This window comes from Cyanistes caeruleus, chromosome 16, assembly GCF_971803275.1.
Source record: "Cyanistes caeruleus chromosome 16, bCyaCae1.hap1.1, whole genome shotgun sequence".
In the NCBI taxonomy this organism is placed as follows: domain Eukaryota; kingdom Metazoa; phylum Chordata; class Aves; order Passeriformes; family Paridae; genus Cyanistes; species Cyanistes caeruleus.
The window spans coordinates 4,731,961-4,860,822 of NC_141716.1; the positions used below are offsets into that span (position 1 = coordinate 4,731,961).

Sequence of the window (128,862 nt, forward strand, 5' to 3'; positions counted from 1 at the left end):
TTGCAGGCAGCAGGAAGACAAGCTCTGAGCTCTGCCTCAGATGCCAGCGGCTCCTCATGGATTCCTCAGGGTTGGAGAGCCCCATTCCAGTGGCAGACTCAGTTTGAAGGGAGTAGAGCATGTCTGAGCCAGAATGGGGGAACGAGCCACCTGCCTCTGGCAGGTCCACTGGAAAAGCATCCCTGACACAACAGGTCTCTGTTGCATTTTCCCCTCCAGTATCCCTTAAATCAAGGGACCAGCACCCCCAGGTTTGCACCCAATGGCTCAGGCAGCAGCAGCTGCCAAACGTGCAGGGGGATGAGCTGCCAAAGCATTTACTCTACTTTTGTGGAGAGATGGCAGCTGGCAGGGGGTGCCCTGGCTGGGGCATCAGCCCTGGAGCATCCCTACAAGGCTTTGGTGGAAAATCTCCCGCCCCTGCTTCTCCTCTGCTCCCAGCCCACATCCCACACGCCCACCCCGTGCTCCCAAAGGCACCTGGACTCACCTCACTGTGCCAGAAACGCCATCCCCACCCCTCTGCCCCCATTCCCTGGCAGGGGGAAGCAGCTTCCCAGCCCCAGCACAGCCACCCACCCTTTATCCATGAGCTTTTCCAAGTGCCTTCGGGCTGTTGTGTTGGCATTTCTCTCCTGAAACACTGGATTCTGTAGCTACCCTGTCATCTGTGATGAGTGTGCTCTATTTTAAATCACTCTTTATGTTATTCAAAAAAACCATGCCACTTCCAAGAAAAACATAACGAAAATCCCACAAAAAGCCACCTCAGGAGCCCCGTGCCAGCTCCACACAGAGCAGCAGCAGATGCATTCATGGAATCACAGAATCATTGAGCTTGGAAAATACCTCCAAGATGATCAAGTCCAACCAAACACCACCTTTCCCACTAGTTGTGAAGTGCCACATTTACTCATTTTTCCAGCACCAGTGTTCCTGGAGCTCTAGGCTCTTCAGCTCTCTCAAGCCTAAGCCTAAGGCTTAACCTAACCCCAACTCTTTAAAAAATAAAGGGGAAGGTGGGTGTTTTCTGCAGACAAAGCTTTCAAATAAATCTTAAGTAATTGAACAGGCAGTTTTTATTTTTCCTTCCATTTTTATTTTCCCACCATCTTCCCTGTCAGTTTAACTCACAGGTAATGTGTTTTTCCATTGGTGAGGTGGGGGCTCTGGACCCCTAAAGATGCTTCAGGATCTTGGCACATCTGTCCAAGACCCATGGGACTGGTCCTGTCCTGCCTGTCTTGGATGATGTTTCTGCCCTCTTGGGACACAGTGTCCCCCAACTCAGTGTCAGAAGGGGCTGCTTTCACCTAAACAGCCTTTCCTTCCCCCAGACCTGCAGCCAAACCTCCAGAGTTTCTGCTTTCCTTTTTAGAGAGCTTTGGGATACATTAGACAGGATAAAAATTTTATAAGGGAAGCATTATATACACTTTTATAGGTATAACCCTCATGTTTCAGGGTAAAAGGCACCTTCTAACTGCCTGGGGTGAGGGGGGAACTCCTCCACTGGGTGCATTAGAGCCTAAATATTTGTTATGGATGTTATGTGGTAAGTTTTTAATAAAACCTCCAAACTTTTCTGAAGGCCCACACACTAAAAAAACCTCTCATAGGACAGGACACCTGGGCAGGGCTCACCATCAGCCACAGAAGATTGGAGGGAGCTGCCTGCCCACCAGCCTGGGGAAGGGCCTGGGCACTCCCAGGGATGTGGGGAGCTGAGGAGGGGCTCAGGCACAGCCCATCCCTGACTCCCTGAGCAGATGGGTGCCCCTGCTCCCCACAGCCCCTGTGCCAGCCCTGCTAGAGCAGGGCACGCTCTGCCTACAAGCAAACACATCCAACAAACCTGTTTACATTGGAGTTGTGAGCGGTGTCACATCCCCTAAGTGTCTTAAAGTAATACTTGATGATATTCTCTCCTTCAGTAAACATATTGATTAGATTACAAATAAGATTACGACTAAACACGGCCCTTTGCGGAGCGCGAGGCAGCGCCGCCGCTTCCTCCTGTCAAGTAGGTTCGAGTTCATTTGTTACAGAAGCTCTTGATTATTGTGATTTAACGTGACTCTGCTCTTCCTCCCCCACGGGGACACCAAACAATTAGTGGCTGCATTTTGGGGTGATTATAACATACCTTGGGGGTGTTCAGGAGGCAAAGAAATAAAGAGCAAAGGACTTAACGACCTAGAAAACAGCGATTCCCTGACACCGCGCTGCCCGTGGGGTGGTTTGACCTGGAATCCAGGCAGCAGCCAGGGCTGGGACGTGACAGCGCTGGCAGCCAGCACCAAGGCAGCCCCTGAGCCACAGGGTGACATTGGAGTGTGGCTTTGGGAGCATCTTGGAGCTTTACAGTGACTTGGGCACCCAGGGAGATGGGAAAAGGGGCAGACTGAATCCTCTGATTGCTGCCAGCAATGGATGGATGGATGGATGGATGGATGGATGGATGGATGGATGGATGATGGATGGATGATGGATGGATGATGGATGGATGGATGATGGATGGATGATGGATGGATGGATGGATGGATGGATGGATGGATGATGGATGGATGATGGATGGATGGATGGATGGATGGATGGATGATGGATGGATGGATGGATGGATGGATGGATGATGGATGGATGATGGATGGATGGATGATGGATGGATGATGGATGGATGGATGGATGGATGGATGGATGGATGGATGGATGGATGATGGATGGATGATGGATGGATGATGGATGGATGGATGATGGATGGATGATGGATGGATGATGGATGGAATGATGGATGGATGGATGGATGGATGGATGGATGGATGGATGATGGATGGATGATGGATGGATGATGGATGGATGGATGATGGATGGATGATGGATGGATGATGGATGGATGATGGATGGATGATGGATGGATGATGGATGGATGGATGATGGATGGATGATGGATGGATGGATGATGGATGGATGATGGATGGATGGATGATGGATGGATGATGGATGGATGGATGGATGGATGGATGATGGATGGAATGATGGATGGATGGATGGATGGATGGATGGATGGATGGATGGATGGATGGATGATGGATGGATGATGGATGGATGGATGATGGATGGATGATGGATGGATGATGGATGGATGGATGGATGGATGATGGATGGATGATGGATGGATGGATGGATGGATGGATGGATGGATGGATGATGGATGGATGATGGATGGATGGATGATGGATGGATGATGGATGGATGGATGGAATGATGGAGGGATGGAATGATGGATGGAATGATGGATGGATGGAATGATGGATGGAATGATGGATGGATGGATGATGGATGGATGATGGATGGATGGATGGATGGATGGATGGAATGATGGATGGAATGATGGATGGAATGATGGATGGAATGATGGATGGATGATGGATGGATGGATGGATGGGATGGAAGCAGAGTCACCCCACTGCTGTCCCCACAGCCTGGCCCTGCACCCATCTCTCTCCATCAGTGTATCCCTTGCTGAAGGATGAGGGGAGGGAAATCCCTCTGATGCTCAACTCAACAGTGATTAACCAGGATTTAGGGCCCAGTGCCACAGGATCCTGCCTGGATCCAGGCAGCTTGGGAAGCTCCCACCAGCCTGCACCTCCAGGAGCAGGAGTTGGGGTTAGGGTAAGGGCAGGAAGCAGCAGTGAAGCTGACTGGAAGAAGAACCGGGACAGACCCTGCTCTGCAGCCCCTCTCCCACAGCCCCAAAAGCACATTCCTGGCATAGTTGGGATTTTTTACCTCCAGCATCCACAACTCCTGGCTCAGTTTACCTCTACCCTCTCCAAACACAACTCATGTGGAGCCTCATACATTTGCAACTTGCAGGAATTGCAGCATTTGAAAGAAGTGGGGAAACTCAGAGGTGGTGGTTAAAATGTTGATGCTGTGTGAACTGTGCGTCTTTGACACTTAATTTTCTTACATCTTGCCATTACCACAAGTTCCCTTTGAACATCTCTGTCCTGTTTGTAAATGTTTCTAATTGACAGTTTCATTTTCTTCTGCACTTTTTCCCTCAGCTTTTACCTGCCTTTGCTCTTGTAGCTCACAGACATTTGCTCCACTCAGTGACTGTGCATCCCAAAAATACTTAAATACATAAATTGTCTGGGGCAACCATTCTGATCAAACCTTACTGAAGCAGAGTGCTCTGTCCTCATTCCTTTTCTTTAAATTAATTGTTCTTAATTATAGGGTTTTTTGGGGGATGGGGGTGGGTTTCCTGCCACATCATCCAAGCTACATCCCCTTTTCTCCCCTCCCCACTTCCTATTATTTATCAGTCAGCAAATGAATAATTCATCCTTTGCATTAAGCAGAAAAAGCATTGCCCCCACCGAGGGCCTTGGTTTGGGCAGGGCTGCGCTTCCCTGCGAGGATGGAGTGGGAAATGGAGCAGGGATAGAACGGAGATGGAGAAGGGATGGAGCGGGGATGGAGCGGGGATGGAGCGGGGATGGAGAGGGGATGGAGCGGGGATGGAGCGGGGATGGAGCGGGGATGGAGCGGGGGATGGAGAGGGGATGGAGCGGGGATGGAGCGGGGATGGAGAGGGGATGGAGCGGGGATGGAGCGGGGATGGAGCAGGGAATGGACCGGGGAATGGAGCGGGGATGGAGCGGGGATGGAGCGGGGATGGAGGGGGATGGAGAGGGGATGGAGAGGGGATGGAGAGGGGGATGGAGCGGGGATGGAGAGGGGATGGAGAGGGGATGGAGAGGGGATGGAGCGGGGATGGAGCAGGGAATGGACCGGGGGATGGAGCGGGGATGGAGCAGGGAATGGACCGGGGGATGGAGCGGGGATGGAGCGGGGATGGAGCGGGGATGGAGCGGGGATGGAGCGGGGGATGGAGCAGGGAATGGACCGGGGGATGGAGCAGGGAATGGACCGGGGAATGGAGCGGGGATGGAGCGGGGATGGAGCAGTGGCGTAGCCGGGCTCAGAGCACCCTCTGCCGCCTGACAAGGAGAGCCGGCCGCCCATGCGGGCTCCCAGCCTTTCCCTGCACAGGGAGAAAACGGATGCTGCTCTTTCCTAATGAAATAACAGCAATTACAGAGGTTTTCCCAGCCGAGGGTTTCCATGCCCTCCCTCAGCGGGAATTCAGCTGAGGCACGGATGGGATGCAGTCGGTGTTAATCCCCTCTGACAGGTGAAGGCACGGGAAAACAAGGACCGGCTGCCTCCACGATTCTCACCTCTTTATATTACTTTTCCCAGGAGTCATTATTGCCTTCTCCCTCACCCCCCAGGGCAGGGAGAGCCCAGCACTGACCTCTTCCCTCACCCGGCTCCACACTGCCCCTGCTCTCTGCCATTAAATTCCTGCTGAGTGTTGAACTACTTTGTCAACACTTTGATTTCTTTCTTTCTCTCAGCTTCTCACACTTCCTCAGCCCACTCACTTTCCAAATCCAGCCACAAAATACTCCACAACCAGAGTGCTCGCTGGATGTAAGCCGAAAAAGACACAGAAGTTTTCCTTGAAAACTTTCCTTTAGCATCCCCATCCTCAGAGGGAGTGTCCCCCTGCAGTTTCCATGTGCAGGACGAAACATTCAAAAAGCTCCTTGCTGGACAATTATAAAATTATTCAATTTTACACCTCCCCAGTTCTGCAAAATCAGCTTTTGTCAAGATCAGGGATACAGGAGAGCTGGTGGGTCACAGAGTCATCCCTCCACCCCTGCATATAGCAGACTTTTATAAACACCTCTCAGTGTATGCAGGTATTTGTACACAAATATATATAAAATAGATATACAGACACACATATTTTATGTGTATCTATATCTGTCCATAAATTAGGTGGCCTGGGAGCAGGGGTAGCCCACACCAGGAGAAGCCTGGGGGATCCCAAACGTCCTGACCTTCCCTCCATGCTCACAAAGCAACTTCATAAACTCACAGAAGAATCCATCCAAGCCTACAAACCCTCCAAGACAGCACTTCCCATCTCAAGAAGGTGATGTTGAGCCCTCATCTTCTCCACAGCCACTGCTGACCACACTCACCCCCCACACTCAACCTTCCCTGCTCCCTGACTGCTTCTGTTGCCAGGGAGATGGGGATGCTCACACAGACCTGTTTTGTGTTGTGTACAGACCAGGTTTAGCTGTTTTTAGGGTATTTATTTATTTTTTAATTCATGGGCAGCCCCAGGCACATTCCCACAGGATGAATGTGCTCAGAGCTTCCAGCTCACCCACCCTGCCCTGCCTCACACCTCGGCTGTCCAGGTCTCTCATTTCCTCCCTCCCAGCCCACATGAGCTCCTGGGCATTTCTCCATCAGGGAACTGAGTTCTGGGCGGTTTTTCTGGGATCAAGCTGCAGGGACAGGAGGGACAGGGCTCCCCTGGGTTTGGGGAGGAGAGGGCTGGGTGGGAATGGTGCCCATCTCCACTGGCACACTCAGCTCAGCTGCTTTAGAGCTGTGCTCTAAATGGAGACCTTGAAATATCTGTATCAAGAATAAGCAAATACGCACAAAATACATTCCCACCACTGGAGTAGGAAAAAGTAGGGATTTACACCATGCAAATAGAAGGAAAAGGACAAACAAAAACTACTGTAGGAAGGAAACCCTCCCACAACTTCAAATCACACACCACTGCTGAGCATCAGCATGGAAAGTGAGAATGTAATTTTTTTAAGGAACTTAACTCTTATTTCTTATATATAAACAATCAATCCCACCAATTACACCTCAAGATGAAGGGCCTTACCTTTAACTTACCCAGATTTTACTCCTGTCCCTCTCAAAGTGGAGCACAGGATCTGAACAGCAACACACTCAACACAACACGAGGATTTTCATTTTCACTAAGAGAGGCTGTGCCTAAACATCAGCACGTTGCTCTCCTGGGAAATTAGATACATTGTTCTTCATATTCCAATCTGCCATAATTGGGCAACTCTCCAACCTGTTTGCTCGAAATTAGAGCACCAAATGCATCACAGCAAACTAGAAAGCACTCGCAACTTTGTTTTTTGGCAATTTGATTTTGTTATTGGATTGAAAAAGTACGTAAGTGCTCAAGTTAAACCATGTAATACTTTTGCAGAGCAGTAAAAGACAGATTTGTTATGCATTTATTCAGCACTTTCACAGCAGCATGGTACCATATCACAGCCCAAACGCTGTTTGCGTTGTTTGTACAAGTCCTCTGTTGACTTCGGAACAGGGGAACTCCCAGGAGGAAACCAAACAGGGTGCAACCCAGCTGCTTCCAGAGAATAACAGTAAATAAGCCAAGCAGGAAAACAAAGGGAAAAGAAACTGTTTCACAGGAAAGTTATTTCTGAAGGTGAAGGGGCAGAACAAAGTAAGATCAGGCAGTGGCTACGAGGCCTCCCTGCAATGTGCCCAGAGCTCCCCTCGCCTTCCCACATCTGCAGCAGCACTGGGCAAGTTTCTCTCAGCTGACACAGGGAAAACACGACTGAATTCCTAAAAGCAAGCTTTAAAGAACATATTTCCCTTCTCTCACAGCTCCATAGCATATAATAACAACACACAAAATGAAGGAGCTCTGGCTTGTCCCTGCTGGGCTCTGGCACAACCATTCCCAGGATTCAATGGAAAAGGGGAGAGTGCAGGGTTTGGCCACGGCAGATTTGCAAGGGGAGGACAGATCTGAGCTATTAAAATGCAGTTTTAACACCCCCAGTTGTCATCCTGACAAATTCATGTCTAACTGGGGGAAGCTTTTGTGTTAGGCAAATAAAAGGCAGGTCAGCCATGGCAGAGCAGCCCTTAAGGCACTGCCCTCCCCATCCATCCCCCCAAAAAACATCTCCCAAATTCACCAGCCTGGCAGCTTCCAGACAGGGAAATGTCCCTCGCTAAAAATCCTCCCCAGATACTGAGGAGCAATCCTTGCCGTGGGACTGCTCACATGGTATTCCCAAAAATCTAAAGATTGGGATCAACCCATACTACCTAAACCTTTTCCTCCTGGCACTTTACACCACATTTTAACACGTCAGGTTGGCCTGTCCTCACCTAAAGCCCTGCTGTGCAAAAATCCTGGCACAAATCCTGGAAATCTTTGAAGAAGAGACCCTCCCACCTTGCACACCCAAGCACAGGGCTCTGCACACTCACCTGGGCAGGTGGATCCACACTCCCACGCTGCAGGGAAATGTCACTCCTGAAAGTGCCACCACCCCAGCCCAGCTGCCACCCTCCCTCACTTACCCCTAAGGTCAAGACTCTTCTCTTGCAGATGGAAAAACAGCTGTAAAGCTAAGAAAATAGTTAAAATTATCATTGGAGTTCCCTTAAATTTGTAATTTAGACAATCTCAGAAATGTGGGAAAACTTCTTGGATCACAGGGAAACCTCTGATAAAATCTTAATTACTGTGAAATTGGTGTTATTTATTATGCCTGCATCTTTCACTATATATTAAAAGGTTTCCTGAAAACATATCTATTTAAATATAAGCCTGTCAAATAAGAAAAACAGGCTGAATTCAGAGTGCTTTATTCTATCCTATTTGTTCTGATCACTCTTTCTGCTGGGAAAAGAATAATATCAACAGTTCAGCAACATTACAGCTATGCAGTACCCAACCAAAGGTGTTATGAAAAACAGACACCAAGACTTCTGTAAAACAGGGTACAGAACCCACAAGTCACAGACTTAGAGGCATGAAAAAAGGAACCTGTCCCTGACATGGAGCTGAAAAAGTGTGATAAAATAAAGGTGCAATAGACCCTCACTGACTCACACAGAACATCCCAGCTGTGGCAAACTTCAGTTTTGGGGGTGCTTATAACAAAGGTGCATCAATCTTGGTGCAGAGACCCAAGGAAAGGGGCAGTAAATTCTCTTCCATGTTCACCCTCAGTCTCAGGTGGAGCTGCACGAGCTTTGGGGCAGGGAAAGAATCGTAATTTCTCTTTCTACAGGTCACTAACACACAAGAGCAGTGCTGTTGTACTCAAGTACTGCTATCCCCCTCAGCTGTGACTTTGAAATGTCAAATTTCTGAGCAGCTGCAAAAACAGTTCCCGGTTTTATGATAAAAAAACCAAACCAACAACAAATGAACAAAAGTCTTCAACTGCTGTGCCATGAGAACTCCTCACCAGTGCCAGTGTACTGACAATAATGTGCCAATTCCCCAGTCCAAAACTCCATGAATTTTAACTACTGGAGAGAGATGGATGCTACCAGCTTTTCTGACTAACAACAGCAACATTTATCTTTCAGCTGAGCAAAAATGATATTGAGTGAAGGGCTGCCTGTGCACTTAAAACCAACACTATTCAAAAGAAAACCGAGAGTTCTCTCACAGATCTCTCCCTCCTCCCTTGGCCTCTCTAGAATATTTCTAAGCTACTACCGAGCAGGAAGAGAAAAGTAGAGCACACTATGTGATGACTTTAATTTTTCAGTTTCTTCCCCACTTACCTGTCACAGTTTTGCAGACACTGCCCAGTCACTGCCTGGCCAATGGTGATTAAGAGTTAGAGCCAGCTCCTGCTACAATTCAAGGGATGCTCTGACTGTTTTTGGCCAAAAGTCAAAGGTGTTTCCTTCCACTTAATAACATGACACAGTTTAAAGAGTGTTTGGAGTTTACAAACAATGAGAGTCTCGGGGTCAGTGTCACACACGGTGTCAGGTGAGCACATCCCTTTAGGAGCTGATCCTCTTTCCCAGAGACACTGATCTCCCACGGGCCTGCTGCCAGTGCCTGTTCCACAGCAGGGCTTGGGGCAACAGCTTGTGGACAGATTTGTTTGTATGCAAGGAATAATCATCAAATTTATGTCTAAGCAGGATTAGGCCTCAAAATTATTAGGTTAAGTGGCCCATGAGAGGAGGAATAAAAAAAAAAAATACAACCCAAAAGCTAAATATTCAGTACAGAACATCAGAGATGCTTCTCAGATTTTCACATTGATAATCACAAGTGTCCCTGATTATTTTCTTTTATAATTGTGCTCCAAATTGTGTTTTATGTCCTACCTTCTTCTGCAAACCACTTCAGCTGCATTTGAGGGAATAGGCTGCCCTCAAAGAGAGGCTGTTTTATTAAACCTTCACTAGACAAACACAAAATATTTCAGATATTTCAGACACCTTTCCCTGCTTAAAAACCAACCAAACCAAACCCTCTGTGCATTGATGCCTCTCCAAGACCCCTAAGACAACAATCAAATGCCAAGATTCATGAAATCACATACCTCCAAAATACTGATAAAACAAAACAATACAAAAACATCCCAAAGTGCATCTTTAGCAAACAGTATCCCCTCAGGTAGACTCATCTTTTACTGTACCAAGAAAAATAAATCCAAGTGGAGAAAAGATTTGGAGAGAAAAATACATTAGCAAATACAGATAAATTCGTTTTTAATAAAGGAGTTAATTTTCTTTCAATCCTATATAAAACAATAGCAATTAAAAACTTCATTTTTGAAAGTAAAATATTTACATATGAACAAGTAACTGTGCAAAATTTACATGAAAAAAAAAGGGAAAGACAGGATTTCCTAAAAGACAAAATAAAAGGGGTGTAACAGTTGTCAGGTGTTGATAAAAATACTGATCAGCATTCAGTTTACACGCAAGAGAGTTAAATTCTACCATGAGAGTTCACACAAAGAAAGCCAAAGTATTTACAGTCATAAAAGTACTATCAATAGACAATTTAATACAATAACCTCTGAAAATATAAAGAACCAATTAGTATATTTGTAATAAAAAAATAGGTACAAAGAAGGGACTTTGCTCTGGACATCTTTAAAGTAGGCCCACAGCTTGCATACAGTCTTTTAGCAAAATAATTATAGTTTACATAGCCATTTTTATGTTATGTGCCAAAAATTATGTACAATTACTGACAAAATACACCAACCATTTTTCAACACTTGATTCACACTGAGAAACAGTCTTTTGATGATTCCTCTCAACTTTTGATTTTATTTAATCTAAGCTTTCACTTTAGCTAAAAAACACAGTGCAAGTAAAATATATTTATGCTGAAAAGGTTTCTCTTTTTTTCCTTTTTTTCCTTTTTTAACTTTACAGCTTTACAAACTATAGCAAATAAAATGCATTTTTACAGATGCTGCTAAAACATTCAGAAGTAACCCTCCTTTATGGGACTTCAGGGCCTCTAATAAGCAATAATGTGATTAAAATTGAGGTTATGTTTAAAATTAACTGTATATCCCTCTAGATTTTGAGCATTTGGGGGAAAGATAAATATCCTTAAAAAATCAGTTTGCTTTGCTAACTGACTGTTTAAAAAAAAAAAGCTAAATGAAATGAGGTCATCTGCTGTAGACATATGCCTATGTAATGGATTTAGTTGGATAAAACTGAACTAAAATGAACAATTAATGTCGAAACTGCTACAGGGCTGACAAAGGGTAGCTAGTTATTTGCTAAACGATTCCATCAGTCTTTATATATGGCTTGTTTGGCAAGAAGGCCACTCAATCAAGAGATGAGTTAAAATTTAATTGTCCTTTTATAGTATCCACAGGCCTTGTAAGTATCCTCACTGTTACAGAAATGTATTTCTCTTATACTGAAGAGTTTATTTATAAACAGGAATATAAAACTGTTCCATGTAAAGAGGTGGTTGTTTTTTAAACAATATCCCATTCGCTTGTTACAAAAAGGCGTAATTTGCAAATATATTAAAAAATGTCCTCAGGCGTCTCTCCGTCAAAAATACCTTGATCTTTTCCATTTTACTTAAGGAATGCTTTGTATAGCAATAGTGAATGGCTTGTCTCTCGCTCATTTTCTAAACAAAATATGAGGTCCCTGAGGTTCACCCGCGTTATCCTTTGTCGCGTAAACTGTCTGGTTGTTCCAACTCCAGAGCTGCCTGGGACTGCTGCACTCGAACCAGATCCCTGGAAAGCACAAGAACAGGTCAGTCAGTCCATGCCTGAAAGAATTCCAAAACTTTTCAGAGAAAATGTGTGACCTAAAAACTGTACACAGTCAGGAAGCTGTATGCTACCAGACAAGAGATTTCCTTTTTAGTTCTGATTTATTAACAACAGTTGAACAATTAGAAGTTTTCAGTGGCATTCAAAACAGATAAAAAAGCTCCAAAGCACTGCCTGTATTTTTAGGAAGGTGCTAAGGACAGGGAATCCCAACAACCAAACCAAACAGAAAGGACAGGATTTTTCACAATTCCAGCACACAGATGCCAAGGGCAACCCTGGAGGTGGGGAGCAGTCCTATTCCCAGGGCTGTGGTGCCTTGAATCCTGTCCTAGATCCCCCTCATCTCCACGGCAGGGTGCTCTCCTGGTGACAACAGCTGTAACCAAGCTCAGGACTATATTTAGGAGAAGTTTTCCTACACACAGTCACATACTCTCTAATGACCTCTGAACGCTTCTCCACCTCTCAGCATCACTTATTCCTCTGGTACACACTGGGAGTTTCCCGAATCGGCAAGATAAACAAGCAGCATATTATCGTATCTATGACATAAAAAAAGCAGAAGAAGAAAGCAAAAAGCAGAAGGACCCGAAGGAGCGGCACGGGAGGACCGAGGGCTGCAGCAGCGCGCAGGGCCCGGCAGATGGCGCGCGCGGGCCGGGATCCAGGCTCTTCCTCAATTTCCAGCCGGGAATCTTTGTTTGCTGACAGGTGATTTACTGAAATAGTCAATTCTTCTGGGACCCGTTATATTGCTGTAGCTCAGCTACGTTAAATCGTTTTTCCCTCCAGTTTAATTTATTATATTAATGTTATATTTTCTTTTTTTAATGGGACTTTTATACTTCATGACACCAAGTGCACTCTATTCACTGTAGTGAATACAGATGTATCTGCCCCTCAGTTTGGAGAATTTTCAAAAAGTTTTCTTAATAAAAACATCCCAGACTTGAAAAAAGCCCAAATTTAGAGTGGTGCACAAACCATGTAAATAAGCTGCTGAGGTTCCCACTAACATGTGTGAAAACAATGTATTTAATCAATGAACATTATTGATGATCAAACCAACCTAAACCTGCCCTGGAAATGATCACTCTGGATTAGCAAAACTCTGGTCAGTGCAGGTGAACTTGCTTCACCACAGTGCTAACAGTAAAGTCAGATTTTTGATTCTCAAGCATTCTGTTGACCCAGCAAGCACCAAACCACTAAAATCCTGTAGTTAAGGCTGCTCAAAGGCTGGATTTTCAAGGAGTATTCAAAGGCACTTGCACAATTTGGCCATCTAATTTTCACAAGCTTCAGTGGAAATTAGAAGACACAGGAAAGTGTTGGATGCTAACTAAATTTTCTCACATACATATGACTGCTAGACAACAGAAGGAATGGCTGAAAGGGGTTTTATTCTTGGTTTTTAAATATTCCTTAGTGAAAGCTCAAGCCTCAGCTTTACTATGTAGACCATAATACTTGAAACACAAAGGTAAAATTTCAGGAGTCTTTAGAAGACACAGAATTATGTATGGAATAAATTATGCAGCTTTTTTGTAACTTTAAGTAAAATCACATGGACGTAAAACCCTCAAACTGACAGCAACCTGTTTCATTGAATTTGGAAACAAAACAGTGCAATTACTACTTAGAAGTGATTTTACATGTAATTAAGAGTCAGCATTTGTAGACATCAAAAGCTTCCATTTACAAATCTGTGTCTAAGTAACAAGAAACCTTCTTTTCCACACTTCTTGTAATATGCCTTAACCACAAACTGCATACAAATGGTGACAAGTGGAGCCCAATTTAAAAATGTCAAGTGACACAGCAGCAAAAGCACAGCTGTGAGTATCAGATCAAAGGCAGCTGCTTCTTAATTAAACAGACAAAAAGATTAGATTTCCAGGGAACCTGCAGTTAATTGGTTAACCAGTGATTAATCCAAGATAACTAAATTAGTCAGATTTAGATGAAATACAAACAAGTGTTCACAAGAGATGCAAAATACATCCCATAACCTAAGTGACATTAACAGACCATTAAGGTGGCACAGCTGAGCATGCAGGAGTAAGCAATGCCAACATTAACTCTGCATGAGGTACTTCAGCATATTCCTCTGAGACAACTTCATTTGTGTGCACATCTATCTTTGCAAAGTGCCCCATTCTGCAATTTTCATAATTTCAAACCACATCTATAAACCTTTAATAGAGTAATTTGTCAGCTTATATAAAAACAAGTCTTATTCTCTGTAGCAGACATCTTAGTAAATTTCAAAACTTAAAATTACTTTAAAAGATGCTCAAGAGGCTTGATATTCTTATAAACAAAAATAACATTTACTAGTATGCAGATTTTTCTCTAACATTTTATATCAAGAACATGTAACTGATTGCTTCCAGTAGTTCAGTATAAACCAAGGTGAACTCTTTTGAGGCTTTTCTACAGTATAAATGCTTTAGCACTGAAAATTCAGAATACTCAAGGAGTAATAAACAGGATTATTAAACTATTACTATTCTGTCACTTGCTATCAGATACAAAACTCCACAGGGAAAAATCCTCAAATTATAAAGAGAGCTTTTGGTCCAATAAATGACAATTTTCAAGAATATTTTGTTCTTTTTAAACATTAGAGCAATCCCACATTGAATGTCTCATGCAGAAAGCAATTTTATACCATTTCTTGTTTATTAACTTGTTTAGAAGTACAGCAGATAATCATGTACCAGAATGTAAAGTAAATGAATCAGACACTGAGCATTCTGGTACCTAGTCTGCAGAGAATTTTTTAACAGGCAGATTCAATAGTAAAATATACAGAGGATGTGCAAGAACATCTTGATCAGATGGAACTGGTCAAACTCATCTGCTGTGAAGACACTAAGGCAAATGAACTGCTGGAGGGAGAAATTAGGCAAGCTCCTGTAACTCGAAGCTCCTGCTGTCAAATTTAGCAGTGACTGAATTCTACCACCCCACCTACCTCAGCATCACTCTGCCTCTTAAAGTTAGATTGGTCACAACCTTCCAAAACTATGGAGGTCCAAAAAGCTAAGACTTGTTGCATCAGAGATGTTTTTTCTAACATCCCTCCAGTTCTATGAATCAGGGAATGACCACTCAGATTCTATTCCCTATGCCACTACACGTGCTAAAAATTGACCCTGGCTTTGGAGTGAGCAAATCTGAACACAAAACACTTCTGCAGCTCAGGGAGCTCCCACAAACTGGGGAAAAAGCTCTGAGCAGAAAGGTTTGCACAGAGGCTGAGGCAGCAAAACCAAAGGTGACAATTATACTGTACCTCTGTCCCTGATCCAGATCCTGGTGAGTCTACTTTCCTTTTCTTCCTGGGACCGATGGCAGCTAACGCAGTCAGGTTGGCATCCCTCTGTCTCATTTGTGCTAGCTCTTGCTGCTGCATCTGCATGTGCCAGAACAAGGATGGGTCATTATTTCTCTTACAACTTCCAAAATAAAAGTTCATGTTAAGCTCAGCACTCACCTCCTTGGCCTTCTGTTTCAACCTAAGCTGTTCAGGATCTTCTTGTCGAGATCGAGACTGTGTTGATAAAGGATGAGCAGGAGGTGGTTTCAGGAAAAGAAAGAAAAATTAATTTAGTTATAAAAGTAGTTAGAGATTATATATGAAAGCTTTTCCTAATTTTCAGCAGGAAGTGGGGAATACCTATCACTCTCACAGAGGGCAACAGTGGTAAACAACTTTTAGATATTAAAAGTTTTCCTTTTCGTAACATATCTATTTTTGGAAAAGGCATCCCATTTTTCTGCTTTGTTAAAGATAGCAAAGGAGTAGCCAGGCAATTATGCCTTAAATGCAACCATTACAAGACACAAATTACACAGAGGTGTGAATTGAATTACACACTTTGCATACGAACAAAGGAATCAGACCTGTGCTTTCTGGAACAATTCCTCCCCTTGCTGGGGAACCAGGCACTTACTCAGAGCAGATCTTTCTGCTACACCTACACACACAGGTCAGGCTGCAGGCTGAACAAAGTGCACCTGAGTGACCCAAGATCACTTACATCAGCACTGTCCATTACACTGAGGACCTGCAATTCCTTGTGTGTGTGTCATACTCTTAGAATACGGAAATAATTTAGATTAGAAAAGACTTTCAAGAACATCAAGTCCAGCTGCTTCCCCAGCACTGTCAAGCCCACCACTAAACCATGCCCCCAAGTGCCACATGTACACAATACTTCCAAGGATGGTGACTCAACCACTGCCCTGGGCAGCCTGTTCCAGGGCTTGACAACCCTTTCAGTGATGAAATTGTTCTCAATATTCAATTTAAACCTCCCCTGACGCAACTTGAGGCCATTTCCTCTCATCCTATCAAACCAAGAGTGCTGTTAATCCCTTACATTCTTTAAGCCAAGAACAAAATACATTTGTATTCTGACATTGTCAACTCATGCTGGATCACAAAACTAACAGAAAACATAGGTTGTTTTGTGAATTATTTCTAGGGCGCTCTTATCTAATCACATTAATTCTATAATCACTGAGTAAAACCACAGTTTAATATTCACATTCATGTTTATATCAACTGCTTCCTATTTATTGTATTTCTCCAATTTGTAAAAATAGTTCTGAATTCTATTTCTATTCTCCAAAATACCCTCTCTATTATATTTAAGAGTACCACCAAGTTATAAAATTCATCTTTCTTTGCCAAATGCAAAAACTAAATTTCAAGTCTCCTTTTAATTTGGGAATATGAGATGGGAATGGCAAAGAAGCTGTTTCCCATACTTCAGAATGAAAAGCAAAACTGAGCTCTAGTTAAGAACACATTCATCAAGTTGCATCTTTGAAGATTAGCCTTCTCCTTCATTGCAAGTGTTTTAGAAAGAAACTCTGTAGTTTTGATGTCAAAAATGACACTTTACAAACACGTGTGAAAGCCAAGCACTTGCCTTTGCTGCACGCATTAAAATTTCCCTTTCTTGTTCATCTTTACGCTGCTTCTCTATTTGATCAAGTTGTTCAAAGAACTTGAGCTGTGCCCGAACGTCACTTGCTTGTTCGTATCTTTCATCATCCTGAAAATACAGCAAATATGATTCTCATTACTCCCTTAAAAACAAAGCTGTTAACTTGTACTGTACTGGGGAAGAACATACACATTCAAAGCTCCAATGTTCACTTTGTCCTTTTCAGACAAATAGCAGGAGTATATTTACACCATTCAAACCAGCTAGAACTCTTAAAAGCATTTTGTTCTATTCCATGAATCATCAGATTTTGACTTCTAAACTTATCTCATCACAGCTTTAACCTCTCAAACATATTTCACAGAGCTGTGTGGTTTTTTTAAATGCTGCTCAGGCATTTGCATCTATGAGGAACACACATCTGTCAGATAGCAGTCTCCTGGGAATTCAAAGCAGTGCTTTTATCTGTCTGACTCTACAGTCACTCACACACTAAACATTTGACATAATAAATAAGGGGAGGGCACAGCTTCTCTGCATTTGTTTTAAAGCCATTTTGTATATGCAAGCTGAAAAGTTCCAGTCACCCATGTGTATTAATATCTTAATGGAAGGTGAATCAGTCAGAGAATAAACAACCTGATTTCACAGAACAAAGAACACCTGAACTCCAGTATTACAGTCAATGCCACAGCCTGCTGAATTTGTGCAATTCTGCCATTTAATTTGAGCAATTAAATCCAGTTACCTTGTAGGAAATATTCCTTTGTTGAGCAGTCTCTGATAGTTTTTCCACGAGGTTTTGTAGTCTTTGTTGTGTAGCATGTGATACGTAGCTAACTACATCAGGATGGATTTCTGTTATTCCATGCTTTTTACCTATAATCAAAACACCAGTGGGTTGCAAAAAATCATTTTAAAATACAATTAAATATGAGTGTAATCTTAGTCATAGAAATTTAAATCCCTTTTTCTAAATATGATTTGCAGGTTTTTCTCAGACAAGGATTAAACAGGAAATTACACATATTAAAATTCATATTAGTTTAACAAAATTGACTATCTATTAATAAACGTTGTGTATTACAGTGTAACAAAGAATTCAAGATTGCTTTTCATTCCACCATTAATTCTAAATTACTAAGTAAAGCTGATAAAAGTGCTTCTGGACCTATTTCACTGTTTGTGTCATGCTTGCTACACCTTAATAGTTTATTCAGCCAGGTTATGTAGTTTTGATGTTGAATCACTTTAGAAGGCAAATCTCTGTTTGCTATTCCTTGACATATCCTATTTCATATCCTTATTCTACTTCCATAAGACTAATTATTTCCCACAAGCATCTGGCTATACCAGAAAATAACATAAAGTAATGAGTCCAGCAACTTTTAATTATTCAAACCAATTTCTATGGAAAATGCCTTCAATTAAACCTAAGAGTAGTGAGATTTGTTGTTATTAATGTTCAGGATAAAAGAACATACCTATTTCTAATATCCTTCTTTGTAAAGGTGCTGGGAAAAGGAAGGTTTCGTCTTTACAGGACCTTGTTAATGTGCCCACGAGCTCAGAGTTTGTTGCCAATATCCGAGCACTTTCTTCTGACAGGTTGACTCCAGCCATTGATGCAACATCATTAATGTCATCATCATCCCTTAAAGGAAGGAAAAATTAAAATAATCATAACATTTAGTGCTTATCTGCACGCACTCCTATGATACCACAGCTGCATACAATGAATTTCACCATAAACGTGAATACCTAGTTTTACATTTTATTTGCTTTTGTGATATAATACAACTCATTTGTTTGTAAATGAGAAATTACTGCTTTGACTTCAAAGAGCACTAATTTTGTGCTTCCTGTTTTTTCCAAGATCCTTTCTTATGTAATGTTTCAACACCTTGAGAAACAAGAGACCAGACGAATCACTACTGCAAAACAATAATAATCTGCCCTCACCACTAAGACAGGCTGTACATCCGAGTAACTCAAGCAGAGCTGGGAGAAGTGAAGGAATGAATTCCACTTGCTTGTCTGGGCAGGAATTGTTTATGAGGTTTAGTGCCAGCTAAATGCTAAAACCAGTCTGGCACGAGTATGTCCAGTGCTGTTTGTGCAAACCTGCCTCCAGAAAATCCACCTCTAGGTTATTGTGAGTTTCCCCAGATGGGTTCAGCACCAGGAAGGTCTGAGTTCAGCTACACAAGCAAACACAAACATACAGCTCCTCACCTAAAAGAGCCTCCCCCAGGTTCTTTCAGTTTATTCTTCTGAGCAGCAGCTACTTGTGTCGAAACAGTGGCAATAGCTTTGTTTCCAGGTAATACTGCTGGTTTTACCACAGGTACTGCAAGAAGACAGACAGGATTTGTACTCCATCAGTAAGAGTTCACATGTGCAAGCCAGTCACAGGTATTTATGGAAATAGGTCTGGTACAAAGAGTTGACCTCAATAGCTTCTGTCAGCATTTCACTAAAAACAGGACCCTTCCCACACAATTTCAGCAGCCAAACCATTTCTCTGTCAATGGTGCCCTGATAGATCTGTACCCCCAGCCAATACAGCACTACACACTGGACAATTTTAGCAGTAGTACAAACTTATGAACTGACATTCATAGAACCACAGAATGGTTTGGGTTGGAAGCGACCTTGGAGATCACCTGGTTCCAACTCCTCTGACACCTTTCACTAGACCAGGTTGCTCCAAACCCCGTCCAGCCTGGCCTTGAGCACTTCCAGGAATAGGGTATCAACAACTTCTCTGGGCAAGCAATCTCTAAACCACACTTCAGGTAACTCTATCTAATATGGCATATCACAAGTATCTTGACCTCTTACCTGTCTGAAGTTGATTCAGTTGGATTTGAGGAGTAGTGAGCATAATACGACTGTGTGGTTGCCGCAATGCCACCATTGGTGTCTGTGTCAACGTTACTTGTGGAGGCCTTATCAATGCCCCTGCTTTTTGAGACTGTTGGATAACCTGCAAATAATAAGGAAAAAAAAGAACTGTAGATAATCTGAGAATCAGGTGGGAAGAACAAACCCTAAGAGCACTTAAACCAAGATGCAATTTAAGTTATACTTTTTGTCTCAGACCTTTGATTGTGCTAAACCACCAATTTAAAAAGTACTATCAAAAAACCCCTGTGCAATAATGAACGCTGCACTTCAGCTCACATACCAGTGGCGTGGACTGCCCTTGTTTACTGACACCAACTTGTGTGGGCTGAGTGAGGCTGATGACAGGTTGCTGGAGGGTACTGGTGACAGTGGCAGTGGCCTTGCCTGCCGTGCGCTGCACTGAGGAGCTCAACAGCACGGCTGCTGCTGACGGGATCGTGGCTATCGTCGCCTGCGTCGTCGGCTGCTGCTGCTGGCTCTGCTGAATGAAAGCTGCAGAGTCTGGTGTTAACTGTCTCAAGGCAGGTAAACTCCTCTGAAAAGGGGAAAGGAAAGAGTTACATCGAGTTGTTTAATCCTGGCTCACACAGTATTAATTGTAAAGAAGCAACGTGTTTTGTTTCAGTCCATTGGATGGGTCTGTGTGCACCTGAGGAAAGGTGAGCACACAGAAATACCAACCTGCTCCTATTTAATAAGCAGGACAGACGGACAATACCTTTTGGATATCATGGGTATCTAGGCTATGCAGCCTACCTGGAACCCCTACTATGTATTTAACAACCCAAGCCCATGCTGCCTTCCTTAACTCTTGTCCTATGGCTTAAAAGTCGCACTGGAACACCAGGGAAGATTGCAAAATAGCTCAACAGAGACCACAGTGTTTTAGTGGCTTATTAAATTAGTTTTTTTCTTATGGCAACAATTTTTGTCCTCAGGAACAGCTCAAGGTTGAACAAGCATTTAAGAACCCAGAAATGTCAACACACACCTACAACTATAACCCTTAATCATACATTAGTAAAGCAGTTACATTCTTACTATTCAACATTACTGTATTTTCATTGATTTCACTGATGGTAAATGTTTTGCAATAAATACTATTTTGAGATTTGTCCAACTACTATAAAATTTATGTCAAATGTGATTTATCATTGGCAATTGACAAATTTCCTGCTTATCCAAATCAGTTTACAGCACAGGCAAAACTTGCCCAGAAGGTATAATCTCCTATATGACTGAATCCCTTTGCTTTCTAAGACTAAAAAGAGAACAAAAAAATCAATTCAGAGGTTTGTGGTTTAAGTCATAGAAAGAAAACTTTTCCGATTTCTCAAAAGAGCTACGATGTATCACCACAGTAGAAGTTACATTACTAGTCACAGTAACAAACTCTAGGAACTATGACACAAAAAGTATTTTTTAAGGGAGCAAAAGCATAACCAGGCACCATTTAAAACCTCCTTTAACATCATTTTGGAATTCCACCTATAATAGAAAAGGATGTGCTTGTGTTCATTGCTGCTGATATATTATAAGTACAGAGATGAAGAAAGAGTAATGAAGTTACCTTCAGGAAAGGCACAAGGTAAGGTTGAGGTGAAGAATTAAGTTCTCTGTACAGCCTACTGGTAAAATCTTCTGGTTCAATTTTCCCATCCTTCAAAACAGAAAATTCAAATTAACAAACTGGTAGAAATTAATTTTTACAGATATCCAACACCAAAAGAAATTTTAAGACTTTGGAACATACTGAAAATAAGTGGTTTAATCATCCCTCCCTATTTTTAGTTACCAATAGCTTTACGGTAGTAACCAACTTTATTACAAATTTCAAGTAGTAAGACCTACATGATAAAATAGCCAGCTTGACCATAACTTAAAGGTTGTTAACAAGTAGGCAAAGCAATACTAGTATTCACTCTATAAATATTAAATATGTCAAGCTTTTATATTAGTATCAGGCAATGTTAATTACCTTTCTTTTGTAAAAACTTGTGATTTTCTAGTCAGCTCTCACACCAGCTGTAGTGTTTTCCCTCAAGTACATAATACATCTTTTTATTCATTGTTTTATCAAAATGTAGAATTTAAAGAGCCACTGCTTGCATTACTCACACTCCTGTGAGAGCTCATGTTCTCATGCATGAATATAAGTAGAAATGTCTCAGTTATAAACTGAATGGAAAATTTATCCATCTATTTTAATTTGGAAGAGGCAAAGTTAATTTGATTTAGCTCAGATTTTATAAATTGCATCCTCTGAACAAAAGACCCACAAAACAACAGTTTTAAGACTGAATTTTCCCTAATTCTGTATTTTACAACTTTTGATGAACTTTTCTTACCAGCAGATTCTGTACTAATTCCTTCACATTAGCCGCAGTCTCTGAGGACTGTTTTCCAGATGATGCCAGTTTTATTAATGTGGACAGAAAGTTTTTGCATTTCTTCACATTTTCCATAGTTTCCTTAGAAGGAAAGGTAAAAGGAAAACAGTCAGAGAAAGAAAGAAAAACTCCTCTTAATACATGATCTGACCATATACTCCATGAAATAAAGTCCTTTAGTTCATCAGAGCAGAATAACATTTAAAGATAAACATACTGAAATTATTATTTTTCATCATATACTCATATTTATTGTACATTTTTGTTATCAAAATTTAAGTAATTATGATTCTTCATGAAATTAGGAAACACCAAGTATTTTAAGGATGGCACGTTATATATGGGAAAATATGTGTTTTAGCGGGACAAAAAATAGTAAAGCTGTTATTTCACAATGCATAGTACATGGATTCTCCCTGTTTTGCAATCCTGGAAACATGCAGCTTGAATCAACCAATGCCAACTCCTTATTCCTTCTCACACTGATTCTACCCAGCAGCACTGAACAATTCACTGTTCTATAAAATACATCTAATAAATTTTTTAAATGAGTGCTTTAATATTGTTACAGAAACAAAAACACTTCGACACCTATAAAAATTCAAGTAACCTGCACCCATACCTTGTAAATTATATGATTCTATTAAAGTTTACCTTTTCAAGGTCAACACCTCACAGAATTCCTGCATCTTTACTAATCTCCACTGCCATCTGTGTTTAGATGTATGTGTATATATGCACATCATGCATATGTGAGTGAACAAAAAGAGGTGTTACATTTCTCAGTATCTTACTGTGGCAGCAGTGGAGGTGGCCGTTGTCCCTTGCACTGTTCTCTGAGGAGTTCCAGTTTGTACAGCTGTTGCTGTCCCCAACGTGGTTGTCTGTGCAGTACCACCCAGAACAATCTGAGGCTACAGAGAATACAAACACAAGATTATTTTCCTTGGGATGTACTAAGAGGCTGTTTTCCTAAGCCATGAAACAGAAAATGAGCCACAAGGCAGCAGAACACCTTTTGCAGCTGCTATAAATAAGTTGCTCATGTGCGGTCTGGCGCAGTGGAAGGAAAGCGCCACCAGATGGCACTAAAACATTCGAAACGGGAATTTCAAAAGTTGATTAAAAATTGCGCGATTTTTGGTCTCTGAATAAAATACGATAAACATAACCTCAGCCATGGTTTTATGGTTTCAAAACTCTGCTAAAACAAGTGCAGAATTCCTGTGAGATCTGTTTATCTTTTAGCCTGTTTCATTAAATGCCACTTCCAAAGGGAAGGATTTCTAAAAAGGCACAATTGACACAAAAGCTTGGGTCTTATCGAGGTCTTTGTGATGAACAATGGGACAAAACATTTCTCTAGTTCTGCAGACAAATTGGTAATTTGAAGTAGAAACATCAGCTCCAAAGAATCACCATTGCAAGCAAGATCTTCTCATATACACAGCTCATTCATGGGCTTCCAACAGACTAATTATTAACAACAACCAAGTCTGAGATACAAATTCCTACCAAGCTACAACTGACACTCAGAATGTTCACAAATCATTTGTAAATTTGCTGCTTATATAAAGATGCACAAGAAAAGAGGCTTCCCTGCTGCCAAAGCTAACTTTGTTGGTATTTTGAGAGAAACTAAGGGAGACAAGGATTTCATTTGTCTCATTTTTTTTTTTTTAACAGGATAAATGAAGTCCATGGTGTGCTCATTACAGCACAAAATATGCAGATGGAATGATGTTGGGTTTTTTGTCCTGTGTAACAGCAGTGTAAATTAAGGAGACTCAGTTAGGTAAATTAACTCTTAGATCTAGAAAGATCACTGGCATAGGGAAAGGCTCTCTGAGGGGAAAAAGGTTAACTGGATGCATAGCAAAACCTGCATGTTTTAAATTAAAACTCTCTAATCCTGTCTACTCAAAGGATGAAGAAAGCACAATCAGACAGATTAGGCGACAGCAATCATATTGTATCACTGCTGCCTGGAAGCCATGTGGAGAATTTCACACTCTTGCACTGTTTTTTAAACTCTCAACATCTCCAAAAAAATTTCCAAGCAAGCCCAAAATGAATAAAGACGCCAGCCCAGACTGACATCAGTCTCTCCATGAGTTATCAGTCTCCAGAAGGACACAGATCAAAGCAGAGACTCATGTGAAAGGGAGAAGGCTTTGGGAAGAGAAGGCTGCCACAGTGCAGTCATCTTTGCAATTGTCAATTTTGCTGCAGAATTCAGAGGACTGCAGATCCATCACAGGAATAACACCACAGCCCCAAATCCAAAGGGATTTCTTGTCACTTCCTTTAAGCAGAAAGTATAAAGGAATTTTATTTTAGTCAGCTCTGTGATAGTACAAACTACAAACACAATACCTTTAAATAGATATATGTATAGGTGTAATATGAAATAATAACTATATACATATAAAAAATGATACCTGTACCTCCAAAATACATACTGAGACCTGTAGATGTTTTAGAAAGGCTAATCCAGAAGGCATTTCTTTCCTGCACTGAGAAATTGCATTTCCTGTGTGCCTGGCAGTCTCATGCAGACATTACTTCCCTACACACTCACTTGCACAACAGGGGGACGCTGTAGCGTTGTCGTGGGTTGCACTGTAGTTTGAGCCTGAGACACTTGCTTGATGATAGTAGTAGGTGTCACCTGTCGTGCAATAATGGGTGTTCCTGGAGCCTGGGGAAGAGGAAAAAAAAGTCACAAACACATCAGTACCTATAGTTAAATAACATCTGCTTTATTAGTGTTCTGATTCTGCATTATTACAAATACAAAAGAATGCATCTGAACCACTCAAAAACTCTGAGAAGGATTTTCAGTCTTGAACTTAATGCAACTATCAAAATCTCAGTGTACATATATCCATATCCATTTTTTTCTTTCAGTCTTGTATTTATTCTGGGGAGAAGAGTTGTACACATTAACCATATATGGCCTTCTTTTATATCAAAGTTTTCAACTTAATGAGATTCAGATATGTAAAAATATTTTTGATGAGTAACAGCCAAGCTGTAACAGAATTAGGAAAAAAACGCAATGCCTATGCCTTGTGGAAAGTAGATTTAGATTAGCTATTTGGAAGAAATTCTTGGCTCTGAGGGTGATGAGGCCCCAATACAGGTTGCCCAGAGAGGTGTGGACTTGCCATTCCTGGAAGTGTTCCAGGCCAGGTTGGGATGGGGCTTGAAGCAACCTGGTCTAGTGGAAGGTGTCCCTGCCCACGTCAGGAGCTGAATGAGCTTTAAGGCCCCTTCCAAAACCTTTCCAACACAAATGATTCTGAGATTCTATGAATCTATAAAAAGTCTTCATATTCCAGTTAGATCTATGGCTTCTCCAAATCACTACTATCACACCTTACTTTCTCATGTGTTCTTCACAGGGAACCAAACAGTTTTTAGCACAAGTTGCTGGACTGACCTGCACTGTGGATATCTGCACTGGGGGTGCACTGGTAGGTGTAGCAGGACGAGGAGTCAGAGTGTTCTGAGGCTGAGACTGGGCGTGTGCCTGTGCCTGCATCTGTGCCAGGGCTTGCTGGGGGATCATCAGCAGCTGCCCGTTCTCACTGCGCACCAGGACCATGCCTGCAAAACAGAGTGGTCAAGGAACACACATCCTTTACAAAAATCAAAGAACGTATTTTTTTTATTTGGTTGGGTTTTTTTTAATTCAAGTTGGGTCCATATGGAATTAATGTACTGCTGAAGGACTAGGTAGCTAACAAAAGAGGTTCAGAATAAAAACAAAATACCCATCTGCATTATGGCATTTTGTCTAGAATAGCTTAATTTCAGAAATACTCTATCTAAATGCTCAGTACGGTGTGCATCAGAACACAGTGAGTTCTATCTGCCCCAAACACTAATACTCCATGTGACTAGAAGTTAAAATGAGTAATCCTGTAAAAATCTTACCTGCTCTTTACTAAGAAATTTGTTTTATGAGACACTACAAATAGAAGAAAATCCTGCCAAGATTCCTGTTAGTTTGTCTTTATGAGAGGAAGAAAAAATAATCAAACCTAGGCCTCACCATCAACAGCAACACAATTGTCTAAGTTCTAAATTAATTTCCCATAACCAATTTAGTAATGAAAGTGGCTATAAAATCATAATCTCTCTCATGTGCATCAGCAACAGACTGCACTGTGCCATGTTACACCCCAAATGAAGAATAAAACAGAGAGGGAAATGAGGAAATCATTCCCTGCTCAGTCACTCAGATCAATACACTTAACCCCACTGGGTAGCTGTGGGGAACCAGATTTTAACAGGCAGATTTTCAGATGTGATTCTCTCTTCCTTGAAGGCATAAACAGGATCTGGACAACATGAACTCTTTGCCAAGAGCTCCTTCATTCAGCACGCCTCACTCAGTCCCTGAGAGCCTCAGAACCTCATCAGTTCTGAAAAAGCCACCTAAGGAAACAAACTGGGCACTCAAAATTAGTTGGCTTCTCTGAGCAACTACAGGAAGAACCTTCGCCATGAAAATCAAGAGGCACTAGTGAAATCAGAAAGTTTTTCTTAAGTGTTGTTCAGTGAATCAAAAGCCCATACACGCTCCCCAACAATATCTGGAGATGTGGTCTATTGCATCTCAGAGCATGACTACTTCAAAAGAATCAAGCTTTTATTTGCTTTTCTATTCTGGTCAAGTGCTGAAATGTTTACAGACAGCACCTTAAACAGTTTTCTTGGACAGTTTTACAAGTAAACTGCAAAAATTCATATACTGATTTCTACAAAAATGAGTTCAAAAGAAAAGCGTTAGTTGATTTGCTCCTAATCTTTCCCTTACATTCTCTACATTAACTCCCTTTTAGTGAAGCAGAGTCACACCAAAATGTTAAACTAGTTTACATCCAAAATGTGACTTTCCCTCACAACTTATGTAAAAGTGTTAAGGTGGGACCCACAAAGAACTATGGAAAAGTGAAACTTTGAGAAACAAACATTCTCAAAGTGTTTTTCTGTAGGAGGAGAGGGAGAAACTTATTTATTATCTTGCAGACTGCAGAAGTAAATACTCTTTGCTTAGCTGTCAGGTCAAAAAAACTCTTTCCCAAGTCATTCCAAAAAGTAAGATCTTTTCTCCTGTAACTTATGTAGGTAGAAATATTTCTTTTAAAACAGCAAAGGCACACACCATGATCATCATCACCTCCACCACATCTCAGGAGACCTTAAAGACCTTACAGTGAACACAGAGCTTGATCCCGTGGGCTGCTCACTGGAACCATCACCCTAACATTATGGGGAGGGGGCTGCTGACAAAAGATAGAGAAACTGAACATTTCAAAGACTAGAGAATGACCTGCAACTTCATTCCTCCACCAACAGAACCTGGCATCCTCTTCAATGTGCAAACATAAAATCTTGGGAAATGAATTCACATTGACCACTTTTGTCATCCCTCATAACAACCAGCTGAAGCAGCTAAACACTGAATCAGTGGAAATCTTCAATATTATTATAACTGAAATCATCAGAACAGTGGAAATCTGATTAGAGGAGCTATTTTCAAGTCAACATCAAATATTAAGGCTTGTTGAGTACTATTTAGTTTCTAGCAACTGAAAAAGGCATAGGCAACTACCTATGCCTGAGCTTTCAGAAATCCTTGAATGTCACAGAACTGACACCCCATAAAAAACCCTTTTTCCTAAAATTCACTGGTTTGGGGGTTCCCAAAGATATCCTAAAGTTAATGTGCCATCCAAGTTCTTCAAAGAGTTAAATATTTTTTTCCCACAGAAGGAACATTAGAAATACTAAGCCTAGTTTGGATGGGGGAGTGTGTTTAAACTTTCTCAGTGCAAAAGTGACTGAAGTTATTCAAAAGCACCAAGCCAAAGCAGCTCCCCTGCAGATGAGACTTCCATGGCATCAGGCAGTGGCCCAGAGCTATGTGATACCTGTTCCTGTCTCCATCGGGCTCAGTAATGTGTCTGCACCACACACTAACACACCAGTGCTGTCAACTTACTGCTTTGCTCCCCAAAGCATGAATGAGGAGAGAGAAAAGAGGGGAAATAACCAAAAAGTGAAGGTTTAATACCCCTCAAGTGTAAGCACAACACCTGAACAATGAAATATTCTCCCTGAGCTACATGCAGAATTAGAACATGCCTACACATTAACATAACACAACTGCTCAAACAGACAGTTGAAAAGCATATTAATGTGAGCTTTAGAAAACATATCAAGAAAGTTCAATTTCTGGCAGCAGACAGACAAAACAATCATTTGTAATTCAAACCCTGACTCTAAGCACTACCCTGTTAGATTTCTAACTCCAGGAAGTCTGAAGTACTTCTTTCAAGTATTGAAGTCATAATAGAAAAGTAACTCATACAAAGCCACATTTATGTCTGTCACTATTTAAATAGTACTTTCATTCCCACTCAAATTTGATACACAGTTATTTTTAATTTATATAGTTTCTAACATGTCATTAAGTCAGCCCTACCACTGATAAATTCCTGTGCACATGGCTACATACAAACATAAAGACAAATACTACCATCTGACTAGTTTTGAATAATCTTTAATCACAGTATGATGATATGAGACATTTTACCTGCTTAGAATGTTAGCTTGTTGGTGTCCAGGTGACTTTGGAAAAGGTGTAAAAATTCAGAATGTGATGAACTTGAAAATTCTGTACAGAAATTCTCCAGTACTAGAGTGTGCAGGCATGCAAGTTTTGCCCGAACACAAAACACCCCTCCAGCTTGCTGGGAATTCTTTAAAAAGGGAGATGGAGCTGCCCTCTGAGCTTCTCTCCCCCAGGTTGAACTACAGACTCCTTTCCAACCCAATTAGCTAAAAAATGAATTCACTAACCCAAAACTATATCCAAGCTGGCATTAAGTGGATTTTCAGTGAAGTTCAGAAGAGTCATTGGAGATAACTCAATTATGAATTAAAAACAAAGTCCCATTTATCTTCTACTTCTAAACAAAACCACTTTGGGACTGTAACAGCCCCTCTCTCCCTCCATACATGAATCTCAGTTAACAATTTGTGACAGTGGAGAAGAGGAAGGGCTTACAGGCACATGTGTAGAAAAAAAAATTTCATCCCAAAACTTACATTTAAAATATTTAAATACAGGTAAGTATCATAACCTCAAACTCCAATGCATAAGGCTGCAAATGCTGAATCAACTAGGTCAGAACTGACTACCAGGTACTAGAAGACAGCTAGAATTGTATAACTTATCTCACTATTTCAATTAAATCCAGCAACATATTTAAAGATGGAAAACATCTTTCTGTTTTATCAACCAGGTTTTTGTTCCTGCATTAATGGATTAATTACTATTTGAGATCAAACAGCTAATAAACATCACTGGAAATGTTCAATAAGAAAAAATGACAATGAGACTTGGCCATTTTAAATATCTTTCTGCCTTCTTTTTCCTAGAAAGTCTGATCACGTGTAAAATCATATTCACTATTATAAATGCAAACATTCAAGAATTCTTTCCAAGTCTCATTAAAAAACTAATTAAAATTAAAATTAATTACCATTTTTGTTAGAAGTTAGATGCTTAAGAGAATCCTGAAAGAGGTTCAGATTTTAGATTGAATTAAACAATTCATCATGGCTCCAAATGAAGGATTAACAAAACTTAGTTGATTGTTTCTGACACCAAAAAGACTTGTGTTCCTGACCAGTACAATGGTCACCTCACATGTTTTTGCTGTGAAGACCTTCCCAGATCAATCCTGTTTACAAGACTGTTTGGGATGGAAAGTGGCATCATTACGTGATATAGCTCCATGATTCTGCAGGGTCATCTTTGCCTCTTGCTTATTTGTAATTCCATTTGTTAATGACATTTCCATTTATAAAGTGTTGTGCTTTGAGGTTTTTTCTTTGTTAGTTTTTTTTAATTAATAAAACGTGTAAAATCATGCACTGAAATAAAAAGTGAAGAAGAGTTCTGGCCATCGGATATTTCAAAAAAACATAAACCAGACTTTTTTTCTAATGCTTCCCGCTTCCTTCTTTCTTTGAAACGTGGCTTGGCTCAACAAAGACTAAAGAAAAAAATTAACAGAATGATAAGGAAGACTAATAAAATATTTTGTAGCCTTTGCAGACCACTCTGATTATCCATGTAATTCCAAAGACATACAACTTTCTTGGTAGAGAACCCCTACATCCAAAAAAATAAACCAAACTGAGAGTTTCTTGTTTTGCTACCACTTCTTACTGGTCAATCTTGATTAATAATATTTATAGGAACTGGACTTGCCAGTGAGGGAGATAAAACCATCTGCAGACACAGCAGGCACCTTCAGATCAGTGTTCTGAGGAAGTTCATGGTCCAGCAGTGTGCCCTGTGACAGCCACAACCAGCAGGAGACCACTCCAACAGCAGCATATCCTAGTGCCACCTCTCAGGGTAACATCCCACATCCCAGCGTCACCTCTCAGGATAATACCCCACATCCCAATGTCACCTCTCAGGGTAACATCCCACATCCCAGTGTCACCTCTCAGGATATCACTCCATATCCCAGTGTCACCTCTCAGGGTAACACCCCATAGCCTGGTGTCACCTCTCAGGATATTGATCCATAGCCCAGTGTCACCTCTCAGGATATTGATCCATAGTCCAGTGCCACCTCTCAGGATATTGATCCATAGCCCAGTGTCACCTCTCAGGATAACGCTCCATGTCTCAGGGACTCCATCCATACCATGGGGGATGCACTGAGGGACTCCATCTCCAGTTAGCAAGCGCCTAACGGAAGGGCACAGCAAGGTGTGCTCACGCTTCTCACTGGGCTTAACAGCGTGTGCAAGGACAAAACTCTCACCTGTGAAATACAAACCCTACACACACAACCCTATCTGATCCCAAGTGACATCACTTCTCTTTCTGGTGCAGACACTCAACAGAAGAACAGAAGGTTCAAGCTTACAGATATTGCTTGTTACCCACAATGTAGTTCATGGTTAATCCAGATCAAGTCAGAACCATTACTAAGAATCTATACTCCTATTAAGTCTTTTTCAGACAACAGAAGAATTAATGGATGCATGACCTTGAAAGTGCATGGAGAATATCCTTTCCTAGTCTCCCAAGGAAATTCTCTCAAAGTAAAAAAGTAACTATAAACTTCCCAAGAAAAAACAATTGGGGTCAGGGAGAACTGTTAGGCAGCAAAGAATCAATAGACAAACATGCTGGAGCTCAGAAACAATGTCCAAGCCTGAAAGAATAACCAGAGGATTGATGTTTCTTTGGTGTAGAAAACCAAAGTCCCTACAAACATCTCTAGAAAAGGAGGTTATTGATCATACAGTGCACTGACATCTGACAAATCTTCAACTCCTAACTAGACTTGCCAGGGAAGTTCACTAAGAGGTTATCTTCATGTCAAAGCCCTTTGGGCCTTAAGCTCTTGAGCACACACATTTGTGGCAAGATGCTGCAAACATTTGACATGGCAGAAAAATCTGACAGTAATCCTAAGTGGGCTGTGCCATATCAGCAGGAGAAAGCTTTACGAGAGAATCCTTTTGGTATTGTCAGAAGAGATTCTGTTGCAACGAAAGAGAAAGTGAATGTGTGTGTAAAGTTATGCAAGTTATCACACACACCACAAAAACCATCTAAAGCAAAGGGGCGGAGTCCATGCTCTGTAACTGATTGGATCAGGTTATACAGGGACCCCAGAATGACAAAACCCCTATAAAAAGGACAAAGTTTCTAAGATTTTCCCAGTACAAAAATGCTGGAACACCAGAGAGAGAGAGCTGGAGAAAAAGACAGCTGCCAACAGAAGCTATGGGAAGAGCTTTCAGAATAAATGGCGTATGTGACAGGGTCCCTTACTGCAGAAAAGGAAAAGATAACCTAGTACTGACATCAGTGCTGTCCAACAATCCACCATTCCTCCTCTTCCAGTAACTGATCCACCTGGAAAAACTCCCACTCTACAGGAATGAAAGCCCAAGGAAACCAGAAAGAACCTAGTCCGCTGCAGCTCCATGAGTATCTGGGTCATTAAGGAAATCATCCCTAATACTAGACAATTTCTAGCAGATTTAGAATTATTTACACACACTGAAGAGCAGCCTCTGTAACAAACCAGATGAATAGCAGCTCATGAAAGACCATCTATACACCAACTCATGAGAAACGGGGATTACAAATCAAGATGAGTAGCACAGAACTGTTAATGGTAACAGAGGTGTGGATTAGATGTTAGTGAAGACACACTACTTTGTACCTGAGGAGAAACGTGCACCACTGTTAAGCATATATTAGATATACTTAAGTTTAGGTGCTTAGAACCTCGGGAGACTTGTGCTGCATGAGTCCAGAAAAAATTCTACTTGAACTTTCTTGCCAAAGCCTTTGACCTCATCAGTAATCTGAGCTTTCAAGTTTCATCAACAAACTATTTTGCGATTTCTATAAAGATGCCTTAGCTCCACGAGGATAAGCACAGTGCCTAAGGAGAAATCTCCATAATGCAGGAATCAGGAGTTATCAGCAAGCCCAAGAGCTCAAAATGACCCCATGACCATGTGAGACTGCAGCTGCTCCAGAAGTGGCTGGCCTGCACTGGCACGACGAGGTCAGGCTGCACAAACACGAGGCAGTAGTGGATATGCTCCCTGCTGAGCTGCAGGTCTGCAGGCTCCACAGAACTGCCAGGCAGGGACAGAGCTGTCCAGCACACTGGAGCAACCTGTACCAATTCCCTCACACCTCGCTCCAGAGTAACGGGCAGCCCAAAGCTGTGAGGCTGAGGTTCTGCACACAGCTGTGCTGAGCACACTGTGCCCAATGAAAGGGACCTGTTAAATGTTCAGCACCTGCTGCACTGCAGGTGAGCTACAACTTACCATGAAAAAAGCATGGCATGACTGTCAGGTGTTGCTTCAGAGCACCTCTAATACAAAATACTAAGAGTTTCTCCTGACAGGCACTGAAGACTGGCATGGCACAGAGCTTTAGACAAGAACTACAAAAGCAAATTCTATTTCCTTTTCAACTCATGTCACTCTGGAATAAAGGAGAATTCTACCCAGACACCGTGCCAAGAAGTTAAGATAAAACATACAACTGCAGCACTCCACTGTTGGCTACCACCACTCTACCAACCTGCACACACAGATTCCAACCAGCCATTATGGTCTCAGAAATTTAATTCTTCAACAGCTGATTTATGATTGTTATCAACACAGATAAAAGATATGTTTGCAAACATCCTCAAGAAGCCTCACTGCAGTGCACAGAAAGTGCATTTTATACAGATCAAGTACAAAAGTTCACATTATGAGAAACTGCTTGTTTTTTCTTACAAAAGAGTAAACAGACAAAGAACTCTATTTAGTTTTAAAAGCTTTTGCTTACTCTTACTATGCAAGAGTTCAGTTTCAAATAACACAACTGAACTGTACTGTCTAAAAGGTAAAGAAGTGAATCATTTGTAAAGTATTGATTCACAAACCTTTTAAGAATATAGTTAAAGGAATAATGTCATATTGGAATGCCAAAAAGACACTGCATTTGAGAGTGATCCCATATGTAAAAAGTCTTACCTGCTCATTTGAAGAGATGTGTAAGAATAGTTCTGGAAAACACATCATTTTATATAGCAACAATTGACAAATGCTTCAACAACAATGTGATTTGAAACTATTTTGACTTCTCTGGAAAGCTATATTCCTTGAAAGTGTGTTAACATTCCTTTCTAGTCAAGCATACAAAGCTAAAACACCAGAGTGCTCTGTCAAATTGCAACCCAATCATCGCACAAATCTGTCTGATGTCAAACAGCTATGAAAAACACTATCAAGAGCTAAACCAATTGCTTTAATTATTGATCTACAAGCAATTCAGATGTAACTCTGCCATTAATTTCAATATACTTAGATCAAACAACAAAGCGATTATACCAAAATCAGATTTGAGTTTGAGAAAGGAAGACACAAAAAAAAAGTGTCACTAATTCTTTACTTCTGTTATTTTAAATAGGAGGTTTTAAAAATCAACCTATCTTCATTTGTGACAGTTTGTCTGTACCAAGGTGTGTCAACATTAGTGCTGTTCAAGCACCTGAAGAAATGGGAATGGCAGAGTTACTTTCCATTTATTACCACAGTCTGTACAGAAATACTTAACGAGGAGTAATGCTTTAAATCAATGCTTTTTTCCTTCAGAATACAACAGTCTAAAACAACAAAGTCCATGAGAAGTGATAAAGAACACTTTCTTTAATTTGTCTCCACTGTGAATGCCCTACTCAAGGCATAGATTCTTTGTGATTTTAGCTGATGCCACCTTTTTCACCTGAAGCTGTGGAGAGCCAGAGCTGGACAATTCCACTGACTGACAGCTCCCTAGGGCAGCCTCAGCACAAACATTCCCTCCACATCCTCCTCTGTGAGCTTATGCCTCTCTCACTGTCCATACAGAATTATTCTGCTTTGAGAATATGCCAAACACTATGCCTGCAAGTTCAATACAAACCATCAACGGGGACATGATATTACATGCCATTTGGCTGATAGCAACATTTATTAAGTAGCTCTGCTTTTGCAGTTAGTCTGAACACAGAAACAGAATTATTATCACACCTGTAAGCTTGAATTCAGAAAGCTTTTCAACAAAATCAGGTTTCGTTTTGATTTTTACTAACCATCAAATGCACAGTCCTGAGTAATGACTAAGCTTAATGACTGGGTATGACTAACACTTATAAATAATTAGTGCCTTTTCTCCCCCTCCCGATGGAGGACAGGGAAGGAAAGAAAATCAAGTGATACACTGGTAAAAAAGGAAGAAGTGAAGGAACTAAGAGGTTGAAGCTCAGCACATGAGCACTTGTATCTTCTTCCAACCCACCCTTAATATTATTACAAACATGACTGCACATATGTGTGTTAAAAACTAGTAACTCCTCATGCTTGTCTTTAACTTCCACACAGTTTAGTCACTGTCAGCCTCCCTACTCCAGATCTCTTCTCCCACACTGCTCCCTCCACACTCTCTTCTGGTCCCCTCCTTGCCACAGGTGCTGCAATTCCTCAGTGCTGCTCCTTGGAGCTGGCACTTCTGACTCATGTGAGCACAACTGGTCCCACTCGCCACACCACCACTCAGGCTGCAAGCACCTGATGTTATTATATTTGGAGAGAGGTTCTAAATCCAACCCTCCCTTAAAGAAATATTTGATTAATAAACTGAAAGAAGGTGTGCAGACAACTTAGTAGAGCCTTGCTGCCCCCCAAACCCTCTCAGAAAGACTCAAGCATAGCACCACACTTCATTGCTTGGGTTTTGTTTATACTCTGATATCTAGAGCACACATTTTTCAACTGCACTGGTTGTCAGCACAGTCTATCCAGCACGTGCTTTATTCTGCACAAAAGCACTGTGATGGCTTTTAACAGTTCAGCTACTCTCAGAAGCATATATTAATCAAGTTATAATCATAAGTTAGACCATTTTTACAAGAAAGGCTTACTCAATTCAATACAAATCTTAGGACAGTCATGTCAGTCATGTAAAATAATATTACACACTGCTGTGAGTTTTATGTTATTCATTGTCTAGGTACTGGGTATGTGTTACTGAAAAATATATTTTAGTAAGGCATTTTATGGGAAAAAGCATCAAAATTAAGATATATAGCATTCATAAATTATAATTCATATTTATAAACAGAGATCTACTGTGGTAAAAAGTTACTTAATTTTCATCAATATACTTTTCCAAATCCCACAGAAAGAGCTTGGTGTCCAAACTGGACCTTGTACTAAATTCTGTACAAATAGAAAATAAAAGCACCATCCCTATTTAACCTATTTTATAACACATTTATACATTTTGCTGACCATCAACCCTTGACATTCAAAGTGAAACTTTCTGATTACTGGTAATCCAAGTACAGAAATTCATCATTTTTAAAATGTTATTTTTAGTCTGACAACAGTTACAGACCCGAAGATCACTACATTTGTACAATGTCTTAAGACAGTCCCACTGAGGTGCTGAACAGATCTCACTGCAGGTGTATCGATTCCTTATAATTATCACCTCTTTCTTGATTACTGATAATCTATACCATTATACAGTGACAATAAACAACGTTTTGTTCTCACAAAAAATGTTCTATATTTAAAAAACTTTAAAGGCATAAATAAGACCTCAAGGATAATTATTATATTTTACATTAAATATTATGGTAAAGACACCTAAGGAGAATTACTCCAAGAGAGGAGAGTTTGTGCTAAAAAACTGGCTCTCAGTTGAGACACCTGCACCTCCAGAAGACAACCAGTATTTCTGGGAGGAAATTCTCACAGATTAGAACTGGTGTAAAAATTTCCAGAGCTGAGGTAAAACTATCTTAGAAGGTTTAGAACAGCCAAAAATCTCTGTTCATGTGTCCATGGCAAAAAAAAAAAAAAAAAAAAAAAAAAAAAAAAAAAGCCTCATCTAATCTGAAATATGGATGATCACATAATCTTTACACCTGTTTAATTACAGCCTGTACACACATCAGCAATTTTGCTTCTCTTACAAGGAAGCAGATGCAAGAGGGCTGATACATTTATTTGCACACAGGAATAGACCTCTGGCTGTGCAAAGAAAAATTGTCACCTGAGAGCAACACACTAGAGCTTGGCCTTCCTTCACACAGAGCTTTAGGGTTCATAATACACCTGAAATAACTGTCTATGAGCCAGGACTAAAAACTCCTCTTAATCACTGTGATAGATATACGTGTTTATCTTCAGTTGTAAGAAACTGTATTTTCAAAATTCTAATCTTCATGCCACTACTCTCCGAATCTTCTTTCACAAGAAATAATGTGCCTAACAAAGCTAAACTTGCTAAGTCTTCCAACTAGCAAAAGCTTTTTTTTTTTTTTACATGAAACAATGGCAACAAATTCAAGGAGAAGATTCAAACAGATTAATGGAGTTACAAACATTCATAAAGTTTCAACACAAACAATAATCTTGACAAGAGTAGCTATTTTAAGGTGAAAACTCTGCTTCTGAGTATTTCTGACCAAAAAATGCACATAGTAACAAAAAATGTTTAATGTGTTAAGTGACTTCTATATCCAGCTCTTTCTGAGCAGACTCAGTATTGATCACATCGTTTCTACATAAAGCAACATTTCCACAAACCAGTATTTTCTCTTTCCTTGAACCCAGACAGTTTAAATATCAGTATTTTCAACTGTGTTCTAGAACTACTTCACAAAATTTTGTAGAACTATATTTACATATCATTTCCCAAAACAGGGAAGACAGACAACAGTACAAGTTCTCATACGAAAATACTTAATTTGAAGAGTTTGTGATAGCATTTGTCTCTTATCAGTGGCCCAAACTGATGCATTTTCACATCAGTTTGCTAACTGGGCTGCAGCATCCTCTGTTAGTAAGGGATTTAAGTCCTGGGCAACATCAAATTTGTGGACTCAAACCAAGAAGGTTCACAAGTAACCTGCTTACATTTCCAGAGATGGAAAACGTAACTTCTTGCAGAGTGCAAAACACCTCAAAAGAAGTAAAATCACTTCTGGTTATTGACCGATAACCTTTATCACAAGCTTAGTGATACCCCAAAATATCACAATTTAAAGATCATACAGGCATATCCATACACACACTTCCAAAGGCTGTTGGGAACAACATTTTTCATAACAGAACTAAACAATATGTAATCAGAGTTAATAGCTTTCATAGCTTAACAGAATCACATTATAGTCCCATTAGATCCCATCACTTAACAACAGTCTTATCAGATGTGCACAACATCAAGATAGTCTTTTTAACAGAACCAGAAAAACCCATTGCACAGCTCTCTGAGCCTCAGGTTCTTTGGGGTACAAAGCCAAGCATGCAGGAGTCCTCACTTATGGAAGTTGCAATGCGAACAAACACAACTTTCAGTCTGGTGACATATGGCAGATCTGATGTAGCAGATTCCAAATAAAGCAGAATGTTCCTTTTGCTGATGCATGATTTGAACATAAAATCCACCCCTCACCCAGAAGATTTCTGCAGAAGAGATGCACGGTTATCTTCCAGAAAGACAGATACTGCTTTACATGCCAAGTACAGGACTCCCAAGCTCTAATCCTGGCAAAATATTGATTCCTGCGTGGCCTTGGACAAGTCAGAACTTCTCTAACTTGCTCTTTCCCCAAGCTCTAAAGCACAGTTCATAGTACTTTATTTACCATCTACACAGGCAGGTTGCAAAGATTAAGTTTTGTAAAATGCTTTGGAAGTAAAACATACTGTAAGTACTCTAAGAAACCCCCATTGTCACAGTGCATTGCAGACATTATTTTTAACAAAATCAAGCCATGCCAACACAGTTAACAGGCATAATATTGGCAGCACATGCAACACACAGGGAAACTATAATGAGGATATGTTTGAACTCGCTTACTAGTCAGTGAGAAATAGAAACAACCACATTCCACTACTTCATAGTATTTCTTCTGTTCCTTTCTCTATGCCATATATTACGGAATTCTGAAGATTTCCTCATCTATCTACATCCTAGCTCCTTTGGGCACTTCTGGGGTGCATGCTTCAAGTACAAAGCAACTCAAAGAATGAGGCAGTTAGGATGAAAAAGTAACTCAAATTACTTGGTTTGATTCTTCTCAGCTACCACCCTTCTCCATTTTTATACACTCTCCTTTGCCCAATCACCTACTACCCCAACTCCCAACTGAAAGAAACTGAATTACTCCTGCAGAAGTTATTTTTCATTTATTCAAGCTCAAGTCAAAAGGACCCAAACCCATGCTTTAAATTATGTTTTCAGGTAGTTTTCCCATCCTAAAGCATCATAACCATGGCCTGAATTGGAATCTTTCTTTCATAGTGGACACAAGCTAAAAACCTATTGGTTTCTACAAAGAAAGCTCCAATTTAACACCAAATGAAGTTTTGAGCTCTAAGGCCATGAACAAAACCTTGAGCATGTATATTCATGTAGACCATCTTCCAGGATGTGCACCTGTATAGCACTGATGCTCTTTCAGGTATCCTTTGTCTCTGGAAAGCATCAGTGATAAGTTTTAACCACTGCTAGAGTTCAGAACTCTGGAACATTCCACTGTTAAAGGGGCCCCAGCAGTTTCTCAGTCTATAAAAAGCCCATCCTGTCCTCACCACGGAAAAGGCACATGAGATGCCCTCCAAGAAGAAAGCAATGAACAAATTTGTAGTCTCATCCCTATCATCAACTACTGCCAGATCCAACTGAGTTTTGAGAAACTAATAAAGAAGTTTTATTTTTAGATACAAAGCAAAACAATTCTCTTCTACAACAGCTGCAAAACTGTACCACTGCTAGTGGGAAAACTGGTCATGACTGTAGAAGTAAAAGAAAAAAAAACATGAAGACAACCCATCCTATCTGCTATCTTCAAACAGGACTATATGTCACCAAATCATATCTAATCAGAAAAATACCAGTCTTTATGATCAAGCCACCAAATTTTCATAACTACTAACAGTCACTCAGGAGATAAAAGAAAGGAGGGACAGAAGGAAGTGAAAGTTTCTAGATTTCAATTTCACCTGAGCTAGCAGAGAAAACTGTCCAGACCTACCTGCTCTATGTTATTCTCATTGAATACCTTCAGCACGCAGCAACCTGCTTCTCTCTCTAAGCAGACACCTTAAAAACTTATTATGAGCTGTTTGTACATAAAGATAAAGCATAAGAGAGTAGCAACACAAACTTGCAACAAGAGAAAGCAAATTTTTGAACCCCAAGCTGACAGTAATGCAAAGTAAGCATAAACTCACACATGCTGGGTTTGTACTACAGCACTGCTGGACAAGATGGGGTATTCAAAAATTATTTTAAAGCACCCAAGTTTTGCCAATTTACAAGATGATTCTACCCTGTGTCAGCAATGACCTCTAAACACTTTACACACTCTTGCAATGCAAAAGATAAATTTTAGCACATAGTCCCAGCTATACTTTTCTGCAGACGTTTCTGAGCACCTCTAACAGTGGAACACTGACTTACCACTCTAACAAACTCACTGATTTTCTACCTCTTACCATATTATTGTACACAGCACATTTCTCATTACTGAAGTATCCAGAAACAACCAGCTTCATTCAATGCCTTTCCAGTCAGTTTCAGTAGTGTTGCATCCTTAAGGCAGTATTGTATAAACTTGTGTTCCCAACCCCTTACAAAATCATCTCACAATATTTCTGTGTCTCTTCTCAGAAGGTATAAATAAGGTTATTTTGGGACCATCATTACCCAAATCTGTCCAACTGGAGCAAAAAGTTCCAACCAGAGGCTCCTGAAGAAAGACTAAGGACAACAGCCCTCTTCCTCAAAGATGTCAGGAGAGGAAAACCATCATTAATAGACAGATACTCTCCAATAGCTCAGGTCCTTGGAGAAGAAATACACCAAAATCCAGTAAGGTCACAACAATTATGGCCTACTTGCTCTTCAAACGTCTCCAGTCTAGTCAGTCAAGGTTTGCTGCACAATTGCCTTCACACAAGCATTATTCTAACAGTAAGGTGTTTTAAAGACCATTGATGGAGTTTATTTTTCACATGGTCTTTTGAAGAAAACATTTGAAACCTTGAAAGGTTTCTAATTTTCAAGTCCAGCTTTAACAACTCCTGCTGACATTTTACATTCTGCTTTCCATACCTGTGACACTGTAACTGTATTTTGGAGAACTAGAAACAGTAATTCTGAGTAAGAAAATAACTATAAAACATGTGTTGTCATAGTCAAACCTTCCATCACTATAAGTGTTTGTAATTCTTGGTGTAAGAAGCTGTGTGTGCAGTGTATGATTTCAAACTATTTCAAGCACTGTTTTAGAAACTCTTACCAGCACACACTAGTAACTTTTAAAAACAAACTTGTGAATGCAAATTCGATGCATGCAGTAGGTGCACAGCACAGAGGCACTGCAGCTGCAGCTTCACACTATCAAACTGCCTCCAAAAACCTGGCCTATGATGCTGTCATTTAAAATACAATTTCAAAAGCATAGCCACCTATTCTCCTTTCACTGTGAGTGTACCTGCACTCTGCTGAAGATCACAGCAGTTGCACAGGGCCAGATTTGCAGGGGTGCTTGGCTCTTGAGCCTGAGAGATGTTTGGAAGAGCCCAGAATCCACTAATTCTTAAGTGTTTTGAAAGAGATGGTTTATGCAAAGCATTTTTAAAGCTGGCTACTTTTGCAAAGTATAAAAAACAAACTAAAGTAATGTAAAAGAAAAATAATCAGTTCCACTAAAAAAAAAATCCTTTTCAATATTAAGTCTCTTATCATGCAAGAACTCCATTTCCAATTTCTATGTATCCAGTTACATATACTTCCTTATTTTAAGTCATGCTTATTCTTTTGAAGTCATAAATATTTCTTTAAGTGTAGGACAGAAACAAAAGTGCTTCAAACCTGTATTGTTTTACTTAGATCTACTAAGAACTCCAAAGGAACAATTTATGGTCCAATTTTGCTTAAGGACTGGCAATGCTGCTTCTAAGAGTAACACATTTCAGGATGCTGTGGCAGTCTGAAAACATTAGCTACCTGGAAAAAGGTCCCACTGGACTCCACAGTAGTACTTTCCCTTATAATCAGGTTTATAATGCAGTATTAACAAAAAATGTAGGTATAAATGGCACTAGACTAAACTGGATCAATCCTTTGATACACTACAGCAATAAATAAAATAAGGCTTTTCCAACCTATCAATTTACAGGCTTCAAATCAAGCACCACGATTTCAAGATCTGAGTTTTACTGCTATTTTTTAAATTAGCAACATGTCATTCAAATTACTCATATATGGAATAATCTTTTACAGAAAAAAAAAAATAGGAATATTTATACCAGTTAGTACTTGGATACACAGAATGTTTGACAGACTTCATCAAACTACATGGCATCACATACCACAGACAGCGTATTACACAAAAACACAGTGTTTAGTAACACAGCACATAATTCCTGATCTATTTTATGTGACAGGTGCATTGCTCTGAGGTTGGTCAGGAGTTCCAAGAGATGTATTTTACTAAGACCACCTACTAAAATCACCACCAATTTCAGTGTTAGTAGCAAAATTTAATTAATTGTTCTTTGTGTACTGCCCTGAAAACAGTGAGCAGGAAGATCATAGCCCTTGCATGTATTATTTTGAGGACAGGAAGCAATGTGTAGGTTCACACAAGTATTTGCAGCTAAAAATCAAAGTGGATACAAGCAACAAGCCTGACTCAGAATAACAGCAAATATATAACATTAAATCTACGAATCTAGGCTATTTAAGGAGGGACAGAACAATTCTGAGCAAATTCTCAGCCTGCTTTTCACTCATCCACAGAGTTCAGGACTACATTCCTTGTCCAGAGATGCTCAGCACTAAGCATGAGACTAGCTACTACAAAAGCTGCAGCCCTAGACACAACAGGGTGAGGTAAGGACATAGGAAGTCTGCCTTTTGTATCAGAATGCCAATGACTGAAGAGACCATCATAAGCTTCAAATCTGTGAGTTTTTAAGTCAGACTTTGAAGGTATTTAAATCCAAAGTAGGTAGTTTTCTTGTGTTGTATCTGCTGCTCCTCTCTTCATGAGAGCTCTATGGTACTGGGGGCATGCAGGGACAGGAGGGAACCGAGCAGCACATAAAGGTTACAAACTACTGACAAAACCACCTGAAAATTCAAAATGTCTTTTGTGCTAATGAAATAACAACATTTCATTGGATAATGTTTCATTGTTACACTTTGGCAGTTTGCAGCTTCATCTACACTCACATTGTAAGAAAGATACCAAGCGGAATTATTTTCAATTACTGCTGAAAAGACTTTCTGGTCACCCAAAATCAGACACTAAGTAGTGGAATTCTACTATGCTACTACTACTCAACACCAGACCATTCTCATTGTTACATGTCATGCCTTTTCCACAATTCACAATTGAATGGCACAGAGTCTTACTTGGATTCCTTTCTCCCTGCAAGAAATAAACTTCCGAAACAAAACCCCTCAATCCTCTGACTTACCTGGTGGTAACTGAAAATTCTGAATGTTAGTCGGATTCTGAGGTGGCTGAGGCAAACGAGGTGCTAAAACTGTAGGAGTCAAAGTCGCTCTGATTCCACTTGTAGTTGGAGTTGGAGTCCTTGGCAGACTTTGTGCCACTGTATTGGCAGTGCCTTTAGCCATTCCTGTGGGGGTGCCAGGAGCTGCAGGAGGTATCCCACCAGGATTGGGAGCAACATTGGAGAGCCCAGCTTGCATAGTTTGCCCAATAATCATGCTACCCCCTGTAGTACTGGGCTGGCCACCAGTAGCCAGCGTCTGCTGTTGGGATACTGCCTGGACTATAGTTTTAGGAGACTCAGATTTGATGACCTGTGTGGCAGGAGCTGCTGGCACAGTGGAACCAGACTGGCTGTTCACAAGCGACGTCTGGAGGGAAACTCCAGATCCCACAGTGGCTGTGGCAACAGCAGGAAAACTCCCCACACTGATGGTTGAATTGATCACAGTATTGCTCCCGTTCTGAGTGGCTGCACCAGCTGCAGCCACCGTGGGTCCTGCTGTGTGGATCGGGGGCCTCACGAGTGTTACCGTGGGTGCCCCAGTGCCAACACTTGGTGGTGGCTGCGAGGAGATCACTGTGGGCGAGGAGGAGGATGCAGAGGACACAGCAGTATTAAGGAAAGAAGTCTGGATGACAGTGTTAGAAGCTGAGGGCAAAACAGCATTAACAGCGTTTCCTTTCCCCACAGATCCAGGTCCATTGTTAACGAGAGGGGCAACAGCAGGTGCAGGAGCGGGGTTGGCAGTCACAGGAGTCCCAGAGAAAGCAGCACTTCCTGTGTGGTGAGAGTTCATCACCACGTTACTCCCATTCAAAGTCTGCACTGTCGTGGTCCCAATCTTGCCATTCCTGGTGGACAAGGCAGTTGCCATGGTGCTGATAACCACCGATTTGCCCTGACTGAGGGTCCCTGGAGCAGCAGTGACTTCAGATCCTCCTGCTGCTGCAGTGGTGGTGCTGGTGCTTGTTGTGGTGGCTCCATCCAGAGCTGAAGTCTGGGACCTGGTGTTATGATTAATAACACCCCCCTGCACTCCTGCCCCTGCAAAACAACAACGAGGTTAAACAGAGCGAATGAGCAAGAAGAGAAATCCAGCAAAGACAGAATGTTCTCCCTTATCACCAGGTCTTCTCCATCTCCCAAGCTGCCTGCCTGGAGCCAGGAAAACAGGACAGAGTACAAACTGAACATGGCTTTAAAGACGTTATCTTAAAGCCTCCAATATCCCACCAAAGACTGGCAGATTAAGTATTAATTGTAACCCCCCTGCTTTTGACCCTACAACAAGAAAAAACAGGGAAAACAGATTTAATATGAATCAAGAGAAGGGAGTAAGAAGATCATCTAAGACCTCTTCCCCCATTCTAGAGTCTGACATCCCATTTAGAAACGGGATTGCAAATGTGAGGGGGGAAAAATGGCCATGGAAGACACATTACTAAGATATATTCCCTATACCCAGCACACATTACTCTCTAATCCTGTCATCTCCTACAAAGCAAAGTCAGTCAGATTAGGAGACTCAACAACAGCAAAATATGAAAAGTGAAAGGAAATAAAAACATTGGCCTGGCAAGATAAGAAATACTGCAAGGCCCGGAGTAGGTTTCTAGAAGACCCCTCTTCCTTATTACAGAATTTGTTCCGACGGATCTGAAGTTCTCACAGCCAGAGATAGTTTAAAATAAATAAATAAAAAGCAAAGCTGGTTTTCAGAAGGGACAAGATGATGTAGCTTCTTGTCCTGAATAATCCTCATGCCCCTTGATAAGGCCTGGTGTTAGCACAAGTACAATCACACACAGTCCAGGTCCTGGCCCTAAGGAGACAGAAATGGGAAAAGAATAGTGACAGGCAGACACTGAGATGCACATTATAAGGGTCAAGGAGATCCTCCTAGAAGAGCTTCATCGATCATAACAGAGGGTCTGTAGTATCTTCTTACACTTCAGCAAGATGAAATCAAAAATAAAAAAGGGGGGAGGGGAGGAATTGCAGAGATATTCTGGGGAAACATTTCTTTCAAATCCCCCTGAAAAACAGCTTCCCTCCATTCCCACGTAGTGAACCCTCAGTCCCAGCCTTTACACTGCCCCCCTACAAGCCTCACAAGACGAAGGGGGAATATTCCCAGGCAGCTCCGGGGGTGGGCGGGTGGGAGAAGGCGCTGTGCAAGGTGGGGTGTTGTGGCCTGAATTCCCCCCCTTCCCGGGACCCGGCGTTGTGACAACCCCCCCTTGAGGGCAGAGGAGGAATGGGAGGTGTTGGATGCCCCCTCCAAGCCCCTGGAACAAGGGAGGGGGTGCGGGGGGAATATCAACGCAGGCAGATATGGGGGGGAAGCATTTTGAGGGACTTCCTCCCCTTGAAATCCCCCCTCGCTTCCTCCTCTACAGGAAATAGGTGTCATGATTAATAACACCCCCTTCCACTTCAGCAACAGCGAAGGGGGAGGGGAAGGAGCATTTACACAGACAGCTAAGGCGGCATTATCAAGAGGGAATCCCCCCATAACCTCCACCCCTGGAAAGGGAAGGGGAGCAATCACAGGCGGCATGGGAGGCACAGCCATGACCAAGGGGGTGGGCTCTGCCTCCTTCAGTCCCCGAGATTAACAGAGCCCTTTTACACTCCAGCAACAAGGGCAGGAAAAGCAGAGGGGACCGGCAGAGTCACGGACGGGCACTGCCGGCTCCTTCTGCGGGGCGGCTGCCCCCACACATGATCCAACACCCTCGAGTAAGCACAGGCGAGGAGGGAAAATAAAGGGGAGGGAGCAGAGGCGCGGACATACACCGAGGGGGCATGATGAGGGGAGGCTCTCCCCCGTATGATCGATACCACCCTTTGCACTCCCGCTCCTGCCACAACGAGAAGGAGGAGAGAGGGAAAAGGGGGGAAAGCAGTGAGGGAAGGAGGCAGCGGGAGCTGGGGAGTGGGGGGAGGGGAGGGCCCCTCTCCCTCAGAGCCCCCCACCCCTGCCCACGTTACCTGCTTTTGTGATCTCTGGGGCACTCAGTCCCATCTTGCTGCCGCTGCTGCTCTCTGTTTGGGCATTAGCATTGCCTCCTACTACTACTCCTCCAGGGCTGGGGCTAGGGCTGCTGCTGCTACTGCTGCTGCTCACAACATGGTTCCCCAGCAGCCCCCCAGCGGCCCTCAGGGGCTCCTGCGCCTTGTGGTGCTGGTGGTGGTGGCCGGAGGCCGCCAGCTGGGACTCCAGGGAGCCCACCAGGTCGCTCACCACCTTCTCATCCACCTCCGTGTTCAGGAAAACCTCATCCAGCAGATCCGAGCCCGCCGCCATCTTTTTTTCGGAGGGTTCCTGTGAGCGGCTCCCTCCTCCCCCCCCTCCCCTCTCACGGCTCCCTCCTCCCCCCGCCCCGCTCACACTCGGCCCCCCCGCCCAACCGCGCACGCGCGAGCGCCCGGCCCGCACATCACCGGCCGAGCAGGGATTCCGCCCGCCGCTGATTGGCCGGCGCCCGCGCTATAAAAGGCCGTGCAAATGGCTGCGAACGCTTAGTTGGGAGTCGGGCGGCGGCGGCGGCCCCCCGGCGGCCGCGGGCGGGCGGGGGCTGCGGCCCTTCGGGGCGGCCGCGCTGCGGGTGCGGGGGGTTCGAGAGCCGCGCGGGGCGGCGGGGGCGGCGGCGGCCGCCGGCGGCTCTTTGTCTGCCTCGGCCCAAAATGGCTGCATGTTTTCCCTGCTGCTCCCTGCGTCCGGGTCTCCCCCGCCGGCGCGAGTCTGAAGGGCGCCCCGCACCTGTGCCAGCTGCGTGTAACTGATCCACCGGCGGGGCGGGCGGAGCACACGCCCAGCCCCGGGCGGGGGCAGCGGGCGAGGAGGAGCCCCCCGCGCCTGCCTCCCTCCCGCCGCCGCTGGCGGGGCGAGCCGGGGGCTGCAGCCCCTCGGTGCGGCCGGGCCGCGGGGGCGGGCGCCGGGCGCGGTCTGACTCAGCACGGCCGGGGCCAGCTCCGGCAAAAGCGCGCCCGGCTGCCAGCCCAGCGCCGGGAAGGGAAAAGAGAAAATGAAAAGGAGAGAGAGGGGAGGCGGGGGGGAAAAGAGAGGGAGACGGCAATTTTGAACGGTCCAGTCGCAGCTGCGAGCCGGCACGGCGGGGCGATCCCCGCCCGTGTGTCAGCCCGCGTTACACCCCCGCCGCCGCTTAACCCTTGGGGGAGAGCCGCGCTCCGCAGCGGCGCTCGGCGGGGAGCGCAGCCCCGGGCCCGGGCCGCGCTGGCTGCAGGTGGACATGATCGCTTACAGGAGGCAGCTGCACTTTGACCTTGTTGTGCAACCATCATAAAGGAAGTAAATTACGTGAAAATACAACCCGCCTTTCAATAAATGCGCTCTTCTGCCAGGCGCTGTTTCCCCAGAAAACTGAATTACTGGAATAGTATTACCAGATGCACTTGGAACAATACTATCAGCTGGTGCGATTTATCTTTCACAGAATAGAATCATCAAGGTTGGAAGAGACCTTTAAGATCAAGTCCAACTGCACTGCCACTGTAACCCCTAAACCACATCATCCAGCGCCAGATCCAGATGCCTCTTAAACACCTCCAGGGGTGGTGACACTACCACCTCTCCGGGCAACTTTTTCCAATGCCTGATTTAACTTAACTTTCAAGTTTTAAGGGGTAGCAAGCTTAAAATAACCCCTCTTATATCAGGATTTTAAAATAAGCTTTGCTCTTATGTTTTGGGAATGGGTGGCATTAGAGGGTGGAACTCTCTTGTAGTGGGATAGGCTCAGCACCTGCTGGTTGATGATTCTGGGGAATTGACTGGCCTGAAAGATGCTGCCTGGAGGCTGCTGGAGACCTGGAAGAGCAAGAGCCATCTGTGAAAAGGGGATCACTTTAAATATATCCGAATTTTTCTCTATGTAGAGTTGCCCAGATGTGGGTGACAACACTTCCCCCATCACATATTTGTGGTGATCTCTTAACTTGTAGTACTCTAACATGAATTAAATTGATCTGCTTGACCCTTGACCCCATGAGCAATAGGAACAGTGCTGAAGTACTGTCCAGTTCTCACCTCCTCCCCAAATATGCAAACATATAAAGAGAGAAGCTGTTTGCCAAAAATTCACATAAAAACTGAAATTATTTGCTCTTAATATACAGGCCCCAAATAATATAGTGCAAGTACCTTAAAAGAAAAAATCCTAGAAATTCAGTTCATAGTGAGTAACTCTTCTAGTTTCTATGTCCTCTTCTCACCTGCAGTAGACTCTGGCTGATAACTAAAAATTACAATGTTAAGCTTTTCCCAAGGCTCCACTCACCCCTGTGGCATCACCCTGAGAGACTGCCTATATTCTCTGAGTTTTATATTAATATTTTATTCTTGTACTCAAATGCTTTTCTCAGTCATCACTTGACACACAAGGGTGAACAAGAAACTGCCCTTTTCATCTGTATGAATTTTAACTCCCATTTTATCAATTTTTGACAAATTACAGTGCTGCAAAGTAGCTGTGATTTTACAGACATCACTGTAGGTCACGTTGACTGTTTCTTACAAGACAGAAATGCTGCTTTGAGCAGGGCAGTCCCAACCTCTGCTGCTGCCACAGTCGAGCACGTTGCTAGTTTTAGCTATGGTGAAATTCTATAAGCAACATACCAAAGAACTCTCTGGAACAGAAGCCTGGTCACATTCCCTACCCAGCAGAAGAGTTAATCAGCTGCTCAAATGATTTATTAAGGGTGAAAAAGCTTGACTTAAGCCAAGCCAACCTAAAGGTGCAGAGTGGCTGAAAGACTTTCTTTGATGGCATCTAGCCAGGGTACAGCCCCATGCTGGGCCACAGTGCCTGAGGAACAAGGGAGGAAGACATGCAGGATGTTATCAGGTGGCAGCAGCAGTCAGCATGAAGGGGCAGAGCAGCCTGCATTCTTCCTCTGCTCACATTCTAGGACAGCTTGAATGTAGTTTACAGATGCCTACAGAACTAGAAATAAAACCCTCAAAATCTTCACGTCCTCATTCTAACACTCTCTTTAGTGTACCATATGGCACATCTACCATATTAGGTAAACAACTTTACAAAATTACAAGAGCAACTGAGATTCATTACAACTTGTGCATTATAAGTGTGTAGGATTCATTACTGAATAATTTATCTTTTCATACATTCTGTCTTTTGTTTGACATTGGAAGTAAGTTTCTAGACTGAATTCTTCAGGATAGGGATTCCAGCTCCTCTGTGCTGTACTACTCCATTTCAAATGATACAAAAAGAGCAACTTGCACAAGAATTCTAGCAATGTAGTACAGGTAATTATTAGTGTTGGTTAGACTCAATATACAGTGAATGCTGTGGAATTGACCCATCAGCACCCATCAATTGCATCTGAAGATCTTGAACATTTAAGGCACATATGGGTTCCCTGTGTGTCAAAGAGCAGAAGACAGCAGGAGGTATCCAGGAAAAATGGAGAACTGTCAGTTCCTTTAACCTCCTTTCTTTATGTGATTATATTATTATATATTATTATTTAATATACTTATTCCTCCCCCCTAGATCTACAATGTAGCTCATGACACAGAGACTGTCTCAGGTTAAAGTAATGCCATTCTCCTTCTGTTTGTTTTCTAAAAATGAACTTAGTCTAGAACTCATTACAGAAACATCTGACAGAGGTATGGATTGGGGTGACAAGGGACGGAACAGAGAAGCCTATGGATGGTTTTTGTCTTAACTGACCCATCAGAAGACTAAAGGTCTGTCAATAAATCAATTAAAAACTTACTGTTTTGATGGGTGATTTCTTGTTCTTCTTTCCTGCCCCTCTCTCTGCTCCTCACCCAGGATCATTTGAAACACTGGAAGTTGGGATTTAACCAGTAATACCTTGACTTCAAAACTTCAGTCAAACAAGATGACAAAATTCACTGTGTCAGTCTCCACTGGAAAGTGTTCAGCAAAACCCAAAATTTTGGGCATCCATAAAGCTGCACTAACCTTGTAGCCAGTATCCCTCCCTACCTTTTTGCCTTGTACCCCATTTCCTTTTTTTATTTTTTTCCTTTGGAGGAGCACAGGAGTTCAATGGATAATTTGGTAAGCAGAGAGTGTTAGAAGCAAAGGAATGAAGTCCTGGTTGAAGATGTTGCAGTTCTGTGCAGAAGTTTGACACTGGTAACCTTGAAAGTCTGTGTGCTGATTCTTCTGCAAATGGGTGTCAGCCTCCACTAGCAAGTGATCAGCAAAAGCAGCAAGGCTCCATTTGCATCCGGAATACAAATGTTTGACAATCTATAGGAAAAATATTCCTGGTTTAAGTATTTTTCTTTGAGTTTTGGGGATTATCAGTTTTTACTCCAGACATTCACCAGTAAGTAAATAAAGCAACTTCAGTGCCCCTTGTAGTCGACACTTTTGACTGTCTTCTCCATCAAATCTCAAAATATTGTCAAAATCTTGGTCTTCAACTCATCCCCTGTATTTCAGTTGTCCTTAGGTGAATCCCTGAGGAAGCCTAATGCTCCTAATAGGGATTAATATTCATAATTAAGTAAGGTATGCTGCAGGAAAATGTCTTAACCCTTGCACTGTAAAATAAAAAGAGATGAACAATAGATTTGGAGAGCAAGAGTATAGTCCCTTCTTATTTTATGATAATCATATCTACCTACACCCTTATTTCCAGTGCAGGACAGTGTCTGTCCTCATGGGCACTGGACTCTCTCTGCCAGCCACAGAAGCACCAGCCCTGTGCTGCAGTTCAGTGTTCTGGACAGAAACCTCACATGATGCTTCCAGGAAAGAGAAATGACAAAAGCACCCACTTAAAATAAGCATTTGTATCTGCATAACAATTACTGGAACACCAGAAACAGAGCAGGAAAAAACCCAACTCTTTTCATAAAACATATTTGATTGAATAAATACTTTATGTGACAACTAAAGGGATATCCTCTTTATAAAACCAAGGTATGTAACAATACCTAGTTATTAAATAAAAAAGACATAGAAAATGTCTGTTAGAGGGACACTGCTTATGAGCTTGGTTTTCAAACCAAAAAGTTAGCTGAGCACACTGCTTTGGCGTTCTCCTGAGTGTTTTTGGGGCAGAATACTCTGCCACTGGAACATGCTACATGTAATTCCCACAGGAGTTATTTCTGTGTAGCTCTCCTGAGGCATTCCAAAGTCCACACATCCGGTGCCCAAAAGAGCCTGGAGAATATACTGTGGGATAAAGGATTATTGTTTAAAACTCTTCAAGGCTTTACAGCATAAAAGAGCTGTGGAAAACTTTTTCCTTCCCACCTGCTCCTCATCTGGCTCATCATGCTTGTTACTGTCAAGATAGGAAGTATCAATACCCAGACTCATCTGTAAGGGAATTCCTAAGGAACTTTAGTCATAGGAGAAAATGTAAGTTTTTAACCACACACCCCAGCAGTTAACAGAGATTTCTAAAACAAATCTTCTGAAGGGGATCACTAGCAAATGTCCAGAATTCTGTTTGTGGAAGAGACAAGCAGCAGGAATGTCAACTAAAATTTGTGTTTTGTGTTTTATCGGTACTGAAAAATCTCTTGTGCAAACCTACATGATTCATGGGAAAAAGAAAAATATTATTAGAAGATTAGAGGTCCTTCTGGTCACTACAACCACCTTCAACAATTTCACATATTTTGAATTTAGCAAATTATTAGAACGGACTGTGCAAAATGAAAATGCTTTCCTCTCTAAGCAAATTAAAGGACTTTTGGAAAATTGAATCACTATTTCCAAGACAGAATATGTCAAGAAAATGTGCCTACTGATGGGTCTCATTACTGAAAATCCAATTTGCACATTTTCCAGCCAGGATTTGTTAGAATATGTTTGAAATATTTCTTTTAAGTGAGAGGTGACTTTGGCGGGTTTTGCTTCGATTTTTCTGTGAGCCTTTGTGAGCAAAGGATGATCCTGCCAGGGATGTTTTATCAACAATATATCCTCAGACAACCTAATGGTACATGATACCATGAATATTCCAGTAATGGATTCCTGTGTCTCTTGATTCAGAGCTGGACACATTATTGACCAGTTATGCCAATCAGTGTTATCCTCTTTCTTTATACGCTTCCCTCCACTCACTGGCCTTCAAAAATACATAAAAAAAAATAAGTGAAAGAACCAAAGATGAATCCTCATCCTGTTTGTTCTTGGTCAGTGCCAAGAACGGGTACAGCCAATGGCACACCAGTTGTAGAACAGCAGTTGCTGTAGATGAAAACCTTTGTCCTATGGAATTTCATGTCCCAGTGCCTAGAGACTGTAATTTACAGAGCAGAGCTGGACACACTCTTTATCTAAATAATTCAGTAACCCCATGGTTCTTCTCTCTTAAGACAGAGGAGTTATTTCAAATGAAGGTTCTGTGTGTGCCTGAATACACACCTTTTAGTTCAACAATAATATCAAATGAAACTAACAGGCTGTAAAGTTGGTAAAACTTTCAGTATATGTTCAATGCATAGGGCAAAATCCAGATTCTTTTACATTTGAACTGGAAGAATAATCACGTGTGCAAACCGGTCTGAAAGTCATCTTCAGATGACAAAAATGGCTCAATTGTTCTCCCTACTCCATCTCTAGTTCACAGTCTGTCAAATGCTCTTACCAAGCCTTAGGAGACAATAGAATTCCTGACCAACCTTAGTGAGATTATAAAGAAATCAGACACAAAAGACACTGAACTGGAAAGCCAGCATAGACAGAAGAGGCATGGAAACATCATCACTAACAGAAAAAAATGAAAGCAGTCTAGTACAGGAGGTTTGTTTTGGTAGTAATTAAAAGAGATTTTATCTAAACTTTTTGTGCATTTGGAAGGCAAAAAGTATGTAAGAAGATTTTGATGAGTTTTTGTTTTGTTTTTTGGGTTTTTTTAATGAATCCTCTGTAATAACAGATAATATTTAAAAATAACAAATTTCAAAAATCATGCCATAGGTTCCTTATTGAGCTGTCTCAGACTTAATGAAAACACAGATAGAAAGGCTATTAGACAAGTTTATTTTTTTTCTGGATTCTCCAGCAGTCTAAATACTTAGGGATAGGATTCCACACTATAGGCTACTTTCTTATGCTGCCTAAAATATATTCTCACTATCAGAGAGAGTTCTGGAATTGCCCCTATTCCTTTAATGAGCTTTTGCTCATTTTGGAAACTGCAAACAAATCAAATAACTCAGTTAAATATAGGAACTGATCCCATAGTTGCCTGAAGAAGCTAGTGCATGTTTTGAAGTAAGTCAGACAAAGATTTTATCTCTTACAAGACAAGATGGGCAAAACTTCCAGCCCAAAGGAAATGACACACCAGGATGGAGGGCCAAGGGAGTTAAGTTGTTCCTTACTGTTACCTACCTTTGTTTGTAGGGTTACCTTGCAGTACTCTTCCAATACCTCACAAGTATAACAAAATTGATGACACTGTTCTTCAGACCAGTTCATGCTCCAAGTTAAACTTGCACAAACCTTTTGTCTTCAAAATGTCCTACTGGAAACTGTGTATCCCAAACAGCCTTTGGAAGTTTGGCAAGGGTGTCACAGGCAGAGTAAATGTTGAGGATGCTGCTGAGTAAAATACAGAGCCCAAGATGAAGATGTGAGTTGTTCTGGAAAAAAATTAAACATATTAATCAGAATTAAGTGAGAAAACTGAAGAGCCAAATCTCTTTTTTAGTTACTTTACACCAAAAAAAAAAAGTGGTTTAAAAGTGCACTAAGTATCAAACATCTTGTCATACATGAAGTGATGGAGAAATGAGGTATGAGGTACAAATAATGCAAAGGCTTTGGAACAGTAAATGTCAGAATTGTCACATGTATGTGAAAAGTGTGTACACAAATACTACAGTGGTAAGAAGCATGAGTTAGATGGAGATTAAATCCCAGTTTATTGTCATACAAAAATTAATTACTGAAACTGCACTAAAATCCTATTGCTATGAGTTATTTTTCCATTCTTGTTATCTTTAGTCTAAACCTGAATTAAAACCTATAAACTTTAAACTCCAAAGCCTCTTTAGTCTAATTTTAAAAAGGAAAATAACAAAGATAAATGAAGAACACCCTAGAAGATAAAACAATGACTAATAATTCATATCCTCAAAGACATTTCTGAAACATGCCTTTTAAAATGAGTCCAGGAACAATTCAAGCCATGAAAACTGCAGCAGATGTTGTGCAGGAAAAGAACAGCACACTGCCAAGGCTGAAAAAATGATCCCTTCCCTCACTGAACAGAAGGAAGCTGAATCTTCAACCCATTTGTAAAACAGGTAAGGAGAGGGAGATTCTTTGGCTGCAGAAGAGTCCACTGTAAAGAATGAATGGAAATGAGATATCTGAACTAAAATATCTCATGAAACACTCTTCCCTCTAGGTTCTCAGCTCAGTGATGTGCATTGTTGCCCTATGGTTTGATTTGCACAGCAAGAGCTCTTGGTTCAAGCCCACTGAAGCCTCAGTGCCAAGGAAATAGTGCTCAGTACTTATAGCTGGAATGTGTTCAATAATTTGGAGAGAGAAGTTCAGAGAGGGAATGAGGAGCCCTTAAACAAACCTTGCTGCCGAGCTTTCTGGAATTTTAGCCAAACCCAGCTGGTGAAGGTAAATTTCTGTCCAGGCAATGGTGGCATTTTCTGGTCTGCAACATCCAGGGCTCTTCAGTATGTTTTGTACTCTGAAAAATATTTGATTTTGTTCAGAAAAGACTGGTACCAGAGTGATGCATCAGGCTGTACTCCCATCTGTTCCTTGGTCTCTCCACTGAGACACTGTCAAGAGTACCAAGTAGGTCAGTTGTGACAGTCTGGCTGTAAACTTGGGCTCTCTTCAGCCCAGAAGTGGATTTAGATCATTGGTTATCACTGCAGCCTCGGAAAGTTGGGCATGAAGCTTAATACACAGATTCTTATTCTCCCAATTAATGCATAAATGTGAACTCTACAAAATCTTCCCCTGCAGACTAATCCTCCGCAGCATTTCATCCCTATAAGCCAATTTTTTGCTTTCTTTCTCCATTTATTACTTCCTTTTTTTTTTTTTTCTTTCATTTCAGTGTGTCTTCAATATACCTTTTTCACACTTCATGCCTGGAAGAACTTTATGAAATCCCACTTTTACCCCATGCCCTTGCATCAGTGCATCTGTGAGGATGGATACAAAGAGGTTTGCCATTCATTTCAGTGCAACATATTCCAAACAAAAGCAGCCTGTGCAACAAAAAACCCAGTCAGAAATTTGTCCTAATGGAACTTTGTATCTTAGGCACTGTTCAGTGCTCCCCACTCTCCTAGATAGACAACTGTATCTTTTTATGCCTTAATTATTTCTAAACTTAGATCTGAATCCTCTTACTCTTTTCAATGGGAAATAGATGCATCAATGCCTTTTTTAGAATGTGTCTGACTTAAAAGTCTTCATCCTTCAACTTTTGTCACCAAACTGCAAACTTCAGCTTTGTCAACCTTTTTTGTATCACATAGACTATCCATTTAACTATCTTCATGAAAGGATCTCTTAAAATTATATCCAGCTTCCACATCTGTGAATAAATCACTACCTTCTTAGCCAGGATAACTTCATCTTGCCATTCATGATCCAGAAAGCCTTGGTATAAAAGGTATTTGCACTTCCTTAACTGCTTCATTCCCCAAAACTTCAATGGCAGAGTGAACTGCAAGAGCAGGCAGTATTTTGGGCTGAGTTCTCAGCCTTCTGTCTAATACTGACTGTGGGATTTAGTCTCATTTTTATAAAGTAGACACTGGTGGAGTGGTGTGCCGTGGAAAGTCTGGAATAGCAGTTTGTGTTCATCCCAATAAAAAATGTTACACATGTCCAAGACTTAGTTTTATAAAAGCAAGTATATTCACGTTGCCTCCTTACTCTGTTGCATCAAAAGTGACTCCTAACCTTGATAGATTCAGGCAATCAAACACAACTTTTAAGTAGATTTATGGCATACAAACAGCAAAGACTGGGCTGGTCAGAACAGCACTGCTGGCTTATCCTACCCATTTAAGTGGATATATTGATATATCTTTTAAAAATGAAGAGTTTAGAAGTCAGACTAGTAATTTGAATCTTCCACATGGAAGTGCTACACAAACAGAAAAATTCTCCAGCATGTCTTCGTAATTTTACTGCTGGATTTTCACAAGTACAAAAAGGAATTATCATTTCACATTACAGCAGGAAAACTGCATTACCTTTTAGAAAATGGTCAATTTTTCAGGGTAAAGAATGACTGACTGCAGGATGAAAAGTGGCATTGACTGCATTAATAGAACAAGAAAATCAAACTGTATCATTCTAACATGAGTGTATTTACAATAAAGCTGATTAAAGTGTAGATTAAGAGCCTGTTATTTCTAGAAAGGAATAGAAAATGCTGCTTTTTTAATCTTTGTAGGTAATTCCTTATCTCAGATACTTACACCATGCATTATAAACACTGTATCTGCACAAAATAGGTTTGTTTTCAGCCAAACTCATGTGAGCATTTCTTCCTCTTATGTTTGTATTTCATACAGTTGGAGCATTCAAATAAACAGTGCCCAAAGTGTGGTTTCGCTTTCATGCTCAAAAACTCTGTGGGTCTGGATAAGAAATTTAATCTCTCTGCCATCTCCTCCTCACTGGTAAAATATATTTTGTCTTGACTGTGCAATGCTCTTGGATTGCTGAGAAGTGCAATGGAAAAATGCAGATTTATGCCAGTGCCACTGAATACACAGTCAAGGTACTAATTAAGAGAGCCAAACCCCCATAAGCCTAAAACGATGAGATTTTTAAAAATACTTCATTTAAAACCAGAAGTTAAAGTGACGTTAAATTTGATACATGGGGGTGGAATGAAAGATGTCAAAATTAAAATCCCTGAGACATAGACTCAAAACGGAGAAAAAGAAAAAGGGGAGAGAGGACAGAACAGCATTACAGGTGTTACAGTCTCTGTACTTATTTCTGAAATAAAAAAGAAAACACTTATTGTTTTGATGTTTGGTTGTTTTTTTTTTGAGGAGACCCCTTTTCCTGAAATGTGAGACAAACTAATGTAATGAAACACTATTTCCTCCATATATCATCGTATCTCTTTTTCTTAGACTGTGGGGAATTAAGAAATAAATTTTACAAAGCCCACATTACCTAAGTACAGGTTACTAATTCTTCTATTTTTTCTACTTATTAATGTTTCAATTTTTTGTTATCCTTATTCCATTCTCCACCCTCCACTCTTCCCATCATTTTAGTTTCCTTCAGTTGAATTTACATGTTTATTCTTTATTCTACTTCATCAGCTTTTATTTGTGAAAAATAAAAACCTTTACAAGGGTGGATCATTTTTTTCCTTCTCATTTTTCCTGAATCTTTTCTGTTTCTCCATCCTGTTCCAGTCCCTCCTTTACCCCTGGTCTCTTTTCTACTGCTCATTTCCCACACCTCTACAGAACTGTGTCCTGTACTTGGTGATCTTCCCCTCCTTCCCTACAGCTACCATAATCTTATTTTGAAACTACTGCTCTAACTTCTCTTCCACTAGGGCTCAAGCATTTCTCTCTTACTTTGTATCATTTGTTTGCCATACCCAAATTCAGATCTCTATTCCATTTTCAGTTCCTCCATTTTCCATGCTTGTTTCTTTTCTTTCCTCTCTTTTTTTTTTGCCACCAACTGCAAACACATCCCATTGTCCCCAGGTACAAGAGGTGATGCTTCAGCAGGCAGTGCCTGGCTGCCTTCCTCCAGCAGCTAGAGCTTGTTACAGGTGTCTTGCCAACTGCTGGCCTGTGCCAGAACTCACCTGAATCAGTTCAGCTCATGTTTCCATGGATGTGGCCATCACACACCCCACAAATTCTCATCACTGCAGTGAATCACAGGTTTCTCTTTTACCTGCTAGGAAAAGTGCTTAGATACATGGGTGGTTACCCTCTCAAATGCCTCTAGATGCCTTCCAGCTGCCACGGGAGTCTCCTGAGTTCTGGCAACACAGGTTTTCCTGTAAATAAATTAGCTATGCTGTTACATGGTGTGACTGTACCCTACCTCTACTCTCCAAAGACCACAGGTACCTGTAGTCCAAAAGGCTTTTGTGTGAATCCTGTGTCTGCTGTGACCACGAGGTGCCTCTCTGCCAAATTTCCTACAGATTAACTGCAGTCAGCATCTTCATATAAAGCCAAATGTTCCCTCTTCATGAGGGATGCCCGGGATAGCACACTTATCATGAATTTACACAGTGAAAGACGCTCTTTGGTTCCCCCTTCCAACATTTAGTGGATGAGGAACTGTATGTTTTAGCAGAATAAATAATACTAACAGGCCACTTAAAATGTCAAGTGTCATATTTCTTCTTGCTGATCGCTTGTTATCTCTGACTGTTGTCAAACACAAGATATTGAGGAAATTCATTACAATAAGAGTATCTTCCAGAAGCAGGCTGATTTGTGGCCTTGGTGATTATAACTAAAATTCTGTATGTTTGCATATCTCTCCTTACCAGTGTATAGGTCATGCCTTCTTGGTGTAGTTTTCTTTTTCCACACTGCTTTAATTAGCCTTCCTGCAGGATCTACATCACTGTTGCTACATGTGACTGTCTCTTTCTTTCCTGGTATTAAAAAATAAAAAAGAAAAAAAAAAGTGAATGAATAAAACAATCCTAATAACACCTTGTCTTGAATAAGTAACAAGGAACAGGAACTTACAGGTGCTTACGAACATTTTGGTTTTCATAATGAAAAAAAATAATTGAATGGCAAAACTGGAGCCCCATTTACTATTTCTAAAGAACATTTTAAGAGTAGAAATAAGAAACATCAATTTAAACATACTGTGGAGTTGGAAGATGTAAACCAAAAGAGGGTTTCTTTACCTTTGCCCACACTATTGCCATAATTTTTCCATTATAAATAAGTTTTTGTGGCTGTTCCAAACTGAGCCGCCACATTTCTTCAATTTTTTCTATTATTTCTTTCCACACTCCTAAACTAGACACTCCTCATACAGAAGAACTAGAGTTTTTTTCAGCAGGGAAGTTTCTAACCAGCAATTTGCCCGCTAAAGGGCACTGTTTACTGCAGTAAAAAAGGAATCTCTGCTTTCCCACTGTAAATTATACTTAAGGCTGAGGTAAAAATCTAAAAAGGTTGACTTTAAGGGCTGAGTTTCTTATTCCAAATTGCTGCTCTTCCAATTAATATATATAATTTTTTTTCCTTTATATTTTTCAGGAACTCCATGCGAGAACAATTTAACAAGGAAAAGACCGCACACATGTGCCTGTACGAGTGGAAAGGAAGCATCTGCCCTGTTAAGGCAGGGAAGATCTGCTCTTCAGGCTGTATAAACAGCATGAAGAGTAGCACCATAAAATAGACAAGGTCACAGGGCAGACAGCTTGGGGGACTGGGAGAACAGCTCTCCGAGCCACGGTGTGCAGGGACGCGGGGAGAAACCTGTGGACTGCGTTCTCCCGTGTCGCCGTTGTGTCGCTGATGGAAGGCATGTAACCAAGGCATGGGCGCCTGCAGCTCCAGCCAACCTCCCCGCACTCACACAATGGCTCCCGCTGTATTGTCCCCGGCTGCCGGGCTCGGATCTTATTCATCTGAGTCACACAAATTAGTGAGATCTGTGCACTCTGACCCGCCGCCCGAAATGCAACTGCCCTGCCTGATCCCCGTCCACCCTCTCGCTGGTGAGTGATTTCACCTCCCGTGGCCATGTCTGCCAGATGCTGCCGGTTGTCTCTCATTGACCCGCAGATGGCCGGGGAGCTCCCGGGAGACGCCGCACGGAGCGGTCCCATCCCGCAGCTGCGGCCTGCCACGGGGTGACCGCGCCGGGGTGACCCGAGCAGGGCCAGCAGAACAAAGGCGCGGGGAGACCCGCACAGAGCAGGGCCCGCCGGGCACCCGCGGCTCCGCCAGCACCAACCGCGGCACCGGAGGGCGAAGGGGCTTGGGCAGCGGCAGCCATGGCTGCTCAGTGACGGGGAAGGCGATGATCCCCTTCTCCCCGCGCTGCGTGACAGCAGCTCTACCGCAGCAGCGAGGGGCAATGGCACACAAGGGGCAGCGGTACATGCTCAGTGTCACAGAGCCGCCCTCAGCGCTCCCCCCGCGCGCTCCCTTCAGCCGCGGCAGCGCGGGAAGAGAAGTGCGCGCGCCCCCGCCCCGCCCCGCCTGGCTCCGCCCCGCCCCGCGGCGCACGTGGCACCCTCGCCCGCGCTGATCACGTGACGCGGGCCCCGGGTGTTCCCCCTCCGCCCCTCCCCGTCTGACCCCGTCTCTCCCGTCTGGTCAATAGCGCGCGGCGCATGCGCGGTCACCGCCTCACGCCCCCCACCGCCTCCCCCCGGCCCGTCTCCCTCCGCCCTATATAAGGCGCGCGCGGCAGGGTCCCGGCTCCGCAGTGCGCGTGGGCGGCGCGGCGGCTCCGCGCGGCTCTGGGACCCCCGCTCCTCCCCCGGCTCCGCCGCCGCCATGAGCTCGGGGACCCCCTACATCGGCAGCAAGATCAGCCTGATCTCTAAGGCGCAGATCCGCTATGAGGGCATCCTCTACACCATCGACACCGAGAACTCCACCGTGGCGCTGGCCAAGGGTGAGGCGGGGCCCTGTGGGGGGCGCGGGCGGGCCTAGGCCGGCGCTGGCTGAGGGGACGCGGCGGGGGCCGCCGTGCCGTGAACAATGAGCGCGCCCGGGGCCCGCCCGCCCCGCGGGGCTGCGGCGGGGCTGGAGCCCCGGGTCCGGAGCGCCGCTGCTCTCCGTGAGTCAGCACTGACAGGGGCCGCGCCGGAGGGGCCGGGATGCTGAGCAGCCCTTGGCTCTCCCAGGGAGAAGCGCTGCCGCCAGCGCTGGCTCCCCTCGCCATTGTCAGAGGCGGGGAGGTGACGCTCGGCATCGCTGTGCGTGGTTCGGTTCCCCTCGCTCGGTTGTGCCCGGCTGTGTGTCGGTGTTCGGCTCGAGCAGGGCCCCAGGCCGGCGCTGGGGAAAACAGTTGCTGTTGTTGTGTCTTTGTTCCTTCCGTGATCGATAACTGGACTCTGCTCAGGTGAGGAGGGTGGGAGCCGCTGCACAGAGCGCTGTGGGGCACCTGCACGTGGATCTGGCTCGCCGACCTTGCTGGCTCCTCAGCAAGGCTTTGCATTTTGTTTCCCTGTGGAAATACTGATCATTATCTTTGAAACAATGTCATTTAGGTTCACAGGTCATTTATCACCTGTGCTGGAAACTCCTGTATTTCATCTCAGTAAAATTTGTTCTGTCTTGTTTAGTCCCTCAAACATGAACTTATTCCTGAACTGCTTTTTAAGTCCAGCTTGGCTACTTCAGCTAATGTGCATCGGCGTTTTCTTTCCCTGAGTTTTGTCCTTCCTTGTTCTGAGAAGTTCACACGTTCTTCATTGCCTGCAGGCAGCCATCGGGGCTGTCCACAAAACAAACACCTTTTGTTTTGAAAGGCTGTTTGCTGGCGGGAGGCACTGACTTGCCAGATTCACAACTACCTTCAAGGCAGCCTATACCCCAGTGTTTACCCAGTGTAATGATGTTTATATGATGCTGCACATTATTTGGTGCCCATTAGATTATTTTCTGGAGTTAAAAGTGCGAGTTTTCTCAAATTCACTTTTTCTCTAGGAGTACAGTTGTTTATTTAAATGCCCAAATGGAGCTGTTTGTATTAGTGCATGGCTTAAAGTACTTGAGAGGTTGCTGAAAGGATGCAGTTCCTTTTCTGTAGGTGCAGGAAGGTCTTCACCTTGATCCAGCAGCAAGTAGAAATGGTTCTGCCTTACACATAGCACTTGCTGCTTCAGAGCTGAAGTGGTATTTCAAAAGCATGTGTGATTAAAGTGCTTGATGATGTGAATAAGTACATGCTCTGGATAAGATTTCTGGCAGTTCTCGTATTTATTGGTCTCTCAGTGTTCCGTTTTGATGAACTGGAATGTATAAGAAGCAGTTGTTGCAGTAGGTGGAGAATGCATCTTTCCCCAGCTAAAGGGTTGCTGTGTAAACTTTACATCACAAACCCTCCTGTTCATTGTAGCTCACAGGGGTTTTTCAAATTTAGAGACTTTATAGCAGAGCAAAATTAGTGTCAGAATTACAAATGTAGCAATGATGTCAAAGTTAGTCACAGCAGTATCAACCCTGTGTGTGGTGTCAGTAGTTTAAAACACTTGATCTCTGAGGCATTAGAAGGGCCATGAATTCCTGACATGCTGCTGAAGTTGTCCAGACTACAGGTAAATTGTTGTTTAACCCTGGATGCTATGGTTTAAATGCTTCCATGTGCAGTGCAAGTGCCATTCCCTTTTGTTCTATCATTCATAAAGAAAAATTTAAGTTGAAAGAGGCCTCAGGAAGAAATCTGGTTCAGCCTCTTGAAGCCAGGATGACTTCAACTGATTTGTATTTGTTAAACCTCAATATGTGCACACAATCTTAAATGCTGGAGATTCCGTGTGCTTAATTAATCACTACAAGAAAGTTGTTTGTCTTGTTAGAAGCTAAACTTAAATTGCAAACAAAGGAAATTTAAGCCCACTGCAATGCTGTCAGCAGTGAAGGCCAGGAACTTAATCCCCCTTAAACAGAAGTCTGAAGAAATTGGAGTTTTTGAACAAGAAATATTCACCGAAGCTCTGCTTTCCAGTCACTTGCTGTGCCTCCTGCCCCTTCAGAACTTAAGCTCAACAGCCCTACACAAGTAGGAACTGCTGTAAACCAGGAGCTGCAGTGTTGCGGGATTGATTTCTTGTTCATCTGTAAGCAATAGTCAGTAACTTCATGGGAGACAGCCCTTCCCACCTCCACAGGAACTTTAAGCTGCACTTTATGTTGTGCCAGAAACAGTTAAACACCTCAGGTGCAGGGACAGGGAAGCTCAACTCCTACAGCCCAGTTTTGTCTACAACAAGGACTTGGCTTTCCACCTTTTTTGTTAGAAACCTTGGGACTGGCCAACTGAGAGGCTGCCTGGGCAGCTCTGGGCTTTGCTGGTCATGTGTTTGTCCATGTGGAAGTTGATGGGCTGATCATGGTGCTTTCCAAGTCAGCTGTAGGATCCTGCAGGAGCCCCTGGATACCTTTAGTACATCTTGCCGTGAGCTGTAATAATCTCATTTTGAACAGAGAGATCAGTAGTACAGTTCATGTCCAAAAGGCTACAAGCATTGCTTTCAGTTTATAATCTGCTTCTGGTTGACTGGGTTACAGCTGTAATATGATCAAACAGCAGCTGGAGATCTAAAATAACTTGGAGAGGTTATTTACCCTAGGAACTCATGGAAGATGGCCATTGAAAGGCAGTGACTGGCAGCTTGTTCTTGTACCAGTGAAGATCCCCTTCCTGTTTGGTGCGATCTGACGTGTTGAGCATTGTGATAGGGACATTCTGGCATTCACCTGCTCCTTGGGAGCTCACCTGTTTGTTAACAGGGGTGGAGACCATTTGCAGCATTGAGTGCTACCTGGTGTGGGGTAAATCACCTGCATATCTCTTCATCATAGCTGTTCACCCTGGGACAGGATTCTTGAGTATCCCTGGTTACAACTGCCAACAGTCCTCCTAAGCTGAAGCAGCATGATGTGCCAGGGATGCTTTGCACTGGGGTTCAGTGTAGCCACTTTTGGTGCTCTTTTTCCTGGGAGGATGTGTTGCCCACATTATCCATGTGACAGGAACAGTGGCATGTCCCTGGTGAAGGTGTTTCAGTACTTCTGTGATAATCTGTTGGAAGCAATTGAGGAAACTCCAATACAGAATTCTTCCACTGGCAGAAAGTGTGGATCTAGCCACCGTGTGCTGGTACTCATCTGAACTGGGAGTGCCTCTCAAAGACAGAAAGCAGCCACACCAGTGAACTTGGGAGTTTCTATAACTTGTGCCTGAAATTTCAAGCTTTTACCTGTCAGTGTCTGATGTAACTGTGCTATCTGTCTTCCTGAGCCAATAATCCAGTCTGACCTCTTCTTTCTTAATGGCTCAAATTAATTTATGCTTCTACCTAGTAGCTGCCACAGTCAGCTGAATTATTTTTTTTTTCCCCACTCTAATGTGTAACACTGCTGGTTAGTGTCTGTTCAAGTATTCTGGTACTTGGCACTCAGTAAAGCCTCCCTAAGCACTGAGATCTTAGATTTATCACTGATGGCTTGCTTTGTAGTCACATAAATCATAAAAACAGTGACATTGGAGTAGAGAGGGAATTTTAATAGGAAGTTTTTATCATTGATAAAACTACCTCTATCTGCATAGTAAATATATGAAACCAAAGGTGCAGATTTGAGCTCTAAAGCCTTCTAAGATTTCCCCCTGCTGCTTCAGGGGCCTCTCCTGTGGTCTGGTGCAGTTGTCTGGAGCTGAATGCCTGCATGGGACAGCTGCTGGGGAGGGAAGGCGAGTGCAACACTGTGGGGAAGTCCTTGGGTTTGGAGTAGGATTCTTCACTCCAGCTGGTCTATGGTCTTTACCTTCACAGCTTGATGTAAACAAAACTGTTTATACAGGCTGCTGAATAAGTTGGCATTTGAGGGAACAGATGTGTGTGAGAAAGAGATTGAGGGTTCTGGAAGTAGCTGTTGTTGTTGTTACAAATGGCAAGTGTTGGAGGAGTACTTTTTAATTGCATAAATCTGAACTTGCACAACGCTGCAATGGCAGCACTGCACTAATGTCATGATTTCCATGCTACAGTGCGATCCTTCGGGACTGAGGACCGGCCCACAGACAGACCTGCTCCTCCCAGAGAAGAAATCTATGAGTACATTATTTTTCGAGGAAGTGACATCAAAGACATCACTGTCTGTGAACCTCCAAAAGCTCAGCATACTCTGCCACAAGATCCTGCCATTGTCCAAGTAAGTTAGCCTGAAGTGTTGATAAAAAGCTGACATAAAACATTGGTGTTGAAGGACTGCATTTTGGTAAAAACTTATAGAAATGAAGGCAAGTCAGTGTCTCCAGGAATCTTCAGATTATTTAAAGCATCCTGAATTTTGTTGTAATGTTTAAAGTAGCAGCAGCATTAAAGACTTCAGTCAACAAAAGCCAGAGCTAGCTGAGAATGCAGGAAGATCATAAAGAGGTAAACTAACCCTTCTCAGAATTTACTTAAGCTTTAGTAATGCTGTACATGAAGTAAAGAATCACTGCCAAAGCAAGTTGACTTCTGGACACTGTAAATGGAAATGTACTTTGTCTTGTTACAGTCTTCACTGGGCTCTGCCTCTACATCATCCTTTCAGCCACATGTGCCTTACAGCCCGTTTAGAGGTATGCCACCTTACAGCCAGCTTGCTGCCAGCTCTTTGCTTAGCCAGCAGTATGCAGCTTCCTTAGGTTTAGGTAAGTACAAACTTTACTTGCTAGAATAAAGGTATGGTCTTGTATGCAGCTGCTGTGAAAGCAAATAACAGTCACTAATACCAAACTCCTTGCCAGGTGTCAGGCTGCAAGGTGCAGTGAATAAGCAGCTCACAACTTTGTGCAATGATTTTACTACACCGAGGCCTGTGTTTCGCTTGCACATGCACACAGTCATGCACATGAGAGAAACTAAATAGCTGAAGTTTCTTTCTGAAATCAATTGGAATACCTGACAGTTGAGGCCAGTTCATTTCTAACCCAACATACCTCACATGTAAAAAGGACTTGTATTTCCAGAAAGGACTGTAAATAAGCTGCTCTAATGCTGTTCTAGAGAATCTTGTATCTCTTTCCAAGTCCTTCAGATGTTTCACTACCTTGTATCTTATCCATGTATCTCTGCTCTCTCTTCTTCCCTCTATCTCTTTAGAGAAATTGGTAAGCCCTCCAGCATCAGCAGCTGCTTCCAGCCCTAGTTCTTCTCCGTCTCCACAACCTGTTTCAGAGCCTGACATGTCTTCAGAGCCCCATCAGCTCTCTTCCAAGGGTAACAGCAGTTTGAGGACTCCAAATATTTGGAAGAACTGCATGGCACTTGCAAACACTGTTCTTGTTAACCCCTCCTAGAATGATAGTGCTCATATGGGTAATGACAGTAGAACTAGTTTGTTCTCAGCTTTTCTTTGCCTTTCATTATGTGGAGTGTGATTCCTCCTGTCCTAGAAGTATCAATTAGAGAGACAGGAGAAAGGAAAAGTCCAGGACAGTGGATCCTCTTGTGTAAGTATCAGGAGAAGGATGAAGTGTAGAGATGCTAATGTCCTGCATCCTGTCCAGGAACATATGTCACCATAGGGTTTGGGTGAGAAATTGGTCAGCCTTTCTTGGAAGAAATACACTGCTTAAATTGTGGGTGGCCTTGTGGTTGGAGAACTTAGGCTGATCAAAAATTCGGGAGTATTTTCTATAATCGAGGAAACATCAGGGTAGATTTCATGCATGATGGGGCATTGTACCTTGTCCAGACTCTCAGTTAGTTAAGCATGACTAACAGTAGGCAATTCCTGAGTAGCAGAGATAACACAGTTCTGGATGCTTGCTTCTATGTGTAAAACCTTCAAAGAAGGTTGAGTTGAGATACCATGCTAACCATCCTCAGGGCAGGGTGACCAGGTGCAGCCTGCATTTAAACATGATAATTAGTTTCATTTGGTTTTAGCTTGAGCATGTATGCTTGTGTTGGCATGAAGCTTTTTACTTACTCTCTGCTTTTGGCCATCTATATGTACATAGTTTCTCAATACTCTGGCTAAACTTTGAAACTTTCTCATGTTAAATTTGCACATCAGCTTTGTCCTACTCAATAATCCTTAGGATATGTCTGTCTTCCTTGCAAGTTTTCCAGGTGTACATTAACTGGGAACCTGCATGATGTAACCTACTGGGTATATCTCATGTGGACTTGGGTGACCCAGAAGTGTCAGTGGCTTGGTTTGTGTGAACTCTTCAGCTTTTCACCTTTCTTGCTCTTTTAATATATTCAGTTAAAGTTTGCTTCCAAGCAGTTCTTATGCATAACTACATGAACCTGTAGTACTCCAAACCTTCTAATTAAACCTAGAATGCAGTGTTTCTTCTGAGTACTGAAGACTGTCACTTTTTAATATAATTGGTGTAAGGTATACCAAACCATGAAAAGTATTTACATGTTTTGTAGTGTGAATAAATAAGCCTGGATGGAAGAGCAACAGAAGTCTTGGTAACACTTTGGCCTTGACCAAGAAGGAATTTAAAAGGGTAACTTTGAGATCCTGGTCTGGTTTCAGGTTTTCTTTGTCTGAAAGCTCTAACAATAAGCAATGAAGTTGAAGAATTTCTAAAAGCGGCTTACAAAAGGGGATGTAGCTGAGGTGCTTAAGCTTTTGCTGCAAGACCTTTTTGACGAAGTGGGGAAACTTGCTTGAACAGTTTCAAAATGATGAATTTTTATTTCAGATTTAAAGTTATCATGTAAAGTAAAATCCTGCATAACGTAGAAATTAGGTTTTGGTATGAACTGTCTGAGAGACTGACTTGGCTTGGTTGTTTAATGTTTGTCTAACTTGATATAAGAAATAAATGGGTATATTTCCTGAAACTGAGGCTCTGGATGTGAGAGCCATGACTTGTATGGTGGTGGTGCCTTACCTGGTGCCACTTAAACTTGGCCTGTAATGATGCATACTCAAGGCTTTGAGTCATTCTTGCCCGAACGGTATCTTGCTAGAAGTGGGCAGGGTTTGAATGGTGTTGGCGCATTTTCCAAGTGGCACTTAGTCATTGGGATTTTTTCCAGGTGCTGGCTTTCCTTCTGTTCACCCAGTCCGTAAAAGCCCCATGGTAGAGCAGGCTGTCCAGACTGGCCCAGTTGACAGTATGAATTCCCAAAAGCTGCCCCCAGTGAAGGTGACTCCGGGGATTCCGCGCAGTGCCCGGCAGGCCGCGCCAGCCAACAGCAAAGCGAGCGGTAAGTACAGACCCCTTCAGCCCCAAGCACTGGGCTGGAGCACCCTTCTAAGGTGTACTGCAACACTGAGCTGGTTGGGGATTGTTCTTGTGCTCCTTTAAAGTTTATCCTTCTTGTTCAGTAGATACAGTTCAGGCAGCACCTGTGCAAACCCAAGGACAGGTGAATGATGAAAACAGAAGACCTCAAAGGAGAAGATCGGGTAGGTTAAGCTGATGCTAAAAACAATCGCAACAGCCTGTGAAGGCAAGTGGTGTTAACTTCAGTGAAGGATTAACTGACAGAAGATTGAGAGAAAGCTTTGGGCATCCAGAGATGCTTCCCTAACAAAACAGCTTCTGGAGTCGCAGAAGTTCAGAACATTCCAGGGACAGAGTTCTAGCGCCTTTTCTAGAAAGTTGAAGGTATGTCATAAAAATCAATGCTGTGACTTGGCAGCAGCAACTGGATTTCTCTGAAACCTCAAGTATTTTTACTGGGAGAAGGCAGCCTGTCTGAGACTTTCCAGAGCTTTTATAACAGAGGAACTATGAAATACTCACCTCCATAGAGCAGAATTCTTGTATCCAAGTGGCAGTACAAGCATGGGTCAGAAGAAAGTGAAATTCAAAGAGGTTTCTGCTCAAGTAAAATGAGAAAAGACAGGAAAAAACACTTCAGACTCTCAGGGCTTCAAATTTATGTGTAGACTGGGTTATAGCTTTTCCAAAAAGGAGTGGATAGCATCTCAGTTGGAAACCAGAAACTAGACAGAATACAAATTCCCTTTGTGAGTAGATAAGTCTTTTGCTGGATTTTCTGAGACCTCCTCTTTGCCGTTACGACAGGTTTTAGGCTAATTACAGTGCTGTGTTTGCAGGTGAAGAGCAGACAGGAAAGATAATTTTCCCCACCTCCCTCAGCTTTTCTTGCTGTAATGCTTGTTCTGACTTCCTCTCTGCACACTGGAAGGAAAGTCGGGTGCACTCTGTCTTAGTGGTAAGACTGACATCCAGGAATGCTGCTCAGAAAGTTAAAGTGTTGCTGTAATGTGTCTTCTACAGCCAAAATCAGAAGTTGCTTTCAAAGAGGTGTGGCCTAACCACAGGACTGGAAGCCAGAAACTCCTGAGTTCTATCCCTGGTTTCCTCTGGTCTTGAGCAAGTCATGTAACCTCCCTGTGCGTTACCAAGTGTTTAAACTCTCCTGCTTTCAGGAAACAGGAGAACCAGAAACCGTTCTAGAGGACAAAACAGACCAACTACTGTGAAGGAAAATACTATAAAGTTTGAAGGTGACTTTGACTTTGAAAGTGCAAATGCACAATTCAACAGAGAGGAACTTGATAAAGAATTCAAGAAGAAACTAAACTTTAAAGGTTTGTGCCTTCATTAAATATGAATTGCTGAGCTAGTAGTAAACACTGCATAGACAAATGGTTCTAAGAAACTGTATGATTACTTCTCAAATCTTGTTTGAGAGAGCAAGAGAACAGATGGCTCTGCAGTGTGTTCCTCAAGGAAGTGTAATACATTTCATTATCTTCAGATGACAAAGCAGAGACGGGGGAAGAAAAGGGGGATCCTGGAGTGGCAACCCAAAACAATGATGGTAATGCAGAGGAGGACCTGCTGGGGCCCAACTGCTATTATGATAAATCCAAGTCTTTCTTTGACAACATTTCTTCAGAACTGAAATCTAGGTGAGTGTTTTCTAAAAGCTTGTTTTTTAAATGGAGTTTTAGGCATAAAATTTCAGACATAATCTATATGACATGGTTTAATTACTTAAAAAATTTAGAACAGACTTTAGACAGGGAATATTGCCATGCATTTGGTGGCTCACGAGTGATGTGAACCCAGCTCCATGCAGTGGGATCAAACAAAAAGTGCTTCAGCTGATATGATACACTTGCCTAAAATATGATTGAGGAGTTTCCATTTCTCTTTCCCAGTACTGACTTTGAACCCATTGATTTTAAACAAATTCCTTATCTGGCTTGTGGGAGAGGAGGCATCAGGGTCATGCTGTACTGAAGGTGCAGCTAGCAGCCAGGAGTGAGCTAAGCCTGGAGGTGGGGCAGAGAGGTCAGCTCTGGCTATGGAAATGCATTAGGTTAAATGTTGGGAGTATGAAGGGAAAGCTTCAGCTTTCACTGCCACCACTGATGTTATCAAGTGCCTGGAGAAATGAGACATCCCTTTAGTGTCAGCATGAGGGATTCCCTCTGCTCTGTGGCTGCAGAGGGGTTGGGTTAGAGCATGTATACCGCAGCTGGTGTTTGTTACAGTGCAGCTCAACAAAATCAGGGGTTTGAGGCTTCCTCTCTAAGTGGGCTGGCCCAGTGTTTGCATTCAACCTGAACTCAGCCTTGTTCAGTTCCAGGCGCACCACGTGGGCTGAGGAAAGGAAGCTCAATACAGAGACGTTTGGGGTGTCTGGACGGTTCCTTCGTGGCCGCAGCTTTCGAGGTGGATTTCGAGGTGGAAGGGGGAGTGGAGCAGCAAGGAGAAACCAAACCACTCACAGAGCTGGTACTGGCAGAGTGTAACTTCAGAGGCAAGTGCTCTAGCAAGAGTAATACTCTTTGATCCAGGTTTGTCTCTTACTGCTTGCCTGAACTTTCTATTTCACCCGCCAGTCTCATGGATATATCAAGAAATGTTCCTTACTGGATTTTATTGATATTTCTGAAGGGCAGAAGGAGATGGGAGTAGTTTAACATGCTGATTGTTCTGTTGGTTTCTTGGTTTCACCTGTCTGAGAAAGGGCTTAGCTCAAGCATGTAGCTTTTGGTTTCTAACTAAGCATTTCAGCTGGTACAGAGGTGTGAGCTTTACTTTTTTTCTTCTTAGGAGAAGAACCCCATAATATCAAATCTAATTCTACCTTTTTTGTGAATAGGTTCAAACATCTCTCCTGAGAGGATGAAACTGTATATAGAAAGAAAACAACCAACTGCTGCACTAATGTGGGAAAATGGTTCATATTGTTTACTGTCTCAGCTCAAGCGACAGAATTTCATGTACTACTGCTTATATTTTGGACTTACTTTGGACCAGCCACTGTCTGCTGGAATATTTTTTTGGAAGAGGGAATGTGTTCAGGGGTACCTTCTTCAGGGTGTCTTTTCTTTTTGTTTGTGTTTTTCAAGTGCAGACTAACTTACACAGTTCTTCTTTCTGGGTCTCTCAAGGCTGCTATAGTCTAAGCTCAAAGTCAGACTCCTTTTCTGAACCCTGGAGAAGAGAAATCATGCTGTTTTAACACGGAACCAAAGCTCACTTGAAACAAACCAGCTATAATTTGTTCTGAGTAACCAAATGGATCCTTTGGTGCTGCTGGTCTCACGGATCTTGGCAGCAGGTGTGAAGTAGCACTTGGTATCTGGAGAAATGGATTCCTGATGCTGAGGGGTTGTGTATATTGTCACTTGGGAATACTGGAGTGTTGATCATGTAGTAGTGTTTCTGACTGTACAGCTGTTTGTGGGCTGGTGCTGGGCTGGAGGTACCACAGGACCATGGCTCTGCCTTGAGCTGAAGGTGTTGGGAGTGCCTGGGGCCTGGAGCTCCTGGCTGGAGTGTGGGGACACAAAGTGGGATGGGAGCAGTGACTGTCCCCGCTTGTGTGCAGAGCTTTTGGCAGTGGTGACTGTGTGGGAAGGAGACCTGCAGCTCTGACTTGTTTGCCTCGGTTTGTACCTCGCTGGAGGCAGCACCAAATGCAAACAGTTCTCTGTACTCTGTAGACTGTGGTGGAACTCTTTGGAATGTTTTCATTCAACTAGGGATGGGAGACCATATAATGAAGCTTAACAGATGGGCATGTTTAATTTCTTTCCTCTATACCCCCATACTGTAAATAGTTTAGTTGTTTTTCTTTTGTTTTTAAGAATCTGTATGTGGGGAGAGGGCTGGGAGGGAGGGGTTACCTTTGTTTGCATGAAATAAGTGGGTTAAATTGCTATAGGCATGTGTCCCATTTTTGGTTGGTAGGGAATTTTGTTGAAAAAGCACCTTGATGACTGAACCCCTTACATAGCTCAAGTTTTTTTAGTTATGCATTGACCTAGGTTACTGTAAAAGCTTGGATTTATTTTTGTAGGACTTTATTGCTGAGAATTAGAACATAGCAGTGGGGCTGCTCTTTGGAGTAATGTAAATTGTAATTATAATAAACATGTAAATGTTTAATGTTTCCCTCCATCTCTGTTCTGTACATAGCTCCATAACATCACTCCCTACAACTCCTCTGGCACCCGTCCTTGCAGGGCTCCCATCCAAGCTGGAGAAAACCTGGCTGCCAGACCTGGAAGTGTTACACTTTCCATAGTATTGGAAAAGGGCTGGAACACCCAAATCCAGGCACTGTAGGTTGTTCTGTTGCCCTGGTTCCCATGCTGGGACTCAGCCTAAGGAGGGTTATGTTACTCCACCTGGCAGAGGGAGTCCCTGGGCTGGTGGGGCTCCCTAGGAGCCTGTCAGGAGCCAGGGCTGCTGCTACAGGACCTGGCTCACACCTCTGGGCCCTGCTGAAAGGGCTCACTCAGAGCTGCTCTAATTTCTCTGCTGGCAAAGCAGCAACTGTGGCTCTAAGTGTGGAGATGGAATTGTACTGCCCTGGCAGAGGATGGGATGATAAACCTCACTGCTCCTGCATAATCACCATTATTCACATGTGCCTTTTTAGTTGAGTGGGATCAATTCTTGTTTCCACAGTAAAGCCTCAGATCCTGGGCACAAACACATCCTTGACACTGCTGAGGTTTGTGTCCCACCTCTGAGCCAAGTGCTGGCCTGGCTCCTGCTGTCTGGGAGCAGAGGGGACTGGTGGCTGTGGCTCAGCCCCAGGGCTTGTTACCTGTGAGCCCTTCTTCCCCAGGAGCACTGTGGGCTCACCTGCAGCCCTAGCAGCTTCCCCATGGAAAACTCCCAGTGTGTGGGAACAATTGTAGTGACTTGAGCAGGGAACCAAGTGCAGCTTTTTTGAATTGTACATTCCAGCCAAAGGGCTGATGAATTAAACAACCTGGTGTTCCAGGACCATGCTTCCTCTGGCTCATGTGGTTTATGTGTCCCTGAGCAGCAGCAGCACTGCTGCTTCCCTGTCCTTGACTCCCGTGGGATCCTCTGCCCACACTTTGCTGGGCAGCATTTCCCTGTAAACAGCTCCTGGGTGTGTGAGCTCTGCTGCCTGGGCAGCCCTGCCCTGCAGCCTCTTGGCACTGAGGTGTCCTGGGCAGGGGCTCAAGTACCAGAGCTGCCTCTTGCAGGCTCCTGGGCCACATTTAATCCTTGCTGTGCCTGCTGCCACCCCCGTCCTGCTGTGACCCTGTCACACCCTCTCTGGGTGTGCAAGAGCAGACTGAAGAGCTGCTTCCAAGGGCAGTTTGGTTCCACCTGCTTGCTGGATAGAAATGGGGAAACTTTTGCAATAAAGGAGCACCTGTTCCTATTGCTTCAAGTACTGAGACTTATGCTTTAATCTGAACCAGACTTGGAAGCATCAGCTCATACACCTCTGCCCTGAGAATCTGCCTGCAGCAGCACACTCTCATGCACACTCCCCCCAAAACACAACTCCCCATCTCTGTCCTGTCCAAAGCAGACCCAGCCTTTTCACCATGAAAGATGTCCCTTAGGGAATGAAAACCCCAACTCCATACTAGTTAGGACACATAACACAACCCCCAAGACAGCTACTTAAGGTAAAAAAAGGGACATGCTGAGAACTGAGTGCAGAAAAGAACCATTAAACAAAGTGAAGTGTCCAGGGAAAAAAATGCAAGCAAAGTCTCTGTCCTTTAATGGGTCACTACTGCTGTTCTGTAGCCAACCAGATCATCCTGGGTAATTAAAATCCAAGGAACAGACAGGTTTTTTTAAATAACAGCTTTAAAAAAAAATCAGTAGGTTTATTGTAGGTCTCAAGAGAGCACAGTATGAGTAACTGGAATGCCTACATGTCTATACAGAATAACCCATCACTTGAATTAAAAAGCAGCAGCTAAGCAGGTGCATTTCATTCATCATGATGTTTTCTTCTGTTTTTTCTTTTCATTTTCTTCCTTTTCCTTTTCAATTTCAGCCACATACTTCTCAATTTCTTCAGGGTTTAGGATCTAAAACAGAAACATGTGTGACCTTCAGCATACCAATGAAGTGAAGAGACATTCATGGAGGTGATTCTAGTTCTGCCATGGGCAGAACGTTAACTGCTGTTTATCTGGAAGCAGGTACCTGCTGCAGACACAACAACATTCCTTGGCCACTAAGAATAAACTGAAGTATTTGTCAGTGCAAAATGTGAGATTAAGGGCTGGAAGTTAAGGCAGATCAACAAGGACAGTATCAGACGGGCTTGAGGGAAGAGAAGCAAACAACAGCCTCACCTTCAGTGGCTGCTCCCGTCTCATGACTGCCAGCTCGATGTTCTTCCCACCAGACTGCACCACCTGGGTGAGGCAGAGGGAAGCTTATTTTAAGCTTCACTTAAAAAGTAAAATATTCAGCATGTGCTTTAGCACATCTTTGGTTCATTTATGTCAATGCCCACAACTGAAGTCTGTTCTTCTCCCCAGAGCTGCTAGGAAGTTCTGTGTAAATTATGGAAATTGTTATACCCCAAATATTCTGAACCTTGAATTCAATCCAACACCCACAGCCTACAGCAAACAATTCTCACAGATCCTCTGCAGTACTTCCTTGGGACATCCACAAATATTTTCCCATATTCACATCTAAGAAGTGAATCTGGACACAGTGAAAAGCCACAGAAGAGATGTGAAACAGCCTGACCTCGAGAAGAGCCTTGATGACAAGTTTAATAGTCAGATCATCCGTTTCAATGGCCTCATCAGTGTAGTTTTTCTCCAGGAACTCACGCACAGACTTGGCTCCTCTGCCAATGGCATTAGCCTGGAAACATTAAGGGGAAAAAGAAAATGAATGGGAGTTTAGGAAAGATTTAATTTGCAGAGTCAGAAGGAAACACAAAGTTGTACAATTGCATAATCTGTCACACACAAAGACAGTTGTCTGGCACAGGTGGATTGGTTCTGGGGTTTTTTTTGAAAGCAGGACGAGACTTCCCAAGGAAAGTTGAACTGCAGATGGCCACTCTCAGTACATTTGATCATTAAGGATTTTTGCAGCTGTGAGACAGCACCATCTGGCCAGCGAGATCTCCTCTACCCTAATCCCACTTTAAAGGAGACATTAACTCACAAATATTCCATTTCCACCAGGGACTGAACCCACTCACCTTCCAAGCATGGTATGTGCCAGAGGGGTCAGTCTGGTACAGCCGTGGGGTCCCATCGAAGTCAAAGCCCACGATGAGGGCGGAGATCCCAAAGGGTCTGCGGCCGTTGCTCTGTGTGTACCTCTGAGCACAAAGGACACACTCACAAGCAGTTCTGAAAACATTTCTAGGGTGGAAAGCAGACTCTGGAGCAGTTACAACCAGGAGAGCCACCAGAAACACTTTCAGCTGGCTCTGTCCATTGGTCAGGACTCCACATCTCACAGAGCCCCTAAGGCAGGCAAGTGAGAGGTGGTTCCTGTGCAACCCCTGTTCCCACACCTGGTTACAGCTTCCAGAAGCAGCTCCCCACCTCCTGAGTGGTGCTGAGGCAGCCAGAGTCACATCTGCAAGCCCCAGTGTGCCAAAAATTACCATGAGGACACCTGAACGCAGTTTTCACCAATGATTTGCACTGATTCCACAGGGAATCACAGCAGCTCTGTGACTGTAAGCAGGTTACCCTGGAGCCATGTCACAGCCCTCTTGGGACACTGCTAGTGAAGTCACTGCCACCCAGCAGGAGGGCTGACACCCACAGCACCAGGGCAGCAGGAGCTGAGCCAGGTGTGTTTGCAACAGAGAAATGGTGAATGTGCCAAAAACATAGACACAAATGTGAGACTGGATAAAGGAATAAAGTGAAACTTTGGGAAGTGGTGTCTTGCTCTGATAGACTAGTGATTATTACAAGAATCACATTATTTACCATCACCACTGTTCCAACACATCTGTGCATAAGTAAATTAGATTTTCTCTAATTCTCGCTAGTGGCTGAAAATCAGTTTAATACACTGGCAAATGAGTAATTTTCTCACAGAATGCAGCTGGGTGTACTTTGATGCTGCAATTTATTCTAAATTCATGACTATCGAGTGCAAAACATTAAATACTGCATCAGTTTGCTCCCCTCTTACCCATCCCTGCAATGGCTTTGCAGGAGGAAAAACTACCAGGAGCCATGAAGGAAAGACAGTAACCCAGGCCCACTGTTCTGGGAGTGAGGTGAGCAGTGTGTTCCTGATGACATAACACATGGAACCGTGCAGCCCTTACAAGCTCTAATTGCTTTATCTTGGGGGAAAAAAACCTCAAACAGCACTCAGTCATTCCTTTCCATTGTTACATCCCCATTCCCAATAAACACCCAGAATGTGTTTTGTACCAGGTAAGTGGAATCAGGCCAGAGGACAGACATTTACACAGCTTGAAGAAGTGTCAGATGCTCCATGCTACACGTTTGACACTCTAATCCCACGTGCTACACACCTGTTACACACCCAAGCTGCACATTATGCATAACACAGGCTGATGTAACAGCACATGTAACATCTCTGTCAGGTCAGGACACATCTTCAGCAGCTCTGTGCAGCCCCAAGTACCTGTTTCAGGCTGGCAATGTAGCGTGTGATGTACTCCACGGTGACAGGATCTTCCACAGTGAGCCTGTGGCTCTGACACTCCACCCGAGCTCTGTTTATGACTATCCTGGCATCAGCTGTCAGCCCTGAAACGACAGAGTGGCCTCAGAGGCAGAAAAATACCTCAGAACACCAATCTGGCCCTAAAACGCCCAGGGGCTCAGTGTCAGCAGCAAGGGAAAATCAAAGCAGAGCTCAAACTCTCAGGTTTCCTGAGCAAGAGCACTTGTAAGGCAGCAGAAAGTAGCTAATGCACAAAAATAACTAAAGTATTTAGTTTACAGCTTCCATGTTTATGAGTTAGGTGACACACATAATTCTGAACCAGGTAATGGGAATATTACTGACAGCATTCCATATCCCAGCAAACCTGCAATGCTTATTCTCACACACATCATTCCTCATGTAGTCCAGTTTCATCTGCCCAGCAAATCTCATCTAGTTAGTGAGGCTACAGCAGCATGATGTTAGCTGACAAAAGTGTGAGACCCTTTAAAAAATGATTTTGAAGAAATAGAATTTTTATTTTATGTTTTAGCTAATGCTGCCATTTTTCATTTACAGCCTTGTTTTTATTAGAGAATTTTTCCTCAAGTTTGTGAACACCCCTGCACATATCCCAGACCCTGGCTAAGGGAGCAAGGCAGGAGAAAGAACTGAGCCTCTCATTCCTGCACACCCAAGCTAAACCCTGTTGTTTTAGTCAGTTAAATCAGATCTCCCCTTAAAAATATTATTGACACTGACACTCTATTTCTCCATATTAAAAAAAAAAAAAAAGCTACTGTGGAAATACCATGTTTTCCACAGTTCTCAGCCAGTTACACCGTGTATTTTGGTGTTCCATAAATAAGCCCAAAGGTGCCCCAGGAACTGCTACAACCTCTGAAGTGACCAGGTACCTGCAAAAGCCATGCAGACATTGTCATCCAGAGCACAGATCTTCCGGACAGTTCTTTCATCCTGGAGTTTTGCCACTGACTTCTTCTCCACACCAAGGACAACAATATCCTTCCCTCTAACTCCAACCTTCCATGCATGAAAAGCAGAAGTAAAAAAGTTAACCTAGGCCCAAAAATCCTCATAGCTGTGGACTACTCAAATCATCAGTAACCAAGCACAAACCCCCACACTGCAACCATTACCTCAGCTTGAAGTCAGGATTTTATTTCCCACTGAACGCAGAGGCAGGATTGATGTAACAAAAATTGCAATGCATTTCAGGGTGCAGTTTCATCATCAGTTTATACCAGCCTACATCCCTGTGGCTCCCAAGAGACAGATTCCAGCTCCTCTTACAAACTGTCTCTTCTCCAACAGCACCATCTGTGACTTCACAGCCAAGGAGCCAGGATGAACAAGGAAAACCCAACTAGTCCAGTGGCACTGCTCAACTCAAGAGCCTAAGGCACTGAAGATCAGGCCAAGAAACACCTACAGCTGCCAAAATGTTCTGTCAGTAGCTGCCTTAATGTCCTAATTCATACCTTGAATACACCTTTTCAAAGAACCCTTGACCCTTCCCCTTCATTCCCACTGTTTATCACAAGGGGATGGGAATAATTTTTTCTTACAGGGTGGCCCTGCTGTCAGCACGTTCCAAATGTTTCCAAAAACATTACACTCAACAAGAGACAAGACGGGTGGTTATACTGCATGCTGTCTGCATTTTTAGAGTATTTTTAACTTCTGAAAATAAAACAAAGAATCTATTTGGCACTAAATCTTGTTACAATCATTCCCACCCCAAAGATGGTATATTTTCCTTTTAGTAATGGCAATTAAAACATACTGCACCTATTAATAAAGTTATGACTTTTAAAAATTAAAACTTATTATTGCTATAACTTATTACAATCACTAATACGATGTTATTTGCCAACTAATACTTTTTTTCTTCTCCCCTAAATGAAATAAAACTTTCATTGAGGAAAAGCTTGGGACAACTGGAAGCTGGGAGCCAGCAATGTCCTTCTAAGCGCTTTTACCGACGCGTTTCCCAATCCACCGGGAATCTGCCTCGTGCACAAATATAAAATACCACAATCTGCAGCACGTACAGACCAAGGGAAGAGAGGATCCCTGCGGGCCTGACACAACGCCGGAGCCCCGCAGGAGGCGATGCCTTTGGGCAGCTCCAGCGGCGGCAGATGCACCCCAGGGAATCTCCCCGGAGCGGATCCCGCCGCTCCCGCGGCCTCCCGGGCCCGCCAGGCCGGGCGCGCAGCGCGCCGCAGGCCCCGCCGCGAGCCCCCCTCAGCCGCCGCCCCGCCAACGCCGCGGCCGCCGACTCACCGCGGTGGAGCCCTTCTTGACCGCCTCCTGCGCGTACTCCACCTGGAAGAGGTGCCCGTCCGGGGAGAAGACGGTGATGGCGCGGTCGTAGCTCATGGCTCCGGCAGAACCCGCACCGTCATCCGGGCGGGCCGGGGGCGGGGCCGCTGCGCTCCTGCGCTGCGCACTTGGCGTACGCACTCGGCGCAGCTTGCGCAGCGGCCGGCACGCCCCGCGCTGCCGCAGGGGAGCCGGAAGGGTTTGGGGTGGAAGGGACCTCAAAAAGGAGCCCGGGCAGGGACCCCGGCCGCTGTGCCAGCTGTGCCAGGCTGTGCCAGGCCCCGTCCAGCCCCGTGCAGCCTGGCCTTGGACATTTCTAGGCTTGGGGCAACCACGGCTTCTCTGAGCAACCTGTGCCAGGGCCTCGCCGCCCTCGCAGGGAAGATTTTCCTACTATCTAACCCAAACCTACTCTTTTTCAATTTGAACCCATTCCCCTTGTCCTGTCACTCCACTCTCTTGTAAAGAGCCTTGCCCCATCCTCGCTGTGAGTCCCCTCGAGGTACTGCAGAGCCACAATTAGGTCACCCCGACGGCAGTGTGAACAGCCCGGTTCGCTCGCGGCAGCAGAGGAGCTCCATGCCTGTCCCGGTGTCGCCGCGCTGTGCGGCCGCTCCGGCCGCTCTCTGTCCCCCCGCTCCCGCTGTCCCCCCGCCGCACGCGCCACCGCGCGCTACGCACTTGGCGTAGGCGGCCCCGCGCCTCTCCCCGCTCTGGCGCACTTGGCGTACGCGGCTGGCGTACGCAGTTGGCGCAGCGGGCGGCGCGGCCGAGGCGGCGGGAGCCCGGCGGCCGGGACCGCACCATGTGCGGGCGGCGGGGAGGCGGCGGCGGCGCCGCTCCCGTTCCCTCCGCGCACCGCGGCCGCCGCCCCTGCCCCGCCGCCGCGGGGGCTCGGGGGGGCGCGGCGGGGGCGGTGCCCGGCGGCGCGGGGCGCGGCGCCCGCGGGTGTTCGCGGGGCGCAGATCGTACCATCTGCGGCCGCCCCCCTCCCCGTGCACTGCGGAGAATCCTCGCACGGCAATAGCAGCCAGATAATAACAATATTATTAGAGCCTGGAACCGATATATTATAGACACATAAAAAACCCCCACCATGTCGGTTGCCTTTGCTTCTGCTCGCCCAAGAGGCAAAGGAGAGGTCACCCAGCAAACTATCCAGAAGGTAAAAGAGCATGCTTTTATACAGACAATTTTAGACATTTATTCTGTCCATGCTCCTGCAGCTGGAGGCTGATTTCTAGGGCGATCAGGAAAACTCGTGAATTTGCGAGGGCTGCAGAGATGGACAGCTGGAGAGAGAGAGGTGGGGGAAGGAGGAGGAGGAGGAGGAGGTGGAACAAAGCAAAGGTGCTCAGATCGCTGCAAAGAGAGCGAGAGAAGGACGCAGGGAATAAAACCGGGATGGCACGTTAGCCCTGCTGCTCGCCAAGGGGATTCGCTGCCAAGCATACATTGGGAAACGGCAATAACATTTGCAAATAGGCGATTAATTTATGATGGTATGTCAGCTTCTGGCCCCCAAAGAATCCAACCTAAAAAAATGAATTGAAATAAAATACTGGATTTGCAAGGGTTTTCTTTTGTATCTGGATGCAGAATTTTAATCTCTCAGAAGACAGAGGGAGCAGCAGCCGCTGGTATTTTTGATAAACTATTATTAATATTATTATTGTGATGTGTTTATTGATGTTTAATAACAAAGGTTTTGAAAGATTTTCTCTGGAGAGGAGATGCCCACATGGGTCTCATGTGGGGGCCAGAGCAGAGGGTGCTGAGTTGGGAAGTTATTGTTTCCTATTAGCCAGGGCTGGCAGCAGGGGCTGCACACACAGGCAGACCCTTCCTCCTGCAGAAGGTGACGGTCAGGAGTGACGAGGCTGGAGATGCCAATAGAGGACATGCGTGTTTGTCCTGTCCCTGCTGTTTGCCATTTGTACTTTTGCTGTGATTTTGGCCGTTCCCCAGGGCTCAGGTGATGTTCCCGTGCTGTGCTGGCAGCCAGGTGTGAGCTCCCTTCGCTCAGTGCAGAAATGCCACTGCCAAGACAGCAATTAACCCATCACCAGGGGTTGTGCAGCCAAGCTGTGATCTGGTGCCAATTTATGATTCCTGGGGGGAAAAATCCCCTCGGTGGCAGCGTGTGACAGAGCAGAGATGAAGGCAGAACAAACTGCCAGGAGAGGCTAGAGAGATGACTTGCATCTCGGGAGACTGTTTGGAAACATCCCATTTTGTGCAGCTCTTGCAGCACGTGGTGTTGTGAACCAATTCATTTTAAATACTGAAAGATTTCGGACTCGGTGAATAAGTTTTCCTCTAACCTCCAAATCAGTTGGAATTATTTCATAATCCAGATAGTTCGTAATTAAACCTGTACCCACAGACAAAGGGCAGATAAAGTATCTTCTTCTACCCTTTTTGCATATTCATAAACTTCATGGAAGCTTCACAATGTCCTTTCTTTAAAAATAATGAGTGAAACAATCTCCAGTCTCAGCTGCATTTGCTGGCAGGTTACTTTGGGACTGTCCATCAGTGCTGGGCTCTTGGCAGTGATTTTCTCTTTGGCAAACAGCAATGCTGAGAAAGAAGAGACTTGCAGGCACAGGAACTGGATGGGATTTATAGTCAAAGATGGAAATGGAGCAGAGAGAGCAGGGAAAAAAAGCCCTCCAAAATCCTCATTAAAGTGAGCTTTTGAGAACATACACAAATTTCAATGAAAAAGATTATTCTTATTTGCATTCGTATTATATAAGCAGCTTATTTTTCTTTAACTCAATTTTAATATCTTTCAAAGCTGTTCTTTTCCCAGTATCAAACATTCTTAAAATAGATTTCACATGGAGAAAGTTAGAGCTTTTGGCAATAGAGCAGTGGTGGTGCTCCTCTAAAATAGTTCATCAAATTGCAGTTCCAGGGCAGTAAAATTTGGTCCTGAACCAGAAATGGTTCCTTTCTCAAGAGCTCTCCTCTTCTGATGACACAGTGGTTCAAGGGCCCAGTCCTGCAAGCACTTGATAGCAGTGGTGTCTACAAGCTCTAATATGCCAGAGGCAAATCTAAATTTCTACATGCTGGTATTTTTTTTATTAATTTACCTGGAGAAGGTGTGCTGCATTCACAAGAAATCTGGGGGAAAGAGACAAACTAATCTATCTGAAATTCCAAAACAAAGCAAAGGGTATTTTAAGCTTTTAGTCATATTATGAGTTCATTAAATAAAAGTAAGGACATATTGGGATGTAATTCTCTTAGACATGGTTTCACTAGGTGCAGTGATGCAAATTTTATATTTCAGCTGTCAGCATGCTCTTAGTCCTGGGCAGGAAAATGAGTAGGTTTAATTGTTTGAAAGTTTGTTTCTTACTCAAAAGTTGGCATGTTAGTAATATCTGATGTTTTGGAAAGGGTTGGGTGATATTTTGGGATGAGGCAGAGGTAACCTCATGGTGAAAGTGTTTTCCTTCTTCAGCATCAGAATTTATCTGCCATAAAAGGAACAAGGTAATTCCATTAATTCTTCTGTAAGGGTATTTCAAGTAACTGCTTTAAAGATAACTGCTTAGAAGTGATTCAGCCTTGTGGCTTAATAAAGTAATTTATTGTGTAGGTCATTTAAAACTGCACAAAACTGCACAAAACATCATCCAGTGCCAAGGAGGGTGGAGGATCACAAAAATACAGGATTTTTATACAATTTTCATAGTAATGTGTTTTGATCCTGTTTCTTTTATGCAGATGCTGGATGAAAATCACCACCTAATACAATGTATTATGGATTATCAGAGCAAGGGGAAAACTGCAGAATGTACTCAGTGAGTATTACGAATTCGGGAGTTTGTTAGAAATGCTTCCTCAAGTCTGACTCTTCCCTTTGCTCAGTGGCACAGCTGTTGGTTTGCTCTTGGAAAGACTCCTGCTCCTTTTTAGGAGCTTTTCCAGTTCATGGAGAACTGTGAAGAAGCATAAATGGTTCTGGTGGTGCTTACTTGAGTAAACACTCCAGTTAGAGCACTCTTGAAGAAAATCATGTTCTTCGTGGCTTGCTGGCAGGGAAAACAGGTTTTGGGCTTTGGAGTTCTGGAATTTCACTCCTATCAGGGCCTTTGCTAGACAGAGAAAGGAAAAGTGATTGTTGGAGCAGCTGACTCAGTGTCAGTCCTCAAAGATTGAGGTCCCAGCTCCACAGTTCAAAGTGCTTTCAAAGGAGGGTGTATTTTACCTCTTCCTTCCCTCAAAAGTTCATCCTTTTGTAAAAGAGGTGTTGAGCACACTGATCCTTGATGGGAAACATGACAGCACAGACATGGCTCATTGCTACTGCTGTTTATTAGGACAGATTAAAAAATGGGTTAAGGTAATTTAACTAACCATCTGTAAATAGGAAAAAAAAAAAAAAAAAGATAAAGACTTGGAATTTTGTGTATTGTTAACCCTTTCCAAAATAAGCTTTACTCCTTGTTCTGTAGATACCAACAAATCTTGCACAGAAACTTGGTTTATTTGGCAACAATAGCAGACTCTAACCAGAATATGCAGTCCTTGCTTCCTGCTGTAAGTACCAGTACAATTACTGTAACTAATGATTAGTTATTAGCATAACTAATACCATAGTTATTTCCCTCAGATACATTAGCTATTCCAGAGGGAAATGTTCTTTGATTCTGTCACTGATCTCTATAAATGAACCATTTTTTAGTATTTTTCCAGCTGAAAGTTTTGAAGTGTCCAAGTAGGCAACCAAACAAATAAAAAGTTACTTCTGCTGTGTTTAAATTATGTTCTTTGGAACATTTTTGTTAATCTCTGTCCCATAGCACAAGGTTTATGATGCAGTAGTACAGATCTGAAAAGCTCCATTTGTTCCAGATTCAATATTCTTACCTGTTCTTACCATATTCTTTACTTGGGGGAAAAAAAATGCTGTTGTTTTATGTCAAAAATCTAATTCAACACGCACTCGGACATTGGTTTGTCTTTACACATGTTGTTATTCCTGCTCAGTGGATTGATTTGGGAAGTACCACACATAACACAAACTGCAGCATAGCTTGGCAAAGGTCAATCTGTCACCACACTCCTGTGTTGTCTTTGCTAATGCATTTCCCACAGTGGTTGTGTTTGGAAATCCATGTGAGTGCAGAGGAACGAGCACAGAAGCCACACTCTGTGACAAACGCAATTTCAAGCCCTTCACTGTGCTGCTGCCTGTCATCTGCTCTGTCATGCTCAATGTCATTCACACAGAGGAGTCAAACCAAGAAAGGTTTACCCAAAAAGCAAACACGTATTTAGGCCCAGGCAGTTTTTAGTCATAATCAGGCTAATTTGGGGGGGGGGGGCTGCTATTTTTCTAATTAAAAACCTAACCAAAGAACTTGCTTTTCCTCCTTGTTGTTTCGCAGCCACCAACGCAAAATATAAACTTGGGCCCAGGAGGGATGAGTCAGAGCGCATCCAACCAATCCCTCCACTCCCAGAGCAATCTCAGCGATGCCATCGGGACCGGCCTTCCTCCTTCCTCCCTCATGCAGAGTCAGATTAGCAATGGTGAGCTTTGGTCCCCTTTGTGCTGCTTTGCTGTTGCCTGGCAACAAAATCATTAATGCAGAATATACTTAGAGAGCTGGAAAAGACCTCTCCTAACTCACCTTTCAGGCATATGGGGATTTCAGGCACATGCTGAAATCACCACAAAATGGCTACAGGCAGGAATGATGTTGGCTTCTGCAGAGGGCTTTGTGTTTCTGCAGAGGAAATTAAAGACTTTTTTTTTTTTTTAAAAAATGCATGATGAAAATCACTGAGTAAAGAAGCATCCAAGTTTTTAGTAAGAAAAATTACATGTTGCAGTATTTTTCTCCTGGAAGTGGTGGGGTTGGCCAGGGTAAAATGGAATTGCTTGCATGACTAACCACACAACCAAGGCTTCAGATTGCAAAGACCTTCCAGGATATATTTCTCCTTACAAATCAATTGGTGTTGCACCAGTCTTTGTCCTCTACAGAAGCTTGCAGAGACTGTACTACACAGTCAAAGAATTTGCACAGACATTTCATATTAATAAGATAATATAATCTGTCTGTTTGGTTTTGTTCATGCAGCTAAACTAATTGAAAACCAATTTTTTAATATGTGCATTTCGTATTATGAATAATCTGTTTATTTTGTAGATCATAGTTATTCAGTCAGTTGTTTCTGTGGGTGTCTCCCAGAGTGACAGAGAGCAAAACCACTTTCTATAAATAAAAATATCTGATTGTAAAATCGCAGACCTTGGCAAGGGGACTCAGGAGCAGATACAAGCCATGAAATTACTTCTGAGATTTTAAAAATGCCTTTGTGGTCAAACCTATAGTACCTTTAAAAGAAATGGATAAGGGACCTGTTTTAAACAGCAACAACCTGCAAAGTGAACTTACTAAATTTTTCAGGGCCTTTGTTTTGAAGGATTTAATACTGAGTATGAGTAATATATTAAGTCAGTCAAAACATCATTTTGTGTTATTAAGAATAGACTTTTTCAGTGCTACTGTTGTTGGTTTTCTGATTTGCTCCCCAGCCTCCTCCAGATCTTTGTAATAATTTGCTGCTGATTGACAGAACCGGAGTGGAAGTCCTGAGAACTGGACTCATCCACATATTTTCCCTTACAATCACAAATTAGCCAACGTTTTTTATTTTCTTATTTTAAAGGAGGCCAAGAATCTCTAATTTTTCCCATGCAAATAAGGCAAGGTTTACCAACACTTGCTTCACTCCATCTCTCACTGAAGGCAACTGCTATCTCCATTCACACACTGTGTGACCTCGTGTTGCACAAGGATCAGCTTCACAACTTAAACAAACCAGAGAAAAACACAGAGATCATTTTCTGTAGCTGCATTTTGACCCAGCTTCACTGATATCAGGAGACCTCTCTTTATCTCTAGTTGAAACTGCTGCTTGCACCTCTTCATCAGAGGAAAATATAATTTACAGTAAATGTTCTCATTTTGATGTCTATGAAAACCATTAAGGGTAATTAATGAGGTTTGTACTAAATGAGTTAGACGTTTTTTAGAGGCTGCAGATACACTTAATAACCCTGAATTAAAATATCATTATTTAAACATTACAACATAATTGTGCCTCTTCTAAGGATTCTGCATTCTACATAAATTAATTGAGATTGACAACAATATGACTGAATTTAGATAGACAACAATATGCACCATCACAACTTGGATAGTAACAACATACAGTGAAAACAACTTTCCAAATCTCATTCATAAAACTATATACAGCAATAAACAACAAATAAGAGCCCCACTTCCCCCAGTATTAGCTACCCAACTGCAAGAGAATTCTGAAAAATAAGCACACTGCCAGATAAGCAGGATGATACAAACCCAGGATGTATCTGGAGCAGTCTGATGATTACATTCTGATGTTGGAAAGGGAGTAACAACTTGGATTGCTATGGTGATTTGAAAAATTTATCTTCCTCTGAGGTACTTTGAGTCAAGCTTCATGTTATAGAGCTGGTTATAGAGAAATCCAGTGGATGCAGCAATGTGCAAAGTGTCTCTCAGACACTACTGTGTATTCCCATTGTCACTGCTTGTGTGAAAGGGGAAAAGGAATCAGCTACAGGACAAGAGGAAGGAAAGAACAAATTTCAAAAGGCTGGGATGTTTCCAGAGTCCATGTATTTTCTGAAGTACCTGAAATTACTGGCATTTTTTAAATCTGGAAGTGGTTGTAGGGCACTGCTGTTGGTTTTGTTCTTCTCATCTGCAATCCTGTACAGCCTGGATTTGGCTGCCAGGAAGAGGAGGATCACTCTAACTGTGAAGCACACGGTTTTAATTTGTCTGTAGATAACAGTGAGTTTTAATAGTGAGGATTTTGGGGGTTTTTATTTTGCCTTATCATAAGTTATTTCAAAAAGGCCACGAGGCCTCATGCTCACTGTTCATTGCCAATAATAGCTCAGAGTTTCTTGCTGCTCTCTCTGATTTCTGCAGGTCCTAACCACGTGTCTATGCAGCAGTCAGGCCAGAGCACCATGCCCACGACCTCTCTGAGTATGACTGTCAGCAGCCATGGGACTGGCCCTGGTTACAGCCACACAGTGCCTGCATCTCAGAATGTGCCAATGCAAGGCCAGGGCTCAATAGGCAATTATGTCTCTCGAACAAACATCAACATGCAGTCTAATCCAGGTAAACACCCTCTTCCTCCTCCTGGGCCACCTTGACTTTCCACTGACCTCACAGGGTTTACCACACATGACTTTGCTCTGTAAATATTTTCTGTAGACAGTGAGAAGTGTACTAGAGGAATAGACAGCTTTAAGACATCTCTGAATTTTCAGGCACCGGTGTAAGTCAGAACAGCTTCACTCTTGCTTTAACTTAGGCTGATTCGCCATGGTTAGGGCTGAACTGGGAAAAAGGGGTTTGGTAGAGGTGCAGCAGCACTGTCTGATAGCCCTGGCAGCAAATCCCACAGCTGTGGGAGGGATTGGAGCAGCATCTTTACCCAAGCACTAAGAACCTGCCAGGGTATAACACATTTACTGTTCACTACCCCATTTTTAATGTTTACATTACTACCCCATTTTGTTATTTTATTGGTATTTTACATTGTTTGCTGGGCATTAAGAGGCTAGCAGACACCTCAATCTCTTATTTTAAAAAGAAGTTTGCTAGATCAATCACATTGAATGGGATGTCTGATGCTTTAGAGGTCTTTACAGCAGCATGAAATTTAGGAATCAAATAAATCCTAGAATATCAGTTTACTTAAATTCTGTAATGATCAGGTGTATGAGAAGATGGAAGCAGAAGAAAGAGTATATTAGCAGAGAAATGCAGCAATGAAATAGTCAGGAGGTAGACAGGAACAAACATAATTTATTGTTTCTTTCTTTAACCCTACTGCAATAAGGTTTACATTCTTTTAAATAAGCTAATAATAATCAAGGCTGGGTGTATTTTTAAATATCTGCTGAAGCAAATGGCAAGAACTGACCATGTAATAAGATCCTTTCTGGATTCCAGTGCAGAAGAGTAAATAAATCCAGTAGGAAAACATCTCCCCCTGTGGAAAATTCACAGAATTATCAGGATGCATGTTAGCTGAAGGTTTTAACTTGCTTCCAAAGAGAGTAGCAGAGAACTTCCCCATCTTTGGAAAACAATCTTTTCCATGTCCATTGTAGTCTCCATGATGCACCAGCAAGCAGCAACGTCACATTACAACTCTGCACAAGGAGGGAGCCAGCACTACCAGGGACAATCCTCCATTGCCATGATGAGCCAGAGCAACCAAGGCAACAGCATGATGGGGCAGCGACCCATGGGCCCTTACAGAGCTTCACAGCAAGGTAAAACTGCTATCAGATTATTGATAGAACTCTCATTAGATGGATGATACTCAGTCTGTCCTGGGGGGTACATAAGTCACCAAAATTTCCAAGTCACATTTACAAATAGAGAATCCCAGGCAGGAGCACAGGAAGTCCTGAATGGTGCAAGTATCGTGACAATGAGATGATCCTGAATCTGTTTTCAAGATATTTAACTATTTCAGGTGTTTAGAACAATAATTCTGTCTAAAAGGGATCATAAATCTCTACAGAAAAGATGAGCAATTTGATATACAGCTCGTTCAAGCCACTGGGAATCTAATAAATTCTTTCCCATGGTGTTGGATCAGCTCTAACATGGCATAGTTAGCAAGGAGCACATTTATGGAAAGAAGATACAATTTGCCAGCAATTAGAATCAAAAATTAGGCCAAGGAATGGAAAACACCAGAGGATAACTAACATGCTCTAAGACCTCTCTGCATACAGTTCTAAGAGGTAATAAAGCTGCTAGACTGATTCTAAAATAAACTGAATTTTACTAAAAAACAAATTAATGTATTAATGAAAATGTATTTAATGAAAATATATTTAATTCTGACAATCTCTTGAGCATGGAATCCATTCCTGTGCTCAGATTAGTAGATGAAATTGGTGTTGCTACAGAAGTGATTCTAGGATGTGTTACTGACTATTGTCTGATTTCAATTTCAACCATTTTTTTCTGAGAATGCAAATTTATTTTCATTTTTCTAGTGAGCAAAACATCTTTATAACCACTCTCAATTGTTTGTTTATCCAGACATGAACCTTGTTTTCTTAAAAAAAAAATATTGGATGAGAGAAACCCATCCCTTGGGAGTCCACAGGCTCAGTTTGCCTTGTCTTGTGCCTTGCAGGTTCCTCGCAGCAGTACATGGGTCAGGAAGAATATTACAGTGAGCAGTACAGTCATGGCCAAGGCTCCTCAGAACCTATGAATCAGCAATACTATCCAGATGGTAATTCCTCTGAGCTGGGCTCACTGTGATACTGATAAAGTGCAGAGCACCACCACTGCCACATCCAAGGACAAACCTTCATGCTTCATTTCCAATTTAAATGCTGGAAAATGAGAATCCCAGGGGATGGGTGCACATCAGTGCACCCTGCTATATAAACTGCTCCAAAAAGTGCCCAAAGCCCAGTTTGGATTAGTAAACACAAGAATTTTATCCATTGGTGTGACTTTCCTTGCCCTGTGTTTGATGTTCTCCCTAAGGGGTCTATATTTGCTCTTAGCCTCATCTTGGTGCATAAGCAGCTTCATAATATATATTCAATATCTATTCAACACTATGTCTATGGTCCCATTAAGAATGTATCTGACAGATCTCTGTGATTCCTTGCAGGACATGGTGATTATGCCTATCAGCAGTCATCCTATACTGAACAGAGCTACGACCGGTCGTTTGACGACTCTACACAACACTATTATGAAGGAGGTAGGAAAATGCAGCAAAATCTTAACTGTAAATTCAACATATTATTAAGGTAGATGAACTCTAAATTAACTGGAAATATTGACTGGATTATGATGCAGCAAGGTGGCATTTAGGAGAAGCAATGTCATCTATAGAGCCTCTGTTAATTTTATTATTTCAGGATACAGCAAATGGAATTTCCATCATAGGTATTTGAAAAAAAATACCAGCAGCAACTAGATAAGTGGTCTTTCTGGGATATATGAATAAACATCATTATCTAGAAGAAAATACAATGAGAGGGCTTCTTGAGAAAGCAGTTATTTACCCTGGCAGACTTATCTTTGAGACTTTTTCTTCTGAAGCCCTTCAGGTTAAAAAAAAATCCTTTGGGGAGAAGGTTTTTTGTTTGTTTATGGATGTATATAAATAAGCAACTCTTCTATTCAAAGGAAGTAAAATTCACTGGAGAAATAAACATCTTGCTTGGCAAAATCCAATAATGTGTTTCTAAGAAAAGTATTTGTGTATGAGTTTCAGACCAAGGCTCCTTCCGCCTTTGTTTTCTTTATGATCCACGTGTACAGTGAAATACCTGCCTCATCTATGACCAAACCATTCCAATATTTCCCTCTCCAGGAAATTCTCAGTACAGCCAACAGCAGGCAGGATACCAACAGGGAGCTGCACAACAGCAAACATATTCCCAGCAGCAATACCCAAATCAACAGAGTTACCCAGGACAGCAACAAGGATATGGTAAGAAAACTCTCAGTGGCTGCTCAAGTGTTTGCAGTGTTTCACCCTGATACCTCTAGTCCTAAGATAAAATAGGCTGTAAACTATTTCCTTGATTAACTCTGGATTAACAATGTACCAAAATTACCCAAAGATCTAGTATAGGGATTCTGGGCAGTAACATACATTAGTATAGCACTGCGTTCCATCCTGAATCCCTCTCTTTGGTAGAAGTTAGAAAATACACATTCTCTTCATGTTGACTTTGTGCTGAACATCATCAGGAGGTCACTGCCTGGGTTCCCAGGCCTCCTACACACCTAGTTCTTCTGAACTGACATGAAAAAGAACATCAGTACTCCAGAGAATCACTCCTCTGTTGCTTATGGTGGCACAGCAAGGTTAGATAGGAATTTAAATGGGAAGTTGTTACTAAAATAAAGGCCAGGTAGTCTGCATAGAGGTCATAACTGATCTGTGCCAATACAGATTTCAGAGAGGCTTCACTTAGAAGTATTATGACATTTTTTGAGTTAAGTTTAAAACCTGAAGCAACTACACTGCTGCAACTACATCATTATTGGTATTAACACCTCCAGTGTAAACCTAGAGGGGAGGTCTGGGCAGAATTTACCCACAGTTCTTACTCACAGAGCTTACTTCGTTAGCATCATGTTCTAGATTGTGTTAACTCTATGAACTCCCACAGCAAATCAAGCCTGTAATGGATTTTACTGCCTGGTAATGGATTTTACTGTCCTCTCAGGTCCTGCACAAGGAGCCTCTTCACAGTATTCCAGCTACCAACAGGGACAGGGGCAGCAATATGGAAGTTACAGAGCTTCCCAGACAGGCCCATCCGCTCAGCAACAGAGGCCTTATGGCTATGAGCAGGTAAATTGTCTAAATCTCTGCTCTGAAAGAGCAGATCTGGCTGTTAGCTCTGTCTGTAAATCTGTCTGATAATTTGGTGCAGGTATATGCGTGATATTTCAGTAGGTCTTGTAAAATTCACAGACCAAAAGAAATTGCCTAACTCGCAGTAAGCCTCCAATATATTGTCCTTCAACATTTCTATTTCTTTCTCTTTTTTTAACAGGGACAATATGGAAATTACCAGCAATAAAAGAATACAGTGCTGTGTCAGATTCCTTTCAATAGTATCTCAATCTTTTGAACTGGATGTACAGGCAGTTTTGATTAATTGTAATATGTTGGTTACCCCTTAGCACAAAGCAGCGTCTGTATGTGAACAGTGTTCATTTCATGCTGGATATGAAGCAGTGCACTACTGGTAACAAGACAATGCTTTAATGGTTTGATATTTGGTGCTGTGTATAGTACTGTATGTTGATACAACGCAGAAGTTTTCCATTTACCCCCTCTTGTCCCATTCTTGATGTTTCTGAATAGCTTTAGGATCATTAGATCACAGTTGTGCCCCGTTCTGGAAAACAGCCAGGTTGTTCTGCAGTCTGGCTCAATGCAAAGCCCATCAGTCACATCTCAGTCCAGGGAAGTTCCCTGTGGTAAGTTGTCTTTTCTTTACTGGATGCATTGAAGATTACCTGCCAGCCTCCAAACTTCATGGTTCTTCAGTTTATTTCTACAGAACAAGGGGATGGAGACATTCCTTATAAAAAGACTGTTCTATGTTATATGACAAAAAAATAACTGCAACGTCTGTAATACCTACCCTACCCAAATCCTATAATTCAGTAATCAGCATAAGTCCTCATTTGTGTTGTGAAAGCTACAGAAAGAGGATCCAAACCTATGAAATATTAATAAATAGAGGCACCTTTTATATGTCCATATAAACAAAGGTATTTCTGTCGTGGAAAGAAAACCAGAAGGGAGCTCTGAGACCTGCAGTGTCAGCCTGTTCGATGTCAATATTGCTTCATATCATGCTTAGCTGAGAAAAACATCTGGCAGAAGTCCCATCTTGAATATCCTACTCCAAATTTTATAACATGCATATACATTTTTTGTGCCAAATTTTGCAAGCAGGTGGCTGGCATCCTTCTTTATTCTGATTCTTGCGCTGCCCTTGCTCAGATTCCCCAGCAAGCATTATAACCATGAATATTGTCAAATTTGTTGGTCTGTTGTTCTTACAGCTCGTGATCACTTTTATTTTCCTATCGTAGCTTGACAGAAAAATAGTTCAGAGGTAAAAGAAAAAAATGCATCTTTATTGCATACAAGCAATTAAATTCAGCTTTAATAGTGAGACACTATTATGCATATAGAGAGGGGAGTTATTAATGGGGTCAACCAGTGAGAGAATACCTATAGAGGGAGAATTTAGAGAGAAAACCTAGTGGTATGTAAAAATCAGTATGAACAATGTAAGTCACTTCTATTCAGTTTTATATGTTCTTATAAAGTCTTTTTTTGGGGGGGGGGGGGGGTTTGAAAAAAAAAAGGCACTTTTAAAGTGCTTATATAAGTGTTGAACAAAATACTGTGACCAAATTTCTCTGAAGCAAGAAGCTGGGGTGGCTGTACCCCACAAGCATTTTTTGATATGAGATTTACTGCAAATTTACAATCTAAAGTAAATACACTCTGTAGGATTTTCTCCTTTTCTTTGTCTGAATGATGTTATTTAAGGGATTTTGAGTACTTTATATTTTGAAAAATGGAGACCACAAGGGAAACAAAACATCTCTCAATTCGTTACTTTTTTTTCCTTTAGAAGAACATCTTTAACTGGACAACTAGAGAGTTTACTATCAAATGCTATCCAAGCACTGTCCTTTGTATGTTAATAATTTCAACTACTGATAAAATTGAAGACATTTTTTTAGTCAGTTCTCATTTTTCTCATCTTTCCTGCTGGTGTTTTCATACAAATAAGTACTCTCAAATAGCAAGGAACAGAAAGGAAGTAAGATTGTTTTCTTTATAATAATTACTATTACAGGTAGCCAGAAGAATGCAATATTGCTCTTTGCCAGTTTGGGAATATGCCTTTTATGTGGTTTTTGAAAGTGCTGAAATGCTTTTGAGAGAATATGAACAACACTTAAACTGAAACAGCAACATTACATCAATCTGAAATGTCTTACATTAAGAACTTCGTGAATGTTGTGTATATAATGTATTTGAAAGAGCACTTTGGAAATAGTTTGTACATTTATTTCCTAATTTATACATGATTTTTGGTGTTAATATTTCTAATTGTTAATAACAAAACATTTATTTAATGTGTCGTCCATTTTTATGTATTAATGTGGAAACAAAGTGATGCCAGCATTTTGACTTCTTCCATGAATTGTATCATTTTCTGTTTTGTAATACAGAATGCTTGAAAACTGTTTAGTTTAAATATTATCTGAAAGTGGATTTGGTGGTACTTTTCTTGCGGCAGATGGAATGGGTAGCTCAGGTTACCCTTTCCTTGGGGTGCTGGTGGGTGCGAGCTGGACGTGCCTTATATATATATATATATATATATATATAAGGCTGAGAGAATGGGGTTTGCTCAGCCTTGTTAGGGGAGCTTCGGGGTGCCTTAATTGTAGCCTTTCAGTGCCTGAAGGGAGCTGTAAGAAAGACGGGAGACTATTTACAAAGGCCTGGTGTGACAAGACAAGGAGGAATGGCTTCAAACGGGCAGAGGGCAGGGTTAGATGGGGCATTAGGAGGATGCTCGGTACTGTGAGGGTTGGGAGGCCCTGGCACAGGTTGCCCAGAGAAGCTGTGGCTGCTCGACCCCTGGAAATGCTCAGGCTGGACGGGGCTTGGTGCAGCCTGGGAGGGTGGAAGGGGTGGAGTGGAAGGAGATGATCTTTAAGGTCCCTTCCAACCCAAGCTATTTCGGATTCTGTGGCTCGCGGGCTGCTTCAGCCCTCACACCTTCCCGGCACACTCGGGCCCGAGCTGAGGCGAGGATGGGCGGGGCTGAGGCGGGGATGGGCGGGGCTGAGGCGAGGATGGGCGGGGCTGAGGCGGGGATGGGCGGGGCTGAGGCGGGGCTGAGGCGGGCCCGGAGGGCGTGGCTTCGCCGCAGCAGCTGCGCCCGGGAGGCCGAGGCGGGGCCGTGGCCGTCCCCTCATGGCGGTGCTGTGTGGGGCCGTGCTGGGCCGCTCGCTGAGGCTCGCTGAGACTCGCAGCTGCAGGCCCTGGAAGCCGGTCCTGCTCCTGCTCAGCCCGCCGGCTTTCTCCACGACCTGCGCCCGGTGCGCCAAGGACAGGCGGCTGAGGCAAAAAAGAGCCATTTCGGAGCGGCAGCTGGTAAGTGCTGGGCTCCGTGCGAGTTCGGGGTGTCTCAGACACAGCTCCTGCCGCTGGCGCTTCTGGAGTGAGGAAATACTGGCTAAAATACAACTGACTTCCAGAATAGTGAGGAAATGAGTCTACCCCGCGATATTCTCGGTGTTCACCGTGATCGTAGTAGCGGTCCCTTTCTCTTTGGCCTATTTGGGCTGGAGGCATCCATAAATCTTGAAAGCAAAAAGTCTTTTTAAAGCTAAAGCTCGAAAATGAAATTTTAGCTTTAAATCTAAAATACTGTTTTGTTTATCACTGGTTTTTTAGTCTTACGGTGTAGGCATCTGCCAAACAAGCATCACTTTATGTCAGGGAAGCTTCAGAGTCCTAGAAGTTATTCTTCATCTTATTTTTTATATGTACACGTCTCTGGAAAATCTTATTTTCTAATGATCCATAAATCACTTCCCATTGAAAGCCATAGTTTACTGTCTCGCCGTGTGGTGGTGCCAGATACTTTCTAAAAGAGGCTTTTTAGTAGTAGTATAAGTTTGATTATGAAAAGTTCAGTTGAGAGGGTTTGTTTTTTTTCAGTTGCTTATCTTCGGTATCATAACACTAATAAGACCTTTTCTCCCTCACGTACTGTTTATGCTGTTTATCTAAAGTGACCCTTAAAGCCCATTCTCATTATGAAGTCCCTTAGTAAATGACAGAATTTGAAAGTTACTGTGATCATGGTCATGCTTTCTCTTTTCATCCCTCTGTGTAAGCAATTCCACCTGTCAATGAATGTACTTCTCTAATATTTTCCATTGGGAATTTCAGCCCCTTTTCTGGACATAGATAAAGTTAGGTATTTGCTTTTAAAAACTTTCTTAAAAACACTTGAAAGATGAGATCTATTTTTCTTTATTATTACACTCAGTACACTGCATCTAGTTGGTCTGTGAATGGCAGCAGAATTCTGATTCAGAGTTCTGATTTATTTTTTTTACTTGAGTTGAATGGAACTCATCATGGCTAAAAACAGCAGGTCTGTCTATTAACTGAAACTTTTTGGAAGATGAGTCTGATAAATTGTACTTAAAGGGAAGAACCCCCACCCTCGTTGCAGACACGTTATTTCGTGGATCAGCGGAAAGTGCGCGTGGTTGGAGGACAAGGAGGAGGAGGGGGCCATTCCTTCTACAGTGAGCCCAGAAAAGTATTTGGAGGTCCTGATGGTGGAAATGGAGGTGATGGGGGTCATGTAATTTTTAAAGGTAAGCCTCACTTAATCTGTTCTGTGTTTCTGTTTTGTTAATTTGTCTTATTGCTTAACACCCCGCCCCAGAAAAAAACAGCCCTATATGGATGGTAAGAAATGGTAAAGGGCAAAAAGATGTAGGTGGTTATTTCTGTATAAGATATATTTGCTTTTGAAGTTTTGTCCTGAGCTGTGGTAAGGAGGACATAAATGACACTGACAGCCTTGGAAAGAATTTTGAAAAGCGAGGTATTTTGCAGATACTTCAGTGCTGGTGCCTGACTGTGTTTTATTGAGGCTGGGATCTGATTAAATTTTCCTCTTAAGATGAATAAAGCTGCTTCTACCACCAACCTGCTGTAAAATCTAATCTAGCAAATTAATTTTGGTTTGGAATGGCTACATTAATAAACCTAAGCAGCTAAGTACAGACAGTTAAACTTCATTGTGACTTAGATTAATGTTGGTCTTCCCTGATACGTTATTGTTGAGACAGTAAATAGGATGTGCACTCATACAATATTCAGGAAGGGAGAGAACAGTCAAGAGATGGCTTTTCTGTGCCTGTTTTACTAAAGCAATGTGTTCAAACTGTGTGTCTTTTGCTTTACAGCTGACCAGCAAATGAAATCACTTTCTTCAGTGTTCCCCTTCTATCATGGTTTTAACGGAGAGAGAGGAGGAAGCAAAAACTGTTATGGAGCTAATGGTGCACACATGTATGTTAAAGTAAGTCAGTGGGTGTTGCCTGCCTGCTTGATACATGCCTGATTTTCAAGATGGAGGACCTTATTGTGAGCAAATCTCATGTGTAATGAAGGGTAAATATCTGACAGTGCTGTTTGAGTTCAAAAAGTGAGTTTCATGAAATACAATTATCGTTTTGGGTTCCTTACCTTGAGAATATGCAGGAATTATTTTTAGCAAATCTGAAATTGGCTGGTGGAGGATCTGCTGCAGGCTTTGAGCTTCAGTGTAATGCTTGTTTCTCTTCACTTGGAGGTCCCTGTAGGTACTTTGGTGAAGGAGGATGGCAAAGTTGTGGCTGACCTCACTCAGCATGGAGAAGAGTACATTGCAGCTTACGGAGGAGCTGGAGGCAAAGGGAATCGCTTCTTTCTCTCCAATGAAAACCGCGCTCCGACATTATTTACTCCAGGAGAGCCAGGTCAGGAGAGGGTCCTTCATCTGGAGCTCAAGACAGCAGCTCATGCAGGATTGGTGAGTTTCTGTGGGTGCAGCTTCCATTTGGTGGTAGGATGACACTTGACTGACTGAAGAAATAATGTGTGATAACGTCTTAGCCCTTGGCTTGCTTGTTTGGAGCTGCAGCTCGCTGCCTTATTGCTGTTACTTGGTAGAGGGGTGTCCAAAGTCATTCACAGAGCTGTCACTCTCATGCTGCTTGGTGTTGTCCTACTTCTGCTAAAATCCATACTATACATAGAGAAACAAGATCCATCAGTGATTGCTGATGATGTACAGCAGCTTTGTCTGCTGGTTCTGCAGAGAACAGTACAGTTTAGAGAATTCTTTTAGGAATTCTTTTAGGAATTCTTTTAAATTGGTTTGTTTTCTTGTTTTGGGTTTTTTTTTTTCCCTAAATTATAAAGTTCAAATCATCTGTTTCATCCTTGCATTTTTCTGTTTACAGATACTACATTTGACCTTGTTAGAGCCAGGTTTATCATCCTCTGAAGTGAAAAATGCTGAGTCAACTTTGAGCTTAAGCTATTTTTGGTTTCGGGCATGGCAATATTCTAACACCAGCTGGCAAAGCTGTGAAAGTTATGCTTTGATGCAAAATGTTCTTGCAGAATTGCAGGATAACTGTCTGGTCTAGCAGAATTTTGCAGATTTGTTGAAAGATTGAGAAATTTGAGTGCTTGTATTCCAGGTGGGCTTTCCCAATGCTGGCAAATCCTCACTTTTGAGAGCCATCTCCCGGGCAAAGCCAGCTGTGGCTGCCTATCCATTCACAACCCTAAACCCTCATGTTGGCATTGTCCACTATCAAGACTATGAACAAGTGGCAGGTAAGAATTTGAAGTTTGTTGTACCTTGATAGTAATTTGTGTCACCTTTTTAAATGCTTTAAAATGCTGCAGAGATAGGTTCAGTTCCGTAGACTTCCTGCTAGTTCTCAAGAACTTCAACCAAAACTCTGCTGAAGGCCCTTTTCACCTTTACTTGTGGGTACCCTTAGTGCCAAACTGTCAGTCTGTATCCTGTCTGCACTGGAGTCATCTAAATTTAGGTGTTTTAAAAGATAACAGCAGTAAACTTAGTGTGAGTTGTGCTTCAGTATTGAAGCACCGAGGCATAATTCTAAAAGTACTGACACTGACCAGTAAAAGACTGGGGAATTTTTTGGGGGGTTTTTATTGGATCTGCTGGATTCTCTGTGAAATTTCTCTTACAGTTGCTGACATTCCTGGCCTGATCAAAGGTGCTCATCAGAACCGTGGGCTGGGGATGGCTTTCCTAAAGCACATTGAGCGCTGCCGCTTCCTCTTGTACGTGGTGGATCTCTCCGTGCCTCAGCCGTGGATCCAGCTGCAAGACTTGAAAAATGAACTGGAAGCATATGAAAAAGGCTTGTCTGAGAGGCCTTGTGTTGTGGTTGGGAATAAGATTGACCTTGCTCAGTCCAGGATCAATCTGCCACTCCTTAGGGAGCAGGTTGCTGACAGGGTCATCGCGTTGTCTGCGCTGACAGGAGACAACTTGGAGGAGCTGCTGTTGCATCTGAGAGAACTGTATGACACTTATGTGAGGACAGAACAGGCACAAGGACAAAGCCCAGTCAAGTGGTAGAAGCCACAACTGCTGTGAACTGTGCTGGAAAGGAGAACAAAGTTAAAGTAGCAGCTTGATTTGACTGCATCTCTGTGATCTGGGCTTCTTGTGGTTGTTTTCTTTGTTAAAATGGAAGGTCACATCATGGAGATTGATTCTGGACTGCTGCTTTGGAAAGATTGTTTTATTTATTTGTTCACCTTTGAGGTGTCTCTGAAGTTTTACAACAAAGCTTGAAAATTGTAATCATGGTGGGTGTTGAACTGGAAACCTGGCTCTTGTTTGGCATACTGTGGAATGAAGAGAATGCTCTCTAGTAGAAATGACTGAAATTCAGAATCTGCAGGAGATGTTGGCTTATTTTATGAAGTATAGTGAAGTGGCTTTCTCAATTTTCACTAATCAAAAGTTCTGAAATAAAATCAGGTGCTCCAGTGTTTATCTGTTTTTATATGATGGCAAATTTCAGTTGTGTCTTAAAACTTTTCTCCTGTTGTGCTTTGGTGTGGGTTTTTTTCCTCAGAGGAGGCACAGCTCAGTAATTTTAGAGAGGAGGAGCATGAAAGACCTGCAATTAATGACTGAAATGACATCCTCATTAATATAAATAATTTACTATATTTAAATGCTGGCAGGCGCTAAGTAGCTGAATAAACTGACCAGGAACCAGCTGTTTGAGACTCACATCTGAGTTCTCCCATTTAGGAATCTCAGGCAGTGTTCTGAGAAATCCTAGGCTTAGATACATCAAATAAAAGAAACAGTTCTTTATGTGTGTGTGTTCCCCCTCTTTTTTTAACTATGTCACTTTATGGACTGTGTTCTTAAGCTTCAGGAATTCAGGAATCTTAATTTAGAACCGTGATCTTTGCCCCCTCCTCATACTGAAAAAAGAGCTGCTTCTGTATACTGTGGTTATATTTTCTGTAAAAGATTATTATCTTCATAATGGAAAGTCAAAATTCATCAAAGCATATTATTAAATTTTTTGATAAGACACCTGAACAGGCTTGTGGGGTGCTGAGACACAAACATTGTCAGAAATAGAGGAAATTGTTGAGTGGATATGAAAAAACACTCAGCTGTAATCTCTAACCACAGTGAAGGTGATTATTGTCTCTGCTTCTTTCACTTCACATTTTTGATTTTATCCCTGGTAGTCTAATGCTTCTGCATGGAACATCCTTAAAAGCAGGGTTTTAACTCTGAAAAAGTACAGGTCAACTTGAAAGCCTGAACTGATTAATAAATTATGGCAAACCAAGTGATTCCCACTCCTAAATTCTCATTCTGAGTTTATCTGTTTGTGATCAGGTGTGGGAAGTAATCTGTGCATTATAAGCAGTGATGCTGGTAAGAATAGGATGAGGCAAAAAGCAAAACTAGTATTAAATCCTAAAGTCTCTCTAATGTTTTGCTTCATCCCTGGGATTTACTGAGTTGAATTAAATAGAAATTTAATATTCAGTTCAGTTCTTCTGTTTGGATTTGTGTGGCATTTTTAGGCTTCACTGCTGTTTTTTCTGCTATTGCTACATGCTTTTCATCCACTTTTAATAAAACCAGGGGAAGGTTGCCTGAACACCGAAGCTGGTGCAGTTTCTTAGCAGATTATTTAATACCCAGAGATGCTTTGCACGCTCTCTGGCTGTGTTGAGAGTGCCAAAGGCTGTTTCAAAAGCCTCAGTACTCTGAGGAGCTTTCACCCTCCCTTTAGTGCTCAGGTACCTTCAGTTCTTGCAGGAAGAGCAGTGTTGTTTACTGGTGTGCAGAAAGCACAGCAGGTTTCCTGACACCTCCCAGGAGTGTGCCATTGATCCTGGAGTTGGTTCTTTGTTCTTAGCACTTCAGCCACCTGCTCTGAGGTGACAGCACCAAGTTCCTAAAGCCGTGTTCTTGCTCAGCTCTCTTCTTTGCATGTTGCTATATTGTTATGCCAGGTGAGGGTGTGTATTTGTGTATTTTATACACATATCCTGACTGATGAGTGAGAAGACCAACCATACTACAAATCCATATAATTATGGTTTAATAACTCACTCGTGTCTGCATATTCCAGTTCAATAAGAGGGTTGTGGTTGGTTACTTTGTTACAATCCATTTATTCTGGTGACATTCAATTCATTTAATTGGAGTGAGTGGCATAATGCAGTGGTGACCTGGGTTCAGTCTGTTGGGCTTTTAACCTGACTGTAGCACTGCAGCACTCAAATGCTGTTATTTTATGTCATGATGAGTGAGTACAAGACACAAAACATGAAGAGCCTTGTGCTTATTCACATACGCTGAAAATGTTTTATACAGACACAACCACCTTTTAAAATGCATGTTTAGAAATGCACTTTAGATCCAGACTTACTAAAACTGATTGAAAATCTGAAAATGAACTGCTGAACAAATTATCTTTTGTTATTCAAATCCTACATGGGGCCTTTTTTTGTCTTTGTAACTGGAGAAATCAATAGGCAATGTGCTGGTAACAGTCAATATTTCAGAAAGCATCTGATGGTTTGGGATCAATTTTTGCATATGGAAAAGCTTTGTCATGGATTAAAGATTTCTCATTTGAATCTTGGCATTTGGGTTCTTGGTGCTTAATTACCTTTGAGACTGGAACATCGTTTCCCACAGACTTGTGAATCCCCACCCAGTGCTTCCTTTGTACCCACACTAATCAGCCATTGACAGAAGCTCCTATTCCCTCTCTAAATCCAGATAAATTAATCTTCCACTAAAAGTGGAAAATGCTTATGATGAAAAATATTTGCATGAGGCAATGGAATTGCTAAAACACTGGTTGTCAAGAAGACATCTGTGATATTACGGATGAAGTATCCCTATTTTGATTATCTTATTCATGAAATCATACTGGTTTGTGGTTCCTCATTTCCTGTTGTTTTCCTCCCTTATAAATCAGAAAGATGAGTTTGGGCAGCTAGAGTACTTTGTCCAGACAAGAAACACATTTATCACATTTAAAAAGTAACCTGGTAAAATGTCACTCTTTTAAATCAATATTTTCTTACTACATGGCTTTAGAAAATGTTTCTTCTCTTCACTTGTCCACCCCCACAGCAGACATGTAATGGAAGTTTAAAGCAATGGTGCAAACAGACAATTACTGGGATGCTGAGCTTTGTCTAAGAAAACCAAAATCTGATAACATTAAATAACTCCAGAGCCAGGAGCTGTGGGTTTGAAGTTTGCCCCACCATGTGATGGCTTGGGTGCCACATGAGCTGCACTTGTGCCCCTTGTATCTATAGACCAAAAAAATGTATTTTATTTTGGCAAGCTAGCACATCTCTGTTTCTAAATCAACCAAAATTTTCCAGCTTCATTAACTAATTTATGGCCATTAGGAAAATGGTTTTGATGGATGAAAATTTCATGGGTTTAAATATTTTTATTTTTTTTTTCAATTACAGTACTTTGTTTCTGAGTGATTTTTTTTACTCTTCTGCTGGTAGAAACTGAATCATGGGAGGCTGAGGTCCAAACTTAGCCAGGCTTGGAAAAGCCCACTGAATTTCAAACATTTTGAATTAAAATATCTGTCTGGATTGGGACCCTAGAAACTTGCAGAGTCACACAGATACTGTGTGGCAAGACAGGTGACCTGGAATTTGGGAAATAATGCTCCAGTATCCACTTTAACCTCTTCATGGAACTGCAGTCCATGGCAGTGTTTAGGAGCTTTAGGAGACATCACTCACACATCTCCTATGTATTTTTTAAGACATTCAGAGATTCCTTCACAGTAGATAAAACTTATTCTGTAGATGGGTACCAACAATTGCTATGTGAAACATGGACAATTTACTAACTGGTGCTACTAATTGATGTAATTATCACTAATTAAACGTTCTAAAGATAGTGATTTTTGTAATTGTTATTCAATGGTTTGAAGTGGCTTATCAAAAAGAAGCTGATCAACAGAACACTTCTAGAATTGTATGTTCAGACTAAATTAAATTAGTGCTGAAGAAGTTATTTTCCTAATGTATTTAGCCTGAAATAAAACTGATATCACATTTAGCTAACCAGGGCACTTGATGAATGGATGCAGAGTAGAAGATTTGCTTTTAATTAATATTCAAGCTAAAAAATCGCTATATGCCCTCTTTAATGCCAGGAAAGCCTGAGTGCTCATATATTAATGGAGAAAATAATTGCAGAGGGCCACAAATTGATTGAATAAAGAAGGAACTTATTCAGATTTTCTCCGAAAATGCTATGCCCATTCTGGTCTTTCAGTTAATATATCTGCTTTTTCAAAGGCAATTTGATAGATTCTTTCAGCACACAAATACCTCTTCAGTCTGTTGTAAAAGTGGCATTTAGGCCAAATAAAATTTATGTTCTGTGTTCTTCAGTTGTGAAGGAGACAATTCTGATTTGATAACTTGTTATGCCACTGTTGGGAGTGCTTAATATTGATTACAAATACTTCCTATTTACAAATGGTGACTGGAAGGCACTTTTCTGAAGTGGTGCACAGCCTTGGGTCCCAGTGAAATAACTGCTGAGGTGAAAACGTGGTTATTAAGATGAGTCAGTCATAATGACCTTAAATTCCTGATTTCCCCAGCTTTTAGTCATTTGTTCAATACTGCTGGAGCTTCTCTCAAGAGGTGAGTGAAAGAAGGTTGAACACCTGGGTGTTTTCAAGGGAAATCAGTGTAATCCCTGTGTTCCCAGGGATTATCTCATTTTTCAGGTTGTCACTTCATGGTAGAGGACAGGAGCATGTGGCACTTGTGAGGGGGGGATTTCTAAGGTATTTCAGCTCTTTATGTCTGAAATAAAGATGAAATATTCTGCAGGCTTCTGTCTGCATGAGCTCTTCCCAGTGAGAGCTTCAGGAAGGATGTGTTGGGCATTTTGCTCCTCTGCTGAGGTTTTATATTGCCCTGGTGCTGCATTCTTCCAATGACAGTCATCATATTTGACCTCAGTCTTTTCCTTACTCAGGAATTAGCTGTGTGTCAGCATTCCTCTGCTTGTACAATTCCATAAAGTCTTCTGCAACCTTCATTTTGATTAAAGGCTTTAGTGGCAGCAACAAAAGATCTTCTTCCTTTCATGAAAACTCTTGGATAACAGCTTAATTCCCAGAGCACTGACCATAGGTTTCATGAAAGTATTACATGTATTATTTTATCCCTGTATATTTTGAATACAAGCTGTATCAGAGATATTAAATAGTGCTTTAACCATAGTGGTCTATTAAATTTGTGCTTTTTAGAGTATAAAATATAAATTATTTTTATAATGGAGGGTGATTTCTCCGCTTGGTGAATCTGTCTTCAATTCATGGACACTGCAGGGTGTACTTGCAGCCTCATGTTCAAGGGTTTATATGAAACCCCCATCATTGTTTGTTCTTCAAGAAACTTCTAAAGCTTCTAAAGGCTAAAGCTGTGTGTGAGCTGTTAGTTAACAGCTAAAAAAATTGCCAGAACTGTTGTTGCCTGCCTAGCAGAGAGCTTGCTGTTTGTGAATTCTCAGAGAGATCTTGAGTGAGATTATTAACTTACATTGCAATCAGTTTTCCTTCAGTGTTAATTGTGCTGCTAAATCCTAGGATATTGTGTTAAAAATAATTCCAAAGTCAGTGTCACATCACAGACACATTTTTGTGCTTAAAAGAACAGCTGTTTAAGTTGTGGGTCCAGTCTGCATATAAAAAAACTCTGGTTTTGTCATGAAGCCTTTACAGCCCAGCCAAAGGTCCTGCTTAGTACCTCTAAGTCATTAAAAAACAAACAAAATTGATATTCCTGAGCTGGCAACAAGAGGTGCAGGAACAGAGCTGGATATTTTTGCCTCTGAGGTGTTCACAAGTGTTCTTCCCTTGGGCAGTGGTGGGTTTGTTGAAGTAAATGCCAATGACAGTTTTAAATCTCAATAAAATGGTGGTACTGGGTTACAGGTAAGACCTTTCACCCTGAAGAATTCCTGATGGCTTTTCTAAAGCCCCATAATTCCTTAATCCTGCAAATGCAACTATATTGACAGAAAATTGTTGTAAGGAGGAAAGGAGGAGACTTAAAGGTTGAGGGAACAGAGAAGTGCTTTGAGTTCCCTACTGTCCACAGGAACATTTGTGCAATCTTGCATGAAAGGCTGGCTTTGTGGTGTCAGAAATTGAGAGAGCTTTTCTCTTTTGTAGCACTCATCCAGGGCAGCTCGCAGACATTTTATTCTTGTCTGCAATTCTCACATCAGAAGGAAATATAACACTCCTTATTGTGCCTCATCTATTTGCAGAACAAGTTCAGTAGAGTGCAGGAGGTCTGTTTTAGGACCAGGTCTGTACTGATGTCACTGCTCAGCAGCTGGGGTTGTGAAAAATTAATCCTCCCTCATAGAAATCATATTGTTAAAGTTCTTTCTGGCAAGGATGTTAACCTCTGGTCTTTCCATTCTAGTTCTGCTATGAAAATGAACGGTCATTTACAAACCATTAGCATTCTTTCAAATCAAAATACAATCACATCTTGCTAATTTCAAAGCCTTTTCCTCCCAGCAAATCTCATTAATTATCACAGACAGGTGTTTTGCAACAAAAGCTCCTTCTTGCATTCTCTCTTCTTCTCCAGCCTCCTAGTTGAGCTAATGAAGCTCCAATGATGTCTGTGGAACAATGGAGCAATTTCTGTAACTGCAGGTTGGAGAGAACAAATAAGAGATGGTAATTGAGGAGGGGCCAGAGGAGAGGCTGCGGGAGCAAAGTTCCTCTGTCTGTGTAAAGAGATCTCTCATCACTGGTGATTAGGGAGGAAGCATTTAGAGAGACAGAAAGAAAGTAGCTGTGCTTAAAAAAAATCAAGGTTTTTGATAGTTTATTGATATGCAGATGCTGCTGTAGGAAAAGACCACAGACCTCATTAGGGCAGCCTTTATTTCCTCGAGTTAATGGAGTGTTGGTTGGTATGGAGAGAGGGGAACTGGCATCACCTCCACACTGCTCCTGTGGGAAGTCACTTACCCAAAAAGCTCCCAGGCATGACTGGCAGCTGTGTGAATGCTGTTTACCAACACTCCCTGCATAAATTGGATGCTTCTCTCTGGAATTAGCCAGGTTTCTTATCTCTGTGGAGATATGCTGTGGAAATGAAGGCCATGTGCCTCCCCAAATATTTGAATCATATTTATAATTATAGCAAGTCTGCCTTCATGGTTGTTGAAAGCAGGTCCTGCCTGCTTTGCTTACACCTAGACAATAGGAAAAGGTGTTTTTTTAGCAGGTATGGTAAATAAATGATACACAGGTGTTTTGCTGGGCTGGTTGACAAGCAGCCCTGCCTTCTCTAGTGGTTATGCATTTTCACAATTCATACTGGATTATGCCTAGAAGCTCCCTAGTCCCTGCCTCTTCCAAATACATCTAGACATTTATATTCTGAACTCTGAAAATCAGCAGAATTCAAATACTTTTTAAAGCATATTTGAATTAATCGTCAGCTACTCTGAAACTTCAGAGCAGTTCCCAAGGTTTTCAGTATGAAAACCAGGCTCAGGTGTGACCTCATGTCCAGGCATAAATAGTTAGTTTTCCTTTTTATCTGGCAGAGCAAGAGCTCTTATTTCAGGAAGGAATATAAGTATCTTCCCAGCAAAATCCAACAATGAGTAAAATTACTTTCAGCCAAGTGTAGGTAATTCTGCCCACATGGAAGTCAGAGACCATGAAAATACTGTGCAAAAGGCTCACAAAGAAATATGTCCCTTTCTACCCTGTGGGAGAGGAAGGTGTCACAACAGGCAGGTTTTTCTGTCAGAATGAATGATCTAGTGGTTCCACCTCTCCTGATGAGCAGCTGAAGAGAGCCACAGCTGGAAACTGGTGCCTTGGTCACATTATGGCTTTTTTAAGTAGACCAGTGGGGTTTGTAAGTTCCAGGAAGAGTTATTGCTGATGGAACCTCTGCAGATCCCAGCTGCATGAAACATGCTCTGGAAAAGACCAGAAGCTGGAGAGAATTGAGTGATGTGCACTCACCACACCCTCAGGGGGCTGTCAGGAGCCTGCTCACCACAGGTAAGAGAAACTCAGCTGTTCCAGGAGCTGGTTTTTCTCTGACATGTATATCTGCCTCCTCAGGCAAATCCATAGGTGTTTTGCTTCCAGCTGGATTTTATAATTTAACAACAATTTACAATTTTATAATATAACAACACCTTTTTCACCATAAAATATTCAGCAAGCTTCTTATAAAAATACTTTATTGAAGTTTTCAGAGGGGAGCAGACACAGGGAAAGGTACGAGCAGGTTCTACATTTATCCTGTCATTTCATAGCACATGTACTTTGAGGGGTGTATTTTAACCCATATATAACAGACTGACAGAACACATCACAAATCTGAAATATCACATACACAAGACAAGACATCATTTAAAACCTGACTTCAGATGACAATACTGATCTACTTGACAAATATCACTGAGATACAGTCAGATGCATTTTCTTTTACTCATAGCAGCAGCCAAAAAGCAGTTTGCTTGCAACAGCAAAATGTAATTGGCAATCACAACATCATAAGCTTTTGGATACTACTTTACAACATTTGGGTTTCTATTTGTAAATGTAGTTTTAAGACTTAGGATCTTGAGCTTCCCTGTGCAATACTGTTAAATACGAGCATTTGCCATGGCAACTAATTACTTATTTGTGTTACTACATCACTGAGCAGTGCCAGCAGTGGAATTAATCTGCTTTTTGGTATTACTGCCTCTGTGCCCAAAGAGGTTGCAGAACAAATGGGCAACTGTGATGAAGCATGAGATGGGAAGCAGAGACATAATACCCAGGATTTTACTGTGAGACCAAGGCTAGAGCCCTGGTCTCTATCTGTGTAATTAGTTGACAACTCTAAAAGAAATTTAAAATTAAACAGTAAAATAATTGATGCTTGTGTTGACTGAACCAGCTCAACCCCAGATCTCCAACGAAGTGAGGTATTTTAAAAGAATGCAAGAGTTCTGAAACTTGAAAAATTTAAGAGGTCTGAAAGGAACATTAAAAAAAGGAGCACAAAAAAAACAGCACAAGATTTGTTTCTCTCTGAGCTTGTCATTCCCTAACACAGTGCCAGAAGTTTATCTTTAAGGTCCTGCAGAAGAGATTTGAAATGCCTTTTCTGACATCCTGAGTCAGACTCAGGATGGAGCCTGTGGAGAAGCTGGTACTGTGCTGGCACCTTTCACACAGGCACAGGAACCCTTTTCTAGGGGCCTTTCAGGACCTGCTCCCTCTGCCTGGCTCTGGACAGAGGGAAGAACTCCCTTGGGAGCCCTGGGCAGGGTGTGGCAGCACCCAGAGGAAACCAGAGCAGTTTTGAAGCAGGGAGGGTTCAGGCAATGCCAACAGCACGCTCCAAGATGCTCAATGCCTCAGAGCCTGGCTGTAAACTGCTTAGGGCAGAGATCTGTCCCTTCTTGGGGTGTGGAAGGGACATCTATTGCACCCCATGAAACAGGGATCCAGATTATGGCTACAGCTGCTGTGACAAAAATGATAAATGAGATGTTTTCCTTCTGAGGGTTGTTCTTTTCTTTCTGTATCATCATCTATGTGTAATAGGTGTGAGGAGAAAATGCTCCCATTTATGATAAAGATCAGGTGTGCTAACAGCTAAGCTGTAGTTTAGAGCAGTAATTTAAGATATATATTTATTTTTATTACCTATTTTTTTTCTGTTTTGAGTTTATTGGAGCAAAATGCTGGTGCTGCTCAGGCTGACTAGGTGGCAGCAGAGCTCTTTTGTGGCACCAGCAAGTGGTGGACACAGATTTCACCACCTGTGCTTAATGTCAATAAACCCCTTTATCCTTCTTTGCAGTGGGATTTTGTTATTGATGCACTAAAAGAAGTTAATAGTGGGCTCTCTTCTGCCTTCCTCACCTGCCCCACACCACTGCTCTTGGGTTCTTCCAAGGAAACAAGATCCAGTCCCACAGCAGAAGTAAACCAAGGCTTTTCTCATCCTCACACTGGGCTGGCTTCACTTTCAGTAGTTCTGAAGGGCACTGTGAGGCTGAATCTTCAGCTTCTTGGGACAAAGGAGTTTAATAAAAGCCCTTCTGAAGGTGGAGTGGCAGAGAGGGTACAGGACAGGGTTGACAGCTGAGTTGATCCACAGCAGCCAAAAAGAAGTCTCATACCAGAACTCAGAGATGCACTGGCCATGGCAGCCAGCACGGATGATCATCAGGAGAGTGTACGGTGCCCAGCAAATCCCAAAAATGCCCACAATGATTGCCAGTGATTTGGCCACTTTCTTGTCTCTAGAGAGCCTGAAGCGTTGAGTTGTGCTCTGGGACATGATCTTCACCTGTTTCTCTGAGGACAGAGTGGAGGCTGAATTTTTACAGCTCTTTTTGTTGCAACACTTGGGTTTCCTGGAGCTCTCCGAGCTTGTTGCCAGCAGGTCTTTGGCATCCAGGCTGGAAGTGGAGGTTGCTGCTTGAGCTTTGCTCTTAGAGAGGTCGAGGGCTTCATCTGACTCCTTCTGCTCCCACTTACAGCATTTCAAAGAAAGCTTTGCTTCTGGGCTCCTTTCCATCTCTTCAGTGAAGGACTGGTTGTGCACTTCGTGGAAAACATCCAGGCGCATTTTGGTGCGCTTCTGTATGTTCAGGTAAATGCTCAGGTTGAAAAACATCACGCTGATGAAAGGGGTGAAAAACTCCAGCGTGGAGGCTGTCATGAGGAAATACCAGTTGTAGAAGAACTCGGCGTAGCATTCCCCGATGGGGATGATGCTCTGGCCTGATATGTACTCCCAGCTGATAATGGCAGGTCCGTACAGCAGGAATGCCAACACCCACACCATCATCATCTTCAGCACTGCTTGCCTGGTATTGCCTTGCTGGGCTCTGTAGGCGACCTGCAAGAGGAAAGCCTTTTCTTACACACAGTCCCACACCCCAGCTGGCTGAGGCTCCTCACAAATGGACTATTAGCATTCCTGGTAAAGTTGCTAGGCGATATCCCAGCAGTCCAACAAATTGATATGCTGTAGGCAACAGGAGCAATTGCTAGATAAATCACACTCTTACAGGGAAGATTTAGAACTCTCCTTTTACAGCTCCAAAATATGGTGTCTGCTAAGTGGAAATGTACTGACTTGGCTGGAGCCTGGCAGTGTCTGCAGCCACCACTTACCTGAGCTGTCCCCAGCTACTCCCTGCAAGTCAAGGAGAGGGACTTGACAAACTCCTGGGCTAAATCCGCGTTGTTTTTGTAGTCAGGGAACGAACAGCAGTGGGTCAGATCTGCCTGTGAACTGCTCATTATCTCCTGCAAAAGGCCGAGCATTTTGATCTCCCACACACTCAGAGACCTCACCACATTCCCTGCTACAGCCGTGCAATCTGCTGCTGTGCTAGCCAGGGAGAAGCTGTGAGTCTGACTGCAATCCCCTTGTTTGTCCTGGGGATAATAAACTCTTGCAAGTTAGTTAAAAGTCTGCTTACCTGGCTGGCTTGCTTGTACACTACTATCCTGTCACCTGGGAAGGGAGCACCTGCACAACGGGGACTGAGCATTAAGTGATTTAATTATGCCAGGAATACTAATCTGAAACCACAGCTGAAATATGTATTTGTGGATGATTATTGCCTTCCAGGCGGAAAGATTCGTCATTTCTGGAGGATTCGAAGAACTTTTAATTATTGCACAGAATAAAGCAGGAGGAGAGTTGTGTCCCTCCCAGCTGCCATGACAGGACTCACCGCTCTTGTCACCGAGAGGAATCTGTCGTAGCTAATCAGCACGATGTTGAAGACCGAAGAGGTGCACAGCAAGTAATCAACCACCAGCCAGAGTTTGCAGAGGCTTCTCCCGAAGATCCATCTCCCCGTCAGCACATAGGGCACGTACAGGGGGATGCAGAAGGCACCTGCAAGCGGAGGGGTCCGTTCCCGGTGGGACTCGGGCTCTGCCCCGAGGGACCCGGGCGGGTCCTTCCTTCCCCCGGCGCTCCCGGACGGAGGGAGCGGCCGGGGGGCAGCGGGAGGGGAGCGGGGACTGCGGGAGGGTGTCGGGGGCAGGAGCGGCACCGGAGGGGCGGCACGGCCCGGGGGCGGCAGCCGGAGCCCCGGGGGGAGCAGCCGGAGCCCCGGGGGGAGCAGCCGGAGCCCCGGGAGCGGCAGCCGGAGCCCCGGGAGCGGCAGCCGGAGCCCCGGGGGCGGCAGCCGGAGCCCCGGGGGCAGCAGCCGGAGCCCCGGGGGGAGCAGCCGGAGCCCTGGGGGCGGCAGCCGGAGCCCCGGGGGCGGCAGCCGGAGCCCCGGGAGCGGCAGCCGGAGCCCCGGGAGCTCTGCCCGCCCCGCCGGTGCCGAGTTGCTGCCGGGCCGTGCCGGTGCGGCGGGCGCCCCGCGGGCGGCACTTTACCTACGAGGAAATCCGAGATGGCCAGGTTGAGGAGGAAGAAGTTGTTCTGGGTGCGCAGGCTGGAGTCCGCCACGAAGGCCAGCATGACCAGCGCGTTGCCCGCCACGGTGACGGCGATGAGCAGGGCCATGAGCGCTCCCAGCGCTGCCGTGCCCGCGGCGGGGAAGCGGCCGGTGGCGGTGGCGGTGCCGTTCAGCGCCCCGCCGCTCTCCATGGCCCGCAGCGCTCCCGCCGAGCCGCCGCCGCGGGGCTGCTGCCCCTCCCCGCCCCGCCCGCTCCCGCCTCCCGCCCCGGCCCCCAGCACCCTCCCGAGCAGCCCCGAAACCCCCAGAGCATCCCTAAAGCCTCCCAAGCGCTCTGCATGCCGCGAGAGCATCCCTGAGCGTCTGCGCATCCCCACGCACCCTCTCAGCCCGGGAGCGTCTTTCTACTACTCCAGAACATCCATGAGGATCCACACAGTCCCCTCTCAGCCTGGTAGCATCCTTGCATTACCCCAGAGCGCCCCTGAATCCCTCCAAGAGTCTTCTCCCATTTCCCTTCCTTTCTCAAACCTGGAGCATCACTGAGTTACCTCAAAGTATCCTTGCTACCCCCGAGAACATCTCTACATTTCTCTTTCCCCTCTCAGCTCAGAAGCATCCTTGTATTCTCCCAGATCATCCTTGCATTCTGCACAGAAACATTCCTGCACCTCTCCAAAGCGCCCACCATTATTGCTCCTGCCGTGAGGTCTGTGCCTTAATGAACAGAAGCGAAGGCAGAACTTCATTTGCCTTTTAATCAGCCAGGAGGGCTCCCTGGGCAGGTGGAACATAGAGGGTAATGATTTTGCCTCTGATCCTCATGGGCAGCAGAAGGAAGAGGTTAAGCTGCTGTGGTGCAGGCAATTCTTGGTTTGCAAACCAAGAGGTCCTTGTGGCTCCAGCCCCAGCTCCAGGGAGGTGATTACCTCTTCCCTCTTCCACCGCTTTTTCACTCTTCACAGCTAAAAGGAGTAACTTTTGTCTGAGGGCTTGTTTCAGCTGGTGATTGTGCAGGATGAAGTTGCCAACCACTGCACAACCCCTGTGCACGGTGCCTGCTCCAGGCGGCAGTGGGGAAACATCCTCACGGGTATTGTGACAGGGACAGGATCGGTTCTGCTGTTCGGAGAACAGCACAGGGATGTGCAGAACAGCAGCTGCAAAACAGAGAAGGGTGCTGGCTGGAGACCCTGACCTTCTGTCTATTCCAATAAGTTGTGAGGAACAGAGAGAACATAGGCAAAGCAAGAAAACTGTGAAACAAGCCTGTAGTTAATGCCCAGGGGGTTTGCCACGTTCTGATTGCTCCAAAAGCTATTTTCACCTCAGGAACTATTCGAGCCTCACAGAATTCCTGTTCAAGCACAGCCTCTGTCCTGGCAGCGGCTGCTGCTCCTGCCGGGAGGGGCCGGGAGGGCTCTCTGGCATCGCCGTGAATCATCTGCAGCCGGCAGAGCCTCGCCGAGCCCCGCGAACGCTTCTCAGCCCTCCCGCAGGGCCGCCCTTTGTGGCACCCAGCAAAGGGTGGCACCGGCAAGAGCCAGCCCCATCCTGTCCCGCAGGCACGGGGACAGCGCGCTGGCTCCGTGTCACCGCCGCGCTCACCGGGAGCCTGCAGCCGCCCGCACGCCCGTCCCCTTCCTCGGGGACACACACGAGTGTCCCCAAGCCCCGCCGCTCCGGGCACGGCTCGGGCTCCGCTGCTGCCGCATCCCGACTGAGGATGTCACTGTGGGCTCGCGGAGATGAGGATGCTGCGAGCCAGGGCTGCCCCGGGCAGGGGAAAACGCCTTGGAGAGGCTTCGTGCTTTGGGGGTGATCAGACCTAACCACCCACCTGGCTGGGCCGCGATTTCACCACAGCCCAGCTGGGCAGCAGCAGAAGAGAGGACATGAATTTTTTGCCCATCACCGCAGGTGTGATGGAGAAGCAGTTTTATAATTTTTTGACGGCTGTGATGTTTAATGAACCCACGAACCACTTTCACTGTGCGGCTGTTTGTGATCTGGTGTTATTTGTATTCTCCAGCTACTCAGTCAAGCATTAGTATTCATTGAAATGATTACAAATTCCAAACGATGGAGTGTGTGCCATGCAGCTTCTATCCCTAGGAGCAGTTTGCTGTTTGTTAGCTGTCATCCATTATTCAGAATTTTCACCATCCAGATAGAAAGCAAAGCTCCTACTTTGTACCTGAGATAATTTATAAAGTGATCCAATACAATGTGGACAAATCACAGTTATTGTTTATCCAGAGTAAATTGCCAGGATTGTTAGATAAATAAGAGGTGATAGAGCTCACATTACAGGTTTCCTGATCCTGATGTTCCTCTCTTGCTTCAGCAGACAGGACAAGTGTATTTCTAATGTATTTCAGGAAATGTGCCATCTTGTTAATAAAGGAAATCACACAACCTGTATTTAAAGCCAATCACACTCAGGCATGCAAGCAGGTGGTCTGACAGCTCACATTTGGACCTGGCTTACACAGTACATATGTGCAGATATCCCATATGCTCATAAATGCTCACTGAGGTTCATATAGGGTGTTCTGATCCCCCTGCATCAGGCCATGGGGTCCTCTCCTGGACAGGGAGATCTCTGCTCAATCCTTGTGGATCTGTACAGTGGAACCATCCCAGATGATCAGAGCTGCAGCTCAGCTCCCAGCTCTTCTGAGCCTCATTTCTGTTTATTCTGAGGTTGTGCCTGAGAAGCAGGAGCTGGGGGTGGCAGATCACAGGATGGTTCAGGCTGAGATTTTCCAGGCCAACTCCTCTGCTGCAGCAGGGTCAGACACAGCAGGTTGGCCAGGGCTTTGTCTGGTTGGGGTTTGAACATCTCCAGGAATGAAGACTCCATAACAAACAACCTGTTCCAGCTGCCCTCCAGACTGCCCTCACAGTCAAAAAGTCTTCTCTTGTCTGCACCATCTTGCCCACAGGTAGCTCTCTACAAGCCTACAACTAGGAGGATATGCACAAGGTGTAGTTTTTCCATTGCTTACTTCTGTCCCATGAAGCCAGATTGTCTCTGAAATAAACTTAAAGAGATTATTAAAAAACCTCTTTGTGTTCATGTCTTTACTGGTAAGAGTTGAAAGTCCTCTGGCATTCACACAAGTATCTGTCACCATGAAACCTGTCCCTTTATTTCCTTTTCTTCTGCCTTTCATTGTGGGACATGTTTATTCTGCTTGGAAAATTCCCTTTTTTGATATCCCTTCACAAGTTACCAGCACACATGGGTGAAGAGAAGGGCAGTGTGGCAGAGGAAAGAGATTCCAGAGTGGCTGAGGGCAAAATCTTCAAGGAGCCCTTGAGCTCCTTCCCTTTGCCAGACCCCTGAGATACAGCACAAACGCTCAGTATAAATATTTCACTTGTAGCACCAACGAGTAGGGCACAGAAAATGCCAGGGGAGCATTTCTCATGCTGGAGATGCCTTTGCAGTGAAACTCTTTGATATATATTTCTCTGAAAAATAAACCAAACAACAACTTGTCTGGCAAAACTCGGGGAGCTATCAGGACTGAAAACCAGCACAGCATTTCAAACCTGGCTGATGAAATCCTGGTGATTTGCTTCATCCAGCTCAGCCAGGTGTCAAAACAGCTTCTGCTGGTGGCAGAAGGTCTCTTCCTTACCATACTGCAAAATTCATTAATTGAGAGAGTCTGATGTCAAACAAAGATGATGATGACCAGAATAATCCTTGAAAATGTTAAGAAATAACCTGTGAGTCAGCTTTCAGAAAGGTGAGAGGATCTAACATCTCCACTCCCAAAGCAACATGTGTTGCAAGCTGCAAATGGCCACAAAGCCACCGTGTCCCTGAGAAGGATCACAAATTCTGGAGAGGAACTGTCCCCATCTAGGCACAATGTGTGTCCACTCAAAACATGCCCTGTACCTTTCCACTTCTTTCTTCTCCTTCCTTCTTTCCTCTCCTTCGTCTCCATTCCCAGCTATAACCTTCAAATCCAAACTCTCAAAGCTTTAAAAAATGCATCCTTTAGCAGAGGGAGACTTTTCACAGTTCACAGTCTTGAACTGCCACGACTTCTTTTGGCTTCTTGGGAACGAGCTCCTTAAAATTACAAATCGCCTTGTCACCACAAAAAGTCATATTTCTATACTTGTTCAATCCAACAGCACTTTTGTGAGCAGGGGAATGCTGAGTTTAATGACTCTGGGGGAGGAAAACACCGCAGAGCAGGATGAGTAATGCCATTAGTAATGAAGTAACTGTCTGATCAGAGTTCACACCTGATTCTTGTCAAGGCCAATTCAGTATTGTATTTTGAAATGAAAATTTCAGAGCACAGTGGGGAGTGAAACCAGAAGTCATCCTACATCTGTCAGCTTGGACTGAGTTGGCAGCTGCTGTTCAGAACGATAGATGTTTTCTGATAGAGACAGCAGGGTCTGAATATGAGGATGTGAAATCCATGTGCAGCTGCTACCAACCACACTGGAAGCATTTTGCCACATGGAGGAGTGAATGTTAAAGCTCTGTTGAAAAAGTATCCATTAAATTTGGGGATGGTCCATCCTGATGGATCCCATCAAGGGCTGGTTTAAGAGGCAAGGCTGGCTTTTGTTTCTAATACTCTTAATGGCAGCAAGCAGTGTGGGTAAGGAGTGACAAAAAGAGATTTGGGAAGGACTAAAACATTTCTAATCAAAGCCAGCTCTGTTCCCAGGCAGATGGAAAACAGAGCAGCTGTAGAGAAATGAGCTGGGCTTCTCTGGGCCGTGGTGCAAGCTGTGGCACAGTGGGCTCCTTTGCATTCCATCAGACTTCATAAAACTTTGGGTCACTGAGCAATTAGAGGGGGAGAGTTTAAGCCCATTTGTGGAGTCTGTGGATGTCTCTAGAGCTACCACCAGGTTCTCATGTGAGGAGACCTACAAATGTCAGCTCACTCGCTTCCTGCAGGAGCTCATTGGTAACCTTATGTAATATTTAACAGACTTCCCGGGCTAATTAAGTATATTACTTTATATAGTAACTAACATATCTCTAATATGTATCAAAATTTAATTCAGTTTAATTCATTATCGCTGCTCAACATGGGCCCAATTCTCTTTCCCCTTATAAAGATGCAAATCTGAGAATTCTTTGTGTGCCTCAGGGAGGATGATGGAGCCCTGGGTGTGCCAGATCCCTTGCAAACACAAACATAGACAACTTTGCTCTCGTCTCTGCCCAACTTAACTGAACCAAGAGTTTTTCTGGGTCATGCCAGGGCAGTTGAGAGAACAAGCTGTCCCCAGAGGCTCCCATCAGGTGTCTTATAAACTGGAGGGTCCTTCAGGCACTGTATTTGAGAGATTTTTCTGTAAGCCAAAGCTTGTATTTTGTGTATGACACTTCATCCTGAAGCATATGTGGTTGTATAAGAAACATGGAATAAAGGGAAACACATTTCTCTGGAGAGTAGAGGGCAAACAAATCTCTGTGTCTGAGATTAGGAGAATCAGCAGTCTGGCTAACTTTATCTTGTTTATTTGGCCATTTGGCTTCTGTGATAATGAAGACTGGTGCCCCCAGGTGCTGGGCAGTGTCTAGGAGGGGGCTGAAGCCTGTTGTTATTCTCTCCCTCTCCAGTGGCTCCTGTGAAATGATGCAGCATCTGCCCAGGCCCTTTGGGCAGCCCTCCTTCACCAAGACACCATCTCTGTTATCTCCCTGGAGATGCTGCCATTTCAGACAGGAATTTCAAGTGTTTGTGTCTCTAAAAGCCCTCTCAAGGTTTGAGGTCCAACCCTTAAGCATCAGTTATCAAGTACATTTTCTTCAGAGAAAGATGCCCTTCCTAGGGAGAGGGTAACACATCCCTCTGTCCTTCCAGCCCCCATCAGCTCTGCCAAGTTTCCTGTCTCACCCTGTCAGCCACTGTGGCCACTTCTCCATTCCTGAAGGGGCTGGATTCTGTTCAGCTCCCCGGTTGTGAATTTGCTGCCAGAGGGATGCTGCTCCCCCTGCCTGCCCGTTGCCTTCCAAAGCCTGCCCTGCAGTCTCCAGATCACTCTAATTTAGAAAGACCTTCATCTGTACAAGGATTTTCCCTGACTCCTGGCTTTTCTCATAAAAAACCTTGTCTCAACCCCATCTCAGTCTGCTTGAGACAATGCCAAGCCTGCCCTTAGATCTGTGTAACAAAGGCAGATGGAGAATGTATTTCCTATTAAGCCGTGGTGTGCTTAATGTATTCCCTTCTATTAACGACTGCTCTGGGTCCTGATCTCTGATTCATCATCTTTTCATTCTTTTGATGTTCATTATAAGGCAGCAGAGACTAACAGAGTATGCCAGGCATCCAACTACAAAGGCATGGGGAAGAGGAGTGAAAAGGGACACAGTGACAGGAGGAAGATGAAGCATTTAGGAAGCATCAGTTCACTGCAGGAAAAGCTGCAAAGATGCTCAGGATGTTTCTGCCTGTGCTGTTATCTACTGCCTTCCTCTTCCAAGCCCAAATCCGTGTTGCTGAAGCTAATTTAACCTCTAGAAAAATCATTTGGTATCAGATTTGTGCAAAGATAGTACAGGGCAAAGGAAACAGAGCCCTCCTGGGTCTGGAGAGCTGAGACCTCCAGCAGGTCTCTTTATTGGTCTGGCTGGCAGCAAACAGGGTTTTAGCAAATAAATCCATCTCATCAGCCACCCTGGGCTTTGCTGAGGCTTCTGGCCTGAAGAGAGGGAGTTTGCTGTGGCTGTAAGTAACAGGATTCTCCTCTTCCTGACTGTGATGATGAGAGGGATCTTCTTGTGAAAGCTGCCTTGGTAAGCTCTCTTGGGGGACTCTGAATGCTACAGAGCTGCCTCTGGATATCACAGCTGCTGTGATCTGAGTTCAGACATCCTGGAACAAAAAAAAAATGGGGAAAAGAAGAACTGAAAGTCCTTCCCTCTCCAATAATCATGTCCTGACCTCTGCCTAACCAGAGTGCAGCCGTGCTGGAGGGAGAAGTCAGGGACAAGGAACATTAATCACTTACACTGTAATTTAACGGACTGAAAACAACAGGAGCTGTAGAAAACAAGATGTGCAGGAGCTGGGTCATCCTTCTGAAGGGTACTTGCTGTCACCCCTCTGGCTGTTCTCTGCCTCAGCACAGCAGGATCGCTGGTCAGATCCAACACCTCCAGGATGATGGTCAATCAGTGAATTTCCTGCATGGTGTGGGCCCAGAGAGTAGAGAAGCAAGAATCTGGGGGATGCAGAAGCCAGATCTCCTTTTAGGCTGCATGACAAATTGTACCTGCTTATCCCAAAACCATTGGCCACAGAAACTCCTCTTACCTTTTTGCTTCACTCACATCTCCTGCCTGTGGAGGCTGAGACACATCACCCTAGCAGGGAGGGGAAGCATCAAATCATTCCCACCTGTCTCTTTCCTTTCTTTTACAGGGCCTACAAGACACTGTGAAGCTTGAAAATCAAAGTCAACCACACAAAATCCCTTAAATCCCTCAAAATTTTTGCAGGCAGTATTATCTGGTGAAAGTTGTGTTGGTGCTTGGCAGGTGGAGGATTCCTCAGTAATTTGCTTGGAAAAAGAGAAGAGTAGCAAAAATAGGAATGAGATGCAGACCTGAGCATGGGGTGAGGGTGCTGAGTGTTCCAGTGGTTATACAGCTCCCCTGGTGCTCAGGGGCATCTCTGGTCACTGCAAAGAGGGAGTTCTGCTTTCCAACCAGATGTTGAAGGAGACAAAAAGCAACGATGCCCCATGAGCAGAGAGGTTCTCCCTGGAGCTGCCACTGGAGCTGTGGCTGGAAAAGCAGAGCCAGGACAAGTGGGAATAGAGGAGGGGACCAAACTGGAGCCAGGCACCATCAGCATCTTCCTGGTGGCTAAAGGTTTTGGCAGTAAGTGAGGAACAGGGATATTCACCTTCCCCACAGGGACACAGGTCCCACCACACTGCCACTCCCTCCCACGGTGCAATTTCTCTTTTAATCTCCCCTTGTTCTGCTCTGCTTTAACTCTGGGAGTGAGGTGCTTTGTGGGAAAGGCTCTGCCTGTCATTTCAGGTGCAATTTCCCTTCCTCCTTGCTTTATGCTGTCCATCAGCACTGTCTGACAGCATGACATGGTTCATTAAAAAAGGGAGGGATCAGGTGCAGGATGAATTTTCCAAATAATTTTGCAAACAACTCTGTGTAGAGGCACAGAACAGCTTTCTGAAACAGAGTTAATAATTCCAGTTGTTAATAATGCAGCACTCACAGCTGATGCTGTTCCCAGCACCCACAGCCAGGCTGTGCAGATCCCACTTGTTTGCAGGCAGGTTGGGAAGGAGAGAGAAGTGATTCTGAATGATATTTCATGTGACATGGCATTTAAGAATATTATGGCATTGTTTTAAAACATTCACGATTTCTAAGCAATCCTGACAGAGATTGCATGTATAAAAATGTGCTTATCTGTTTCTAAAGGTTGACTTTACACATGTGGTCTCCTCAGTTTTTCACAGCACTTTTTGAGCATTGGGACACACCACAGACTTCCCCAAATTAATTGTGCAAAGTGCACAGTGTTTTGAAAAACAGTTCCTAAATAGATACTCAGTATTGAGCAAGAAAGGTAAGCGATTGGGAAAGCACATGAGTTGCTATTTACAGCAGTTGGATTTCAAAGAGTTTTAGCATGTTACAAGCCCTCTTGGAAACAAGCAGGAAATATTCCACAATATTCCTTTAATTCAATTATCATGATTAAGTTGGTTTTTTTAATGACACTACTTTTAGCAGCTCAGACCACCTGAAGTGGACATCCTGCCCACTACCCTGGCCAGCAGGGCTGCAGAAACATGGCATGAAGGGATGACCAGGGCTCATGGAGCTTCAGGGATGTGCTTCAAAGAGCTTTTTTATTGCTCTGCTCATCTTCAGAGCTCTGGTCGCTGTGTGAGGCACTCAGCAAGTGTGGAACAGTGGAAAAAACAGTGCAAGGATGAGGAAGAGGGAAGCTTGTGTCTGTAATGGTTCACCTGCGATTATCTGCCATTGTGCATTCTGTTCCTGCTTCTCATTAGCATAGAACCGGGAGAGTGTTTAATTGCAACACAGCTCTGTCCATGGTATTATGTGCAAGCAGCTCAGCTTTGTGGGGCTGAGGAGTGATGGATGAACTGCCCTGATGGAGATCAGGAGGGGCAGCAGGGCACAGCTGCTGGAGATCAAGAGGCAGAATACAAACTGCAGGGTGCTGGGCACCAGTCTGAGGTTGTACAAGTGCTGCTGTGAGCACGCTGTTCTCTCTTCTTTCCACTGATCACTTGGTGGTGGCAGAGTCCCACATCCCAGTTTGCATCCCAACGTGTTTTGCAATGCGAGGCTGATTTTCCAAAGCATCCACGGCTGGCTGTGGGGACAGGGAGCTGCAGGAGCCTGGATTTGGGATTGCACATTCCTGGCTGTGCCTCATCATCCTGACCTGTGCATGGTCATTGCACAGTGACATCGAAATCCAATCCTGCACAACGACAGCAGCTGCGTGGAGAGGAGAGGAAGGAACAGAGTTGTGCTCTTGGGATTTGTGTGAGGAGGACTGAGGCTGAAGAATGCACTGAAATCAAGTCACGACTTGAAGCAAAGAGGCTGTGTAGCAGTGAAATGTACCTGGCCACAGCTCACTTTGCTGATGCACTTGACATGAATTTGAGCTGCTCTGTGTGGACCAGCCAGAAGAGGAGGGAAAACTGCCCAGACTTTACCTGCAGTCTGGCCTCCAGCACAGGGAGAGATGCTAAAGCTGTCCCTGTCTCCATCCCTGCTCCTGTCAGCTGGGCTGGAAGCTCAGCTCAGGTCCATTCTCCCAGCTGTGGTCCCTGTGCACAGGCTGAAGGTGAGAGGAGTGCTGAGCTGCTGAGCTGGCTCTGTGCACACACCCAGGTACCAGGCGATTTCAGAGAGTCTCTGGCAGTGCTTTGGTGCCATGAAGTGAGGGGTGAGGTTTCAAACCAATGCTCTCTGCTCTCAGCTGCCCTCCTCCCTGCAGGAAAATGAGTTTTTCTGTGGCCTGGCTAGATCTGTGCTCACAAGCTGATCTGACCAGTGAGGAGGATAAAATCAACACTTTTACTTTGGCATGTTAGCCCGAACATCCGAGTCACCACACAGCTCTGCAGCCACCTCATCTCCTGCTCCCACTCCCACAGCCTCTGTGCTGGTGCCCTGAAATGCTGCCACCAGCATTAGACATAACAGCAGGCTTAATTAAAGGGTGGCAGCCTGCCAGCATCCAAGAGGCAGAGCTGAGCTGGCTGCACTGTTTTCAAAGGGGTATTAAAAAAAAACAAAACAAAACACACTGGGAAATAGCATGGCAAGCCTTGTCACACTGATGTTGCTGTGGGTCAAGCATCTGTTTTGCCTCAGGTCCATCCCCTGGGAAGAGGAGTGGAGCAGGGGCTCTGTGGGCCCTGACCCTGTGGCTGACCCCACTCCCGGGGTGCTCACAGGGACCCTTCCCAGTGGGGAGCACAATGTGATGTTGTCACATCTCCATCCTGCCCTGCTGGACAGGGAGATGGAAAAGTGTGATCCCCCCCATTTCTGCAGGCTGGGGTGGAGCTGAGGAATTTATTCCCTTCTGTGATAAAATGAGATGACATTATTTATTTCCATGGTTATCAGAGATCTCAGTATCTCTGAGTGAGGGGCAGTATCACCTGAGCTGTGTCCCAGCCCTGCTATGGAGCTGTCACAGCATCTGCCCCTCCATCTGATGGTCTCAGTGCAATCTTGATGCTGGATACTGACAATCCATTCCTGGAGGAAAAAAGCACTTTTGCATCTGGAACCAAGTGCCAGCAGCTGCACAAAAGCAGGACAAGGACGGACCCACTGTGGGAGGAGAAAGGTAAAGTGCTCGGGCCCTGTGGCACATGTGCTTCTCAGCTTGAGGCAGATAACAGACAATACCCTGGTTATTGGAATGCATTTAGCACTGTGCAATGCCTGGTTAAAGAATAGCTCTTCCAACAAAAAAAGAAAAGACCAGAGAAAAAGAAATCAGCCTTTAGCTTCTGAGTCCTCGCTTTGCTTCACCCTCAGGATTTGGTCCACTGTGTGTCCAGCATAATTATTAAGCAAGTTCTGATGGAAGAATTTTATTTACCCAGCCTCAAAAAGGAAGAAAGGAATCCTTAATAGTGGATTAGATTAAAAAAACATAATTTATTTCTCAATAAGTGCTTTAGATGTAAGATCAATGGCTCGAGGCTGATTGATAGGAGCTGTTTGCAAAGACCTTAGATCTAATTGTACCCAGGCAATCACACAGACTTTTTCTTTGACCAGTAACTAGACACCATCTCTCTTGTGCAGATGGGGGAAGGGACCAGAAAATAGCAATACTTTGCACTGGAGAGTTGCTCAGCAACTGTCCCATATTATTTTTGAGTTATCCTTGAGTACAACCTCTTTTCTCTTTCATCTTCATGTAATTTTTGTTGCTGTTACCTCTCAAAAAGACAATGTTTAAAAAGAATTGCATCTCCATTTGCCACAATATTTTTCTTTTTTTTTTTTTTTTAATATTTTTTCCCTCAAGCACAACCAAAGCCTGATGACATCGGGGAAAGCAGTGCATTACTTTGCAGAGGAGAGGAAATTAATGTCCACCTACTCTGCTAGATCCTTTCATGGGGTATTGGAAGACAGAGATTTAACATCTTTTTCTGTATATGGTCTACAGATGATATTTAGAGACAAAATAACTTGCCACCCAGCAGCCACTCAGCTGGGTTTGGGCAGGCAAGGTGGTGTTAGAGCTCCCATTTTGGCAGCCTTCGATTAAGAAATGGCATTGGGGTGATTTGTCAAGGAAGGAGAGTGCCAGGGCTGGGATTTCTCACCAGGCTGTAATTCCAGCTGGAGCTTGGCATGGAGAACATTACTCTACAGTCCTGATTTGGAAGGAGCACAACATCTCATCCACCAGCTATTATAAGCCCTGCTGATAAATGCCTTCATGTGACACAAAAAGTGATGAAACCCTGAGCTGCACAGCCTGAACCAGAGCTGCCTCCATGCTCTCTGCATGACACACATCCCTCGTGGGGCCCAGCAGAAAGGAGCTTCTGATTATTGGGGTGCATCTGCTCCTTTTTTCTCATTCGTTTTCTGCTATTGCCACCCACAGAGGGAAACAAGAGTTTTGCACTGCTTTGGTCTCTCCTTGGTACCACACAGAGAAGAAAAGCAACAAGTAAGACACCGAGTCCCTGAAATAGATTAAAAAAAACAAACCCTTAAGAAACATAGTGAAGAAAATAACCCAAGATTTTAAATGACATTTGCAAATATGAGTCAGGAGCATCTTCTGTGAAACTGCTGCCAGCTACCCGGACTAAAGATGGAATGATTCCAGCAGAGTCCCTGCTCAGGGGGAACACACACCACTCCTGAGGCAGGGAACAGCCCAGCCAGAGGATGCTCTCAGAGGAACAACCAATTTCATCACTTCTCTGCCTCAGAGTAACCCTGTTAGGCAATCCCTCACCCGGGCATGGGGATTTCTTCTCACACTCCTTCCCCAGAAAGCAGCTTGTTTATTTTGCTGGTTTCAGGTTTTACCCCCTGAACGACAGAAAAACAAAACCCTGAAAGTTTGCATGCAAATTAACCCCTGAGGCAGCAGAAGGGAGCAAATTTCTACATCTAGTAAAAATCTCAACTGCAAAGTTCTAAAAATAGACTTTTCTTGCCTCGGGAATTCTAGCCTTGCCTTATGAGTCGTGGTGCTGCAGATTATTGCATTCATAATTTAAATGTTGGATGGGTATGAAATTACTGGTGTGGGAGTTATTCAATTTCTGGTAAGTACATTTACATTAAATAGTGGCTGCACACACAAAAGATAGGAAAAAGTCCTTCCACTTCTGTTTGCCTGAGGCAGTGAGAGCATGTGCAGCCTCACAAGGCTGCTCTTGTGAACAGATAATGCTTTTTTCCTAATAAAACCTGAATAAAGTTTACTCTGGCTGAAAGGTCACTTGTGTCTCCTCTCTTGGCATAGGGCTGCTCCAGACTCATCTCTCTCCAGGTTAGAAGAACTCCCAGGGTGATCTGAGCACTGCTAAGGATGGGTGATGCTTTGAACTGAAAAAAAAAGATTGATTCAGTGTAGATACTAAGGAAAAAAATGACAATGAGCCTGGTAAAATACCAGAACAAGTTGTCCAGAGAAGTGATGGATGTGATGGATGTCCCATCCTTGGAAGTGTTCAAGGTGAGGTTGGACAGGGCTTTGAGCAACCTGGTCTACTTGAAGGAATGGACCAAAACTTCCAACCCAAACTATCCTATAATTCTATGACTAATCTGAGGAAATCCTATGATTCTATGACTAATTTGAGGAAACGTGAAGCTCATTGGCTCCTTCCTCACCCCACTCCTTCCTGCCTCAGTCTTTACTCCTTCTGCCTCCATGCTCCCACAGAAGGGCTGCTTTTCCTGGCCTGTGCAAATCCACTTCCCAAGGAGCAGCGGCTGCATCTGGAGAGCCATTGCTGGACCCTGCTTGAGCTGCATGTGAGGGGCTGCAGCAGCTCCAGCCCAGCTGCACCTGCAGCAAACAGCCCTGGCCATCCCACAACAGCAGGTCAAGGCTCCTGGGGCACTTGATTGCCAGACAGCCTGGGGGTTTCAGTGATTTCTCTTTTTTATTGATGCTGTTTTAACTCAGAGAGTGTGAGCCTCCCAATGAATCACATCGTGGTCAATTAGAAGTTTCCTGTCCGTCGTGCCTTCTTGGACATTATTCCCAGCAGTGTAAATGCCATGCTTGGAGCCAAAATTGAGCTCTGTCAGCCAGGGAGAAACCCTCACTCAGTGTAAAAAAGGAGAGAGGACTTGCAAAATCCCCTTCAGAATGGCAAGGCTGGAAAAACACCATTGTGCTTTGCATGCAGAGCGGCCGCGCGCAGGTAAAGCGGCTTCTCCTCCTTCCAGGTTCCCATCCCTGGAGACAAGAACCCATGGAAATGTGAACCCTGGGCAGTGCTGCAGGAAGAATGGTCCCTCGTTGCTGGAAGCCAGCTGGCAGGGCTCCTTCCTGCTGCAGTGGGGCCGGATGGCCGGGAATGTGGAGTTTGGGAAACGCTGGCCAGCCCAGGCAGGCAGACACGGGCAGCAGCTCTCCTGCCAACCCCCAGTGCCTGCCTGGATTTCCACCCCTGCTCTGGCTTCAGGACATCGTTTATTTTGCATGGAAATGGGGACAAGTGGGGATTTTCACCATCAGGGTGAGCTGCGATTTCCACCAACCCGCCTTTGTTGTTAGAGGTATCTAATTTGACATTTAGCTTTGTTACGGTAAAAAAGTGGATTTTTTTCAGACTGAATCCACCTCACTCTTCTGATACCCAGTATACAAACAAAAACCAAAATGATTCATGGTACTTTAATACAAAATAAAACAAACTCCTTCCTCCACAACAGAGTCCTTTCTTTCCCTCTGATGGCCGTTCTTCCACCTCATCACTTGTTTTCTCCCATTTTCTGAAAGAGCTTCCTTGGACAAAAATAATGCTGATCATGTAAGACGGCATTGTGAATATCAATGAAGGTTTCTCTTCTTTTCCTTCTGCTCCCAGCTCCTTCTCTGGGCTAAAAGTAAATAGAGTCAGCTGTAGCTGACACAGAAGCTGATGAGGGAGGCACATTAGTTTGTCTGCCTGTCGGGGATTTCTTGTGTAGCAGCCTTCAGATCCAGAGCCAAGCTTCCCAACTCCATCTGGGACAGGATCTGGGACAGGATCTGATTTTTTCTTTTTGTTCATGCTCAAATATCTTATTTACTTCATTACTTTTTTTTTCAGGGTGGAATTTCATGATGAGACCTTTTTAAAACCAGTCTGTAGATTAGCATAATTTATTTTGGGAAAGTTGAGATGCTAATTTTTAAGCACAGAAAATACAGTGGCACCGTAAAATTAACCTGGATCTTGTTTTGATGCATATGTGTGAATTTGTAATTACTAATTAGTTTGTTCTAGTGGTTGCCTAGGGACAAGTGGACAGGACTTTGTTATAAAGTGCAGGAGACAATTCTAGCAAGTAATATGTGCATATAAATATTTGCTGTATCAAAGGTGCTAATTTTACTGAGCAAGAGAAAACGACACGCTAAAACAATCTATATCAGTAAACACAGCTGACAGATTGCTTTACACAGTGTGAGTTTTTTTCTTTTATCCCTATTTTCATTTTTTTCTTTTTGTAAGTGTTGCTGGTTGTCACAAGTCACGGGGTTAAAATCCAGGGATTTTTTTGCAGAACTGCAGGGCTGAGCTGTCCTGACCCATTCCTGGGGTCAGTGGCTGCCTGAGCTCTCTGATGCTCCGTGAGAAGGTGGCAGCCTGGGTGTCAGGGCAGCTGTCTTTGTGCTGTGACCTCTTCCAGGGGGGCACTGTGCACACATGTCATCAGGAACACTTGGGAAATACATGTGCATGCCACAGAGAACAGTTCTGTGCTGTCCCTTCATCCACAAAGCCATCAAAATGGAGGGGGAACTGGTGCTGCCTCAGGGAAAGCCTGTGCTGCTGAAATAACAGTATTGAATTCAGTGAATAATGAAATTAAATTAGCCAACACCAGTAACATCTAACCTGGGCAGTAGAAATCTGTCTGACCTGGCACAGGGAATAACCAGAAGGAAATATCCCTTCCACTGTTGTCTGTGAGTATCTTTCCTTCTCTCTGCCTCATGCACACCTGCTCAGCTGCTTCCCTGAGTGAGATCCTGGTGACAGAGGGAAGTTACCAAGGAAGCACTCAGACAGGTTAAATTTTACTCCCACGTCAATTCTGACCTTGCATCAATAAGTATAATTAACTTCTATTGACTTGAGTTTCCAGAAAGAAGCCTCACATGAGCTGCTGAATTGATCTACTGACATCATAGAGGGAAATGTGGTCCCAAGAGTCCAGGGGTCACTCACCTCGCTGCTGTACACATAGCTAAACCCAGATGTGGGAATTAATTCTAAATAAGATGTTTCTGTGGCTAAGTTTGACAAAGGAACACCTCTTAGTATGTAAAGCATCACTGACTGAAGACAGATCAACTCGCAGCAGTGGTGCACAGCCAAAATAAAAAGAAAGTAAAATAAAGTTTCTTCAAATCTATTCTTGGAATCAGGCTGAGGCTCACATGTACCAGCCCTTACTGGGAGGGGGTTCCTAAAAGTCAGGTTCCACAGTAACCCCCTTGTGAGCTCCCCAAATCCTGTACAGGTGTGTGAAGGACTGAAGTTGGGAGTTAAGTCTGATCCATCCCCATCTTCCCTGCCATGATTATGCAAAAACCTCATGGACTTCCATCCCAGGGAAGATGATGTGTGAAAGTGAGCTACTTTGGCCCAAATATTTTTTTATGCCAAGCACATGCTCCTGCTCATTTCTACTCAGCTCCAGGAACAGGATTTTCCAGCACCAGAAGTCATACCTGGAGCTAGAAGAATTCAGGGTTTAGCAGAGGGGTACATCACACATACCAAAAACCTGTGGATATGGCACTGTTGTGTTTTATATGTTTTAATGCTGAACATGGTGGTGACAGTTGGATTTGATGATCTTAAAGGTCCTTTCCAACCTTCACAATCCTGTGATTCTATGACTGTGTCTAGACTTTGTGAGAAAACATGTTTTTAATAAACTTTCTGGCTTCCTGCAGAAAGCCCCTCACACTTTCAGGTTTTTAAGCTTTCACAACTTTGACCACAGAGATTCTTGAAACTTTATTTTATATTGAATGGAAGCTGCTCAGCCCCTGAATTGCCCTCAGCTGAATGGGTGCAGCTCCCAGGGAAATTATCACTGAAGCGGAGGATACAGGCTGTTGTGTCTTTTCCTTTCCATGCCATTACAAAGAACATGCTTATTCAGCCTTTTAACAGACTGGCTATTTCTACTTATTCAGCTTTTGCCATGTTCCTCATTATTTACAGATTCCTTTTTCTCTTGAATTGCTTTTCTTCAAGGTACTGGTTAAAATTCATGTGGTTTCAGCATTACCACGTTTTTCATTACAGCCTTATCACTATTATCAATGTGTGCTTTTTTAATATTTTCTTATATTAAATAAATTTCTGTGACTGTAGCTCTTTCACAATATCTTCCCTTTTTCAGTGCCAGCAGCACGAAACACATTTTAAAAGAGGGGAATTTTGAATTCTATTGGCAGTAATAGAAGTCAAAAT

The 128,862-nt window shown here is 43.3% G+C and overlaps 6 protein-coding genes and 2 long non-coding RNA genes across 17 annotated transcripts; 4 read left to right on the forward strand and 4 right to left on the reverse strand.

Annotated features, from left to right (window-relative positions):
* Positions 1 to 11,520: 11,520 nt before the first annotated feature.
* Positions 11,521 to 46,756, reverse strand: TAF4 (TATA-box binding protein associated factor 4). Its single transcript, XM_023939619.2, has 16 exons — positions 46,405 to 46,756; positions 43,369 to 44,454; positions 25,697 to 25,863; positions 24,833 to 24,952; positions 23,046 to 23,165; positions 22,210 to 22,332; positions 21,432 to 21,521; positions 20,142 to 20,396; positions 19,796 to 19,940; positions 19,187 to 19,301; positions 18,436 to 18,605; positions 17,700 to 17,830; positions 16,934 to 17,059; positions 15,490 to 15,546; positions 15,289 to 15,408; positions 11,521 to 11,945 (listed from the first exon to the last, which is right to left on the reverse strand). Exons 1-16 carry the CDS (start codon positions 46,718 to 46,720, stop codon positions 11,778 to 11,780), a joined length of 3,309 nt encoding a protein of 1,102 aa, XP_023795387.1. The 5' UTR covers positions 46,721 to 46,756; the 3' UTR covers positions 11,521 to 11,777.
* A 1,996-nt stretch (positions 46,757 to 48,752) lies between these two features.
* On the reverse strand, positions 48,753 to 60,582 carry LOC111938058 (uncharacterized). Of its 2 annotated transcripts, none has more exons than XR_015276921.1 (5): positions 60,162 to 60,582; positions 58,948 to 59,058; positions 58,249 to 58,446; positions 53,802 to 54,052; positions 48,753 to 50,690 (listed from the first exon to the last, which is right to left on the reverse strand). It is a non-coding gene; the product is annotated as an uncharacterized LOC111938058 (long non-coding RNA). The 2 variants fall into 2 exon arrangements; XR_002868865.2 differs by having other exon boundaries at positions 48,753 to 50,986.
* Positions 60,583 to 60,844: 262 nt separating this feature from the next.
* On the forward strand, positions 60,845 to 72,509 carry LSM14B (LSM family member 14B). 8 transcript variants are annotated; one of them, XM_086852648.1, is made up of 10 exons: positions 60,845 to 61,055; positions 65,157 to 65,320; positions 65,672 to 65,807; positions 66,259 to 66,375; positions 68,164 to 68,334; positions 68,456 to 68,536; positions 69,530 to 69,691; positions 69,862 to 70,015; positions 70,693 to 70,909; positions 71,218 to 72,509. In XM_086852648.1, exons 1-9 carry the CDS (start codon positions 60,935 to 60,937, stop codon positions 70,862 to 70,864), a joined length of 1,278 nt encoding a protein of 425 aa, XP_086708774.1. In that variant the 5' UTR covers positions 60,845 to 60,934; the 3' UTR covers positions 70,865 to 70,909; positions 71,218 to 72,509. The 8 variants fall into 8 exon arrangements, with proteins under 8 accessions (XP_086708774.1, XP_086708773.1, XP_086708776.1 ...); XM_086852647.1 differs by having other exon boundaries at positions 70,693 to 70,872; XM_086852650.1 differs by having other exon boundaries at positions 68,459 to 68,536.
* A 1,589-nt stretch (positions 72,510 to 74,098) lies between these two features.
* Positions 74,099 to 80,233, reverse strand: PSMA7 (proteasome 20S subunit alpha 7). The gene is made up of 7 exons (XM_086852656.1): positions 79,335 to 80,233; positions 77,942 to 78,068; positions 77,001 to 77,125; positions 75,580 to 75,702; positions 75,114 to 75,233; positions 74,708 to 74,770; positions 74,099 to 74,437 (listed from the first exon to the last, which is right to left on the reverse strand). Exons 1-7 carry the CDS (start codon positions 79,428 to 79,430, stop codon positions 74,345 to 74,347), a joined length of 747 nt encoding a protein of 248 aa, XP_086708782.1. The 5' UTR covers positions 79,431 to 80,233; the 3' UTR covers positions 74,099 to 74,344.
* Positions 80,234 to 80,282: 49 nt separating this feature from the next.
* Positions 80,283 to 94,289, forward strand: SS18L1 (SS18L1 subunit of BAF chromatin remodeling complex). Of its 2 annotated transcripts, XM_023939624.2 has the most exons (11): positions 80,283 to 80,538; positions 83,118 to 83,194; positions 83,849 to 83,933; positions 84,785 to 84,929; positions 87,389 to 87,586; positions 88,588 to 88,752; positions 89,634 to 89,735; positions 90,126 to 90,218; positions 90,837 to 90,956; positions 91,702 to 91,829; positions 92,035 to 94,289. In XM_023939624.2, exons 1-11 carry the CDS (start codon positions 80,470 to 80,472, stop codon positions 92,059 to 92,061), a joined length of 1,209 nt encoding a protein of 402 aa, XP_023795392.1. In that variant the 5' UTR covers positions 80,283 to 80,469; the 3' UTR covers positions 92,062 to 94,289. The 2 variants fall into 2 exon arrangements, with proteins under 2 accessions (XP_023795392.1, XP_023795393.1); XM_023939625.2 differs by lacking the exons at positions 80,283 to 80,538; positions 83,849 to 83,933 and having other exon boundaries at positions 83,116 to 83,194.
* A 602-nt stretch (positions 94,290 to 94,891) lies between these two features.
* MTG2 (mitochondrial ribosome associated GTPase 2) lies at positions 94,892 to 101,779 on the forward strand. The gene is made up of 6 exons (XM_023939626.2): positions 94,892 to 95,180; positions 96,274 to 96,421; positions 97,019 to 97,134; positions 97,408 to 97,626; positions 98,303 to 98,441; positions 98,828 to 101,779. Exons 1-6 carry the CDS (start codon positions 95,001 to 95,003, stop codon positions 99,220 to 99,222), a joined length of 1,197 nt encoding a protein of 398 aa, XP_023795394.1. The 5' UTR covers positions 94,892 to 95,000; the 3' UTR covers positions 99,223 to 101,779.
* Positions 101,780 to 106,289: 4,510 nt separating this feature from the next.
* Positions 106,290 to 110,015, forward strand: LOC147650137 (uncharacterized). Its single transcript, XR_015276920.1, has 2 exons — positions 106,290 to 107,251; positions 109,056 to 110,015. It is a non-coding gene; the product is annotated as an uncharacterized LOC147650137 (long non-coding RNA).
* On the reverse strand, positions 107,420 to 111,861 carry HRH3 (histamine receptor H3). Its single transcript, XM_086852655.1, has 3 exons — positions 111,608 to 111,861; positions 110,950 to 111,116; positions 107,420 to 110,102 (listed from the first exon to the last, which is right to left on the reverse strand). Exons 1-3 carry the CDS (start codon positions 111,819 to 111,821, stop codon positions 109,224 to 109,226), a joined length of 1,260 nt encoding a protein of 419 aa, XP_086708781.1. The 5' UTR covers positions 111,822 to 111,861; the 3' UTR covers positions 107,420 to 109,223.
* Positions 111,862 to 128,862: the final 17,001 nt, after the last annotated feature.

Coding starts and splice junctions, on each gene's coding strand:
- TAF4 (XM_023939619.2), bottom strand. CDS start 46,720: ATGGCGGCGGGCTCGGATCTGCTGGATGAGGTTTTCCTGAACACGGAG. Junction 25,864..43,368: donor GAATTTTCAGTTACCACCAG/GTAAGTCAGAGG, acceptor TCTGTTTTGCAG/GCATGGTCCTGGTGCGCAGT. Junction 20,397..21,431: donor ACCTTGTGCCTTTCCTGAAG/GTAACTTCATTA, acceptor TCCCCTTTTCAG/AGGAGTTTACCTGCCTTGAG.
- LSM14B (XM_086852648.1), top strand. CDS start 60,935: ATGAGCTCGGGGACCCCCTACATCGGCAGCAAGATCAGCCTGATCTCT. Junction 65,808..66,258: donor TGCAGCTTCCTTAGGTTTAG/GTAAGTACAAAC, acceptor CTATCTCTTTAG/AGAAATTGGTAAGCCCTCCA. Junction 69,692..69,861: donor GAAGAAACTAAACTTTAAAG/GTTTGTGCCTTC, acceptor CATTATCTTCAG/ATGACAAAGCAGAGACGGGG.
- PSMA7 (XM_086852656.1), bottom strand. CDS start 79,430: ATGAGCTACGACCGCGCCATCACCGTCTTCTCCCCGGACGGGCACCTC. Junction 78,069..79,334: donor TCAAGAAGGGCTCCACCGCG/GTGAGTCGGCGG, acceptor CATGCATGGAAG/GTTGGAGTTAGAGGGAAGGA. Junction 77,126..77,941: donor TGTCTGCATGGCTTTTGCAG/GTACCTGGTCAC, acceptor CTGTCGTTTCAG/GGCTGACAGCTGATGCCAGG.
- SS18L1 (XM_023939624.2), top strand. CDS start 80,470: ATGTCGGTTGCCTTTGCTTCTGCTCGCCCAAGAGGCAAAGGAGAGGTC. Junction 83,195..83,848: donor AAAACTGCAGAATGTACTCA/GTGAGTATTACG, acceptor CTTGTTCTGTAG/ATACCAACAAATCTTGCACA. Junction 91,830..92,034: donor GGCCTTATGGCTATGAGCAG/GTAAATTGTCTA, acceptor TTTTTTTAACAG/GGACAATATGGAAATTACCA.
- MTG2 (XM_023939626.2), top strand. CDS start 95,001: ATGGCGGTGCTGTGTGGGGCCGTGCTGGGCCGCTCGCTGAGGCTCGCT. Junction 95,181..96,273: donor CCATTTCGGAGCGGCAGCTG/GTAAGTGCTGGG, acceptor CCCTCGTTGCAG/ACACGTTATTTCGTGGATCA. Junction 98,442..98,827: donor AGACTATGAACAAGTGGCAG/GTAAGAATTTGA, acceptor TTTCTCTTACAG/TTGCTGACATTCCTGGCCTG.
- HRH3 (XM_086852655.1), bottom strand. CDS start 111,821: ATGGAGAGCGGCGGGGCGCTGAACGGCACCGCCACCGCCACCGGCCGC. Junction 111,117..111,607: donor CATCTCGGATTTCCTCGTAG/GTAAAGTGCCGC, acceptor CTCCGCTTGCAG/GTGCCTTCTGCATCCCCCTG. Junction 110,103..110,949: donor TCCTCTCGGTGACAAGAGCG/GTGAGTCCTGTC, acceptor TTCCTCTTGCAG/GTCGCCTACAGAGCCCAGCA.